Raw genomic sequence first — 144179 nt, 5'->3', positions numbered from 1 at the left:
TGTGTCTGTGTTTTAGTCTCCATAGAGATGATATTGTACCGTTGTAATCCTATAACAAAAGTACATCTTCTGTCCACATAACTGCAAGTATAATCGGTTTAAACTTTCCTGTCATGGTCGGTTCACGGCGGACAAGGCAGTGAGTGACACACAATACGGCGAGCGACAGCCGTACGACGCGTAGGTGGCGGGGGAGAGGGGTGGGGTGAGAGGTGAGAGGTGAAGCGTGATCGTGTTTAAGAACGCGATCTCGGATAGGGATGGGATCACCAGCAAGTGGACCGGAACGGTCGAGGAGACAAAGCGATCCAGGTGATTCCCCCCTGAGCGTGTGTGGCCTCCCTTCTCCTTTTTGTTGTCCTCATCTGCAGTAATAAGCTTAGCGACCCCCGGGCACCTCCCTTCCAGAATGCTGCACTCGGTGTTTACACCCCGTCCTACCGCGGATGCACCACCAAGTGTCTCTCGTCCACTGGAACAAATTCGAATCATAAAACCATATGTGACGAACATGTCACCTCTGATTGTGATCTAACCTCAAATCCACAGTTTGTAAGTGTTTCCCACGGAAGATTCTAACACTCTTTGAGTATTTCAAATCTGAATCTGTATTACTGAAATATTAACATACAGGGTCCATCCTAACAATGCTACCATTGGTATATCTAAAACTACAAACATTTGAAACGGAGGACTTAACGTACTTTTTAGTGGCAAATAAATATGTGAGTTTAGACTTTCAAAATTTGGCCGACACATGCTCGTATGATATGACATGCAAATTAAAACTTTCTAATGGAACATCCAAGAACGCTCATTTAACGTGACATTACATGTGTTAGTATAGGGTCCATTCCATTGTTGTATTCCTGTTCGGGATTTTAATTACACTGAGGTTTCATTGTTGATCTCGGACTCGTTACTAGTAATTTACTTGACTAGTAATAATTTTAGTTTACATTTTCTTGTGTGCAGACGCGTCTATGGCTGTCAGTTTGTCTAATTTCACCAAAACGCCCATTCAATGGTCACGGCCGAAAGCGTTAACCTATTGCTTAGAATTTTCTTTCTGAATATGACGATCGCTGTAAATACATATTGTCAATCTGCTATCTATATAATTACATACAATTTTGTGTTGTGCACGCTTATAAAATGCTGGGTATACTAAAATATCCATGTGTATACCGTTTACTGAGAAGACATTTCACCGATTAGTTTTTGTTTTCAATGTTAAGTTGCAATTTCTTTATGAATTAGGTATTAAGCAAAAGAATACAATATTTTGCCCTACTCTCGGATCAAACAGTTTAGATATCCGAGTTTGAAAGTTAAACACAAACTAACCAGTAGAGCTACAATGACGGCAATTACATACAAATTTTAACATGGCTGACTATTTTATATCAAAACTGTTCGAGGGTGCAACTGGAGAACCCACCCCCTCCCGCGCTTATAATCCTCTCAAAAGGGGCGAAAAGCGAAGAGTCAATCTAAAACTCAAATGCAAGCATGGGTGGAGCCGCTCGAACCCAGACTCAGGGATTTAATTGTATTTAAAAATGAAATTGGAATAGCCTTTTAAAATTAGGGACCATATAATGTTTTTGAATATGGGACACTAAATAAGCTACATCATTTTACACATGAGGTGTTTCAAAACCGAATTCAAACTATTTATTTAGGAAGAGACGGTCTGAAATGTTATGTCCGTACGCTAAGTGAAGATTTCTTTGAATTTATCATAATTTAAGGAAGAGGGCTATCTTCTATATACTTATTCTGCCGTCCCTATGGGCTACTGGCCTGTGAGAGGAACTTGTCCAACATAAAAAGAGTCTGTACAGTACAAAGTCGACAGTACTGGCAAAACTGTCTAGGTTATAAATAGGATTTTAATCTACGCTGTCCTAACTCCCCTTCAAAAAGGATATACACATGATTTTTTATGGAAACCTGTTTGTGATCAATTACTTTTCATCTCTTTATAGTTTCCATTACGTCTTTCTTGAGATAATTAAATTATAAATAAAATTTATATTTAAGACTTTAGGTTGGAAAATTACACATTTTGCTAAATTTGTGCCCAGAATATTTAAGTTATTTTGATAGGTTGAATGATTAAAAATATGTATTACACAAGTATTAATGCATCTGATAGCAATACATTTTCGTAAATACTATTTGAATTTTAAATTTAAAACGCACAACCGCTATTAAGTTAAATTTTGAAAGTACAAAACATCGGCGCCGCGCCGGTTGATTCATTTCAAGATGGCGAATAGTAAAAACTGTGAATTCCTGGCATAAAATTTGTAAGTATTTTCTGACTGGTATGAAATTCATATACGGTTTGTACTTTATATATCGGAGTATACCGAATCCAAAATAGTTAATCATATCCTGTGTGAGTGACCATCCACACTTATGACTGGAAATTAAAACACATCTTCATTAATGAAATTGTCACGTTATTTCAAATAACTTTGGAGTCGATAAAATGAAGGTTAGGGTATGTAGAACCCCGCTTCCCCGAAACATTTAAAATTACACTGAACAAATTAAATTAAAGTGAATTTGAAAGTCGCAGCCTTTAAACTATGTGTCAAAAATAAATTTAAAATGTATACTTATTAATTTGTAAAAGATCAATAGAAAAGTATTAAAACTATAAAACACCAGAGTAGAGAAGAATGAGGCAGAACGTAGCGAACTTTTTATCGGATACTGGACACTTGTTACCCTTTTGACCCCAAAATCAATAGGGTTCTTCCTTAGACCAAAAGGGCCCAACTTAACAAGTCTCTATTACATTTATATTATGAGTGTCGCACATACAGAGAGAGTAACAACGACTCGATTTCAAAAAGGAACTATCGTTTCTTAAATTAGTCCTCCACCCCCTCCGGGTGAATATTTGATCTACATACTGACAAAGCAAATATCCAAATACATACTTGTTGAAATCTTTTTAACTGTTGGAATAATTTTTTTTAAGGAGAAGCCGATCTCCTCTTATGCCTTATTCTGCCCGTCCTCATGGGCCACTGGCCTGTGCGAGGATCTTATCAAACAGAATAAGGGGGAGAGTCGATACAGTACAAGGTCGATGGTATTGATAAAAAGTGCGACGGTCACCGACGGGATTCGAATCGCGCTATCTCTAACTCAGACTCAAAGTCCAATGTCTTAGAACACTCGGCCATCGGCACTCCCCCACTCCAATTTAAACGCTAAAATCTGGGTTTTTGGTAAGCAATGTGCTATCTCAAGAACATAGACTTTTGAACTAAGGAACATTAAAATGCTCAGCACAATTTTATTTTTAAACCATTTTCTGATTCAAGGTTGAATTTTTTTGTACTGTGTGAGATTTCGAAATTTATTAGTTAACCTTAGTTTTTGCCTCACATCGCCCTCGGTTTATTAGAGACAGTGGTGTGTGCGTGTGTATTGGGGGGGGGGGGAGCACGTGCCTGGACTACAAGGCGACGTCTAATATGCTGTGATAGGATTTGTTTGTACGCCTGGCTGGTTACCGTGCACAATGAGTGCACCCTCTAATATCGCACTCCCGCCTGAATATTGGGCTACCTTCGACCCTGAAGTGATTTCGACATAAACTTTAAACCTTACACTCGAATGGACTAAAGGGCCAATAACGCAAGAGGAATCGAGCACGGCACACGCGCAGGTAAGTTTTGTATTGCACGGAAGACAGGTTTTGCATTTCACGCATATGCAGGGTGAACAAAACCCTCTACAAAAACTTTAGGGCATTGTTTCATGGACCGAGCGGAAATCAGAACGGTCTAAATCTTCCCGTTAACCGCATGTCTTTCTGTATTTGTATTTTTAAGGTTCCACTTTATATATATATATATATATACAAAAAAAAAGAAAAAAAAACACAGTAAAGATTAAAAACTCAAATTTGGTTTTTGGTACAATTATTTTTGTTGTAGTCTCAAACCAAAGAGAAAAAAATATTACATCATCATATCACGTTTGAACATGGAGGTCAGTTGAATTTTTAAAACTCAATACCGTAAAAGCTAATAAGATTTTGAAACTTTTTGGAGATCACAAACGGGATTTCAAAAAAATTATGTGTATATCCTTTTTGAAGGGGAGTTAGGACAGCGTAGATTAAAATCCTATTTATAACCTAGACAGTTTTGCCAGTACTGTCGACTTTGTACTGTACAGACTCTTTTTATGTTGGACAAGTTCCTCTCACAGGCCAGTAGCCCATAGGGACGGCAGAATAAGTATATAGAAGATAGCCCTCTTCCTTAAATTATGATAAATTCAAAGAAATCTTCACTTAGCGTACGGACATAACATTTCAGACCGTCTCTTCCTAAATAAATAGTTTGAATTCGGTTTTGAAACACCTCAAGGGAAAATGATGTAGCATATTTATTGCCCGATATTCAAAAACATTATATGGTCCCTAATTTTAAAAGGCTAATTTTAGTTTAAAACACAATTAAAACCTTTAAATTGGATTCGAGTGGATCCACCCGTGCTTGCATTTGAGTTTAAGTTGCTAAATCTAATTACAAACATTTTGGCACTTAGATAATAAAAATCGGCCAGTAAATAAATAACACACACACACACACACACACACACACACACACACACACACACCACACACACACACACACACACCACACACACACACACACACACACACACACACACACACACACACACACACACACACACACACACACACACACACACACACACACACACACACACACACACACACACACACACACACACACACACACACACACACACACACACACACACACACACACACACACACACACACACACACACACACACACACACACACACACACACACACACACACACACACACACACACACACACACACACACACACACACACACACACACACACACACACACACACACACACACACACACACACACACACACCACACACACACACACACACACACACACACACACAACACACACACACACACACACACACACACACACACACACACACACACACACACACACACACACACACACACACACACACACACACACACACACCACACACACACACACACACACACACACACACACACACACACACACACACACACACACACACACACACACACACACACACACACACACACACACACACACACACACACACACACACACACACACACACACACACACACACACACACACACACACACACACACACACACACACACACACACACACACACACACACACACACACACACACACACACACACACACACACACACACACACACACACACACACACACACACACACACACAACACACACACACACACACACACACACACACACACCACACACACACACACACACACACACACACACACACACACACACACACACACACACACACACACACACACACACACACACACACACACACACACACACACACACACACACACACACAAGTTTTATAACATCAATATTATAGTTGTTTACGGGATCATGAACCGTGCATTACAACCATTAAAAGCTTACGTCTATATTATCTACTGACATATTTTCAAGGATAAAGATGAATTTAGGGTATAATAATTTACAAAGTGTTTAATAAAATATGTACAGTTTTGCATTCTAAAAATGAGTCCTTTGCTCTAAAGTTTTTGGGAATGACGATCATCTCATGCCAGCCAGGAACTAGCTTTCCGCCAGACTGAACAAATGTGATCTCTACACAAATTCTAGGGAGTCTTGCCCGGAACGTTACATGCATTATTCAGTAAGACTCGCTGTCTGTATTAACTCGTATCAGACTCCTCTTATAAACATCAAGTTCTACGTTGACGTATTTCTCTCGAATATTTCTTTACCAATAAATATTCCATTCGGTCACACAAAGACACACAGCAATTTAAATGATTGTACCAAACGTTTCTAAGGTACGAATAAAACCCGTTTCCGAATTTGTATAGTCCTCCCTGGAAATTGAACCCGGAAACTCTTGAGACCTTCACAGTTTGACACGTTTTCAGTGCGAGACCTTCACAGTTTGACACGTTTTCAGTGCGAGACCTTCACAGTTTGACACGTTTTCAGTCCGTGTCGTTCACCAGTAAACTTAATGGCCCTGTTTTGCACATTGAAATAACAAGTAAGTAACAAATATATGAAGTTTGTTTCAAAATTGTGAAATAAGTTAGGCCAAAATAAAACATTTACTAAAATTGGAATTTGAAATTCTTGCTAAACACAGTTAAATTCTAACTCCGCGCGTGGTGATTGGTCGGTTTAGTTCGTTTGTTTGGTCGCACTGTTATGACAGGTTAGAGGTTATAATTTGTTATTTTAAATGTTTGACTAGCAATACGCGCTGTTTCTTCTCAATCGACTGAATTACGATTGATTGCAGAGTGATTTAAACTAATAATTTACTTAACACTATTAACATTTGTCAATAGTATGACATAACCTATAAACTCAGTTTCTCAACTTTTGTGTCAATCTAACAATTAATCAATCAATCATAGTTTACGATAATGAAATATCAGTGTACAATTATTTACCTTTATTGTTGTAGTTGTTGTAAATGACGAATCTAAGCACTCCACATTTTCACGAATAAACATAGTTATCTGCTTTATCCCATGCGGCGGACCCACAGTTATCTGCTTTATCCCGTGCGGATCCCGTGCGGCGGACCCACTGGACGGGCATCGTAACGTTACCGGGGGTTACACTTTTTCATGAGTGACTCCGAGCCGCAACCTAATTTAAGACGTTTTCACGCCAAAAAAACACATTTAGAGTACGGTAGATGGTTTAATTTGATTAAATAAATATAAAATGTTTCTAACGATATACCCTACATAGTTTTGTTCAGAGTTTACTTGGCGTTTCGTGAACTAACATAAACTGTTTAAGAAGACAGTCATTAATTACAGTTCAAACCAAGTTCTCGTAGTTTGTGGTAAAAGCTGTTACTGTGATGAGTGAATGTGCCGTTTGATAACACATACTTTCAAAAAACATTTTGCAGTTCACTCATTCATAGCTCTTTTTGAAAAAAAAAAAAAAAACAACTTAGTTTAGTATTTTGTTCTGGCCTTATTTACTAACTACACCCTCTTCTGGTTTCATCTCCCCAACGTAGCTCAAGGGGAAGGTACAGCTTTATAACCGAGAGGTTACATGAGTTTTCTGTTTCGATTTCCGGGCAGTTCTATACAATTTGGAAATGGATTTTTGCCGTACCTTAAAAAGTTTCGTGTTATCATTTACAATGTTATTAATAATGCTATATGCGTAGAAAGAACTCCCTAAAACATTTTAAGTACGGTAGATATTGGTATGTAAACTAAGAGTTTCTTCCCTAAAATTCAGAAGTTCCTCAAGGTTCCGAGTTGGGGCCTCTCTTTTTTATATTTATCATGCACTATGACGTCCAGATTGATGATGCTGATTAGACATTGAAATCTCTCTACCGATTACATGCCATTTAGCTCTATATCCAGCTATTGATGATGTTGTGAGGTGGTTGTTTGTGAGCCAACTTACCCTTCGCCCTATAAAAACGGTGTACTTTAACATTAAAACCTTCTTTTCTTTCTTTAGGGCTTGCCTGCAAGATCTTGCAGTTCTTATAGATTTTCTATCTGATCCTCTGAACATGTAAGTAGTGTTGCTTCGAAATATCTTTGGTCTTACATTTGGATCACCCAGAATATTCAACTGTGAATATTCTTTATTTGATGCATTCCATGTCTGTGTTCAAAGTCACTTGGACTATGCCGCTAGACCGAGACTGGAGATCCGGATCACACAGCGGTTGGACCTTGTGCAGAGAATATTTTTGAGAACGGACTCTGGGACCCGAGAACTGGTTAGAGGATACGTGCAAAGGTGGTTAGGTGTCTGTCTTCCTGCTCTCTCAGTTTATCACATTATCAATTTTGGGGATATACCTCTCTTACAAGAGACCCGTTCTTCAGTTCCAAATTCGTGATTTTCGTCCCGGAAAATACATTTACTTGCATTGAGAAATCTATTAATACTTTGAATTATGTAGAGACTTATCTATTTTTACAAAACGTCAAATTAGCGCATTAGCTAAAAATAACTCAATAATTAACAAAATTACAATATTTTGTGAGCTTAATATCTTCAGGTAGTGCATGTTTTATGTTATTTTTTCTAGTATGTTTAAAAAGGCACTGACAAATGGGCGTTGCAAGGGTGAGAGACTAAAGTAAAAATAATCATACGTTATTTTGGTATTTTTAGAAAGCCAATATCTCATTGAAAAAGTACCAAAACGGGTTTTAGCTATTAAATAAAAATCCATCATAAAGTGAAAATTAAACCAATTCTAGTGAGCAAATGCGTAGGAAACAGGACCAAAATAAATATTTAAACTGTTGCCATTTTTTTAGGGGCGTCAGAATGTAGTTTTTCAACCCATTATCCCGTGTAGAACTAAAATAACATGTGGTGGACGACTTGCCATGTGCTCACATTGCAGGTTCTCCATCAACTATACCTCGTGAGGTATTTAGCTCAGGTGTTATTAAACCACTGAATATATTGAACATTGGTTTAAAGATTGTGAGTTGATCTGCAGATTTCCTCTTATAGTGCAGTAGCCAAGAACCAATTTACATTTGCACACGACCTGGTTTTTCTTGAAATCGTGAAAACCTTTTCCTCAGAACATATTTTTCTTAGCTTTGCACACTTAATCAACTATCAGACACGTAAATAAATATTTAATTAACGTCCGCCAACCGCATAAAGGTCCTTAAAGTGTCGACTTACAGTATCTTTATCTAGATAATTGACGAACACATTATAATTTATTAGCCCGGCGGTCGGCTATAAGTGTCTTAAGCTAGGGAAAATAATCTGATAAACAATAATTCTTCACTCTTTTATCCTTTTGATGCCTTCCCATTTCGACTTCCACTAAAACTAGAGTGGCTGAGGGTCGATTCCTTTCTAAGGGAAAATTTACTGATTTCAAGAAAGCCCTCTTAAGTGCTAACTGGTTCGACTACTTACATTACTATCGAGCCTTTCAAGAGCATTTTTCAATTCCGTATGTTCTTGTGCTGAAAAAATCGAATGTTACAAAACAAAATGGTGGTTGAAATTATTACAGAGAGATCGTTGAATACTTAATACTATGTGCATTGTTCTCCACCTACGAAGACGCCTAAAATCCGTGAAGAGGCTAAACACACTACCTTAATTGTATAACATTTCAAATTTGAAAGTCCTCGCTAGCGCTAGTAATTGAGCAGTTGGAGATTTCAGCAACTCTGCATCAATGTATGACATATTTCAGTCGTCTTCGGAGGTGGAGAGGAAGGTGCATAACCATGATTATTGTTAAAAATTATTATGAATGGTAAATGTACACAATTTTTACTTTTTTCAAAGATACAGTTAACTATTCCGAACATGGAGAATAGGAAAATCTTAAATCCTTTTCGGTGTTTTAAATATTGCTCGATGTATTCATTACGGACACAATCGCATATGTCACATTTTCTTATATTTAGACTACTACCATTGCTATTTAGTATTCTGAAGTAATGTAGCCAAAAAAAGAAGGGAGTTGTTGGTTGTGTAAATCTATAAAGAATGTCCAGTTTGATAAAGACATTTTTGTTATGAATTACATACTTCGGTTCGGTAGACCAACGTAGCATTACAGGGTACCAAATCTGTTGGTGGATCTGTAATGCTAATGCCTTTGGAGACAAGGCGCGATGTCCAGTTTATGGTGGCATATTTTATATAAATATAAGAATCTGCAATGTCAAATTATAGGCACAGCGAAATATACTTATTTTACTTTTTGTGCCAGAAAACATCATGTTCAGTTTTGGGTGGCATATTTTGTATAAATACAGGAATCTGCAATGTCAACGTATCGGTACAGCGAAATATACTTACTTTACTTTTTGTGCCAGGAAACATCATGTCCAGTTTTGGGTGGCATATTTTGTATAAATACAGGAATCTGCAATGTCAACGTATCGGTACAGCGAAATATACTTACTTTACTTTTTGTGCCAGGAAACATCATGTCCAGTTTTGGGTGGCATATTTTGTATAAATACAGGAATCTGCAATGTCAACGTATCGGTACAGCGAAATATACTTACTTTACTTTTTGTGCCAGGAAACATCATGTCCAGTTTTGGGTGGCATATTTTGTATAAATACAGGAATCTGCAATGTCAACGTATCGGTACAGCGAAATATACTTACTTTACTTTTTGTGCCAGGAAACATCATGTCCAGTTTTGGGTGGCATATTTTGTATAAATACAGGAATCTGCAATGTCAACGTATCGGTACAGCGAAATATACTTACTTTACTTTTTGTGCCAGGAAACATCATGTCCAGTTTTGGGTGGCATATTTTGTATAAATACAGGAATCTGCAATGTCAACGTATCGGTACAGCGAAATATACTTACTTTACTTTTTGTGCCAGGAAACATCATGTCCAGTTTTGGGTGGCATATTTTGTATAAATACAGGAATCTGCAATGTCAACGTATCGGTACAGCGAAATATACTTACTTTACTTTTTGTGCCAGGAAACATCATGTCCAGTTTTGGGTGGCATATTTTGTATAAATAAAGGAATCTGCAATGTCAACGTATCGGTACAGCGAAATATACTTACTTTACTTTTTGTGCCAGGAAACATCATGTCCAGTTTTGGGTGGCATATTTTGTATAAATACAGGAATCTGCAATGTCAACGTATCGGTACAGCGAAATATACTTACTTTACTTTTTGTGCCAGGAAACATCATGTCCAGTTTTGGGTGGCATATTTTGTATAAATACAGGAATCTGCAATGTCAACGTATCGGTACAGCGAAATATACTTACTTTACTTTTTGTGCCAGGAAACATCATGTCCAGTTTTGGGTGGCATATTTTGTATAAATACAGGAATCTGCAATGTCAACGTATTGGTACAGCGAAATATACTTAATTTACTTTTTGTGCCAGAAAACATCATTTCCAGTTTTGGGTGGCATTTTTTGTATAAATACAGGAATCTGCAATGTCAACGTATCGGTACAGCGAAATATACTTACTTTACTTTTTGTGTCAGGAAACATCATGTCCAGTTTTGGGTGGCATATTTTGTATAAATACAGGAATCTGCAATGTCAACGTATTGGTACAGCGAAATATACTTAATTTACTTTTTGTGCCAGAAAACATCATGTCCAGTTTTGGGTGGCATTTTTTGTATAAATACAGGAATCTGCAATGTCAACGTATCGGTACAGCGAAATATACTTACTTTACTTTTTGTGCCAGGAAACATCATGTCCAGTTTTGGGTGGCATATTTTGTATAAATACAGGAATCTGCAATGTCAACGTATCGGTACAGCGAAATATACTTACTTTACTTTTTGTGCCAGGAAACATCATGTCCAGTTTTGGGTGGCATATTTTGTATAAATACAGGAATCTGCAATGTCAACGTATCGGTACAGCGAAATATACTTACTTTACTTTTTGTGCCAGGAAACATCATGTCCAGTTTTGGGTGGCATATTTTGTATAAATACAGGAATCTGCAATGTCAACGTATCGGTACAGCGAAATATACTTACTTTACTTTTTGTGCCAGGAAACATCATGTCCAGTTTTGGGTGGCATATTTTGTATAAATACAGGAATCTGCAATGTCAACGTATTGGTACAGCGAAATATACTTAATTTACTTTTTGTGCCAGAAAACATCATGTCCAGTTTTGGGTGGCATTTTTTGTATAAATACAGTAATCTGCAATGTCAACGTATCGGTACAGCGAAATATACTTACTTTACTTTTTGTGTCAGGAAACATCATGTCCAGTTTTGGGTGGCATATTTTGTATAAATACAGGAATCTGCAATGTCAACGTATTGGTACAGCGAAATATACTTAATTTACTTTTTGTGCCAGAAAACATCATGTCCAGTTTTGGGTGGCATTTTTTGTATAAATACAGGAATCTGCAATGTCAACGTATTGGTACAGCGAAATATACTTAATTTACTTTTTGTGCCAGAAAACATCATGTCCAGTTTTGGGTGGCATTTTTTGTATAAATACAGGAATCTGCAATGTCAACGTATCGGTACAGCGAAATATACTTACTTTACTTTTTGTGTCAGGAAACATCATGTCCAGTTTTGGGTGGCATATTTTGTATAAATACAGGAATCTGCAATGTCAACGTATTGGTACAGCGAAATATACTTAATTTACTTTTTGTGCCAGAAAACATCATGTCCAGTTTTGGGTGGCATTTTTTGTATAAATACAGGAATCTGCAATGTCAACGTATTGGTACAGCGAAATATACTTAATTTACTTTTTGTGCCAGAAAACATCATGTCCAGTTTTGGGTGGCATTTTTTGTATAAATACAGGAATCTGCAATGTCAACGTATCGGTACAGCGAAATATACTTACTTTACTTTTTGTGTCAGGAAACATCATGTCCAGTTTTGGGTGGCATATTTTGTATAAATACAGGAATCTGCAATGTCAACGTATCGGTACAGCGAAATATACTTACTTTACTTTACTTTTCTTGTCAGGAAACATCATATCACTGATTTATAAGATTCTATCACACCGTTATTAGCTAATTCAAGGTAGTATTATTAGCTACATCGAGCACTTAGAAGCTCAATGGATGGTCATGGTGGTGAGGTACACCATACGTTCATAAATGTCGCCTTTTCGCACCAAGAAATAAAAATGATTATGTAACATCATAACTAGAAACATGTCCTTGATGTCCAGTAGCTACATTTTTCGTTAATCTGACCCTCTTGGCTACCATCGAGCTCAATAGGCATATTACTCACGGAGACGGCTGAAACTGACTGACCTGAAAACAACTTGCAAAAACTAAAAACATTGTTATTGACCTTAATGAAGAGAAATATTGAAAATACTCACCAAACTTTTTACTGGTGTAAGGAAGTAACTGTTGTCATTGTTCTTGAGCTTCATTTTCCTTATTAGTTCAATCGCATATGTATTAGTAAAGAGCGAAATGCCTGCCACAGTAGTGTTTTTAACGTTTTAAACGTTCCTATAAACTAAGATATATTACTGGGAGTTCGAAGGCATTACTGACTTATATTCATATACTTTTTGCAACGTTCTTGCGTCTTTAACAAATTTCTGTGAGTAGCTGCTAAACAGTAAACCCTAACAAAATAGCTAGCCAGTAGTGCTGTACGCGTTGAATGCAAGAATACAAACTGGACCGAATGACAGATTCCCTTTGACCTCCATAACTGATATTTAATGTTTGGAAATTTATGAAAAGAATCCTGCAACTTCAACTGCCTTTGTGGATCCGTAAGTAGCTTACGATACCGTTTGAGCGAAAAGCCTTTTAGTGAAGCTTCACGAACTCGCTCTTGGTCTTCTCTTTCCTTCTGAGATCCATGTTAAAAGTGGCGTTTTCTGATAGATCCCTTGGGACGTAGTTGTAATCTAACCCCCCTCCCCCCATCAAGTAACTTCATGAAGATTTGAACTAGGAAAGGAAAACAATATCTAGATTACTGCATATAAGTATATATTGTATGCTTATATAAAAAATATTAATTTATTCTCTTCAATAAAAAAATCCATCGTAAAATGGCTTTACAATTAATGTATTTTCGTTTAACTAGGCAAACTTCTTCGTATAAATAACCATATAAATAAAATTAAAACTATAGAACGTATGATATGTCATGAAAAAAATTATGTTTAGAAATTCATGTTTAGAAATAAGTGGAGAAAATTCTTGGCTTTATCTTAAACTCAGACTTCTTGGGTGTCTTTTTTGTCATATCAGTTCGGGGGCAATTTCGGTTTTCTTCCATTTCAGACGGTTGAGTTATTCATTTAAAATTTCTAGTATATATAAAATATCTCGGTAATACAGCTATATAATAAATTTTGGCTATGTGCTAAAACATAGCCTAGCTGGCTAAAGGGCATTAAATAGTTGACAGCCAAACATACTTGGCTGAAAGCGGTGACTTAGTGTCTTTATCTCGTTGGCTTACAGTATTTACGTATCCGAAAGGTGGAATCGTTAATGTAATTTCAAACCTTAAGTCTAGCTATGATACTGATACTTATGACATGTGTTCGGCGATAATCAAACGAGTAGCAGCACCTTTAGCAGCGTCGCGTCGTTGACTGTCTCACTTATTAACTCGATATCCCAGGGTAAATTTCCATTAGGTTTTAACCTTTCAAAGTTATACTTGTATTTAAAAAGCAATCCAAGAATTCTCCAGAAGAGTACAGACCAATATCTGTTCTTCCTGTATCAAGAGTACAAACGCATAATTCATGGCAAACTGATAAACTTTCTTGAGTAACGTCAACTTATCTCGACAGCTCAATTTGGATTTTTAAGGAATAAATCTACATCCTATGTCATAAATTACTTCATCGTTGCTGCAATCACAGCTCTGAATCAAGGAGAATGCATGGCTGGGATCTTTTACTATCTGAGTCGATCTTTTGACACTGTGAACAATCAACTTCTTCTACGAAAATTGGAGGCCTATGGCGTTAGAGTAGTTTCACTGCAATGGTTTAACTCCTACCTCTCTGGTAGAACCCAATGTGTTGTGGTGATGAATTCCTTGGGATAATCATGTTCTAGGTCCCTTCCTATAACCTCTGGCGTTCCCTAAGGCTCTATTATGGGCCCTGTTTTGTTTCTTCTATATGCAAATGATCTTAACACCTACTTAAAGGACCACTTGGTGCAACACGCTGATGATACAAGTGTTGATGTGCGAGCAAAGACTACTCAATTACTTGATTCTGCTCTACAGTCAGTATTACTGAATCTCAGTGTGTGGTTCGAAACACACAGTTTGTATCTAAACGTTGATAAAACAAGCATGCTTTATTTTGGACAACATAGAACTTTGACCGAGATCCTAAACTTTGCCACCGTATATAATAGGGCTGCAGTTTTTGAATCTAGTTCCGTTCGTTTCGTAGGAATGAAAATAGTTCCTGGCTTTAACTGGAAAATTCACATTGATCAGTTAAGTTGAAAATTTAACAGCTGCATTTTTTCTTTTAAATGTTTATCTATATTCTGGAATCTATTATTAAAATAGTGTATTATGGTTATTTTTCCATTGCTTATGGTATCCTCTTTTGGGAAACTTCATCGCCATCCTCTTTCAACCGGATTTTTATACTGAAAATCGCTGCGAGGGTGATTTGTGGTCTCGGGAGCCGGGAGAGTTGCCGAGAAGTATTCCCTCGTGAACATTTTCTTACCCTTCCATCCTTATTCGTATATTCATGTGTGTGTTTAGTTTTAAAGATCTGCCATCTTTTACAGTACATATACATCCTTATTCCACACGATTCAAAACCTGTCCTATGGTTCCAATGCATCACCACATACTCCTCACAAAACAACCACATATTATGGGCAAACATATTTTACTGCTCTATCAGACTTAGAATATATCAAAACTAGAGAAACCCTATCAATATATAAAAAAGACTAAATAATGATCTCATGAACAGAGTATGTTATACACTGGAGGAATTCTTGGTAGTCTTGTCTCTGGCGGTGTAAGTTTATTACATTATAATTGTCAATTGCCATGTTAATATTTTTAAGATCTGATTAAATTTGAAACGGTATGCATGAATAATATTACATTGCATATTGCAAACTATGTAATATCGTTTGTATAAATATTATACGACTATAACAATGTTCAATGCAATTTAGTATTATTAATGAACAATAAAAATTGATTTGATTTGAATGGTTTTCAGTTGTGTCAAGGTAAAAAAAATAATCTAAAAAATATTATAATTTGATATGTTTACGCTTTTGATACGTTTACAATACAATTCAAAGCGTTTACAGCCTGTGAAGTTTGAAATAAAAGTAAATAAAACTGTTGCATGTGATAACAAATCGTTAAGTTCCTGAATTGTGCAAGAAGTGTTGCATTGTTACCACAACAAAGACAAGATTGGGGGGCCAAATTAGAAGCGAAAAAATCCGCCGATGTTTTAGCGGCTGCTCTACAAAACCCACAGAGCTCAGCCGAGGAATAGCGGATGACTGGGTTAATTCAAACTATAGTTTTGAGAATCCTTCACGAAAACATGATACACCCCTACAAGATATCGTTACATCAAGAGCTTAGCGAAGAAGACTATCCTAAGCCTATCAACTTTTGTTTATGGGCCCAAGAGAGAATGAATGAACACCCTGACTCCTTTAATTATATCCTCTGGTGTGATGAGGTGATATTTAGAAGTAACGGCAAGGTGAATCACCATAACACGCGTTACTGGCCCTTCGAAAATCCACACTGGATGCATGCAGTAGACAATCAAAGGTATGGGCGCTGAAGACGTAGTGTGTCATAATTGGAAACAGAATAATTGGCCCCCACTTCTTTGAAGTAAATTAAAATGAAGATGTGTACAACCATTTCCTTAACAATCTCTTGCCTAACCTACTGATGGGTCTTCCATACGAAGTCAGACAAAGAATGTGGCTGTAGCAATATGGTGCCCCTCCACATTATGATATCGGTGGTAATACATTTAATGAACAGTTTCCTGATGAACAGAAAGGACAGGGTGCAACAGACGGTTATCCCGCCCGTACTCCAGATACGACCTGTTTGGACTACCTTTGTGGGAGGTTGAAGTGTGAGGTTTATGCTACAAGACGAACTACTAGAGAGGATATGATGGAAATGATAAGGAATGTAGTAACTTCCATTTCTCCTGAAGACATCCAGCGTTCAGTTAGACAGCTTCAGAGAGCGGTTGGAGCTTGGCAAACTAAGAGAGACAGTTTGAGCATGTGTACGGACTTCATTAAGGACTTTTTAAAGTATTAGAAGCGTTCAACTGTGCTGTTACAATTTATTGCATGAATAAATTGCTTTAAATAATTTTAAATTGTTACTTTTTGTAAAGAACGAAACCGACTGAGATAGTCATATTTTAAATACAAAATAATTGTTTACTATCTTTAATTCAGTTTTATGAAGAAACAAACGGTTGTACCTCATAGTTTTTAGTTGTAAACATTTTCTAATTTGCAAAATGTAAACATTTTTAAATTGTTAAAATCTTTTGGGAACTGATTTTTGTAGCTATTTTTTGGAAGGGAAGCTCCTCAACTACTTTTGAGCAACAGTTTGAGCAAACCTTGAGCTTCATACGTCGTCCAAGAAAGCAAAAATAAAAAAAAAAACTTTGAAGACTGATTTTTTAACACCCTGTACATTTATACCAAGATAAATTGAAAACATGTTTGTAATGGTTTGTGTCAAGAGATCTTTATACAAGATATCACACTCCTCACCTTTACATTTAAACATTCCCCATAAACCCCCCCTCCAAAATACCCTTTGCAGATTTTTTGAGGGTTTCAAAATAATGTTATCGTATTATTTGGCCGCAAAATAGGGTTGAAATGGAATTCAATATCCACTTATTATACCGGTACAATCAGTGGTCCAGGTGGTCTAGTTCTCCATGTATATTGTAGATAACGATTTTATGACTGAACGTTTTTATTTACTTTAAAAGTACGGAAGAAGGGAGGACCTGTGGACAGATTACGCGTAATTAACCATGTGTGACTGACTACCAGTGTTAGCGCACGCATATATCTTTTTCATGTAAAATAATTACGAGATCGAATTTAGCCGCATATCATTGAGCGGTTTTGGCGCAGTGAACGCGTTTTAAAGATTTAACATACTTCCGAGTGGAAGAGCAAATGGCACTAACGCATTAAAATTAATTTAAATCAAACTGGTTAGTTATATGCCCGTTTGAACCTTACTACTCATATCCAATAAGATATTAGCCAATTATTGAAGAAGTAACGCTTGAATCAAAGTACAACGATATAATAATTCCTCGTTTATAGACACAAGGAAAATGTCACGAAATCAGTACCGAACGGGTTATCTCCTGTCTTACTGTTCTTGTCTGATGAATGATATCTTTGGTTAAATTGAGCGGACAAACCTTATAAAAAGTATCCTCTGTTTTTCTTGTCAAAAATGCTAGGGACACTGGAGGAGGTACATAATGAAATACGAGTAGACTTATTCTTATAAAATTCGTACGATCGAAAACGCTTGTTTTGTCGTTATTTTTAAGAATTATGAAAGTTATAAAATAGGCACTGGCTGATTTTTGTTCGTTAGTTACGGAATTATTAGTTTGAACTTCAGGACAATTTATTGTTAAAATTTAAATATTTCGTACGTTCATGAATAAACAATATATTCTCCTATACTTTATAGTATACTCATAATTGCTTTATCGTTTCATTTACTTGTTCTATTAAACTTTCAATGTGTCAATAATATTTTGGAATGTAAATAATTAATATAAATAAGTTAATATTCAATAAGTAGCGATTGTATTTCACATGCAAATCAACAAATGCAATATAAAATCATTCAGCTAAATTGTTTTACATTATTTTGTATTGAAAGTAAATTTATTTTTTATAAATTATTAATGAAATTTAAATGTTTTGCCCTTATAATAATTTCGTCGCTGTGCGACGCAAAAGTTTTATATGACTTACGAATTGCCATCTTTCTCTGAGACTCAGGCCTATATCTTGACCCCTGGGGCAAAAGGTTTGCATGATTTAGTAAAGTATGTACCCTTAACTAACCAAAAAACGTACATTAGGGTACTTTAAGAGTTCTCAATCAGAAGAGAGGAAAATTGATTTTGAGGATGGGATTTGTAGATTCCACTTACGTATCTGGTGGAATCCTTAAATGGAATGATTTAAACCTTATTTTATATATTTAACGTTTAATTTATTGACACTCATTTTAAGGTTAAGTGGGAGAGAAGACAGTCCTAATTTCGCCTCTATTAAAGCCAAGTTCACTTTACTTTAATTTCACACGATTTAATGGGATTATATGCTCCTAAAAATTACTTCAGATGTAATGGCCTTTAAATACGCTTTTTTGGCCGTGATTGAGAAAATTGATTTCATTATTTTTTAAGTGTATTTTTAACCAAATAAAGTAGGCCAACTATAGAAGTAATAATTTTGAGACAAGCAGGTGGGATTTTAGCTATGATCAACAGGAATGTCAACTTCGTATTGTACCGACTTATTCTGTTTGACAAAACCTTCGTTTAGACCTGTGATGATTGGCACACTAAGGATAAAATATAGGCACTACTTTTCCTCACGTAAAACATATTCAACCGTTTATTGGAAGTTTAAAAAATAAATCTTTGGTTTACATGGCTAGATTAATTTTTAATGATAACCTAAAATTTAAAACAATAGTGTGGACATTGGCAATGATGAGATGTTCAAATTTTAGATGTGTATGGTACAATGGAGATCATCGTCATGGGGCATAAAGTTCGATTTGTTTAAACCCGTGGAGTTTTGTACATATGAACAATTCGTGGTTGGCTAAAATTGACAATTTTGTAAGGCTTGGTAAAACGCTTGTAGTCTACAGTAAACAAAGCAGTACTATCCTATCCTTCTACTTATTCAAGCACACATTTAAATATTTATTACCTCTTCTTATTACATTAAAAGCCTAAATATTTACATCAGAACATGCTTAACGTTTCTTCAGTTTGATGCTCAAAACGTGATCACTACTAAAGTATTCTACTGGATTAAGCGCATTTTGACCCTTGTAGCTTTTAGGACGAGCTTTGACAAGATTGGGTTCGGTCAGTGTTCGGGAATACTCGGTCAGTGTCGGTGAAGTGGGTTGCGAGTGTCCTGGTCTCATACCTATGGGCATTTCTTCCTTGAGTCAAGGTACGATTTGACCAACATGATGGAATCATCTAGAGTCAGTAGTCAGTAGTCAGTAGTCAGAGTCAGTAGTCTAATTTCATTGAGGCCAACTACGTTTATTATTTATCCGATTACAGATTATGATTAATTATTTATTATATAATTCTGAAGAATATTCGCTTGGAATACCTTTAATTCCGAAACACTCTGACGAAACTCATTCTGCTGAAGCAACCTACCAGGTAAATAAATTCCAAGAAAAGGTGAATGCACGAGGTAATTAAAAAAAAAAAAACAAAACAAAAAAGCCAATTTGAAGATCCTGATCTTTTGCTGTCATGAAGATAGTAGTATCAACAGCGTCATGTACAGTTTTAGCAATTCTGAATACACAAATTAACTTATCGCCGTGAGTTCGAATGGTTTACTTTCTTGCATAATTAAATTATTTTTTTAGAATTTGACACCTGAAGACTTGGTGTTGTGTTTTTGTTGTTAAATACACAACCTTTCCAACATTCATCGTCTATTAGTGAACTTCAAATAAAGGACTCTGTTGCTTTCCTTTAAACATAAAATACCAAAATGAAAATTACGATAAATAAAACACAACTCCTTTAAGGATCTATTTTCTAAAATTTATATTTACTCCAGATACGGGTATGATAGCTAAATTAGGCAATTTTTCAAGTCTTCAATGGACAGTGCCTTGTCCATGCAGAGCGTAAATCTAATGTTGCTCTGCACCAAATATATTCAACTTGACGCACGTCAACATTTAAAACTCGATTCTGCATTCAATGTATGAGAAAGAGGCAGCTTTCCAAGACTAAACGATATTTTGCAAGTTTTGTAGCGCATGTCTTGTGTTACTCCTGAGAAAACGTTTTCAAGGCGAATTTCTTAGGTCAGACTGTGAGAGACGTTTAGTGGATTAACCAGAAAGTGAGTAACCTATCACTTTTGTCGTTTAAATGTTTGTTTTAAATGATTTCGATTCCAAGAAACGCTGACTGCGAGGTAATTACGAAAACATGAATCTATTTGCAGCTCCCGATCTGAATTTTAGTATAGCCGCATCATAAGCAACCTAAATAACTCAGACTATTCTGAATTTGCAAATTGAAATTGTTACCTTAATTCAGTCACTAAATAGACTCTAAATTTGTTGAAATGGGTTGATTTTGACCTAAATATTTCAAATTGGCTCGAAAATAAATTTTACGTTACACACCAACCAGATTTTGTGCTAGCACAAAATAACATTCCCATTTAGTTTAGCTATAACGACTCTAATTATTTAATTTAAACTAATTCTCTTACGTGTAAATAAAAAGCTCGTATTGTTTTAAGTACCCTTAAAAGTAAAGAACATCTGAAATTGTTATCAATTAATTATACTGTGAACACTTACCCATCTCAAAATTTGTAGGTCACAAATGCAACCATATCCCAGTTCAATTTTTGTTTTCGTGTACTGATAGTTGAATTAGTTGATTTGTTTTACCCTTACTTGGATAAAATATTTCGATAGAATGTAAATTGACAATCAAACATAATGAAATGCATTTTTGTACATTATTTTTCCCATTAAAAAAATAAGGTATCGTACACGAATATAATTAATCTTTCTGGTGCCAATTTTTTTAAAGGAGAGGCCGACCACCTTTTAAGCCCCTTTCTGTCCGTCCTCATGGGCCACTGGCCTGTGCGAGGATCTTGTCAAACAGAATAAGGGAGAGAGTCGATACAGTACAAGATCGATGGTACTGATAAAAAATGCTACGGTCACAGACAGGATGTGCACCTTTGCTATCCCATAACTCAGACCCAAAGTCAAGTGGTCTTAGACCACCCGGCCATCGGCACTGCTATATTTATTTGCTCATTTTATAAATATTGTGATGAAAGCCAATTTGAATAAAAAATTTAAATACAGCTATATTGAAAACCTTACAAATTTACATTGTTCATCTACAATGAATGGATCCTGAATCCTAAAATTAACAACTAGAAGTATACTGCTGTGTTAGTTTTAAATCGTCTCCTTAAGTGAGGAAACATTTGAAATTTGGGTGTTTAACCATTTACTGTAATTTGTATAATTTATAAATTATTTTATATCATGAGACTGATTGAAGTAACTTGATACACTGGGTTTCAAAAGAGGCTGGACTCATTTTCTCTTTATTCTGTTAATACTCTTGTTTGGTTAATCTTGCGAATCAATCAAAGTGTGTTAGTAGGTATAGAGATTTATCTAAGCAAAATATGAATTAACGTTGGGAAATTAAAATTTGGGGTCTTTTTCGTTTAAGGGCCAGCACCTTACAAACATACTATACCTGACTGACAGTGCATTTAATCGTTTCTTTTGTTTGTGTTATCAGTTCGTAGAGCAGTAGTCCAGGTACTACTTCTGGTATAAACTCGTCTTATCTTATCAGTGATAAACGCGCGCCGCTTATCTTTTGCCTGTAATGAAACCTACTTAGTTTTTCTTGTTCAATAAAGCGTGATGAGTTGATTTGGGCTTGGACTTTGCAAGCTCGAGTTAATTTTTTTCTAAAAGAGCAAGCAGCGCAAAGCGCTGTGCAGCGGGCAAGCATCGCGTGATCTGAGTTTTGAATAGGCAAGCTAGGGTCTTTTGTACTGGCCCTTAAACGAAAAAGACCCAAAGTTTCTTATGGCTTTTTTGCATCAAATAAGACATACAATTAATTTACACCAATACAAATGAATTAATATAAATCAAACTGGTCCATTATGAGGAAAGAAAATGAAAGGACGAGACTTGTTAAAAATATCTTTGGTATATTTATATTAACGACTACATAATAAATTAATAATAAATAAATGCAAGGAAGTTCCAACATGGTAGTTTATGTTACAACAGTTACATTACATTGTCTATGACTACTCTACTGCTATAGCAAACCTACTTCGGTAGGCTCAAGGGCGTAGGTGACCTATATACAATACACATTACTGGTAATCTCAGGACCATAGTAGGGACTTTGGTGAAGAGTGGTATTAGAGTTAATATAGATAATCGAATGCTCTTAATATACACATATCAAAACATATGAGGGCCCATTTATTAGTCTAGTAACATATTAGCACACATGATATTAGCTCGTAATTCAAATGTTTGTATAACATTCTCCCAAAACACTCCATAATTAGTTATTAGTGACTTAATAATTTTGATGGTTTAATTTGTGACATTGCAACGTGAACAGGGTATAAACCCACAGCGTATTTCTTTACGCGAGGAAATCTGTGAGGCTTTAGCGGCTATTTTAAAATCAAACCAGGTCAATTAGCAAATAGTTTAAATATGATTGGGACAAATGAGTCATTTTAATATTTAATAATTGTGATGTCTAATGCCGAATTATGATTATAATGTAATGAAGAAGTAGACGAAAAGTAGACAACAATTAAGTCTGATAGTCTTTTTGGACAATTTTGGAGGCTTTTAAAGAATAAAAACCTATCATGCTACTTTGAAAATTTTTATAAATGTTGGAATTTATGCCAAGTTTAAATGTAAGCTCAGGTCAAGCTGGAAAATAACGTGCCTAAAAATACTTAATAATAAGATAAAAAGTTTAAACAATGTTCTTGACAAAATACTGTTGAACGCGTTTGTACAAAATACATTTAAAAATACAAAAAAAATTGACCAGTTTTTGTTTCATTAATACAAATTAACTATCTGTGACCAATTCCGAGTAAGAGTAAGTACAATGTTATATTTAATTTTCAATGCCTAGTTCCAAGAAACTGGTCGGATAGCAAAATTTGAAGAATCAGTGAATCACATTTGCATACTGTAGCACTTGGGATAAAATATTACATATAAACCGCTTGATCAAAGCCTAAATTTAAGATTTTCGACGAAGAGTTATTCTCTTCCAGTAGAAAAGCAAGTTTTAGGACCTTTTCCGAACTAAAGTTTCATTTTTAAAAGTTGCATTACGAAAAAGATACGTGGTAAAACTTTATTAACAATTTGGAAAGTTATAATAATTTACAGCTTTACTACTTACTGTAAATAACTTTAACAAGAGATTTCTGCATAAGCCTGCGTCACTCTTACGCCAGTCCCAACTAGGGTCCTTGATTTAAGACGGAGAGGGAAACATTTCAACCACGTATATTCGAGCTAAAACTGAATACAATAATATTTCCTCAGATAACAAAGAAAACCTTATTATAAAATGTACAAGTTTTAGATTGTTAACACACTTCAAAACGTACGTAACCTTTTGTAAATTTTGGACTGAATCTTGGAAGAAATCAACCATACTTTGTAACTCAACAGTTAATTTTATAGCACTGTACTACTCCGTAAACACTTGCATCGTTGCATACAGAGTCTGAATTATTAAATTGTACATTTACTGAAAAATAGTTTTGTATTGAGGTATTATCTATTAAAAATACAAGTTTTAGTGTAATTAATCAATAATGTTTTAATGGAATTAATTATCTGCTTATTTTGATTGTGAGGCATGAATACCGAGTACCAATGTAAGGATTATGCAATAGACGTGCTTTATAAAATACAAATTTCCTCATGCCGTTCAATCATTTTTTTCTAAAAATATTATTCTAAATATTAATTGTTGTTTGAATTAGTGCAGTCATGGTGCTTTATTACAGCGAATAACATCTCTATTAATTCCCGATGACTCGTCAGCCCTTTCCTAGTAAATGCCTTTCTGTCAGTCATATTCAATTTGGTAATAGAAAATGTATTTATGTATTACTGGCCATTGTTGTTGCAACTTACGATGTCAAATTTACAGTGGATAAAATGAACTGTCACGTTCAAAAAGAAATGGTAGACGAAAATGAACGAAACGAAGACGGAGGGTTCTGAGAACGTCATTAGTTATTAACCAAAGTCCTTGGATGGAGAAATAGGATTCGTTCCTGGTGTCACAAGAGCTTGGAGATGTAGGGGGTGGAGTGGGCCAGGGCTACTGAGGGCATCATGAGAGGACTGACGCCGAGAAATCCTGGACTGGACAGTGGAGGCCGTGGTGTACCCTGATCCTGACTCTCGACCACGCAGGAGTCGTGGAGTTTCCTCATGTGTTTCTTGAGGTCAAAGTTCCTGCAGAATCCCTTCCCGCAGATCCTGCAGGTGAACGGCTTCTTCTCGTTGTGCGTGTGCATGTGAAACGTCAGGTTGTAGATTTGGTGAAAAGCCTGCAATAGACACATCCTTGAAGAACATATTTTTGGAGTAGTTTTATTAATAATAATATAGGTATGTGCGTATTGCCGGAAAAAATGTACAGACACGAAGGGGCGTCAATACAGGGTGTTCAGTAAAAGTGTTAGTAGGTTTTTAGTTACTTTGATGGAATAATTTAAACGTCCGCCATTTTGAAACAGGTAAAAGGATTTTTCATAATGTATTTTCAAAAAGGCCTATCAAAGGTTAATACAATTCTCAAGTTTCATAACTGTATTTTAATTAGTTCAAAAGCTATAATTTTTTTACGAAAAACACATACAGACAGATAGATGGAAAACTAAAGGTTTTAGGACATACCTTCATATGAACGTTTTTGCTCATTTTTATGTGTAGAACACAATTCCAACGTATTGGAACAATTTTACTGAACACCCTGTATATAAATTAGAGAGGAATGAAATTATAGGATAGGTACTGAAGCCGTCAACACATATTATTATACAAAAAAAATTAAATTATGAACAACTGCGGTGAAAATAGGGAACGTGGAGAACTTCTACAAGAAAACAGTAGGCCAAAGAGATCTATTTTCGTATTCAAAATTGTGTGATAATTCCTCCAAACTTTAATAAAGTGGCTTTTACACAGGTCAATCATCGGAAAAGTAACTTGAAAATGAGTCTAAGTACACTTATCTGTCTTTTTGATTTTCAGGCCAAGCTTATATTTGAAACAATACAAATTGTAAAATTCATTCCATCTTATGGGTGTTAACCGCTCAGTGCTAAACACATTTTATGAGAAATATATAACAAACTCCAATTTCCAATTTTAACCGTTAACATACATATGACTATCTAAATGTTATCACTTTATTAGTGATTTTGAATTTTTGCAAAGTTGAGACCACTTCTGAGTCTCCCGAGGGTTCACTTCTGGCTGGTTTTTATCTTCCAGTTGAACCCACACTGGTTACAGCAAAAACCGATGTATCATTTAATATGGGCAACCTTATTGATGTCCAGGAGCGGCACATCACTATCCGCAAATGTCGAGATTCTGGGATGCAAGGGTGATTTGATAGGTCTAGTCTACTGCGGGAGGTGACTTTTGGAGTTGGTAGGGTTCGTTCCCTAAGAGTCAAAGGTTCTTGCCAGCCTAGACATAAGGGTGTGCCGCCCCCTGCCTGCTTTGACTAGAGAGGCTGGTTCAGAGCAGGCTTTCCCTTCTTCCGAGGGGACATGACTTGAGATTAGTACCTTAAATTTCTCCTCATGAATCTCGACGGGAGGCGGCCCCTACTCCCAGCCTTACCCATCCAGAATATCCTGTCACTCCTGAAATAGTGCAAAGGTCCTTATAGGACTAGTTGCAATTGTATAAGCTTCTTGCCCTAAGAGAACAAAAATAAATAAAAAAGAACCACATCTGAGAGAAGAAATAGCAGAAGTTGTCTTTTTAATCACTTTCTTGCAACATTAACATACATTACTGTCATTGAACAGCACAACTTTGATCGCCTCGCCTGCCAGGACTGGTCGAGTTGACTCACTTTCAAAGTCTCCATCTTACATAAAACGACAAACCTCCAATGAACACGGAATTCTATTGGCATTCTGTCTCTCAGAAAGCAAAGCGGTGAGCAAAATCCCCACAAGCTGCACAGATAATATACGATCTGTCCGTACAGGAGCACAGGATAGATATTATCAGCTGTATTAGTAGGTTATGTTTGGCTGTAAGTAACTATAAGTTGCATATCTTATTAAATAAATACTTTACTATATCTTGTGAACGAGTAAGGGCATAAAATAAAGATGGGAATTAAAAGCTTGTTTATTCTATTATCTCTAAGCCATGTTCTTCATGACGTCCTATCCAATTTCGTATTATAGATAGACGTCTTCTCAGAACATCCGCTTCTTCCGTAATCCTGAAAACGAATGATACAGGTAATCTTAAATATGTAACTCATGTACCCTAACAAAGTTAGATTTGGCTACAAAGACATATGGTTATTTCCAAGGGTCAGTTCTGGGTAATGATAACTTGCAGGGAAGAAAATGTATGTTTAAATAGGAGAAATCTAGTTTTAACCAAAGGTTGCATTATCAGGCGACTCCACATGAAACCTTTGGTTTCGAAAGACCTCGTCCAAAACTAAACTATATTAGAAAAGTCCTGTTTTAATAACATTCACTACTATTGTAGATAGCGTAATGTTTATAACTTCCTAAATTAACAGGAGTTGCTCGTTGCAATTGTTTAGATGGTAGATATCAAGCTTTTCGGTTTGAACTCGGTAACTAATTTGATAAGCGAGGAATTTGGTTATTTATATCATATTTCCACAGTTAGAAACATGAACTATAAGCCAGACGATATGGCAAATTATACTGAACTAGCGCAGTTTGTATTTCCATCCAAACTGAGGAGGAATTCTGTCCATCAGAATTGACTGACCCTTAATTGACTTTTCAATAGGTTAAAAACCTCTGACCATTCTACTTACCATATGTTTTTTTTTACTCACTTATTGATTATATACAGTGGTTTACGGGACTAAATCTTATCCCAGCTTCCAGGGATTTATAACTGTAATAATACAAACATTTTATGGTAACGCAACTATTTAAATTATTTTTTAGGAACAATAAAAATTGTATCAATGTCACCGCCCAACAAAATAATTGTAGAACAGATGTAAGTATCTCTCTGTGGAGAATAATATTGTTAGTTTCCCTTCTAGTTAAAAGATTTGACGCAGTAAGTGTAAGATGGTGTTAAGCGACTTACCTTGTTGCAGACATTGCACTTGTACGCCTTCTCCCCGCTGTGGGTCAGCTTGTGGTTCTTGTAGTTGCCCTTCTGGTGGAAGCCCTTGCCGCAGAACTCGCAGGTGAAGGGCTTGTAGCCGGCGTGTATGCGCGTGTGCGTGTTCAGTGTGGAGCTACGGTTGAAAGCCTTGCCGCACGTGTTGCAAGTGTGGGGTTTTTCTTCCGTGTGGATAATTTTGTGCCGACACAGTGTCGAGGCCTGTCGGAACCCCTTGCCGCAGATTTTACAGATGAAAGGTCTAGCCCCTGTGTGTACTGGCATATGCCGCGTGAGGTTGTAGTGGGCGTTGAATACCTATAACGTCAAACGAATATTGCGTAGTATATTATCATGGTTAAAAAAGAAACGAACCCATATTATTCCTGTTTATTTATAATAAATCTGTTGTAAACAACTGTACAAGGGATGTGTACTTAACAACTTTACTGGGTCTTATTACTCATTAATCTAGGATTTATAATTATCTACACAAATATATAAATAGCTCGCAACCTTAGATTTTGAGGTTATGTTATTTCCATGGAACAAACAGCATCACCTGACTCTCAGGACTACCAACATCAAACACGGTACTCGTAAGATATCCCCTTGTTTAAATGAATGTGTAGGATCGTTTCCTGGACAGTGGTAAAACACCTTGTGCATTATTGATGAAAAATGCAAAATATAAAAAAATAAATTTGACTTTTACTGTTCTAAAATCGAATACTCCAGCTCAGACAATGATTAAACCATCCCACCTATGACATAATTTTCGGCATGGAGACAGTTTCCTGGGGAGTACATGAAAAGACTATGATTATATCTACGCTAATAACGCACTCCTTCCTTCACTCGCAGTACTCTTAAAGATCACCCCTCAAAAAAGCAGAAGAGAGGATGGGTAGGATCGATCACCACAGTGCAATCCTCCTCACCCATAAACTCTTTTCACCCGAAACAAATTGGTTGCATCCTTGAGAAGATTTTAAGAGAAAAATTACATCTTGTTCTTGCATCCAGCGATTCCGAAAAGTGGTTTGAAGCTACCCAGGAAGGACTGGATTTTCCGAGTGATGTGGTTAAGTGCTATGCTTTGAAAGCCAAGTGCACAATCCTAAGCTTCTGGGACTGAATCATAAAAAACAAAGAGTCGCATAATACATCGTTTCCTCTACGACATTTCTAGGGAGGAATGACAGGTTTCCAGGGAGCCAGTGTGGCAGCCTTAATTTGTTGAAGGCACTGGATTGTTTTGCGTGACTTCCTCTGGATTTAGTCATGTCGAGTGACGTGAAACTGTTATACACGGGAATTACTAAACATTACTGGGAGAAAGAAGGCCAAGGAAGGTTTCATTAATCTAGGTTTGTTATGTCAAATTCCCACCTTTCCACAGTCGGTACATGTGAAGGTCTTGTGTCTGGTGGAGGCGCGGGTCTCTCCGGCATCCTTGGCCTCGGACTCGGCGGTAGGCTCCTGGACCAACTTCTCGGGCTGCGTGCCGGCCGTGGCGGCAGCGGCCCTCAAGTAGTAGGCGGAGGCAGGGTGGTAGTACAGCACGGGGTAGTGGTGGAGCAGGCTGTGTGGCTGGATCACCGGCACGTACTTCTTGAAAGCGGAGTCCAGGTGGGCGGGGTAGGAGAGTCTCGGGGACAGTCTCTTGTCTGGCTCCATGATTTTGGCTATGGAGAAGGTCAGGTTTGGAGGGCCTTTGGTCTCCAGAGGCCTTGTCTCGGCCTCGGCCTCCGTGTCCGTCTGCATCCTGTAGACAGGACACTGAGATCACATTCTGCCCGATGTTGAGAAGAAAAATAGTTGAATCGTAAACTACCAACTAAGATTCGATTGAAAAATCTAGAGATTAGCATGTAGGAATTCTATTTAATTTTATGTTGTATTTATAATGATATTCCAGAAATTCGGTAAAATATTTTAAATTTTCTTGATTTTTACATTCAAAAACTCAAATTCAAAATTCATTTATTAAAAAAAAGCATTGATTACATTGCATTATATGTATAACTACATCTAACCCTCTTGCATTGCTAATCAAATGAGAAAGTTTGATTTTTAAAAATACGTTTTTTGATTATATTCAACGTACTTTACATGCATATTGTTTTACATAAATACATGTACATTAATTTTTATTACGTTAATTCAGCAATACAGATTTTTATAATAATTGACAGGTTAAAATAGTTTTTAGATATTAAATATATTCATTATTACTATAAAAAAATAAAGAAGTTATTTTTGTTTGAAAATTAAAAGATATATTCTTTTAAACTATAAAATTATTAGAAATATAATTGAATATTTAGTATTTAATAGAGTGGAAAGTCGTTCTCAAAACCATTGTGTCTGTACTTTGAAAGAGTAAGGTGCCTATGGGGTTTTCATGCTGGTTTGTTTAACGGTTTGATATGTCCAACAGAACGGGAAGCCAATGTGATGGGGCATAAACCTGAACTGGAAGATATTTTTATGTCTTGTATATTGTTTCTTCTTGAATATTTTCATTGTGAAATTAACAGAAAATGAGATTTGACTCAGTTCGTCATAGCGGGTGGTGGACAAAGGCACTAGTTTGTGTGAGCGCTGACTAATGTAACTTTACTATATGTTACTGTATGAAATTAACGTTATTTCATCGAAGTTTGGGTATATTATTACACAATTTTAAATACAAAAATATAAATATCGTTGGCCTGTTTTCTAGTAGAAGTTCTCCATCTTTCATATTTCTACCGCCATTGTTCTGAAATCAGTGCAGGAATCGGAGTTGACAGTCTCAATACCAATCCTATATTTTGATTTTATTTGAAACTTATCTACACTTCGTTTTTCCAAAACTTATTCCACACATTTCTGAAGTGTATTCCGCAGGTAAATATAAGATATTGATTTCACTAACACGTGTTAATCATTGTGTCTCTTTAAAATTATAACTTACCAAAGCTTTAAGGATCCTTTATGTTGTTATGACCACAGCCTCGCTTTCCATGCCTAGTTTATTTGGGCATTTGTTCATGACAGCTTCCTAAATGATCTCACTTCATCAGTGACAAGGAAGGCGGATAAGCCGCTTGCAAGGAGAGGATCGCTCGACGGTCACTCATCCAAAGAGAAGTCACGCTTGTTGTTACTTGACTCAGTTATATTGTTATCCATTAGACCAAACTACTGGAGGTGATCTTGAGTGCGCAATGTCTATTTGTAATAGGCGAGATAAAACTGTAGGCCAGGCGTTGAAACAAGTTCAATTTCTCTCAACATTTACTTCTCCATATTCATTATGATGTATTAGAAAAGTATATTATATTTGCACAATTGTTTGAAAATTAAATACTTAACATCTTGAAAACTTCTTATATGTCGAAATGGACCAACTGTTTCAAAATGTTTTATGTGGGAGTTTTAGATAGTACTTTAATTATGGACATAGTAGGTTCGAAGGAGAAGAATTCGGATTGACTTTTTTGATGCCCTAATTTGTATTATGTGAACATTGGAGTATCGGGAAGTCATAATCAATGTGTAGGTGGCTTCTGTTTAAGTCCAGATACAGTTTAATTTATTAAAGAAAAAGGGATCCAGAACGGCCGGTGGTATTATTTATTATGATCGGAATTGCGACATACCCGTTACTATTTATCACCTCCAGAACTGTTTTAGTGGCGACAGAGAATGATCGTTACGTTATCACACCTCGTTGGCCAGATATTTGTATTCAATGAGGGGTCGACGTTGACAGGAAGTTCTGACTGAAATAAAGAGGGGCGCGGCGCGGCGTTCAGTTGGTGACAAGGGCTGTCGCTCGCAGACGAGGCATTTTACTGCGTTTGTCTCCAGCTCAAGAAAAAGGGAACGGAAAATAAATGGTGAACAGCGCTTCGTGCTGCGTAAAGAGTGAATACTCTCTGTTCTCTTCACGCATTACATTGTGGGCGCCATGTGGCTGAGTGACAGATCGTATCAAAGTCTAGCATAACTTCAGTACTCGGATCGTGGTGGAATATATGAGTACAAGTACTATTCCGATATTGATGTTTCATCAAGCAGACAATAATGTCTCGGACCACTCTGTTATCACAGAATATAGAAATCAGAAATCAGATATAGAAAATTATCTTTTACGCCCTACTACAAATGGAGCAGTGTAGCGGATACGGCGCTTATCGCGAGATAACCGGGTCCAGCAGCGTCGAGCGTGGCTGCTGCTTGGATGAGTAACCGCTGAGCGATCCTGTCCTTGCAAAGCAGCCCGCCTGCCCGGCCATTTGAGACCGTTGGTCCCCAGGTTAAATATTAGAGAGTGCTTCTTAGTCCTAACTTCACCTGGTAAAATAAAACACGTTTACTTTTCTTTACTACATTCTTGTTCTTCAATTGACACATTATGTCATCATTTCATTTCTTATAAAGATACAATACATAACACATTAAACCGCAGAGTATATATTTTGCAAATAGAGGAGCCATACTATGGTCGGAGTATGCCACATTCTCTAGGCTCTAAATAAGTGGGTTCGCGATGTCGAGTGAAGGTCGTGCAAGTGTCGACTAATTGTTCAACATATTTAAGTACGCCTCGATGCCGCTAGAGTTCAGCAGATAGGATTGTATGTCGTCTCTATATGAAGTGTACATTCTGATACCCAATGTATTTTTAAAGTAGGCATTTACAAGTCAGTTTTAAACTCCTATCTAGACTTATCCACTTTGCAGAACGGCGCATTGATACGGAACCAGCGTTTTGAGAATTTTATTCCAGGTAAAAACTCATTACTAGATTATAGTATAACATTATATAATTCGCAAATAGAAATAGTACGGTGAACAGTTATTGTGTCGGGAGTGTCTAGGGAAAGGGGACGACAAACCGTACGTGATTCGCTCTTCATATAATTAAATTACTAAATAGTGTATTAATAACTAACTCTTCTAACAGATAATACAGAACATAATATATTACTCAGTGGGACCATTTATCCTACTTATTTCCAAGAAGTGAGCTCATTCCGTTCAATGCGATTTCTGATATTCAATTGGTTTTCTTACTGGATTTGCATGTTTATCAAAATGGTCATTTGGTTCATAAGAAACCATAGATGAAAATGTTGCATTTATAGTTAAAGACAAGAGAAAGTAATTCAAGCTTTTTAAACAAGAATTTGTACGAGATAACTGTCGCTTTTCATTTTGTTTGGCGTCTAAAACAAATTATGAAAATATACCGAACTCGTTACAACCTTAAAAAAAAATTTGGATTGTTTTACAGAAATATGCTTGTTTAGATGTTCACTATAACAAATAAAATTATGACATAAAATTCCCTATATAGTATGTGTGAATTCAAAAAGGCATATATACGAGGGTATAATGGTGCATATAAATACTTCAGTATACTGGGATAAGTTCAACTCTATGACTAAGTTTTAACGATTACAAATGAAAAGAAAAACTTGGTGGATATTTGAGCATCAACGGGAACGGCTTTTAGCGTATTGAAATTTTAGGAGGAACGCCCCTTCCCAACCGGGTGAATCCCAACACAGCGTTTTTGAATCAGTGCCCCTTAATATACGGTATTAAAAATAAGGAAAAGCACTTTTGGCACAAAACACAGGTCTTATCTTTACACCTTTTAAGTTATTTCAGACCAAAATTTCATTTTTCAAAGTAAAAAAATATATAAGTAGTATTAAAACATACGAACAAATTAAAGTACAAATTAAAAATGTTAGAATATTGGAGATAAAAAACAAAGGACAAACCATAGTTAAGAATATTTAATTACCAAAAGAGATAACAAACCCACACCACGTTTCTTACTTGTTAACATGTATTATAGAGGATTTATTCTGTATTTTTTATTTGAAAGCTGCTTTCATTGCTTATAATTTTCATTAATAGTGTCAATTTGTCCAAATATTAAATTAAGGCATTGTAAAACTTCAAAGCTTAAAAACTTTCTGAAACATTTATCTAGAAAAGGGTTAGACGTGGTAGACATGTTTACTTTCTTTACTAAATTCGTGTTCTTCAATTGATACATTATGTCATTATTTAATTTCTTATAACGATACAATACATAACACATTAAACCGCAGTGTCAATGTTGCCACTTGGCTTGCAGCAAAATTATAATTTTTCTAGTTTTTATAAAATACATATTTTTTTACAATTCGATTATCACCTCGAAATTTTGGATAGATCATACTTAATCCACGTTGACCTATAAATAGAAAATAATTGTTCAATCGTAGGATAGGTTATGCACTTTTTATAAGTCGTGTACGGACGTTGCGTGTGCATAACCGCAAACAGTATCCGCGTGAAAGCAGTTTTTAGTTTGCGTTGTAATTGTTGTTCTGTGTATTACAGCGTAATGGGATAACAGACCGCAACTGGCGGGTGGCGGGCCGAGCGCTAGATGTCGGGCCCCGTACCCGCCGCGCCGCGCTTGTCGTCCCGGCCCTCCAATATCAAACCCTCTTCTTCTCCCATATAACAATCATTGCTCCCCTCGATCTGATGCCCTTATTTACACGTAATCCGAGTGAGCGAGTCTATCATCCGGCCCTCCCCCCACAACCAATTAGCTAAACCATTTCGCTCCTTGCCAAACGCACTCGGTTCGGCGTTTTCATTTGGATCTCAAATACATTTCTCGTTCCGCACCCTTTGAATGAAGGCGATGCCGATTTGTGGCTCTAGTGGCGTCGTCTGTCGAACTCGTGGTCACGGTCTCGGGTCGCGGATCAATCAATCAACATCGACTTAGCGGCTTTGTCCCCTTCCCTCCCCCTCACTCTTCGCCCCCGTCAACTCGCGCCTCTCACTCACTTTCAACTTATTGGAAAAGACCAACATTTGTGCGGAAGTGATTTATATCTCGAGTGATTTCTCTTAAATCATTTCCTCTCGGGGAACCGTCACCTCCGAGTGATTCTTCTTCGTCAAAATCACCCCATCAGAGCCTTGTCAAAACATTTAACTTCTTTTCAGGACTAACAGGCCGACTATGGTCGGTAAAACGATTCACACATTACCATTGGTAATTAATTCAGTCACCTAAACCACTAGAACCGTCAATATTGTTTCATTGATGGTAGCGTGTATCGGAATACGGAGCGAATCCAGACGTACAGTATCAGAAGTAAAATACCATCGAGTTGTTATATGTCTACTTTTTACCTGTCTAGTAGGTTTAGCTGAAATTGTTTTCACTATCGTACTCTTCTATCATTTTATACTATACAATTGAAATATTAGGTTGGCACTCAATCTCCGGGACATATCTTAAGTAATTTATTTATTCAATAGAACATACAGGATTTTTGTGCCCGTCAACAAGCATGTAGTATTCTGTAAAACCATAAAATAAATAATTAGAAGAACATAAAAATTAATTTAAACGTCAACAAATAAGTTTAATTTTAAAATGAGTAATTTTTGCACGCGTCTACCGAAAGGCTTTTTGTACACGATGGAAAGCCTTTCCACACTAGTATGACGTAACTTTAATTTTAATCGTTGAGAACCCTAATTGAATTTAACTCTATCGCCAAATAATTAAAAAGTTCGGGTCCACAATAAAGAACTAAATTTTGTGAAAGTTAAATCTACCCGAAACAATAGCATTCCTTTGCCTTGTACTGTATGAGTGGTCTAATAAAGAGAAAAAACAACGATTTGTTCAAACAAAAATGACAGTATGATAAATTAGTAGGTCTGCAAAGCGTGAGGTCTCCACCTACAGATGTCTCGCTGCACAATCCCTCGCTACCCTAAAAGCCCTCATCTGGAGCAAAAAAAGTCTTGAAAATTATTGGAGATGTCGAACCCCCCCCCTTATACGATGCCATATCTCAAACTTGATTGCACCAGGCCAAAATAACCCAGCATTTAAGCGTTTGCATGTCTGCAAACATCGATAAGCACCTTAGAGCATATATTGTAGAATTAAGCTGTTTGCACAGAAACGCAGAGGCAGTCTCTGGTTCATTGGAACCAGTGCTGGTGAGAAACGAACACACGTACATATCCGGAGTAGTTGGTTGTACGTATTTTAAAGGTCTATTTATCAGGCGTATCAGAACTTAATATACACCCTTAGATGTAAGGGGATTTTTTGCCCATAACTTTTGCTAGGACCGTCTTAGAGATATTTTTTCATGTCATTGTGTTCCTTTTGAATTTAACTTTCAAATGACGTGTCAAAAGATAGGGTTTGAGATTTGAAAATTTAAAGTGACCCCCCTCTACCCACCTTTTAAAAAGGGGGAAATACTTTTATCCCTCAAAAAGTTCACAAAAGTATCTTAATAGGTATTGTGAAGTTTTTACATGGATATATCAATCCGGTTGGAATATACGAGTCCACGCGTATCAGGACTTAATTTACACCCTGTACATTGTATTATTTTATATCATACCAATATTTTTTTATACGACGGTATAAATTGAAACCTCACAATAAACAGATGCGTACTACAAGTTACAATTAAATAGAACCTCAAAAATATTTCATGTTATTATAACGTCACAAACGTTACACTTGTGATACGTCATATAAGTGGTTGATAATTTAAATTTACAGAGTGTTCAAATACTCTCCGGTGATATTTTGGGGATTCAACTAACTCCTGTTGAAAGTGAGGACGTATTCCTAAAATCTGAAGTACAGTAGCTCATATGAAGGCTTCCAATACCTCCTTAACTGAGGATATTTATTATGAAATTATGGGTCTATCTACTAGGAAGTCGAATGTATTCGAATGAAGTCGAATTCATCAATTCAAGAGAGGGCTCTTTCAGCCAAATAAGAAGATCCATGATCAAGACTTTTTGTCAAAACTTTTTTAGATCTATAGACAAAGAAATTACAGATTTTAAAGTTTTTCTTGCTCGAAAATTTCTAACGGCCGTAAACCTAGACCTATCAAGATTACATAACCCAGCCCTGGTCTAGTTATTGAATTCTTCAACATGTTCTCTGAGGTCGATCTTACAACCATCGACACTGTATTTGGCTGGCATCATCTTCTCCGATGATTGAACTTCACAGGAGCGTAGTTATTAAACTAACTCCGTAAATCCTTGGCGAAGCGTGGTAAAAATGGGGAATCGACCTTACCATTAAGTGTTTCTCCACTGTGCCTAATATAGTTCAAAACCAAAATAATGAGGAAGGCATAACCAATTTACAAATAGTCTAATCCAAATGTTAATGGTGTAAGGACCAAACTTACTGGATGAAAACAATTCTTATCCTCGTTCATTCACAACTTATACCTTTGCAACAGGCTCCAATTATCACGTGTACAGGAAAGACACGCTTCGACTACCCATAAACAGGTTAGAAGGGGTGTCTTAATTGCAGTGTCCATAAAACTTCTGTCCATAAAAACATCACACGAGATCCCAGTCTGAAGTTGTGTTTGTCTCCGTGACACTAAATTGTAGTTCAAATGTCTTGCTTCATGGGAGGTATACAGTGTGTTACAAATGTTATGCACACTGAATGGATCTTTGAAACTATAAGAGATACAGCAAAGTTGTGTACAAGACCAAAAAGTCAATGTAAAAACAAATTGGTTGCGTCATTCACTCGCTGCGCTAAAAAAAAAACTGTTTCTGGTCAAAATCTTCAAACTGGCCCCGTTCTCTTATTAGTACCTAAATTGTGGCGTTTTTACATGAAATTTCTTCTAGTTTTTATATATTAAAATGAAAAAGTTTTTAAGACCAGCAAGCACGGGGTGTAAGGTTCGAGTCAATTCTTTTTAAGGTAACGATCAATATTTTTACTTAATTACCAATTTAAAAATACCATATATGTTATACTTTACTTGTGGTTTTCATTAAATAAATAATAAAAACTCGTTTTTTGTATGGTCGTTTGAATTTATTGTATTTGTCGGGTGGTTGGTAAACCTTTTAAACTACAATTATTTTCTACTTCCACAAATGCTGATGCCAAAGATTCACGTTATCATATTTATAAGTAAAAAGTAATGCAAAAATATAAATATAAGTCGATTAAAAATTGTATAGTTCAGTAAAACACTGTTAAGTGCTTTTATTGGAATATCAGTATTGTCTCTATTCATTTCTCAACTGGTATATTTTTAGTGCTGTTATTACATAGAATACAGTATTGTTTTCATTAATGTCTTGTAAAATGAAGATAAATTGAAATTATTGTAGTTTTACTGTTAAATAAGACACATTAATGAAATGTATCAAACTTAGAGAACGGGATTATTATGTCAGAATAAACAAAGCATCGGTGACTCGTGGAATAAGTGAACAGGGAGGGGAATATCTGTCAGTATCATAAGTCAATCTTTTCTCAATTTTGTTCCGTTTTATCTGTCATAAGTCACACTCATATGGCACTTGTGGTATGAAACTTATTGCAATACCAAAATAAATCAATGAGTGCATTGTTTTGGAAAACTAAACAACACAGTTTTATCTGAGAAGGAACGGTATAATGTCAACTTATTTACTTGTTTATCAATACCATAATTTTATAATACACAATTTTTGTTTCATAATAAATGAAATTCATGAAAATTTCAGTAAAACTAAGTAAAGTTCGTATTACTATGAAAAGAAAGAAATTCTGCAAGAGGCAGCGACCGTAAGAAGGCCACCAAAGTCAATTCAAAATATGGTCATTTTTATTTACCAATGAATCATACTTCAACACCGAGTTCGAGCACTGCAAGGATAATTTGGAGAGTAAGGTAGGTGTCTTATAAAAAAATAATATTTGAAAACCTGTTTATATTTATTTCCTCCAATTTTCCTCTATTTTTCTTCTCATAGATTTGCAATCCCAATACGCAGTGTAGCGGATAACCGAACCAAGTAACGTCGAGCGTGACTGCTGCTTGGATGGGTGACCGCTGAGCGATCCTGTCCTTGCAAGCAGCCCGCCTGCCCGGCCATTGGTGGTGGTTCGGAAGTCATCTTTAAGCCGTTGGTCCCCAGGGTGTTAGAGGGCTTCTTAGCCCTAACTTCGCCTGGTAAATAAGACATTCTTTAATTTTCTTTTTCTTTACACTTGTGACGACCTTGTATGATGATAGTCTACATGTCCCTGACTTTGACTGGCGATGGTTTTACTGGTCTATGGAGCTATCCAACCGATACATCTTCTCTCCAAGAGCTTTTTAACATTTCAGGTGTCTCTAACCTTCAAAACACACAAAGACGGTCGATATTATTTCAGTGTGAATCAATCTTTAAACATGTTCCCAAAGAAAACATCTACTGGTCTGAGTACTGTAGTAACTATTTGACCGTTAATTTTATTCGTGTAAACCATATTATTGAAATTTGATAATTATTTATTTCCACAATTCCTTTGTATTGCAGCTTCGTCGATGTTTTTATATTGATATACCTAATCGTGAGTGAAAATACTGCAAATAAATGAATGTGCAAATTTTTATGTTTAGGCTTGATTCGAAAATTGCAATATGAGAGTTTATTGTATAGCAAAACGTAATGTATTCTAACCTTGTTTTATTTTGTGTATATTATATTATTTTATTATTATGTACTTGTATAATACTTATTTATATAGTACTTATTTTATATATATATATATAAAATATATATAAAACATATATACACACACACACACACACATATATATATATATATATATATATATATATATATATATATATATATATGTTGGGTCGGCAAGTTGTGGTTTCATTTAGAGTACAAGATATATTTTTAATTTTTATTGATTTTTTTACTTATTGTTATTGTTTTTACATATGATTATAAGTTTATTCTATTAATTTGCTAAAATATACATAATTACAGTATTAATTTTATCTTAATGTTTGGAGATGTCATAATTAATATAATTGTAAAGTCATTTTCATAGTTATGCTAGAAATTGACCGATTGAAGAATCGGATACTTAAAACAAAGGAACTGCTCTATTCCGTATCCGGAGTGGCACAAAAGTGTCTGACAGAATAGGTGGAAGCAGGTTAGTGAGCAGTGATGTGCGATAGGCAGCACTGGCACACGTTACGGGAAGATAAGTCGAGTACTGAAGCCGCTTGCGTGCCGGAGGGTTGATTGAAACACGGTCCTTATCAGAGATAGAGAACAGCACTATCAAGGTGATTCACCAGGCTAGAGGGCCAGAGGGGTGGTCGACTCGCCGTATTCGCCTACGCTCACGCACGTCCTATACCAATTTAGATTATGATGATGTCTACTACGCCAATTACCTAGTCTTCTCCCTCACGTCCGTGCCTGTGATGAAAGGGATCATTGAGAATGTAATGGTTAACCTCCCAGAAGCTCAGCGACGAAGGTCTTTGTCTCACTGCTGGAATGAACGTGATGGTCACAGAGTTGATTCGAGTTAGGAATAACACTTGGTTAAAGCTTTCAATTTCATTGCCATTTGGGTCGATATTGATGACCTTATCTTGGTTTCTCGTAATCTGCGAAGTTCATAAAAGAAGGTAATGAGATTTTATTATCTCGGTTCCTTGTACTCTGCAAATACAACCCCCATAGATAACCAGTTATTGAGACTTTTAACGAGATATTCCGAGGATTCTTTCGTATATAATTGATAATCTACGAAGATTTGGGGATTTGATTAACTTCATTCCTCGCATTACGCTTAAGAGTTTTCTGAGAAATTTGTCGTAATTAATTAGATAAATACAAAGATACTAATCACATAAATGAGATTATCTCGCTTCCTTGCACTCTGTGGATTTAATCTACAGAGATCAGTTTTAGATTGCTCTCATACAATTTTGAAGTTATTTTGAAATCGGTACTCTTGTTTTTATCTTTTTAAAGATATTAAATTTATTTGATTTCATTACGCCCGATCACGATCGATGTCGCAAAAGGAAATATCCTCAAAATAGTTCTATTGGGGTTTGCTTGAATAAACATCCAAAACCTAATAAAATACACCCTTCTTAAAGTAAAGCCAGAGAACAATACATTTTAACATAAAACTTAAAACAAATAAAACTTAAATGATGTTTGAAAATTACCATTAAGGATTTTCACATTGTAAATGATACAATCTGCAGTGTCTCTCATAGCTGTCGTCCTCATTGTAAATTCAGCCTTGGTTACAGGTTTCTTCAGGACAATAAGAAATGTTTATTTCTCAGTTTTGTCTAGTAAATTAAAATACTTAATACTATTAAATGCGGCATATGCTGACTTTTTTTATTATATTTTAGATTAAAATGTTTATCATAAGATAAAATGCCTAAAACTGTGATAGGTAAATACAGTGTTTAATCACAATCACTACAAGTGTGAAAACACGTAGATATGGTACATTACACAGCGACAAACTAAAATAACATCTCCTGAAAAATGCAATCTGTTAGTACACACAGTATTTAAAAATTGTACGATGAACATAAACGTTCTTCATGTCCTGTTCTTTTTGTATTGTGCCTATTTGTCTCTATTTTTGTGTTATTACATAAAAAATGCACAGATTACGAAGAGTCACAGAAGTATACATTTGCATTACTATTTCTCACAATAAGAACTAACATGACTCCAAAAGAATTATACTATTTCACAATTTTAAATATGACAGTTGTTTTAAAATGTAGTTTCAGAATTATAAAATCCGAAATAAAAAACAAAGCAATAAAAAAAGGTAAAAATTAGAAAAGTTTAGTAGGTACGTTATCATTATAATTGGATAAAAAGGCAACTGGGAAGATTCACTTTTACTGGTTTATTGTAGTCCGGTTGAGTTCATTTTTATAAGACGAATGTCACACCTTTGGCCGTTAACCCTTCAAGGTGGATGTGACATGGGATCTCTACAGGATGTTGCCCCCCTTCCGGAATATCCTATCATTCCGGAAACAAGGGATTTGGCCTTTTAGGACTTAGGAAGTTCAATGAGAGGTTTCTGAACATACTATCCTAAGTGAAAAACAGCAATATGTTTATAACAGGGACCTACACACTTTTAGTGTAGTATGTGCAATCTTTATAGATTATCATGATTACCATAAGACAACCATTTACTTCTAGAAGTTCTAAAAGCACGAAAAGTTATATATAAAAACCCATAGATGTATGGGCTAAAATCCTTTGTTAATTTTAAAACCGTTCAGTTAATGTTATGTGAAAACAAAAACTTCTGTTATTTACTGTTATACACATTTTATTTAAAATAGGTTTCCTGGCGTAATTAATTTACCAAGATTCCTTTAAAATCTTTAATTAGAGCCAATCAACGCATAAGCCTAAATAGCAATAAATAATACTCGTAGTGCCTTAAGGTGTTCAAACCACCTGCAATAATGGTGTTCTATAAATGTCAACAATTCAATGAAATGTTTATGTGAGAACTTGTTCAATAAGGTAATAAAACACAAGTCGGTTGTTCTTATCTATTTTAATTAACTACAACAACAAAATTCCATAAGGATAAAAATAATGCGAGGATTAGATAGAAATATTATAATCAGATGAATGAGTTATATCTATTTTGCAGAGCTGAGTGAATGCATCCTAAAAAACAATCGCAATATCTGAATGCACTTATCCCAGTTTGTCGCTGCGCTCTCGGGGTAATATTCACACCAAAGGGCGAAATAACGTTCATTCCATAATGCATGAAGTAACATAATTTTCAATATCTAGTAGACGTCTTCCTCAAATATTGAGTTGTCTTGTTTACAGTATCAGGAGACACTTCACTTCCTGTTTTTAATTTAAAACACAATTTTGCATCAAACTAATTACTTATGCTCATTTCCACATCTTCTTCTCTTTTATAAACATCTTCAAGATTATCACCTTCAGTTTCTGGTGCGCCAATACGCTGATTCTATTCTTGGTTGTAGTATAATTGGCTGTCATCTTAATAAAATCAAGAAGTTATCAAGCAAGAAGGGACAATTTGGTTTTTGTCAACAGACAGGATACAAGTTGTCTTTCCGAATCTGCTTACTCCTTCCTTATACATTGAGGGAAATATACTTGTGCTGACAATACAAACAACACAGGATACCAACCAATGCAGGGTACGAAACAAAATACTTTCGTAAACCGAGCACAACTAATCTCAGCCCTCTTGCTATGACTTCCTCTTTACATTGTTGTCTTTTGTACAGGACAACACATCCGTTGATATTACTTTTACGTACAAAGTCTTCTAAATAATTAACACCAATTGATTTCAAATGACTGGTAAAAACAAAAATTGTTGAGATATATTGATTATGGCAAAAACTTTGAATATCTTATATTGAAATCTATTCTTTAACGTCTTGAACAATCTAATAAATTCATTCATACTAGTAAAACTAACTAAACATTTAGACTCACATAATATATTATATAAACAATTTTAAACGTGTTTGTGTATTTAAACAACTGTAAATGTGGTGTCCTCAAATAGGGGTGTTATAAAATTGTATACATTTATATATTATATAAATTAATCTCTAAATGCAAGTGTGATATGTTTCGTGTCGAGTTCTATACATGATATGACCGAGGGGGGGGGGTTCACTTTACTAGGTAACTTTATCTGTATTAGATATTAATTTATATTATACTTTTACTGCACATTATATATACATAACAAGATAGTATATTGTCACTCATATTTCACTTTCGAAGCCATTAATAATTGAAATATAAAACTGTCTGAAATATCTTAAACAGGTAAATGAAATCATATAGTAAATTTTCCTGCAAATATTTAGGAGTTATCCAAAAATAAATTAAATATCTATAAATAACTTATTAAACTAAATTAATCTTAAAAATAAAATAGTACAACTTTTAGATCCATTTGAAAATGAAAAAAATGAAAATACAATATAAGGAAATTTTATTTTCAAAAGGTTGATAAACATCTTTCAAATTCAATAAAATTAGCTTAAAAGGTTAAGAATCTCGAAAAATATGACAAAATTCTATGAAAAACAATTCGTAAATAAAAAATATTTTAATTCTATATAAATCAAATGTGAAAATTAACTCAGCACAATTGATACAGTTTATAACATAAAAATATTTTTAAATTGATCAACGAATTACAACAAAGTAATTTTTGATATATTTTTCGTTATCTATTCTATTTGAAAATTAATCCTTTGAAGTTTTAAAAGCATGAAATTACTGTAGCACACGAATTGTAGGGGGCATATATAAATTTTATTTGGAAGGTACAGTAAACTATTTTATTAATCAGAAAAGTTTTCACCGATTTGTTATGAAATTTATTTTTATTATAATGACTATTTCGATTACCAATCGTTTAGATTTGTGTTTGTGAAACCAGAAGAGTTAAACAAAATTTATTATAGAATACGCAATGATCTTTCTTATCTTGTATGATTATATTTTATATGAAACAGAAGGTATTAATACAGACAATTTGATTCTAAAGAGGAAAGAAATGGATTTATTTTATTTTCAGATCAGTTTAAGCATTATTGAAATATATTCTACAAATTTTAGTATGATACATTCTTTGTCTTTAATTTTCTTTCTTCAAACTAACGTTAAATATGGTAATGTAAATATACAATAATTGTCAAACCAAATTCACCTTTAATTTTCTTTAAATTCCAAATGCAATATTTCTTATATTTTCCAATATTCATGTAATTCTTATATTCTTTAAATGTAAGTTCTCCATCAACATTTAACTTTTTTATGAACAACTTATCAAGAACTACAAATTAAATTTCAAAAAAGAGTAAGTTTAAATTTACATACTTTAACTCCTCTGGAATAAAATAATGAAAATGCAGAATGGTTCTTAACTTCTTTTATCTAAACGTGCTGGAAATCATGATTTCATATTTTATTAAATCTTGAAATATTTTAGGCTTAAAATCATAATCCAATTTTATACCCAAATAATTTTAAATAACTGATAATATCTTGTTGTACTGAATAAGCTTGTTTACACCACCAAAAGTTATATATTCTTTACATAAAATATTGATATTTCTAGAGTTTTCATAAGATAGTATAAGAATTGTCATTCTTTGAACTGACTGTAGCCAATTTCGTTTTGTAGTATTTTTATTGTAGTTTGTTTCTAAACAGATTATTCAAATATGTTAATTTATTTAGAAATTTCGTATGTTTACGTTTCTCCAACAATTTTGACAAATCAAATATAATTGATAGATTATTTGAGTTATAACAATTTTTAAGAATTATTTTCTTATCCATTTATTTAATATTTGTTGTATAAATGCGAAGAGAAATTGAATTACATCTACCAATTTATAATAGAAATGTTTATGTTTATTCTACTACAACTGAAATAAACACAATGATTCCATATATATTACGATATTATGTTTATGATTATTTATGGTGGAAATCAAGATTTTTCATTAGCTAAACAATATATTTCTCAAGTATAGAATTCACGAAATATACAAACGTTATAAATTATCAAATTTCTTTAATATCAGTATTTTCTCTATGAATTCTGTTGGATTGTAATACACTTCCATGTGGCTGCAGTAACGTTTCTTAAAATCTTATAACTTTTATATGTAATTTACTTACGTTAAGTTAGTTGTAAGTTTGCTTAGAAATATGTCATTTCCTATAACATAACATACACCCTGACTTTCTTTGGGGCGGATTATAAAATTTGAACGTAATTTCTCTCTGAGTAATTAAAAAATTTCTAGTTTTCCAGAAGAAGGTTATCTTAAAGAGCCATAACTCTGGAACTAGAAAAATATCCCAGCCGAAGTAATTACTTTAAGTTGCTTATTTAAATAGTACTCTACATGCGCTAAAGTAAAACTTGGTCAACTGTGCCCCAGCAAACGTGCCAAGAACAATATGGACTACCGGTGTTAGTATTGGCACAGTAACACCGTGTGTGTGTAGAGACTACTATTTGTTGTGGACCCTGCGAGCGGGAAGAGGGCACAGGCGACGGGGTCGGGGTAATCACTTGTCGACCTGGGATCACAGATCCACCCCCCGTTATTGTACAATAAATTAATATGTTGTGCGCGGAGGGCAGGGCTTGGTCGAGCGGTGGCTGGGGACAAGTGGGCAAACACGAGCTCATTGAGGCCAGCGATTCAATCAAGAAAATAAACACTGCCAGTTGACTGTAGCTCGAAACACCATATGTCAACGTGCCATATGCCCGGTCGCGGCTTACGTACCCCTGCATCCCGGCCTGGTACAACTACATCCCGTGTTTTGTTATCCGAGAGTACCGTAATGTGATTGGAACAGTACTCTAGAGTGCGTCTTTTGTACTCTGTATCAAAGCCCAACCCGGTTTAAGATGGTGTAGTCGGTTTTTATTCCGGTAATATATAGTCACAGCCCTTTCAGATGTCGTTTATGAAGATAGAATTTTCTTTTAATTTCCCACTCCACCCTATAATTCCCACTATAATTCCTAAATTATATGGATTTAAATTTAAAATCTGGACTTCTTCAAAAGGTTAAGACATGAATTTCTTTGTAATTTATGACTTCAGGGACAGGGTTTTTAAATAATGTATTACTCTCGAAAATTAAATTTTGTAACGAAATATAATTTAAGAAAATTGCACATATTGTAATAAATACTACTTTTGGACATATATATTTACAAATAAAAACCATTATACTCTAAGATAGCACTTTAAAATTTTAATATTCCACATGGAATGATTCAAAAATTTATATTTTTCTCGCTTTTGGGTAAGGTATCTTTAAGGTTTCTGAGTTTTTAAAATATAAAGAAATAAATATCACAGCTCAACACAGATTACACCATCTCCTTGTAGACGTATTTTAAAGTAAAACATAATAAGGTACAAACGTGATTTTGATGTGTGTGATTGAACATAAAGCTTGTTTTCGAGTGTTAACGAGTTTTGTTAATACGAATTTAATACAAGGTTTCTAGTTGATTTTTAGTTTTAATTTTTTTAAATTGTTGTGCTTTTAAACATAAAGTGTTTTAGTGAAAAATTCAAAATATATTCAAAAAGAATTATAACTCAAATAAAATGTGTTATGACAAAGTGCCCCTCTAAAACCTTTAGAAACATTTTAGTTTAAGAGAGTAGAGTAAATCGTATATACTGGTAAATTCTCGTGCGTCTAGGTGAAACGTTAATCAGTAAGTTAAAACATGGATACCGTATGGATAATGCTATTGTGGTGACATTTTGTATCAAGTTATGATTATGAACACTCAAAACTTTTCTCTTTTTGATTTAAAGATTTGTTAGTACAATAAATCGTGTTTTCCACCAAGAACAGATGTAATGTATATGTTTAATAAAACAAGAAATGGTTCTTCTTAGAAAAAGTTGACATTGAGTTTTTAAAAATTGTAGCCCATTTGGTTTAAAGAACCATTATACAAAAATATTGTAAAAATATTTTATTTTTCTACTGTATACAATCATAATTGAAAAAAGGAATAGAGCGGATTGACTTGACGCCCACACCCAATATGGGAACGGGCAAATTGAAAGTCTATTGCGTAAAGATGAAGTTTATGTCCTATTTCGGCTCTATTTTGTATTAATTATATATATATATAAAATAAGGAATAAATTAATAATCTATGTTTAATGATATTATTATAATGATTAATTATTATATTATTTTTAATTAAATTTGTTAATATTCATTTTTGCGATAGGGGAGGTAATCTATTTGAAGTGATATATACTGGTTAAAGATATTTAAGTGCTTATGACGTTTCTCATATCGCTATATTCTCATCATATAGATTTAAAATGTCCACTCTTTTCAAATAAGAAAAAATGTATATTGAAAGAATTTTCAACTCAAGAAATATTTGCTTTGAATGTTCTATTTTATAAAAGAAAACATCATCAGATTTGAGTATCCAATAAAGTTATCAAAGCGACACCATCCTAAAGTCAACGTTAGAACATAAAATTTGTTTGTGAAATCATTCATTTAAACTTGCCATAACGAAAAGAAGAAAACCCCATCGTCAGTTCTTGCAACGTTGCGTTATTCCCATTAGTTTTTTGTATTACACGATGGCAAATGTCCGTAATCCTGCTATCGTTTCAAATGGCCCATTCATTGCCAACTATAAACCAAACAACAAAATTGGTGATTATACAGTTTAATAAAATAAATATGCATTGCTCTTCTGAAATTTGAATAGGCTTCAAAATATTCTAATATCTTAAACGAAGTTAGGTTTATATAATTTTAAATTTGCTTCTACTATTTTCATATTCAAAACTGATTGAAGAAGTATCGTTTAAAAACCACTGAATTATACTATCGTATAATATCGAATTATAATATCACAATTTTTCTTAAGCTGGTGGATTTTGATTCTTCACTCTTCAATCGTCTAGTAACTTTTCATTCACAAATTGTGTAATTAATACTGTATGTTTAAAAAACATCTAAACATTGATTGAAATACAATCTAAAGATAGAAGAGCATTTACTTACTAGACATGATAATTTTACTTTAAGAGGTTTTTTAATATTTAATATATGGTAAAGTATTAACTCCTAAAAAAATTAAGTTAACAGTATATGTTACTATAGAAAAAAATAAAGTAAATATGATGAAACGTAGTAGTGGATATTGGAGATTAAATGGTTGAAACTACATTGAACAGGCCGTTATTAAATTCCACACCTTGCTAACTTTCCAATGTAGTTAAGTGTTGCTTGGTCCTATGCAGCATACCGTATTTGTCCAATTCTGCCAACAATTCCAATTCCTGCCAGGCCAATTCGGTTTTTTCATTTCTGTTAAAAAATTGGTAAACCTGCGGGTACGCCATAAAAATCAGACATGCATTGAAACCATAACGTCTGTTTTAATAAGCGAGGACCCGGTCGGTATATTTTGCGGAACGAAATTCGTGGATAGTGCCGTACGATTGGTGGGGAGGGTTTGGGGAAGGGGGAGGGAATTACGAGTGCGGCTGTGCGAGATGTCAATCGATGTATGAACACAGTGGTTCCACCTCCAACTCTAGCGGCTGCACCCTTCACCGAACAGTGGCAATATCAAGCTAATTTAGACATAAGCAGTTTTATTCTGTTATCGTTTCCCATCCGCATTTCCCGCAATCATTGATAAACTTGACAAATTACGTTATATATGTGTGGCTTCTCCGGTACATCTGATAACGACTACTTTCCAGTATCAAACAAAGATATTATATATGTTACGGTTGTTATCTGAGGGAGGCTACGGTCAGATATATTTTCTTCTTTAGAAGCCTTTGATGACCTTTTCGCGGTAAATCGTAATATATTGCACGTATCTCTTCAAACCTCACCAACCCAACATCAAGGATGCCAATGGTAGTCGAGTGACCAATTAATCTTAGACAAAAATAAATCCAGACTATACCTTAGATTAGATAAGCTGTTGTACTGAGAGATACACAATGCCGCTTTCGCTTGTAACCTCACCGACCCAACGTCAAGGGTGTCAATGGTAGTTGAGTGACCGATTTATCTTGGACAAAAATAAATCCAGACTATACCTTAGATTAGATAAGCTGCTGTACTGAGAGATACACAATGCCGCTTTCGCTTGTAACCTCACCGACCCAACGTCAAGGGTGTCAATGGTAGTTGAGTGACCGATTTATCTTGGACAAAAATAAATCCAGACTATACCTTAGATTAGATAAGCTGTTGTACTGAGAGATACACAATGCCGCTTTCGCATGTAACCTCACCGACCCAATATCAAGGGTGTCAATGGTAGTCGAGTGACCGATTTATCTTGGACAAAAGTAAATCCAGACTATACCTTAGATTAGATAAGCTGCTGTACTGAGAGATACACAATGCCGCTTTCGCTTGTAACCTCACCGATCCAACGTCAAGGGTGTCAATGGTAGTCGAGTGACCGATTTATCTTGGACAAAAGTAAATCCAGACTATACCTTAGATTAGATAAGCTGCTGTACTGAGAGATACACAATGCCGCTTTCGCTTGTAACCTCACCGATCCAACGTCAAGGGTGTCAATGGTAGTTGAGTGACCGATTTATCTTGGACAAAAATAAATCCAGACTATACCTTAGATTAGATAAGCTGCTGTACTGAGAGATACACAATGCCGCTTACGCTTGTAACCTCACCGACCCAACGTCAAGGGTGTCAATGGTAGTTGAGTGACCGATTTATCTTGGACAAAAATAAATCCAGACTATACCTTAGATTGCATAAGCTGCTGTACTGAGAGATACACAATGCCGCTTACGCTTGTAACCTCACCGACCCAACGTCAAGGGTGTCAATGGTAGTTGAGTGACCGATTTATCTTGGACAAAAATAAATCCAGACTATACCTTAGATTGCATAAGCTGCTGTACTGAGAGATACACAATGCCGCTTACGCTTGTAACCTCACCGACCCAACGTCAAGGGTGTCAATGGTAGTTGAGTGACCGATTTATCTTGGACAAAAATAAATCCAGACTATACCTTAGATTGCATAAGCTGCTGTACTGAGAGATACACAATGCCGCTTACGCTTGTAACCTCACCGACCCAACGTCAAGGGTGTCAATGGTAGTTGAGTGACCGATTTATCTTGGACAAAAATAAATCCAGACTATACCTTAGATTAGATAAGCTGCTGTACTGAGAGATACACAATGCCGCTTACGCTTGTAACCTCACCGACCCAACGTCAAGGGTGTCAATGGTAGTTGAGTGACCGATTTATCTTGGACAAAAATAAATCCAGACTATACCTTAGATTGCATAAGCTGCTGTACTGAGAGATACACAATGCCGCTTACGCTTGTAACCTCACCGACCCAACGTCAAGGGTGTCAATGGTAGTTGAGTGACCGATTTATCTTGGACAAAAATAAATCCAGACTATACCTTAGATTGCATAAGCTGCTGTACTGAGAGATACACAATGCCGCTTACGCTTGTAACGGTTACCTGACTTTTGCCACACCAGTTTTATACATACTCTATACCTCTTAAACCAGACAAAATGCCACAGTTGTCAGGCATCAGCTCTTTGTTTATCCCGGCTTGTGCAACCGTACCATTAAAGTGGTCGTGCTTGCTTATTCAATGAAGGACTTTCTTGAAAAAGTACAAATATACTGATGTCTCTCGGCTGATAAAATGTTCGTTTATTCCGGCTTGTGCAGGCTTGCCTATAAAGTGATCGTTTTCGCTTATGGGTTGACGGATTGCGTTGAAGAAGTACCATTGGAATTTTTCTAAATATTGAAAAATATTTGTATTTTGTACATTTTTATAACTGTGTTTTTGTTATTTGGCGTTATAAATTTTCTACATTCACCTTTTTTTAATATTAAAGGAAATCATATAATTATTATTTTTAGGTTTCCTGTTGTTCATTATAACCAATGTGCAAAGTTTGGTATATGTAGCTTTACTAGATATAGTAATTTTTTAATACAAATGGTAGTTAGTGGTAAACGACACATTTTTCAATCTTTGTTTATGGAATAGTTTTTGTTTGGAATAGTGACAATAGACTGATAATAATCAGTCACCCTTTTGAGAACAAAAACACAAATATATAAGGCAAAATACACTGATGTGTGTATTGTAAAGTATAGAAAATAAACACTTACCGTCACTCATACCTAGCAGATCATAGTGCACAATGTAGTTGTAGTTTGATCCATCGTTTCCTAACAGCGTTCGTTTAGTTAATTCATGAGTAGTTTTTTTTTTCTTTTTTAAGGAGAGACCGATTCCCTTTCAAGCCTTATTCTGTCCGTCCTCATGAGCCACTGGCTTGTGCGAGGATCTTATCAAACAGAATAAGTGGGAGAGTCGATACAGTACAAGGTCGATGGTAATGTTAAAAAGTGCAACGGTCACAGACAGGATTCGAACCTGCGCTATCTCTAACCCAGACTCAAATTCCAACATCTTAGACCACTCAGCACTCCCAGTTATTGTCACTTACGAGCCGAACAGTCACGGAAATGAATGCGTACGTTAACTGGCCAAAGCGGATCGATCATTTTTGTGAAACCAGTGGCTGATAACATTAGATTCAGTGAACATCTTGTGTAGCTAAATGATAAGCCTGTGTTTCCAACACCTATCTAACCGTCATTTGCGTTCAATGAATTATACCTGTGAATAATTCATACGGACAAACATCTATTAAAGTGGCAAAAACCACTGCAATCATTATTAACGTATTATAATCAGGTCATATTCACTTTTGTATAAAAATGACTAAGGACAACATCATTCTGGGGAAATGAATCAAATCAGTTGTATTGCAGCGACAATTGTACACTGTATCGCAAACGTCATGGATTTTAATCTAAAATTTCTTACATTCGTATCACAAAATTCTCATTCATACTAACAATGTTGCGATTGCGCCCTTCCATCCTTAATCAATATAACCCACTTTAAACAGCCGAATCAGTCGTGTAATTGGGCTGTCTCCCAGTTAAATGCCAAAAATTCTCTTGCATTATAAAATTATTGTGACGCCAAAAGGCGTTTAAGGTGCATTTTGAACGCCTTGGGCGTTAGGGAATTTTTACTTGAATTTGGCAGTCTGTTAATGTAGCAAAGGCTGTGTTGCAAAGGCAGGTGTTCAAAAACTACCGTTCTGTCTCGCAGTCCGTAGTAGTTCTCTACCTCGTGTCTCATGCATATGTATGTAACGGCCTCTGGTTAAGGCACACTTATACATACAAAACAAAGTGGTTTCCAAAATGTACAGAAACGGGAGAGCCAACAGCTGCAATTCCTTGTAAGCTTGCCTGCACGACTCTCTGAATTGTATTTTTGCTATTATTTGAATAGTTTTTTTTAGTTTGAATGCTCTCTCAAACTGAGAGCTTGCGCACGTGGTCCCCCGAGGACCACTCCGTAGGACAAATGGGGGTAAATTAAGCCATAATACGCCGTTATCAGTACCTGACTTGGGCAGTATTTTGCTAAGGATCTCAAAACATAAATGCCTGAGGAAATTTTGGGGCAAACATTATTGATATGCTCATTCCAAGTCAACCAACCCTCAATCAAGGTGCATTCCTAGGAAGTTTGAAGAGAGGACTTGTTCCAGTGTAGCTTCAGCCAACAAGATGGCAGGTCCACAATGGTTGATGTTAAGCGGATAAGGCCGCCTGCACATATAACATTTAGTGTGACGTGTTATAATGACGTTGTGATAGTAACTTAGGTATCTGATGATCTTTTAAATTTTCTATACAATATGGCAGTAGGTCCGCTGCACACATTTATTATTCAGCCAAAATGCTTTCAATATGCTTACATCAGAAATACATCTTACATCAGAACATTTTATATGCATCACGCAAGAACGTAGCCAGCAGGGGTCATGGGGTCGGACCCCCCTACATTTTCAATTTTTTCAGTTAAGTTTTTAGTAAAGGATTATTATTATTTAAATAATAATTCAGTATTACTGAAATGTATTGCTGAAAGATTGAAACGGGTCAAACACTTTGTAAGGAACAAAATGGGAAATGAGCGGTTGACTTTCCTGTCCCCTACGGGAAAATATCAGTCTTGGCCCCCTCAAAATATTTTTCTGGCTACTTTCTTTGGTCACGTGACAGTTGTTGTTGATCAGACGTGACCTAAACTGATATAACGATCAGTTATTATTGCTCCACGCCTTCTACAGAAACAAGCTATTTATTCTCTCTAATCCGAGAGTAAAGGTCCCTACGAAAATTAAGTTACTCGCCTCCAAGTTGTTTATGGCCGCGCAGTGTAAAGCACCAGACTTCAGGTCTTGAGTTACATCCTGCCTGTACCCGAAGCATGATTAGACTAGACGTATGCCAGAAGTCCACGAGGATGAATAAAATGCTAAACAGCGAGCGGTGTACCCTTTATTAAAACTGAAAACCACCGTTTCACTGTTGTAATTATTAAGACCTTTGTTATAAAAAAAACAAAAAATAATAAAATTAAATAAACATAAAAAACAGAAACAATCGCAAACAGAAACAAATGCAATAAACAAAGGAATTAAATTTAAACTAAAACATAATAATAATAATTCTTTTATTGCATTTTGGCAATAATACATTGCATTGCAAAAGTCAGGTTTAAGTATTTGTAAAAAATCCCTACTATACACATTCATACTTACAACACTCTTTCAAACATACATCTCTTGTCCATTCACGCCAACATTCATTCAACATGAGACTCGGGGCTCTACTAATTAATTTTTATGTAAATTTTTATTCTAATTCTCCCAGCAGCCAGCCATGAACTCTTCGACAGAATAAAACGCATCGTTTATTTTTTTGGTGTTATGGTAGAAATACATGTTATTTATTATATATGTATTCAGAAGATCGGTTTAAATGTGTAGCTCATTTATTAAAAGAAGAAAAACCCCATCATTAAAAGGGACAAGATTTCCCTTACTGGACTCCTGCCCAAATGCGAGCGTCATGGACGCTCCCTGGCCACGCTTATGCTTGTAAATGTTTCAAGGGTGTCATGTGTACTTAGAGCATTAATTGTTATAAACACTTTCCTGTTTACATACTCGTTGCCACGTAGAGCAGGTTTGCTTCATTTACGTCTACTGATGTTGGGAATTTGATCAAAAACTTGGACCTATCAACAACACGGCTTATAGTTTTGCAAGCTGTAGATCTATAAACACCTACATCTTTGGCAATGCCCATTTAAAAACCTGAATCGGCCATAAAGGTATATCTCAAGTAATTTCTTAGGAGAAAGTTTACCCCCGCGATTATCACTTGCGTTTAAAAACTCCCCGGCTAAAAATCAACGCTTTTCGTCTCAAACCAACAATTCTTTACACTTGTTTATTTGTCTACGAGGACTACACTGTTTTGATTGCCGCAAATGCACGAACTCCGCCGTAACCGAGATCACCAATCAAAAGCTAGCATGCCCTGAGGGTGACAACAAAATCCTGGTAAATGCTAGCTTTAAAACATACAAATTCCTCTTTGTTAATTTTTTCGTAAGCAAGTGCTACGTTTCCAGAGAATTCCTAGCAGTTTTTAGTCTTTAGCAAGTGACAAGTTTATATTCGCTTCACACCAAGTAGTTGACCAACAAGAATACACCTTGATAACATTGATAAACTGAGCAAAGATAAACGTAACATTGACAAACAAGAAATTGATAAAAATAACATTAATAAACTTACCACCGATAAACAAAATTGGTAAACGGAACAAAGATAAACGTAACATTGACAAACAAGACATTGATAAAAATAACATTGATAAACGTACCACCGATAAACGAAATTGGTAAACGGAACAAAGATAAACGCAACATTGATAAACAAGACATTGATAAAATAACATTGATAAACATAAACGTAATAAATTTGATAAGAATATTTTATTAATTTTTCTATGAAAAACATATCTGTAATAGCATGAATCAAACACATAATTTCAAGTATACTTACTTAGGTATATTATAAAATTAGAGCTTATGACCGTTAATAGAATTAGTAGTTGAGGTGTAATGTGCCAGATGACCAGAATGCATCAATTACAAAAAATACTAATTTTAGTTTCGTGCGTTTCATTTGACAGAATTCAAGTCTTAATTGTCCATTACCGACGCGGGACATTTAATTTAACCAAGCCTAAGAATTTAACTAGCTCGCAGTTCAAACTGAGCTTTCCATTTGTTTAACAGGCGTTCAGTCTCACGGGGATAACGTTCAGACATTTTGATACTTTGCACCTTGAAATGGCAAAAATATAAATGTATGTAACAATATTTATACATGAGCAGTGAATACTATTAAAGAAAATACTAAATGAAAATATTTGTTATTTTGAAATGAAACAATAAAACTTGTGAAAATGTATTTCATATTAAAATCTGTAAGATTTGAAATGGTATATCCGGCTGGTTCTATGTATTTTTATAGGGAGAACATTTATTTAGTATTTATATGTATTACGTGTATACAAGCAGGTAAGCATCAATAAATTGTTTACCCATGCATGTTTGAAAGCTAGTCCCAAATTCCTAATAGAACAACTTTTCTTTTGACAGTCCACGCATCACAATCTTTTTTAGTAAAATGGCGGTTTACTAGATACACCACGGTTCTGCCGGGTCCGAGATTTATAGAAACTCCCCAGCTTGTAGCTGATGTAAATAGGCAGATTTCTTAATTGAATAGTACATATTTAAATAAATACAAACCAAAAATAGTTTGTAACTTGTAAAGGTTAAAACAATATAATAATTCTAACTTACAAAATTTTTGTCAATTCAGAAAATAACAAAGTCAGTAAAATGTGTATGATGATTAATAACGACAAAAATGTCCAATTTGGATTGCATTAAAAGGGGAGCAGTACTCGAAAAATCGAAATTTTTTATATAGTTCTAATTTGTAGCTCGTTTCATGCAGATTAAAATGATATACAACACATATTTGTAATAAAAATGTTAGTAGGTGAAAAAAAATAATTACTTCAGTAATGCACGGTAGTTTTTCACGAATTTTATTGGTCTCGCGCTGAGTCTTCAACGTTTTGTACAATAACATTTTATATAGTATATTGTGCTTGAGAAGTCACAATATTTATAAGTCTTTGGTTACTATGGTTATTCTCTGTTTTTGTTTACTTCTGTATCTGTTTTCTTTCCATTGTATTGTTTTATGTTGTCTAGTAACAAACATAAACAAACATTGAATTTTTCATTGTGAGTTAGTGCTAATAGTGCGTATTGAAGTAAGTTCTGATTTATTTTTTGTAATATATTTATCAGAAAATATATAATGCCAAGAGTTGGTAGAGTTTACAAAAAAAAGAAAGCTTTTGGTTGGCATGCAACAACTGGAAATAACCTCAATTCTATATGTAGCCTTGGGCCTAGTACTTCAGAAACAGAAACATCTTCGAGTGTAAGTAGGCCTAAAATCAGTAGCACATCTAAACTTAAACTTGAAAAGCATACCTCAGAATACACTGGATTTGAAGATAGCTCTTTTCAATATGACATTGTTGATTTGAACTCAGTCCAAAGTCTTATTAGTGTAGTTGCTGTATGTAAATTATGTCAAGGTCAATTGACTCTATCCACCTCTAAGAGAATAGGTTTGGCCTGTACTCTAACCCTCAAGTGTTTACATTGTGATGTAACAGCTAACAGCTCAAACAGTCCTATGACAGAGGTTTCAATTGAAAATAAGACCCATAAAGTATTTGATGACAACGTGCGATTTGTTTACGCTATGCGTTCAATCGGTGTTGGACAAGAAACTGCCGAAGTATTTGCAGGCTTGATGAATTTGCATAAACCATCTAAATTTAGGTTTTACAATAAAGTATTATTATCTGCAGTTCAAAGAGTTTGTACTGAGTCAATGAAGGATTCTGTTGAAAATGCAGTAATGCAAAATGATGGTATAAGAGATATTGCAGCAGCGTTTTATGGGAGTTGGCAGCGACGAGGCACTCATCCCTAAATGGAGTAGTTACAGCTACCAGTATAACAACAGGTGAAGTAATTGATGTTGAGATATTATCCAAGTTCTGTCAATGTAAAGATAGGTTAGAACAAAAACATGATGACAATTGTATTGCTAACTACTCCGGTACTAGTGGTGGGATGGAGGTCGAGGGTGTAAAAAAAATGTTTCGAAGATCTAAACTAAATTATGATGTTCGATATGCCTACTACCTTGGTGATGGTGATTGTAAGGGCTATGAGAGTGTATGTGCTGAACAACCATATGACACTGATTTCAAGATTGAAAAAATGGAGTGTGTAGGCCACATACAGAAAAGGATGGGGACTCTCCTTAGATCTTATAAGAAATCTAATAAAAAAAAAATTTTAAACGATGGTAAAAAGATTGGTGGCATCGGAAGGTTGTCAAATGCTGCCATAGATACCCTACAGCTATACTATGGGCTAGCAATCAGGAGGAACGCTTCACAAGGAGTACAGGCAATGAGACAAGCTATATGGGCCGAATTTTTTCATATGGGCTCAACCGACCAGGATCCTCAACATAATTTGTGCCCAGCCTCAGATGACACCTGGTGTAAATACCAAATAGCAAAAATGAAGAATGAACCGTATAAGCATGAAGAACACACTCACCGATGGCTGTGTTACAAGAGATAAAGCCAATATTCAGAGACTTGGCTAATCCTATATTATTGGCTAAGTGCGCTCATGGAGGGACTCAAAATATGAGCGAGTCTCTGAATAACATAATTTGGAGTCGCATACCTAAGAAGGTGTTTGTCAGAATAAACACTCTGAAACTGGGTGTGTATGATGCCATAGCTTCATATAATAAAGGTTTTGTCAGCAAGTGTATTACTTACAAGCTCTTAGGACTAAAGCCAGGCTACAACTGTGTGAAAGCTATGAAATGTCTCGATGAACGACGCATCACCAAAGCGGATAAAGCTATCCAAGAAATAGAAAAGAAGTGCCGTGAAGCAACCAGATTAAAAAGAAAACATATTGAGGATATATTTGAACAGGATGAAGACCCGGAAAATTCTGCCTATGCTGCAGGGCATTACTAAAGTGAGTTTTCATGTGTTTGTTTACTATTTTTGTGTTTTCCCGAAAACGTGTGTACCTTTAGGTACATTTTTCTCATAAACTGTTCAAGCTAGACAGCTGATTTTTTCACCACATGTACAAAATACAATTCAATTTGTTCTGTCCAGTGGGTTTTTTAATTTAGCAATTATTTTCAATTTTATATCATATTTCTTTAAAAAATATTTTTAAATATTTTTTTAAAAATTATAATTTCCGATCCGAATAAAATGTTAAAATTTAAACTGGAAACAATTAAGATAAAGAGCCAAAGATTATGTGTAGAAAATTTTAGCATTCTATCTTAATAGGTATCTGAGAAAAATGTATCTAGGTTAACATGTAAAAGTATAGGGAGGCCTGCTCCCCTTTTAAGCATTTTGAAAATCGCAAGAGACATTCAAGAAGAAAAGGAACACATCAGTATGTATGAACTTACTTTAGAGTGTTGCAAAACTGTCCTCTTCAGAATAAAAATAATATTTTTTTTTGTTAGAGGAGTTTAAACGAATATTCATAAGTCTTTTTATATATTTAATAATAATATCTTAAAGGTGTGAAAATATTAAAGGAGTCGATAACTGTTATATGAACAATTTTAAACACGCTGTACTCCAATACATTTTATTTTAATTGCGATGCGTTTCAAAATGAAATTTCAATGAGATTTACAGGAAATACAGATCCTGGAAAAACAATCTAAATTGTGAAATAGTTTGACAAACTTATTTTACACGATTTTTTTATCTAAAAAATGTTATGGAGAAAACTAGTTTGTAATCTCCGTTTTCAAATAGTAGTAATAATGATAACGGGAAGAATATATAGAATATATAGCTTACTAGTAAAATTTGGGATTTGCCTTTTAGACATTGCACGTGTAAAAGCCTGGAGGTTAACGTGTAGACACAAATCAGAATAAATAACGGGTGATTGGGGGGAGTGAAGGGCAAGGGCGAGCGTGAAAAGATAACATCTGTTGAAGTAAAACACCCTAACGGGATGGTGCTATCGGTAGGGACAAACAAGCGAGCACCCTGCCCTGCACCGTATCGGTTGTCTGCCAATTATGGGACAAGTGGTCTGCCGACACGCGTGTTACAGCTTACTGTTCTTCACCTAGACTACATCATTTACTAAAGTGCCAATAAACTGGGCCATTGCTTTAACCTCACGACCATAACTACGGTACATCGGTATGCCAGTACTTCGTACTGCGAAAGTTTCTAATACATCCAAAATAACTTTATCATGCATACGTTCTTATTTCGGTATTAAACAAAATATATACGTATGTTACCGGTTTTGGAAACTAATCGTCATTTGCACTCATAAATAAATCGTCTGTTAAAACATTGCTAAAGTAAATATGTGAAAATAAAACATTTATACAATTTGGGAAATTTTAACGTTTAGTTTTAATAATTTTTACTCATGAATCCTTAACTAAGTTTAATTATTTGTGAGTGTTTAAAAATCACTTTTACGGAATTTCTGAATGAATTGCTAAATTCACCTTATCAGTTTCAGGACCTTGTAATAAATAAGTTACTTAAATAAGTATAAAACGTACTTTATACATTCATACAATTTGAGTCCGTTAAGTGTTATCACAAAATAGTATTTTCTTTTCTTATCAGTATCTGTTTATACAAATACGACAAAGAATTAACCTAAAGAAATTCCCAAAGTGAATTTAGAACGATCTTATAGTTATATACCTATTTCATAAACTGTCCCTATTTCAATTAAAACCTAATAATAATAATAATAATAATAATAATCTCTTTATTGCATTTTAAAACAATTTAACATTGTATCGCAATCGTCATAAACAAAAATAAATAGTCCCAACTATACCTTCATACACATTCACACTTACAATTCATACATTCGCTCAGGCACATTCAAACTGACTCCAGATACAAAGCAAACATATACATACCGACTCCAGATCCAGAGCAAACACATACAAACTGATTATTTAAATACTGTGCAAATTTAGACCTCCCAGCGGCTCATCATGAATTCATCGACAGAATAAAACGTTTTTGACACCAAAAGGCATTTGAGACGAGTTTTTAATTGATTTTGATTGATGGAATTTTTTATACTCTCAGGGAGCTTGTTGATGAGTCTGACACCAACTTGTTGCGGGAGGTGTTGTGATAACGTCAATCTGTATTGACTAGTTCGAAAATTGTCCCTGCCTCTTGTCCCATATTGGTGAACGTCACCGCCACGAACCAAATCACACTTTGATTTGCAGTACGTGATCACCTCAAGAATGTAGAGGCAGGGCAAAGTCAGCAACCCCAGCTCCCTGAAAGATTCCCTACACGACTCTCTATAATTCAACTTTGCAATGATTCTGATTGCTTTTTTTTGGAGCTTGAAAACTCTTTCCATTTTGTTTTCTGGCACAACCTCCCCAGAGTCTCACTCCATACGCAAAGTGTGGGTGGATTAAGCCGAAATAGGCCATTTTTAAAACTCTGAGGGAACAAAACTTTGCTAAATGCCGCAAGGCATATATGCCTGAGGCTACTCTAGCACATACATTGTCCACATGATCAGCCCAGGTCAGTCCTCTATCTAGGAACATTCCCAAAAACTTTGTGGAATCAGTTTCCTCTAAACGAACATCATCCACAAACACAGCAGGGTGCGCTGTGTGATCATTTTGTCGAAGGCTAAAATGTATGACATTTGTTTTAGACTGATTTGTTTTCAGGTTTATTTCAGCAAAATACTGAATGCATGCATTCAATTCTATGAAAGAATTGATTTCCAGATCTTGGGTTGATTTGTTTTTGAGACAGAGAGTAGTGTCGTCAGCATACTGAACCAGCGTTCCATGCTGGATCACTGATTTCAATCTACAGACGTAAACTAGAAACAAGAGAGGCCCAAGGAGGAGCCCTGAGGGACACCGTGGGTCATTTTAATTTTGTTTGAAACAACGTTCGAGATCTCCACGCACTGGTCTCGATCCTTGAGGTAAGAAGCGAGCCACAAGTGCGAGAGCCCCCGCACGCCGCATTTCTCCAACTGGTGCAACAGTGTCTCATGATGCACGCAGTCAAAAGCTTTGGATAGGTCGAGGAATATGCTAAGCACATGTTCTCGCCCTTCCATTCCATCGACAACATTGTCCAGGAGGTTGTTCACAGCATCCACTGTAGATCTGTTTTTCCTAAATCCAAATTGTTCTGGATTCAGAATTTTGTTATTTTCTAAAAAGCTTGCAAGTCTTTCATAAAAAATCTTTTCAAAAATTTTGCTAAACACAGGCAGAATTGAGATTGGGCGATAGTTGCTTGCAAGGCAAGGATCGTCCTTTTTGAAGATCGGGATGACTTTGGCCGTCTTCAGGAGAGACGGAAAAGTTCCCTTTTCCAAAGAAAAGTTTATCAGTTTTGTGAGTGGTCTCACTATGTGCCTGAAGCAACGTTTGAGAAGCCACACTGACATCCCGCTGGCATCACACGTTTTTTTTGAGTTCAGCCCTTGTATCACACGTGCTACCTCCCCCTCACACACAGGAGCCAAAGCCATGGATGCAACTGGTTCAACAGCATCTCCCCCGCCGAACCGAGGTTCAGTGAACGCCGAGTTCACTGTAGCAACGGAAGAGAAGTACTTATTGAATTCGTCTGCTACTTGAGCTTGATTTTCAACAATTTTGTCTTCAATTCTGATTGCAATTTCTTTGGTGTTTTTGCTCAAATTTGTATCTCGAGATAAGTCGTTTATGATTTTCCAAGCAGTTTTTGAGAAGTTTTCGCAGTTACCCAAGGCTCTATTTACATCATACGCTTTAGCTGCTCGTATAACTTTTTTATAGATCCTTCGGTAATTTCTGAAAAAAGTTTTGAAATTTTCGTTTTGGGTTCCAATGAAAATTTTGTGAAAAAATTTTAGCTTCTCTCGAGACACAAGAATTCCCTTAGTCACCCACGTACCTTTTTGTGGTTTGCGATTGACTTTGGTCCTCCTGAACGGACAAGCAACATCCAGGTAATAGTTGAAACCATCACTGAATGCTGCATACATGTCATCGACATTACCAAACTTGTCTAAAAACTGCCAAGGCTCGACTTCCAAAATCTCATTCAAGTGGTGAATATTTTGGGGCCGAATTGTCCTGGCAACTTTAAATTTAGAATTTTGACTTTCCAGTTTGCACCCATGAACCACGGCCTCCTGCGCAAAGTGGTCAGAGATTGCAGTGTTCAAAACAGAGACTGTCAGGTCAGGAATGTTGGAGACAACATTGTCGATGGCAGTACTCGTTGTAGCGGTCACTCGTGTCGGTGAATTCACGGACCAATTTAGATTGAAAGAAACTAGAACATCACGAAGCCGCTGGGTGAGGGGGTCAGTGGGATCCATTACATTAATGTTGAAGTCTCCCATTATTAGGAACTTCACTGAGTTTGAAAAAAGGTTATTGAGAAGTTGTTCAAATTTTTCAAAAAAAGAATTGCTGCATCCATTGGGTGATCTGTATAACCCAATGACGGCTATTTTCCCCAAACAATCTGACACGATTTCGATGCCTTCAGCCTCAAAATTCATCTCAGACATGTTGTTAATTTTGAAAGGTTCGAATTTTGACAAATTTTTTACAAAAATTGCCACACACCGCCCCCTTTGAAATAGTTTCGACAGAAGTATTTTGCCAATATAAAATTTGGAATTTTGAAAAGATGAATCGTGTCGACTATGAAACCGTGCTCAGATACTATTAAAACATCAGGTTTAAGTTCTTCGCACATGACTGCCAATTCATCAATTTTGTTTGTTGCGATTTGGGCATTCTGGTGAACCAATTTAATTATTTCTGTTGAGAATTTTGAATTTTGAATTTTTTTGGGTTTTTGAAGATGATTTAGAGTTTTTGTATGCTTCGCAACTGGATCCGAAGTCACCCCTAGTCCGGCTTCCCACCGACAAGATTGTCCATGTTTTTTGATTCAGGAGAGCGTCCATTTTTATCAGCACTGCCTGGCGTAGGTGATCTCCTGAGTGCTTCGGCGTAAGTGACATTTTGATGTCTTGGTGACTGCTGAGTGGTAACAGTCGACCCCCCGTCAGCAGCAGCAGGCGCCAGCTTCGGGACGGTGGTAAGAAGAGCGGGGGGCGCTGTAGCAGCGAGGATACGCGGCGGTGACACAGACTCCCGGAGTCTCGAAGGAGCGGGTCTCAGGAGTGCGAGGCTCGACACTATCATCCCCGCGAGTATCCGCTTGCCCCGCATTGAGAGATGTTGACCGTGCTTCGTAAAATGCCTCCGCCCAATTTTATTGAAATCAACTACTCGGATGTTATGTCGAGCAGCCAGCTCCTCAATGTAAGCATTTACGAGCACGGTCTCATCGTGTATGGGATGATCAGGTCCCAGGTCGTGTCGAAGCGGCAGAGTGACAAGAACGAGCTCCATGTTGGCCGGTCGGTCAGTGATGTGAGCCTCCAAATGACGGTAGATGTTGCGCTGTCTGCCCACCGCCAGATCGTTTGAGCCGGCTAGTAACACCTCGCAGTGGATTCCGGGCCGAGATGGTGTGTGGTCCGAGCTCAGGATGTCTAGCAGGCCAGCGCCGGGCATACACACGCCACCAACAGAGAACGGAGGGGCGGTCATGTTCCTCACAAGTCCCGCGATGTGTCGGCTGTGACTATCACCTCTAATATTTATGTAGCGGAAGTGGGGGATAGGTGTACGGAATGCTTGTGAATTGTTTGAGGTATTCGGATTTTCTCTATGAGGGGGTGGGATAGGGATTTTAGAGGTAGTTTTTAATTTTTGTTTGCGGAAAGGAGATTTTATTTCTTTTACAGGCAGTACTTGAATTTTTTTCTTTTTATATGGAGGTACTTTTTTTTGTTTTTGTTTGGGCCTTACATCTGTCCATGGCTGATTACAATTGGCTTCCACGTCCTCTCTTGCTGACAGCTGTTGCTTCAAGTACCGATTTTCTGCCTGAAGGACTTCTGTAGTTGTTCTGAGACTATTGATAATATCAGTACTCTCCGAGCATCGCGTACACGTAGCAGTCCACAGACTGCACTGCGCACTGAAATCCACGGAATCAGGCGCAGGGTCCTCCGGTGGATTGAGGAGCGATTCACACTGTATGCCGCGGTCTACCGCGGAGACGCGGGCGATCTGTTCGGTGCGGGCTGTGTTCACTGGAAATATCTGGTCTGTGAACTGGAGTAAGCGAGAGTCTGATTCGATTGTGTGATCCAGAAGTTTTTTAAACTCGCTTTCAAGGCGCTCAACCTCCTTTTTAAGGCGAGAAACCTCCGCCACCGGATCTTCAGGTGTCATTAATTCTGACGCGATGCTTACTGGTTCCCTGGGGTCAGGTGCAGTGGCGGTCAGTGTGTGGCCAGGGTCGGGCGTAGAGCAGACAGGCGCAGGCGGTGAGACGGGTGCCGGAGGTGTGGAGGGTACAGATGTTGCAGCTGATGCAGTTGGGGTGGAGGGTGATAAGGTGGTCGCAGGACGAGGCTTGGTCAGTGGCGACAAGATCGAACGCATGGTGACTGGGTGTTCGCCACTATGTTTCTGGTTACACACATTTATTCTTGTCATATCGGCATCAGTTTTTATCGATGCCCCGCAATTCCTCCCCAAGCAGCGCCAAGACACTTCACCATTTCTCAGAATCCTTTGCTGTCTATATTTTACGTTGTTGAAAACGATGCAGGGTTTTCCAGACTTGGTTTTTTCAACGGTAAATGTCATATTAGATTAAATAAATAAATTAATAAATAAATAGTTAGATAAATAAATAAATAGATAAAATGCAATAAAAAACTTCAATTGTAACAACAGTAACAATAAAATCTTATAACAATAACAATATAAAATGAAAGAGTTAAAATCATTAAAAAGTTTTCAGGCGCAAAAAATATTTCTCCGGTGCTGCGAACCGAACCAGGGTCCTCATACACATCAGACTCTGTCGCTACCGATATTGCCACACGAGCCGATGAAAGATTAGATTGTAGGTGATTGATAGATTACGACGCTTCCAGTTACGTCAAACGTGGACTGTATGGCTCTGTAGGTACAAGTCTAACCTTGTTACCAAAACCTATTTATGCCAATATAAATAAATGTGTATTATAGATCACTGCCGCTATATTAAACTTACTTTTAAATGTTTATTGGAATAATGAATTAGCTAACGTCTTCTGTCTGTAGACATACAAGTAGTGGTAGCTCAACGATGTGACGTTGCTAATAGAGTGCGTTATATTGAAGCGTTCATCAACGATGATATTAAATGCAATGATTAATTAACTTACTTCTGTCTGTAGACATACAAGTAGTGGTAGCTCAACGATGTGACGTTGCTAATAGAGTGCGTTAGAATGAAGCGTTCATCAACTATGATATTAAATGCAATGATTAATTAACTTACTTCTGCCTGTAGAGATACAAGTAGTGGTAGCTCAACGATGTGACGTTGTAATAGAGTGAGTTATATTGAAGCACTTATCAACGATGATATTAAATGCAATGATTAATTAACTTACTTCTGCCTGTAGAGATACAAGTAGTGGTAGCTCAACGATGTGACGTTGTAATAGAGTGAGTTATATTGAAGCACTTATCAACGATGATATTAAATGCAATGATTAATTAACTTACTTCTGCCTGTAGACATACAAGTAGTGGTAGCTCAACGATGTGACGTTGTAATAGAGTGCGTTATATTGAAGCACTTATCAACGATGATATTAAATGCAATGATTAATTAACTTACTTCTGTCTGTAGACATACAAGTAGTGGTAGCTCAACGATGTGACGTTGTAATAGAGTGAGTTATATTGAAGCACTTATCAACGATGATATTAAATGCAATGATTAATTAACTTACTTCTGCCTGTAGACATACAAGTAGTGGTAGCTCAACGATGTGACGTTGTAATAGAGTGAGTTATATTGAAGCACTTATCAACGATGATATTAAATGCAATGATTAATTAACTTACTTCTGCCTGTAGAGATACAAGTAGTGGTAGCTCAACGATGTGACGTTGCTAATAGAGTGCGTTATATTGAAGCGTTCATCAACGATGATATTAAATGCAATGATTAATTAACTTACTTCTGTCTGTAGACATACAAGTAGTGGTAGCTCAACGATGTGACGTTGTAATAGAGTGAGTTATATTGAAGCACTTATCAACGATGATATTAAATGCCATGATTAATTAACTTACTTCTGTCTGTAGACATACAAGTAGTGGTAGCTCAACGATGTGACGTTGTAATAGAGTGCGTTATATTGAAGCACTTATCAACGATGATATTAAATGCAATGATTAATTAACTTACTTCTGTCTGTAGACATACAAGTAGTGGTAGCTCAACGATGTGACGTTGTAATAGAGTGCGTTATATTGAAGCACTTATCAACGATGATATTAAATGCAATGATTAATTAACTTACTTCTGTCTGTAGACATACAAGTAGTGGTAGCTCAACGATGTGACGTTGTAATAGAGTGAGTTATATTGAAGCACTTATCAACGATGATATTAAATGCAATGATTAATTAACTTACTTCTGCCTGTAGAGATACAAGTAGTGGTAGCTCAACGATGTGACGTTGTAATAGAGTGCGTTATATTGAAGCACTTATCAACGATGATATTAAATGCAATGATTAATTAACTTACTTCTGTCTGTAGACATACAAGTAGTGGTAGCTCAACGATGTGACGTTGTAATAGAGTGAGTTATATTGAAGCACTTATCAACGATGATATTAAATGCAATGATTAATTAACTTACTTCTGCCTGTAGAGATACAAGTAGTGGTAGCTCAACGATGTGACGTTGCTAATAGAGTGCGTTATATTGAAGCGTTCATCAACGATGATATTAAATGCAATGATTAATTAACTTACTTCTGTCTGTAGACATACAAGTAGTGGTAGCTCAACGATGTGACGTTGTAATAGAGTGAGTTATATTGAAGCACTTATCAACGATGATATTAAATGCAATGATTAATTAACTTACTTCTGTCTGTAGACATACAAGTAGTGGTAGCTCAACGATGTGACGTTGTAATAGAGTGAGTTATATTGAAGCACTTATCAACGATGATATTAAATGCAATGATTAATTAACTTACTTCTGTCTGTAGACATACAAGTAGTGGTAGCTCAACGATGTGACGTTGCTAATAGAGTGCGTTATATTGAAGCGTTCATCAACGATGATATTAAATGCAATGATTAATTAACTTACTTCTGTCTTTAGACATACAAGTAGTGGTAGCTCAACGATGTGACGTTGTAATAGAGTGAGTTATATTGAAGCACTTATCAACGATGATATTAAATGCCATGATAAATTAACTGATGTATATCTGTAGAGATACAAGAAGTTGTAGGTCAACGATGTGAGGTTACTAATAGAGTGAATTATATTGAGGCATTTACCAACGATGATATTAAATTCCATGATAAATTAAATGACTTCTCCCTGTAGAGATACAAGTAGTGGTAGCTCAACGATGTGACGTTGCTAATAGAGTGCGTTATATTGAAGCATTCATCAGCTGTGGTGGTTCATTCCTTGTTGAGTTCAGGCCACTGATGATGTGATCGTACTAATTGTAAACTGAATGGATACTTATGCAGATTTTAAACACTGATTTCCTATTTCGATTTATATAAAATCAAAAATTTGATACTTCTATAACAAAGGTAACGTATTTATAGCGGAAAATATGTAATTCTAAATTTAAATTCATGCAGTAGAATTCTAATTTGAATGACAAACTCTGTTATACAGTAGAGTAATATAACCCTGTCATAATAAACTTGTCTTTTTATTCGATCGATGGTTCAAAGTTTTCCCTGAATTACTAACTTGTTCTCTATCACACTCTTTTTTGTTTTACAATACTTTATCTGATAACCAGGAAACTATCAAATGGGATTTTGAAATTCTGATGGTCAATTCTCTTGGAACTGTACAACAGAATATAAATATTAAAACTGCTATTCGGATCTGATCGAATGGAACTAGTACAAGCAATATAAGTACAATCACATTAGACTACTAAGGTTACAGTGATTAATAGTTCACTGTTATATTATTATCAATTGATCACTCTAAGCTCTTGCTAGTGATAGTCGTCACATGTTTTAAATCTAATATTATACTTTGGTTTGCTATGAATAATTTTGAACCTTTTTGGTGTCAGTTAATTTGAATATTCAATATCCCTTCATTTTCTTTACCTTGGAAACATTTTATATTTTAAAAGCTTTCCCCACTAATTTAGTTTAATGTACTGTTACTATAAGATTTACTAATATATTTCGGCTTTCTCTTGACATTTGTGTAGATTGTTCCGTTCAATATATTTATTTTACTTTCTTCGGTTTAGTAGTCACTCTACATGTATAGAGACAATAATCGAAGTTGACTGATCAAACACAATTAGCTGGGTTGCCCCATCGGATTAGGTAGGCAACATCGTTGCCGCATCGCCTTTCTTCGGTTCAGTAGCCACTCTACATGTATAGAGACAATGAACGAAGTTGACCGTTCACATACAATTAGCTGGATTGCTCCATCGGATTAGGTAGGCAACATCGTTGCCGCATCGCCTTTCTTCGGTTCAGTAGCCACTCTACATGTATAGAGACAATGAACGAAGTTGACCGTTCACATACAATTAGCTGGATTGCTCCATCGGATTAGGTAGGCAACATCGTTGCCGCATCGCCTTTCTTCGGTTCAGTAGCCACTCTACATGTATAGAGACAATGAACGAAGTTGACCGTTCACATACAATTAGCTGGATTGCTCCATCGGATTAGGTAGGCAACATCGTTGCCGCATCGCCTTTCTTCGGTTCAGTAGCCACTCTATATGTATAGAGACAATGAACGAAGTTGACCGTTCACATACAATTAGCTGGATTGCTCCATCGGATTAGGTAGGCAACATCGTTGCCGCATCGCCTTTCTTCGGTTCAGTAGCCACTCTATATGTATAGAGACAATGAACGAAGTTGACCGTTCACATACATCACATACAGCTGGATTGCTCCATCGGATTAGGTAGGCAACATCGTTGCCGCATCGCCTTTCTTCGGTTCAATAGCCACTCTATATGTATAGAGACAACAATCGAAGTTGACTGATCATAGACAATTAGCTGAATTGTTCCATTGGATTAGGTAGGCATCATCGTTGCCGCATCGCCTTTCTTCGGTTCAATAGCCACTCTATATGTATAGAGACAACAATCGAAGTTGACTGATCACAGACAATTAGCTGAATTGTTCCATTGGATTAGGTAGGCATCATCGTTGCCGCATCGCCTTTCTTCAGTTCAATAGCCACTCTATATGTATAGAGACAACAATCGAAGTTGACTGATCACAGACAATTAGCTGAATTGTTCCATTGGATTAGGTAGGCATCATCGTTGCCGCATCGCCTTTCTTCGGTTCAATAGCCACTCTATATGTATAGAGACAACAATCGAAGTTGACTGATCACAGACAATTAGCTGAATTGTTCCATTGGATTAGGTAGGCATCATCGTTGCCGCATCGCCTTTCTTCGGTTCAATAGCCACTCTATATGTATAGAGACAACAATCGAAGTTGACTGATCACAGACAATTAGCTGAATTGTTCCATTGGATTAGGTAGGCATCATCGTTGCCGCATCGCCTTTCTTCGGTTCAATAGCCACTCTATATGTATAGAGACAACAATCGAAGTTGACTGATCACAGACAATTAGCTGAATTGTTCCATTGGATTAGGTAGGCATCATCGTTGCCGCATCGCCTTTCTTCGGTTCAATAGCCACTCTATATGTATAGAGACAACAATCGAAGTTGACTGATCACAGACAATTAGCTGAATTGTTCCATTGGATTAGGTAGGCAACATCGTTGCCGCATCGCCTTTCTTCGGTTCAATAGCCACTCTATATGTATAGAGACAACAATCGAAGTTGATTGATCACAGACAATTAGCTGAATTGTTCCATTGGATTAGGTAGGCATCATCGTTGCCGCATCGCCTTTCTTCGGTTCAGTAGCCACTCTACATTCTAACTGACACGTGTGTAAAACATACCTGTACGTATGACACTAGTGTTGTTGTTCAAGCTTGGTACCAGTTATCTCCTGTGAGTGAACCCTTCAGTTCTTCGGCTTTGTAAGTCCTTAATATCTGGTCTTCCCGCAAAATAAAAACAAAATTACAGAAGGATAATTTGTTTTCGTCTTCGACAGAAACAGTTACTCAATGAAGAACGAATTACGGGGTGTGCAACTGCCATCGGACACACGTGCACAACACGCAGTCCGAATTGAGGTTTCCGCGAGAAACAGAGTGATATCATTAAGGGTGGAATCCTGTGTCGTATGTGAGAGGATGATCCGTGCCTCCCCCCCCCCCTCACCGGAGCTCCAAGCGTAGGGTGACACCAAAACAAGTCTTATTTGAAAACAATGGTGTGGATCTGAGCAATAACAAGACTAAGAAAGCACGAGTAGAGGACGATAAGTGGGAGATCAAAGGAGGGTGAGTGCGAGATCGTGCTTGTGCCGTCCCGGTGCCCAGTAGTGCGTGTGTTGACTGTTGGCTCCCCTGCTGTGTCGCTGTGTCGGTGTGTCGCGGCCCGAGTAGCCCGGCCTCCCGCCTTGCACACGCCCGGTAGCCACTTGTCCCACATATATGTACGGCGGCATCGCTCCAGATGCTCGTTATTAGGCTTCAATACACCCCCGCCCCAATCGGTAATTCCGTACACGCTCTAATGTTTGTTGGTTTGGGCAATGCAGCCACATCCCTCAGTCAACTGTGCTGTGTTGTTGGACTTTTATATATTCGATTGAATAATAAATAGTGCGAAAATATTACAAATGTAAAAGAGAGGAAATCATGCATGCTAATGTGACATTATACGACTAAAAAGAAAACTGTTACGAAAGCAAAATATTTGTATAGTAAATTTATTCAGTAAAACAGTTCCGGAATAAAATAGTGTTTCGAGCTAAATCAAGAGTGTGCCTAATTAACTATAATGCGTAATTATTTTTAAATGTGGTTTTAAAGAACATAGGCAATCTTGGAAAATCGTCAACAAAAAATTTTTTTTATCAGGCCGAAGTACTGTCCTATATAAGGGCCTAAATGAAGTCGTGGTTGCATCATATTAAAAAATTAAGTTTTTTAGTTTAATTTTTAAGAAGGTCATACGCTTATGGCAGTTACGATAATGAATCATTATATCAAACGTTAAGCTCAACAACAAAAAACTAATATTTGAAAATAGACATATTTAATATAATAAAATGTATATTTAATAAAACAATTCAATGCCAATTTTGTTTGTTACTTAATGCATTTTATTCAGTTCCATATTTCTCTTTATGGCAATGCCATGATTTGCAAAAGGTATCAAGAAAATCATCGTTTAAAAACGATTCATTGTCATTAGTTTGTTTGTATATACAGACAGTCTGTATATCGTGTAGAGGCTCTCTGCACTATTATGTATTTAATCTGAAATTTATATGCTTTAATACTTTTAAACTGCATCCTTTCTAAACTGCCTAAAATTCAACAAAACGGTCATAAACATTTCTTAAGGTTGCAAAAGAGTGTTTAATTTCTCACTGTGAACACTAACCAATTATATTTAGCAGACAAAATAGTGTAAAGAATGCTATGCGGTCGTAAAAGATCTCTAAAACTATCTCTATAATTCGGTCCCCAGACGGTCCTAGTGCCCTCGTAGAGCACATGAACTCTTCCAACCAGCAAAAGAGCAGACCGTCATTCAGCCGAGACTCAAAAAGACTTAAGTATGTGGTAAAAGAACATAATGAAAAGCAAACCTTTAAAAACGCCGTAGGGCATTGCAAGATTGATAGTATTTGGGAACAATAATTATTTTTGTCAAAATCTCTGTGTTTTTCTTATGTAGCTGAATATTGTGTTTGAAAATTATGGAAATATATAGGTTGTAAACGTGCTCAAGTATGGATAGCTAATTCAAAAGCTGTTTGAATTAGTTAAGTACCATATTTAGGTTATTGCCAAAATATTTTCGCCAAGTTGCCTCTAACCGAACGATTTCATTCATTTTCAAATATAAGAATTAATTTTAGTGTGTCATTCTTTTTAACTGGTATAAGTATAAACGTTTTTCTGTGATGTCAAATAAAAATTATCACTCAACAGCGCATACTTATGTGAAAATGTGTGAAACAGTTCACTCAAATAACTGAAATCATCTTTATTATCACACTGTATGGAAAATAAGTATTTTTATAGAAGTTGTGAGTTTTGAAAGTGGCTCATTTACATAGCTCAGTTACATTACAACTATAAAATAGTTTTTGTTTTAAAGAAAACTTTAAAATAAAAAATACATAAAAAATTAGAAACCACTTCCAGAAAAAATTTAAACAATGTGATTTATTATATGTTCATAAATTATGCTTCATGTATTGTTATTATTTACAACTTGATGAGAAACATCGTTCCAAATTCGGAACTAAAGTATATCCTGTTCCACGATCGCAATTTAAACAATGTGATTTATTATATGTTCATAAATTATGCTTCATGTATTGTTATTATTTACAACTTGATGAGAAACATCGTTCCAAATTCGGAACTAAAGTATATCCTGTTCCACGATCGCAATTTAAACAATGTGATTTATTATATGTTCATAAATTATGCTTCATGTATTGTTATTATTTACAACTTGATGAGAAACATCGTTCCAAATTCGGAACTAAAGTATATCCTGTTCCACGATCGCAATTTCACGTTTATCTGTCGCCTCGCACGAAAAGAACTATCACTTAAAAAAAACCGTTTTTGTACCATTTTCATTAAATATAATTGAGCTAACAACGCAAAAGTTTGCAAAAATCAATATTTTAAGTTAATATTTGGAGGTAAATGTTTAATATTATGATAAAATAAAGAGACTTTGAAAATATGTATTCTATTTGGTGTGATAACTCCTCTAAAGTACATTGAATTTGATAGCGAAATCGCTCAGCGCGTCGTTTATCATGAGCACACGTTTGCTCCTGCAGGAAGGTCGTATACAACATGAGTACAGGATGCATTTTGCTTACCTCCTCGATGGAAGGCGCACAGCCTTCTCTCGCACCTCAAAAGTCAGTAAAGAGATAATACCAAACGTTAGCTACAAATTTTCCTTGATATTGCTTCCCAGTTTTGCCATGCTATAAACCAAACTAGCCTATGTATTTAAAGAGGTGTTGTCTATTTTTATCCCTTTGGGAAAGTAATGGTGGAGCACTTTAGGGAAAAGGTATGAAACAAACATTAACTATAATTTTTATAAAAACTGTAAAAAATTTTGTTTGTAACAAATATATCTTATTCTTATTAACATTAACATACACCTTCGTCAAACAGTAACCATAAAACTACTATAGTTTCGAATTAACACATATTCTGGCGTTGAAAGCAATGCCTATCCATTTGGAGTCAGAAAAAACACAGAACAAATATAACAAATCAATAATTAACAAAACCACATTTTTAGATCTATCACACACGAATATTAAACACGGTATACAATCACGGCTGGCAGAAGACAGGACAACTGACACTAGATGATTCTAGTTTTCGGTACATCGAGGTTATCAGCTGATCGGTTGGCAAGGTGTTTATTTTTTTTATACATTTTATATCGCAGTTCATATCTATTGCACTCATTCCTATTCAATTGTTCAATATTGAAGTACTAAAACTGAAACACAGTAAACTAAATCACAATGTTATAGCTGTATACCTCAAATTCAATATAAACCCACTTTACTTTATTTAATCATCACGATGGAATAAAGTAAAAACAAAACCCACAAAGTAGTAATATGTACAAAATCTGTATAGCACGAATCATGTAATGTTCGGTAAGAAGTAAATCCTATGCAATCCGTATTTAAACATAACAACGTCTAATATGTCAGTAATTAAATATTAAAATGTTAATTTGACAAATGTTTTTAATTACCATAAGTCATTTGTTAAGTTCTTTCGAGGAGAATGACATATTTGTCTCTAAGATTACAAAATACGCTTTGGTGCAAAATAAAGGTTTACATGAATATTTAATAATTGATTGCGGCACTTGATATATAACAATTTAAAGTAAACTAAAAAATGGATAATAAAGAAGTATTTCAATTAGCGAATGACAGCGAAGTTAATTGAGAGAGATGCTGATTTCTCCCTACAGCAATTTGCTTATTGTGCATGCGAGAGTTTCTTTGTTTTTGTAGTACAGGATTTGTATTTATTTAAACAGTAAGTTTAGCCAGCCGAATTGTGTTCCACAATATATTATTAGTGGTTATTTCCATGACCTAGACGCAGGGCCATTGGGAGAGACGGACAGTAAAATGGACCCATTGCTACTTTCACGACGAATGTGCTGATAATATCGCAGTCATAATGTTATCTTGTTTGGGAGTGCGACCGAAATTGATTAAGCTCCGTGTTATTGTAACGATGAATGTGCTGATAATGTCGCAATCTTAATGTTATCTTCTTGGAAGTGCGCCCGAAATTGATTAAGATCCGTGTTATTGTAACGATGAATGTGCTGATAATGTCGCAATCTTAATGTTCTGTTGTTGGAAGTGCGCCCGAAATTGATTAAGATCCGTGTTATTGTAACGATGAATGTGCTGATAATGTCGCAATCTTAATGTTCTGTTGTTGGAAGTGCGCCCGAAATTGATTAAGATCCGTGTTATTGTAACGATGAATGTGCTGATAATGTCGCAATCTTAATGTTCTGTTGTTGGAAGTGCGCCCGAAATTGATTAAGATCCGTGTTATTGTAACGATGAATGTGCTGATAATGTCGCAATCTTAATGTTCTGTTGTTGGAAGTGCGACCGTAATTGCGTCGAAGTTGCGACGAAGTGACGTCTCTAAGCGGCCCTTTAAGTTTTAAGTGGGTTTTTAAGAGAGACAATAGGTCAGTTCTGTAGGTTATGCTGATTATTATCTGAGCAGGAGCTTAGATTCGGTATTGGGTAGAAGATGGGTATTCAAAAATCTCTAGATCGGGTGGAGTTCAGACGTCAGTAGTGGGGAGCTTTCCTAATCTGTCAGAACGCAGAGGTTTTTCCCCTTTCTTGTCTGGAAATGTGAAGATAGTTACAGCTCCCATGCACACGTTGGAGGAAGGTGAGATCACGCCCTCGATGTCTTCTTCTAAAGATTTGCTGGAGGATTGTGAACTCAATGTAGAATCGTGACCGAAAAAGGTAAGTGGATACGATAACTTATATCTTAGATAATCGGATATAGAAGGTTCTTTTGAAGCCCAGAATCCCAGGATAAATAGAGGTTTGCTCATTCTTTACTTCCGTTATTATCACTGTTTTGTTACATTTCAAGTAACGTGGGAAATATTTAAATCGTTTGATCATTGTGTACATGTATTGCTTCTATGATGTCTACGGGTGCCAACAGTGAACTTGGTTGCCATCCCTGACTTTAATCGTCCCTGGTTCGATGAAAATTGATCAGTGACTCGAGAAACGAATCGCTTGGGATCGGTAGCCTTTACTCGTGCAGGTGGAAATCAGCTGTTCACGAGGTACTTATAGCGGAACTGGTCGAATGGGTTGAATGTTAAACACAGTGAGAGGCATCTGATTCCATTGAAATCTCGAGTGAGGTTCATGTTCGAATTAACTCCTTCCTAACAAGAATATGACCGAGGAGAAGGAGGTGATATTTAGATGCAAGTGCCACACTAGACTTTAGATACAGATTGGTCACCGAATTATGGTGGTCGCTTCTAAGTCCGTGCAGTTCCTGATAATGCATGCGACACAGATAACATGTCTTCACCACATTCTGGTTGGACCGTGGCTAGAGCAATGCTCGATATGGAAGAAGGACATGTAAATCCGAAACGATCTGTAAAAAAAGCTACATGTGAGTCAATGTAACCAGATACAGACAGAGTGGCTGTATCGCAGTAGTATGATGTCAAGTGCAAGAACATCATGTTGTCGTCATCCATGATCACTATACGCGGGATCTGGTCTTCTCAGATTGGGGAGTTTGGGGAGTTGCTGATGATTTTCGGCTTAACATCTCGTCTGCGTAGATTATCACTAGTTGAGTTTGCAGTATTAACTTCAGTGGCTGGAATAAAATTATCATCAGAGCTACAGGGGCTGCAGGATAGGTAATCGGTTCACCTCTACCACGTTTTGGAGTCGGAATAAATTAAATAATGGCTAGTTTTGTTTTAATTCTCATAAATATTGTAAATAGAAATATAGTGAAAGTTTCTGACACAAAAGAAATGTAAAGTGCAAACACAATTTTGTTGTTTATAATCGGAGTTTGATGAATCATATCTTATCCTAAGCCCTAACTGAAAATTCGATGATGGTATACTTTATTTAATGTAAAAGCATAAGCTTTTATTCTGACCTTCAAAATTATTACAAGAAATCTTTCCAGCCCTTTAAACTTTCACAAAAAAATTATATATAATCTGTTATATCTTTGGAACCAATATTGTGGATTTGTTATTTGGTATTCTCAATTTGTTTTATTGAATGGTAGTGGAAAACTTGAAATTAAAGTTTCAAGAGTATTTTTATAACGGATTTCATTTTTTTAACTAATAAATCTTTTGATAAAAAATATAGTTATTAATTTAAAAAGTTGTGAAAAATGTATAGTTACTTATAATATTAATAAGTATTTTAAATTAATGCCTTCATGTATTCACAAAAATCACAACATCTAAGAAAGTGTGGTTTTGTATTTTGCTACACATATCTATGGTTATAAATCGTGAAAGTTTTATTGGAACGTTATGGGCATTTTAAAACTGTTGGTGTGGTGAATAAACAAGTGAAAGTTAAAAGTATCTTGAGATACTAAAAAGGTTCTTGATCTAAATTTTATTGAAAATCATTGAAGTATTAAATAGCAATAATTATTATCCGTGATAAATTTCTTACTATTTAGAAAACGGTTCGTTCTAGTTCGGAGTCCAGGGATGGACACACACACACACACACACACACACACACACACACACACACACACACACACACACACACACACACACACACACACACACACACACACACACACACACAGACAGACAGACAGACAGGCACACACACACACACACACACACACACACACACAGACGGACACTACATACGTACACCCATTTTTCAACACATGGTATTCTGAAATGGATATTTGTACAAAACCTCAAAATCAATTTCTTACGCTGTTATTTACCTGTACTGTGTATACAGGAGAAATTTAAAAGATGCCTTGATAATGAACCCTTGATGAAATAAGCCCTTTATTAAGCACTGCTTCCTTATCTTAATATTGTACAAGTACAACGTAAATAGCTAAATTAATAATAACATAATGTTGAAAAAGACGTGTACAGAAATTTTCGTTTTGAACTGAGTTGGACAGTGGAACATTATCGTCATAAGTTAATAATGGCGTTCATTAAAAGGGGTGGAGATAATGTATATTTTCCCCTCTTAATCTGTTTAATCATGAAAATAAAATGAAAAGCTTTTAGGGGATTTATACTGGATTTCCTCAAGTTTACTTTATAACATGCCTTTGATTTTGCTGTTTCCCAAAATGTAGTTGTACAAGATAGAGGTCTGCTGAGCATATCAGCTCATACGTGGTTGCCCATAAAATAATAAAACTTTGTGTAGGGTAATTAATAAATATTCCCCTTCGGAAACATCGATACCAAATAAAAAACGCAACGCTTAATCTCCCTTTGTTTGTTATTGAGATAAAATAAAAACTTGATGCTTTCGGATTTTGATTCAATTAATTAAAGCGGTATTTCATATATATGACTAGACACGTACTGTTAACAAGTGCCGTTCGTAGAGAACCTTTGGCTTAATATTAAATTCAGACCGAAATCGTGTCCTTTTTCGTGTTGCGGACTTTTTTGCCTGGATTTACAGTAAATCCTACATAGAAGTTGACGTTTTCAATATGCACGTACTGTTACAAGTAATACGCTTTGTTTGACTGAATAGACAGAAATCGTGTTATTAGGAAGATGTTTTGTTCCTTTATTTTTTGGCAAATACTGCTTTAAACTGAGATAAATTTTCTCAAACCACAGCATACATGTAATGCTAACCTTGGCTGAATAATATGGTTGTCTTTATCGACACTAAGTCTTTAAGTATTTAACATGGTTTTACTTAAAAAACGAATTTCCAGTTTTGTTGTTCTAACAGGAATGTTACAATGACACTCGGTTTTAAAGAAAATGCGGATAAGGGGGTACCATGTAAACGAGTTCGCATAGAAAAACTCGGAGCTTTGGGCAATGACAGCACAAAGTGGCGTGATCCGAGTGCCTTCTCTACCCTTCCTGGGCCCCACTATCTGACATTAATGAACCCCTGTCACCAGCATACGCCACTCGCTCCACCCGCCACCGCACACTCGCGCCTACCTCCTCCTCCCTCCACTGTCTGTGTCTGTCCAGTTGTCTGCAGCAGTCCTGTCCCACAAACAAATCTGTCTCTACGTGTGGGACGATTGAGACTCGAACTGGACATCGAGATAATATAAATAAATCTGTCTGTACATTTGGGGCGATTGAGACTCGAGGTAGACACCGAGGCAATACATATCAATCTGTCTGTAAATGCGGGACGATTGAGACTCTAGATAGACACCGAGGTAATACAAATAAATCTGTATGTACATGTGGGGCGATTGAGACTCGAGATAAACACTGAGGTAATACAAATAAATCTGTTTGTACATTTGGGACGATTCAGATTCGAAGTAGACACCGAGGCAATACATATCAATCTGTCTATAAATGCGGGACGATTGAGACTCTAGATAGACACCGAGGTAATACAAATAAATCTGTCTGTACATTTGGGGCGATTGAGACTCGAACTAGACATCGAGATAATATAAATAAATCTGTTTGTACATTTGGGACGATTCAGATTCGAAGTAGACACCGAGGCAATACATATCAATCTGTCTGTAAATGCGGGACGATTGAGACTCTAGATAGACACCGAGGTAATACAAATAAATCTGTCTGTACATTTGGGGCGATTGAGACTCGAGGTAGACACCGAGGCAATACATATCAATCTGTCTGTAAATGCGGGACGATTGAGACTCTAGATAGACACCGAGGTAATACAAATAAATCTGTCTGTACATTTGGGGCGATTGAGACTCGAACTAGACATCGAGATAATATAAATAAATCTGTTTGTACATTTGGGACGATTCAGATTCGAAGTAGACACCGAGGCAATACATATCAATCTGTCTGTAAATGCGGGACGATTGAGACTCTAGATAGACACCGAGGTAATACAAATAAATCTGTCTGTACATTTGGGGCGATTGAGACTCGAGGTAGACACCGAGGCAATACATATCAATCTGTCTGTAAATGCGGGACGATTGAGACTCTAGATAGACACCGAGGTAATACAAATAAATCTGTATGTACATGTGGGGCGATTGAGACTCGAGATAAACACTGAGGTAAACAAATAAATCTGTCTGTACATGTGGGGCGATTGAGACTCGAACTAGACATCGAGATAATATAAATAAATCTGTTTGTACATTTGGGACGATTCAGATTCGAAGTAGACACCGAGGCAATACATATCATCTGTCTATAAATGCGGGACGATTGAGACTCTAGATAGGCACCGAGATAACACATATAAATCTGTTTCTTCATGTGGGGCCACCACAAGAATATGTGTAACACTTGTTTCCTATGTTGTTTCTTTAAAAAAAGGACAAATGCCTTATCTGAGATGGAGTAATCCCAAACAGTAGTTATTAATGAGAAATAGTGACTAATGTGCGAATACTACCTTTTCCACTGTGTGGCAGCACGGACTGTAGAACCTTCTCACCTTCCTTCTGGGAAATTTTACAAAAATTTTGTAAAATTTAAAAAGTATAAACATAATAAAAAATGTTTATACTATACTTAGGTATATCTAGAGTATATTATATGACATTATACGTTATGGCGCAGTCACTTTCACCCGTATTGTACATTGCACAGTTTTTTACCTATGGGCATAGAAGTCGTGTATGAGGAAAGCAAGTGGAATATGGACGCCATTAAAAACTTGTTAAATCAAATAATATATTACAAGAAGAAATCGAGTTTATCAGCCGCCAGCATCAATGGTGTTTGATATGGTGATGCGTCATGATAAAGCACAATTGGCTACAAAAACAGAATCACCAAAAAGGTATCAATTTGGTCGTTCAGCTTGAACTTTGTTCGGATTTGTAAACTACGCGGTATCTTCAGCTTTAAATTGATTTAGAAAAAAAGACGGGAACCAGGCCCGTGTATTTAAAGGTACAGCGTCGACGAATGAGACAGCTCAATCTAATAACTGTAACGCTATCACAGGCTAAATTTACGAATATTACTTTTATTAGGATCCACCTGTAGGGTCGTTAGGCAGTTAGGGTCGCCTAGTACCGTGGCTAGTGTATTTGGTACTTGCAACCGGCATCAAAGATTGTGCAGTTAGGGTCGCCTAGTACCGTGGCTAGTATAGTTGGTACTTGCAACCGGCATCAAAGATTGTGCAGTTAGGGTCGCCCAGGGCCGTGGCTAGTGTAGTTGGTACTTGCAACCGGCATCAAAGATTGTGCAGTTAGGGTCGCCCAGGACCGTGGCTAGTGTAGTTGGTACTTGCAACCGGCATCAAAGATTGTGCAGTTAGGGTCGCCTAGTACCGTGGCTAGTATAGTTGGTACTTGCAACCGGCATCAAAGATTGTGCAGTTAGGGTCGCCCAGGACCGTGGCTAGTGTAGTTGGTACTTGCAACCGGCATCAAAGATTGTGCAGTTAGGGTCGCCCAGGACCGTGGCTAGTGTAGTTGGTACTTGCAACCGGCATCAAAGATTGTGCAGTTAGGGTCGCCCAGGACCGTGGCTAGTGTAGTTGGTACTTGCAACCGGCATCAAAGATTGTGCAGTTAGGGTCGCCCAGGACCGTGGCTAGTGTAGTTGGTACTTGCAACCGGCATCAAAGATTGTGCAGTTAGGGTCGCCCAGGACCGTGGCTAGTATAGTTGGTACTTGCAACCGGCATCAAAGATTGTGCAGTTAGGGTCGCCCAGGACCGTGGCTAGTGTAGTTGGTACTTGCAACCGGCATCAAAGATTGTGCAGTTAGGGTCGCCCAGGACCGTGGCTAGTGTAGTTGGTACTTGCAACCGGCATCAAAGATTGTGCAGTTAGGGTCGCCCAGGACCGTGGCTAGTATAGTTGGTACTTGCAACCGGCATCAAAGATTGTGCAGTTAGGGTCGCCCAGGACCGTGGCTAGTGTAGTTGGTACTTGCAACCGGCATCAAAGATTGTGCAGTTAGGGTCGCCCAGGACCGTGGCTAGTATAGTTGGTACTTGCAACCGGCATCAAAGATTGTGCAGTTAGGGTCGCCCAGGACCGTGGCTAGTGTAGTTGGTACTTGCAACCGGCATCAAAGATTGTGCAGTTAGGGTCGCCCAGGACCGTGGCTAGTATAGTTGGTACTTGCAACCGGCATCAAAGATTGTGCAGTTAGGGTCGCCCAGGACCGTGGCTAGTGTAGTTGGTACTTGCAACCGGCATCAAAGATTGTGCAGTTAGGGTCGCCCAGGACCGTGGCTAGTGTAGTTGGTACTTGCAACCGGCATCAAAGATTGTGCAGTTAGGGTCGCCCAGGACCGTGGCTAGTGTAGTTGGTACTTGCAACCGGCATCAAAGATTGTGCAGTTAGGGTCGCCCAGGACCGTGGCTAGTGTAGTTGGTACTTGCAACCGGCATCAAAGATTGTGCAGTTAGGGTCGCCCAGGACCGTGGCTAGTGTAGTTGGTACTTGCAACCGGCATCAAAGATTGTGCCGTTAGGGTCGCCCAGGGCCGTGGCTAGTGTAGTTGGTACTTGCAACCGGCATCAAAGATTGTGCCGTTAGGGTCGCCCAGGGCCGTGGCTAGTGTATTTGGTACTTGCAGCCAGTATCAAAGATTGTGCCGTTAGGGTCGCCCAGGGCCGTGGCTAGTGTATTTGGTACTTGCAACCGGCATCAAAGATTGTGCAGTTAGGGTCGCCTAGTACCGTGGCTAGTGTAGTTGGTACTTGCAGCCAGTATCAAAGATTGTGCAGTTAGGGTCGCCTAGGATCGTGGCTAGAGTAGTTGGTTCTTACTTATCGGTATCAAAGATTGTGTAGTATTTCTTTGTTTGTGTGTGTTGCTAAATAAAGAATATGTTTGCTGCTTCCTTTACTTCCCCCACTGACAACACATGTAATAAAAGTCAGCTTACATTGTTAAAGAAGAAGGAATAGTTGGCCACTGTGGATTTCCAACATCAGACGGCAAAGTTCCTCAGATGTTCGTCAGCTGTTGGCGATTTAGGTTTTCCTGATTTAGGACTAGAATAATTATTTTCATGGAACTAGTTTCCAATAACGCTTAGTTATGTTTCATACTACTGACCTTGATACGTGGATTTGATCCTTAAAAACGCAGTTTACTCTAGCCAATACCGGTTAGAAACTGTAACAGTGAACATAAAGAATGTCTTATTTCATAATTTGAAGTTATGGCTAACAACCACTCTCTAAGGAACAGAAGAACACACCCTGTAGACCAATGGCTTAAAGGCGACTTCCGAACCACCACCAACGACCGGGCAGGCGGGCAGCTTGCAAGGATAGGATCGCTCAACGTTCACCCATCCAAGCAGTAGCCACGCTCGACATTGCTCGACTCGGTTTTCTCACGATGACCGTCGCATCCGCTACACTACGTCATTGGCAAGATAAAATTCAACAAATTATAATACCGGGACACTCTATTTATGCTTAATATAATGTCACCTAAACAATTTCCTTTTCTTTTTTTAACATTCTTTTTTGTAGGGTTTAGAAAAGAACTTCTACTTTGCTCTATTAATTTTTGCCAAAATCTTTGAAATAGAGATCATATTGTAAACATTTTATACCAGCACTAAAATTTTTATTTTTATTTATGGTAGATCATTTTGTTTATGCCCCCAAACAAAAAAGATATGTCTTATAAATGTTTCGTTTTACACTGAATACACTACAAATGTTGGAATACTTGCATACGTTTACCTAACCCTGTTTATGCATAAGTACAAAGCTAAAACACTAGGGGTTAACTTACAAAGCTAAAACTTTGCAAGTAGCGAAACCCCCCTAAAAGTATTTTTTTTAATATTCTGCATTCTTCTCAGTGAGGCAGCTCTACAGGACTAAGAATTAAAAGGGGGAGTGGTAAAAAATGGTTGAAGATGCATTTTATCTTCATTTTATACTGCACTACCACACAACTTGTACATACGGAAGGTACTTATTTCTGGGAGAGTTCATCTCGCCTAAGTTCTGTGTAGGTACAGTGGGCAAGGGAACAGCCTATAGTATTTAAAAGTGATTTCCAAATCACACGAATGGTGCAAGAAGTGATTGGCTGTTTGTGAGAAATTCAGCGATCATCTATATAAGGATCCTCCATACTCGTCCGTTTAATGAATTGGTTAACCCTTTGGATAACCACCCATACTGTTTACCGATTATCAAATCGAAAGTGTCTGCTCAAGGATTGTTTCAGGCGTTTATGTCCGGCACAAGCTTGCAATGGTTTGTTTAATTTATTAAGAACGACCTACTATTGTTTGAGACATAGGTCAAACAACACATTGACCTTACGGTTCAACATTATGGGGCAGCTGTTCTAAATACAAATTTGAAAGAGTATCTAGAGCAGAAAAGGATGCTGTCAGAATTTTTTAATGTAACTCCAGAGAGTCGTTCAAAGATGCCTTCTGGGAACTCGAAGTGATAACGCTACTGTCTTTATATCCCCGAGGTCGCCCTGCAAGGTCGAATAAAGGGGGAAATTGTCCAAGACACAGACGTCCACCAATAAGAGACTAGAGGCAGGGGCAACTTCAGAAATGAGCAACACAGAACGACAGCGTTTCAACACTTGCCTTCTCAAATTGAGACTGATCAGTAACCTCCCTGAGAGTATTAAACATCTAAATGATCCCAAATACTTCAAACCTCGATTAAAACATCTCCTGGTGTCAAAGATGTTTTACTCCGTTGAGGAGTTCATGAAGGGCCATGGAAAGAAAATACTTAAAATTATAATGCATAGTTCATGTAAACCCCCCCCCCGCCCCGCCCCCAGTTCTGATATCAAACGCGACATATAAAACCTTATTGTTGGCGTTATAATTAGTATTATAATCCTACTTTTGACGTATCCTCTTTCGTTCTCACTTTCACTATATTGATGAAAATCCTAATTCGATCACTTGGCGTTTTTCATATCGGGCAGACTTAGTCGGTTGATAATAATTCCATCAACTGTTTTTATTCGGTGTCTAAGTGAGTGAATCCAGTTCACTATATTGATGAAAATCCTAATTCGATCACTTGGCGTTTTTCATATCGGGCAGACTTAGTCGGTTGATAATAATTCCATCAACTGTTTTTATTCGGTGTCTAAGTGAGTGAATCCAGTTCACTATATTGATGAAAATCCTAATTCGATCACTTGGCGTTTTTCATATCGGGCAGACTTAGTCGGTTGATAATAATTCCATCAACTGTTTTTATTCGGTGTCTAAGTGAGTGAATCCAGTTCACTATATTGATGAAAATCCTAATTCGATCACTTGGCGTTTTTCAAATCGGGCAGACTTAGTCGGTTGATAATAATTCCATCAACTGTTTTTATTCGGTGTCTAAGTGAGTGAATCCAGTTCACTATATTGATGAAAATCCTAATTCGATCACTTGGCGTTTTTCATATCGGGCAGACTTAGTCGGTTGATAATAATTCCATCAACTGTTTTTATTCGGTGTCTAAGTGAGTGAATCCAGTTCACTATATTGATGAAAATCCTAATTCGATCACTTGGCGTTTTTCATATCGGGCAGACTTAGTCGGTTGATAATAATTCCATCAACTGTTTTGTTTTTCAGTGTCTAAGTGAGTGAATCCAGTCAATAGAATTTCACCGGTGTACTAAAACTACTCTAGACTTTTTATTATTCAATAGGATGATATTTTCCCACCTGTTGCTAGTGTATTTTAACAATTGTGCTTTGTATATGAAATAAACAATACAGATTAACTATGTTAAAGGTTATAGAGAATTACTTTTTTATAGCCAACATATTTAATTTAATGTTTAGTTAAGATTAAGGATGTTTCTTCATTTACAGATTTGTTATTGGCGGTGTATTGTTTTGAGAAATTTCTATCGTTATGTGCTACAAACTAATCCTCGAATGTAATGGTATACATTTGAAGCATATATCCTTGCCATATATAGATGGCAGATATCCAAAATCCTACTATCCTTTAAAAGCTTTGTTTATTTCATATAGTTCAGTGTATATATGGTGACAATCTAGTAGATATTTATTTTAACACTGTTTCTTCCCGCAAGTTTCTTTTAGTTTAGTAATTGCCTTTTAGTATTATTGTTATGCGGATTCATTAGGTACCGTAACTGAAAACCGCTAGTGAACATGGAATATAAACAGGTTTTAAATTAATTGTTTTATTCAACTGAAAATCCAATTGAATATAAAACAACCGATTGAAAAGGCAGTTGCACAATTCAGTCGGTTATTGCATCACTATCTAAAGACTTCACCGAGGTGTTTTTACAAATTCAGCTCATTTTGGATTATCAATTGTGCTAAAACACGTTTTCGGAACCTTAGTTGTGCGTTTCACTAAGTTACAGTTATTTCGGGCATTTAGGCTGTTCATGACCTTGACTTTATTTAAACGAAAGTACGTAATCTAGACGATTTCATAAGTAACCTGGAGTGGCCATGGGATTAGTGTAACTTAGCATAGAAACTTGTCTACAAAACTATTTATCAGATTATATAGTGCTGATGTAATAGTATAAGTGGTTCCAGTTTGGAAGAAAGTAGAGTAGGCAGGGTTTTAGCCGGTAAGGGTCCGGAATATTCATAAGAACAGGCTTTTGGGTGCCCACGAGAATTCCCCAACCTCCTGTGTTTCGGAAATAACGATTATGCTGTGTTACCTGCTTTCCCTCCGTATATTATGTGTTATAATGTAAGGTGTACAGATTTGAAAATTAGTGCAGCATGAGCGCAATGTCGGTAAACTTAACGAACACAAAGAACTTAAGTAGTTATGTAAATATAACAGGTAACTGTACTCTGAACTTGTTATCCATCAGTTTGAATGACCTTTATAGATTAAGCACGTGTTGTGGATTATTGAAAGATCACTTTTTAAAATCTTAAGCGCTTTCTGCATACATTCAGTTTGCAAATGGTGGTCGAGAAGGGTGTCGAACACAAAGAACTTAAGTAGTTATGTAAATATAACAGGTAACTGTACTCTGAACTTGTTATCCATCAGTTTGAATGACCTTTATAGATTAAGCACGTGTTGTGGATTATTGAAAGATCACTTTTTAAAATCTTAAGCGCTTTCTGCATACATTCAGTTTGCAAATGGTGGTCGAGAAGGGTGTCGAACACAAAGAACTTAAGTAGTTATGTAAATATAACAGGTAACTGTACTCTGAACTTGTTATCCATCAGTTTGAATGACCTTTATAGATTAAGCACGTGTTGTGGATTATTGAAAGATCACTTTTTAAAATCTTAAGCGCTTTCTGCATACATTCAGTTTGCAAATGGTGGTCGAGAAGGGTGTCGAACACAAAGAACTTAAGTAGTTATGTAAATATAACAGGTAACTGTACTCTGAACTTGTTATCCATCAGTTTGAATGACCTTTATAGATTAAGCACGTGTTGTGGATTATTGAAAGATCACTTTTTAAAATCTTAAGCGCTTTCTGCATACATTCAGTTTGCAAATGGTGGTCGAGAAGGGTGTCGAACACAGAGGTCTTGAGTTAAAAAACTGGTCTCTTTAAAAAGAAGACAAATCAGTCACCAATATTTATAAATATAATTATTCTCTTAAGTATGAATAGTTTCGTTTGTGTAAAGTTTGATAAAATCCAGCTCAAAGTAAGTATAGACACAATGCATAGTAAAACATTTTACAGTCACTGAATGGAAAATATTACCAAAACGCAGATTTTTAATTTACGTACAAATGTAATGTTTCCTCTATAAAAGTTGCACTGGGGTACTAAGTCTTGTGATATTTAATCTAAACATTTTACAAGTTCTTCGCCCAAACTGAATTGCTTCGGATGAAATTTAGACATTATTTGGTCAAAAAGAGATCAGGTGATTCATTTTTTACATGGTAATTACGAACTTTTCTACTGAATTCAGGAACTAGAGAATTGTTCGAATTATTATTATCACGCAAGATAAAATTCTGCAAATTTTTCATCCTTATGTTTACACCAAGGAAATATATTAAAGATAACTTCGTTAATATAGGAGTAAATGCTACTGTTTCTTTAATTTAAAATTCGAGAAATCAAATTTTTTATTTTTTGTGAATCCCTAATGATTTTTAAAATTTGTTTGTTATTTATAGATATAGGTTTAATTCAGCAGTTGTTTGCGGCAATTCGTATGTTTCCATGTAAAAACATATACTTTTTGGGTGACATTAATAAATAGTTACGTTTGTTTTCTCATTTGAAAGCTATGCCGGATTTATATCTTTAACTTGTTGTGTATTTAACAAAGATCACTTCACATCAGGTTAAAATTCACCCGCCGTTTCAGTGTATTGTAAAATTACTTGAAAAATAAATGTTATTAAAAATCGAACTCGACGAATGTAAACGCTATACAAAATTCTCGTGAGGCAGAACAAACCGGATGCAAGGAATCGAATGTTTTGTCGAAAATATGAATTCTCTGCTACATTACGCCCCAATATGTCAGACTTAACACGTCAATACAAAGGTCAACAGCAATACTTTGTTAATACCGTATGGTTCGGATGTAGATGTAAATCCTATTTTATGTTTTTTATTTAAAATGCAATAAGTGATAAAATGCCGATTATTTTTCTTAACACCCTATAATTTTTTTATTAGTTGAATATTTATAAATATAGGTTTAATTTAGTATTGGTTTGCGCTAAATCGTATGTTTCGATGTACAAACATATACTTTTGGGTGACATTAATAAATAGTTATGTATATTTATCTCGTTTGAAGGATATAACGGATTTAATTGATTGAGTATTTAACGAAGGTCACTTAACATTTGGCAAAGATTCACCCGCCGTTTTAGTACAATTGTAAAACTATTTGTGAAATAAATAAATAAATTTATTGAAAAACGAACCCGATTAATGCTTTAAAAACACTCTAAAAACTCTCGTGGGGTAGAGCAAACCGAATGGAATCGAATGTTTTTTGGAAAAATATGAATTCTCTGCTATATTAAGCCCCAGCGAGTCGGAGTTAAAACGTCAATATAAAGTTCAACAGCGATACGAGTATAATCAGTATTGAACGAGCGAGAGAACGACTAAACGATAGAAATGTGAACGAGAACGAGCCGTGCCACAGGGGTGAAATGTACGGACCGGGTGGCCCGGGGAGGGGGTGACAGCAACCGCCATTTTGAATTTAATAAACTCAAACACAGCTCTGTAGCAGACAGGGTATAGCAGTACCACAACAGAGAACAGGCTAACGATAACGCTGCAGACCTGGCCGCTCCTCGTGCTTCAACACCAACTCGCAACACACCTTTTAGCTTCCGCCGCTATAACCATTTCCTGCTGAAAACTGCCATAGTCTTTCAGTCATGTACAATATGAGGACATGAAACCGTACACAATACTGTCAGGCCGTATTGCAAAAACGTTTACAATCCCGATTGTTTAGTAAAGTACTACACCGTCCTTGTACTTTTAATATTAACCACAGTAAACACTGTCACTGTGTATATATCCTACAATACCACTCAAATACAATAATTTATTAAGTAAATTAGACCAATTTTAGACCGTAGTAGCAAATTTTGTCCAATCAAAAATAACGGCTATGCTACAACCTTATTATTTCACCTTATTAATATTAGTAAATATGTCTCGATCATAGCTGAAATTTATTAATACATTTGAATTCCTTATATTTCAATTTTGAATTAAAATTTAGAACCAAAAAATCGCAATTTTATCAGAGGCATTACGGTCTGTACCAAGTCTCTGTCTTAGGTCCGGTTTGCTTCCAATTTTTATTTAAACTGCCAGGAAATATGTTCAATTTAGACTTAGTTGATTTCAAGAATAAAAAACAAATATTTAGCGGTATAGATAATAAATTGCGAACCCATTTGATGTCCGATCTGATACATTATAATGTGCCATTAAGGAACCGTATGCTTGACGTGATACACTACAAATTAACGTGAATTAGAAATTGTTATGTTATTTAGCGGGAAACATTTAATCGTTAATCATTTCACGAAATGCGCTAAAGTAATACGAATAAATGTTTTTAAGATTTCTTACTCTAGTTATGAAATAATAGTTACTCCAGTTGCAGTTTTAATATATACAATATAAGTCATTATTCGAATGAGCTATTTCCGCCTTAAACTTATAGAAAAAGTCAGTCACATGCACTGATATTTTATTACGTTATCTAATCTGTAAACTTTCAGTAAGACGTGACATAATGTTTTGACTCTATATGTAATTCATATGTTGTTTTACTGGAAAGACTCAATTTTTATTGAATTAAGACAAATTATTTTAATTTTGTAATATATTACCAATACAGATACATTTTAACTTAATGATAGTTTATCAATATATATATATTTGTCTATTTACAATACTAAGCATCAACTATATAGAATCTGACGAAATGTTAATTCCCTATAAACTACTATTAGGCGTAAGTGTTGTAACAAATTTACGTTTTGTTTATACATATTTCTTTGTCAGTAATTTTATTTGACTCATAAATTAAAATAGCACAACTACCTAACTTTGTTAATTGTCACTCATATTTCTTAAAATTTAAATAAGTATGTTTGTTTTAACTAACCAGTTTAATTAAATTTATATTTTGATAACACCTTAGCTTTATTGAAAGAAGTATATTAGGCTTTTTAAATTAACAAAGTTAAGTATAATCTCTTATTGTTGATGTAAACTTTTTATCATAAGTGCATGGATTCAGAATAAGCATAACGTTTAAATGCAGAGCTATTTTTATTTCTTTTTAATATCACTGGATCTGAAATATTATGAAAAGCCGCCGACATTGAGACAATGATTGTTCATCAGTACAAATTAAAAAACCAGCACAAATTTCGCGCTCACTATTTACAAAGTGAAATTGCTGTAGTTAAATGAGTCGAATCATTTCAGATATAATTGCTTCTAGTGGTAAAATATTATTGAAATAAAATTTGATCAAAGAGTAAGAATAATAGAAAAGTTAGCATGTTTAAATAAATTTGATGGTAGGACGGATTTTAATTCAGATGAGGTAGATAGCACAGCAATACAAATTAAAATAACCGTGTATAGTAAAAAGAACCAGTACAGAACATTGTGTTGAAGTATTTCTACGGATTCGGCTCGTTGTAAATATTGTAAATATTGACATATGAAATACGTAGTAATCCATCTTTATGGATACAGTAGGACATAATTTAGTTTACACAATTACCGATAATGTTACAAATTACAGTATATACAAACTACCCGGCTTAGCATTTATCCTAAATTATTATAGAATAAAACTAAACACCTATTCCACACAGAAGGTGTATACCCAATAATACCCACAAAAGTAAAGGAACAAGTTCAATTTTGGGTTTTTTTATGTGGGTTATAGGTATATCTGTCTTTTTTAAATCTGAATGACTTAACTTTTATAAGATATAAGCCATTTCCATAATTTCTTATAAAAAATACCCACTATTTACGTTGCAGGGTTTAAAAAATTGTCCGGTCAAAATTAGAATTCCTATTTGCAAAAGAATATTCATATCCATCTAACGTTCCTGGATGAAATTTAGAGGCGGTGTTTATGGTATATAACTTATAAAAAGTATATAAAAATGTTATGGTGCACATTATGAACGTGCCTAACTATATAAATAAATGTTACAGAACGTATTAACGAGGACTGAACTAATCTATGGTCTAATTTACATGATTTAAGACAAATCACCATAAAACACTGCTTGGAACAGAACATCAATCTAAAATTGTCCGGATAAAAACATAAAACACTGAATGTTGAGTAAATGTGTAAAAGCTCCAGCCAAAAAAGAATATCCAGAGCTATACTAGCTATCATTTAGTAGTTGGGAGCGTATAGATTGTTTTACACAAGAATAACTACACAATCAACTAACTAACTCATAGCATGCTCACACACAGGGACAATTAATTGAGACATATGTCTTAGTTTAAAACTAAAAACAAAATAACTAAAGCTCGTAGCGTAATGTATGTGCAATGAGAACTGTAACCTCAGCAAATATTTTAAAGTTAAATTATAAACTTGCTATACACTAAACTTTAGTTTTTACAATGACACTTGAACGCTAATGTATTCGCCCTTACTTTCTTGTAAGCTATATTATTTTATTTAATATTTCGACGTTATATCAGATTAGGCTTTGTTGTTAGTTCAATCTATGTTAACCTATAATAACTAGTGCGTGAAACCAGTTTGTCCGTACATGTGCTCGAACTAAGGACCTACCCTCTCTTGAGATGTAGTACGCAAAACACTATGACAGACTCCAGTCGATTGCTGGAGACAAGGGTTTCGTGTAGATCCTTGAAAGTTCTTGGAAATTAAAATGATTTTCCGGTTAGAAATGTTTTGAGGTTAAGAAACATCGGAACAGCAATACACAAAGGTACACTCATATAAAACGCCAGAATTTAGTCAAGGCATAAGAGATCGGACATGGTCTACGAGTTGACGAGTTTGTGAGGACGTACCTTCTGATAGATCAGAGTGCCTGTAGGTCCATGGCCATGTGGTGGAGAAGAGTGTGACAGAAGTGACGCGTAAACAACGAGCGGTGGCGGCGGCGGTGGCGCGGCAGTCCGGGCGTTGGCGTTGGCGTCGAGGCCTAATGCGATCAACGGGCCCGGAAAAGGCAGCCAGCAGCCCGGACGAGCAATACACGGTATTTGTTCCAGGAATTCATGCCTTCAATGATAGCTTGAAAATCCAATAAGGGGACAATCCGGCGATTGACCCGTCGCGCCGGGGTGGCCCCGCCCCCCGACCAATGGGATCCGGGGGCGGGGCTCCCTCCTCACCCCCTCGCACCCCTACACTCCGTATTGACGTGTTTCATACCGGTGATTACTTTATTGTTTTAACCGGATTTCACACCAATTTCACTGCCATGGCAAACTTGACGATTTTTGTTTTACCGAGTCCCGGACATGTCTTTTTGCCGCTGTTCCATTTTGTAGTCGATTGTTTTCGGGTCTCCAATTAAGGGATGTGTACAGTCCGGTGTGCAACGGTGGTGACACCACGACCCTGTCCGGTGTGCAGGACGGGTGATAAGGCTTGTTTGGATTGTGCTTGCAGGAGCCGAGTCTGCAGACATCTGTAGTGGTCCTGGAGTGTCTAAGGCTGGACCCAGACAGGCGACCACGTGGACTGTCCTGGCCTCTCGACTACCTGCTAATGACGAACGAGTGTTTATTTATTTATTTGACTAACAACAATGTCTTTTTTTAACATATAAAAACAGTGTGAATACAAATTATATATATAATAATAATTCAAATTATAAACCTTAATAACCTTAATACATATAACAACAATAAAGTCAACAATAAATAAAAGTAGGACTTGAGTATTGAATAAAAAATAATAACTATAGAAAAAACAAATCTTTTAATGGAGCTATAACAGAAATATGTATTTTATCAGTCTAACAATAATTAAATATAACAGTAAGTAAATAATTAGACAAAACAATAACAGCAAATAAATATAATAATAACAAATACAAATGTAATAAACAATGGTGCATCTATGTATAATTTATTTATTACTTATTACTTCCAACGGTTATTACTTCTGGACCGATGATACAGAGGGGGAAGAAGTCAGGACTGGGATGAAAGGAAATTCCTAAACCCTGAGATGGTAAATAGATTTGTTTGATCATCTTCCTGAATTTATGTAGGCTGTCGTATTGAAAGTAAACTAATCCTGAAATGGCACCCCAAGACTCATTTTACGAGAAAGTGGGCTGTTTTTCATATAATTAGAGGGATAGGCTTTTCTTATAAATATTTCAGTAGATCTTGTTTATCCAGGTATACGAAAATCGTTGAGCTGAAGAAGTTCAGGTCAGTTGAAAATTCCACGAACCAATTTGAAGAGAACTAGGGCATCTGCTACAGCTCTCCGACGTTTTAGTGGTCGAAGCTTGAAGTCCACTTGTTCAACAGACACATTCCAGATTTCGCAGCCAAGCAGAGACCCCAATATTATGGGGTGTGCTGACAACCCACTCTTCGCTACTCTGGCAATGAGACCTAGAACTCTACTAGTTCTACCACATATATCATCCACGTGTAGTTGACAAGACAAATTAGAAGTGACATGGATACCAAGGTCCGTTATGTCGCCACACCTTTCCAGTAAGACCCCATAGGTTGTATAGTTGTTAAAAATGTGTGGTTAGCCTACTTGCTGAACGTTATCACTTTACACTTATCAAAGTTTAGAGACGTAAATTTAGTGTTCCCAGACAGACGACCACGTGGACTATCCTAGTGCCAGAAAACTACAATAATAAAGCCACAATTATAGGCTGAGAAACTTACAGTATTTTAGCCATACGTACAGAGCCAGACAACCGCATTGTTACAGTTGTAACTACTTCCTCCAAGAATGGACATATTACAGTCACATTTACATCCGGGTGAATCAATGTAATACAGTCATAAATTAAGAGTCTGACAATTGTAATATCTATGTCAAAACTTCAGCCTGTCATTGTAAATCTGTCTCTGCTTTGGGTTAATAAATGGAGTTGGATGGAAGAAGACGCGAATATAATCAGATAAGTTTCCTCCACAGATGGGTCGTAGTATGTCTTTTCATGTGATTCGTTCTTTTATGGTTTTTACTGACTAAGCCAGGGATGAATTTTTACTTACTTTTATTTGCCTTGATTATCGATTTCCGACCTCATAAAGCTTGGCTTATTCACACTCCCGTTTTCCTACACTCTTTCACTCTTTGTTCTTACCTAAATAATCATCCAGCTTACCTATTATTCTGTGCCTAACAGGATGTGGTCAATATAATGAAATTAACCATTATAAAACTCCGAAGTGTTTTGAAATCGTGTCTAAACCATCGTAGTGCACTCAATTGAGCACCTGTGAGACAAAGAAAATACCTCTCCTCTCCATCTAGATTAATCTGGTGACCTGCTGGGTAACCTCTGCAATCTAAGTGTCTCTGATGTCAAAACGATGCGAAGAGTTCGTTTTGAACATCTTCGTAATATACTTGTTATGCATCTCTTCAGACAGACTTGGCTCCAAATTCCAGGAGTCAAGTCTGTTACAGCGTCAGATGGCGAGATGGAGCTTAACTCAACATTCGAACCATTGATTAATGACATTCGTACGTTCTTTAATACATAAAACATCGCAATATTCCAGCCTCTGCCCCATTATAAAGACGTTATACAGCCAAATAGAAACTGTCGTAAATCTGGCACTACTAAGGGGTCTCAACTGTTTGAGATCTAGTTGGAAGGTAGGACAAGGAGCTTTTACTGGTCGGAAATATACCAGACCTCAAAAGACGTTTTAAAATATCGGGATTGGATGAGCTTTAGAGAAGACTATCGCTGGTGGGGCTGGAAAAAGGGCATTTCTGACCGCCTGTCTGTATGTCTATAGGCTTGAAATTGTGCATGAAGTTTTATTTTTATTTGAACATACAAAACAGTCCACACAATGCAAAAATGTTTGATAATATTACAAAATTACTGAAAGAAATATTCTATCTACTTATTCCCCCGTGACTTGTGTAACTTTAGGATAATTAAACATAAGGACCAAAGTTTAGTTAAACATTAATAATGAGGTTTTCAGCCGTACGAAATTAAATGATAATTTCTTAGCTGTGTTTGCCTTTTACATATTTGACTATAGTTACGTAAATTTCTATGACAATTTACAAGGTTATAAGCACAACTTTGAAAACAGATTAAAATGCTGAACTCTAAACTGTTAGAGCTGCACATTTTAAGTAAAAACACTTTACAGGTGACGATAAAACACAAAGCGAGGTCGGAAATAAATTGTATTGAAACTTTTTACTGTTGTATCCAAACCACTTTTTTAAATACTATTTTTCTTACAGGACGCCATATGAGTTAAAACGTCGTGATTAATGATTTCAATCAGAAGGCTCTTTTTAAACAAACTTAGAAAATCTTCTCAAGTATTTCCCATTCATTAATAAATTTAATACAAGTCATAGTTAATAGATTAACTACAATATACTAAATGTGTGTACAAGTATTGATGGTTATATGAATCCCATGCAACTTCACATGCAATTGCACATTCATGTATATTAAAAGTGCTTATAATTTTACAGTTTAATTCTTTACTCTAAAATGTCAAGAATTCTACATTTTAAGAAGCATTTTGACACTTGTCTCAAATGTGAATTTGTACCGTAAAATTCATTTAATTAAAAACATAATTTTAATACGATTACTTAAAATAAATGAAAATACTAGTTTAAGACTCTAAGTATCCTATTTTTGATGCTAAGCATATTATTTAGTTATAGTACTAAAACACTTGGATTAAAAAATGTTTTCTTTGTATTGCAAAATTATTTCTTAATCTCTTTGATTTTTCACCGCATCAGCATTTCCTGTGCTTGTGTAAAATGGAAAATGCTTGGTCCTTTCAGAGCAACATTTGATATAGGTCTATAGTCCGTTTTATCTGAAGTTGTGACTTCGACAATAAAAGGTTTAATAAACTTTAAACTGCTCTGAAAGGTTTATAAGTGTATTCTATATCTGATAATTATATGTTTGACCTCTTACTTACCTTTATTCATAACTGAACTTTCGATGATTTTTAAGGAGAGACAGTTGTCACATTCTGACCGTCTCCAATAGCCTCATGATGAGTGACATTTTTACAAAACACAGAGTGATAATAAAATCAGTACTATATGAGGCTGATAGTTTGATAAAACATGCTTTCATAGATGACTTGAATCTGCACCATCTCTTACACCATTGCGGCCACTCATGCGTCTAATCATGCAGCCACTAGTGAGGCCACCATTTCCCACGGCCACTAATTATTTTCTTAAAGCAAACTACTGTGAGTATGAACACAACTGTTAATGAGTTAAATAAGTTAAAAAAATTATCTCTAGATCAAAGAAAATTTTCTTTACTGCCATTAACAATTCACGAATTGTAACACATGCTTTGCTTAATGTAATATATGAAAATGCACATATTTCATTGTTAAAGTAATAACTCAAATGGTAAGGTATGTATATGTAAACAAAAAGAACGGTTTTAGCTTCTATTTAGTTAACAACTAATGAATGTACATAAGATTTATGAATAAACATGAATATACTCACTCTTAACACACTGGTAAGATCAATATATATATTCATCATGCAGTGTTCTCTGAATTGGTGGTGCTCCAGAACACACACAAGTATAGAATTCTTTTGATATTAAATAGCTTTAAGTTTACATTAATCTTTTCGATTCAGTGAATATTCAATCTCTTCTAGGAGACAGTTTATAAATGTGACACCGATCACAGATGACAGATGCTGTGTACTTTTCGTAATCGTTTAAAGTAATTATTTTTGAAAATAATTTCGGAATAAGTCCAGTAGAAATTACACTATTCGGAAACGTGCGTTTCGGTGATAGATGTAACATTGTTGTCATAATATATTTTCACGTTTGTTTTTGTTTGCACCCTTGATTCTCTAATGTTCAATGTGAACGTTACGTTGTTAGCTTAGAGTTAAATTATGAAATTAATCCGTTAAAATATATTGTACTCAATTATAAAGCTCTGGAATTACGGTGAATGTCGTCTCGGAATGTATATGTCTCTCATCATTCATAATTTTTATATCTTTGTTTCGTTACCATAAGAAAAGTTGTATTTGGTAAATTAATTTGAATATTTAAACAATTATGGAAACAAGAGTCAACCATACACTGAAAGTAAAATTTCATTGTGTTATATTGTTTCATTTTTAACTAGTACTATTTCTATCGCACAAGCCGTACAAGAATTTACACATTTTAACAGATCACGAAGAATTGTAAATTAATAAATCAGTGCAATAAAAATTCAAACCGAGAAATAATTATGCCAAAATAAAAGAGAATAAAAAAGCAGCCATTTGTCAAAAGTCTATTTTTTATAACCACAGATTTCTCCTTCATTAATTCTAAAAAGTGTTTTATCTATATTATTTATTCATATAATGACCTTGAGATACGTCTATTTGACCCTCCAACAAAATGTTCTTATTCATTTCTTTAAAAATGTATCCACCTTTTGATGTATTTAAGTGAGATGTAGGTACTTGCTAACTGCACCTCACCTTCCTAGAAGATACATTACTGAAAGGACCATAGAACTTCAAACTTTTAATAACGTTTAAGACGTGGCTTTAATGGTTTTTAACAAATAAAGTTGTTTAAATCTTAAAGTTTTACTGTATTAAAGCATTCGTAGAGCTAATATAAGGGTGGCTTAAGGGGAATCCAAAGAAAATAAAATGAGATAATAAGGATTTGAAAAATGTAATAATGTCAAATGTAATGTGCTTTAGCTCCTGGACACAGTGGAAATTCGAAAAAAGTAGAGCTATGAGCCTAAGTTAGATATTACTGTTAGTATTACTAGATAGTTTTTGACCGGAGGACACGCAATCAGTAGCCTTCTGTTCACTTTGTTGTGTACCGGCTCCCCCTCGTTCTGGCGGAGATCCGTCACACAGTGGGCCAGAAGCTCGGGGCGGTCGGCAAAATACGGTTATTAAGGTAATATATATGTGTTATATTATACAGCATTTACTTTGACTTAGCGCACATGATTACAAGTAATTTTTTGTTTTTAAATTAAAGTATTAATATTTAGCCTATTCTAAAAGGTCCACTTTTAAGTGACTTTACTTGGTTACATTTTATCCATTTTCACAATTTTTATCAAAATAACTTCAAATCTCTGTTTACGCTCCTAACCAATTTGGTTGTCATTGCCTGATTATACCTTTTTTGAAAGCTTTAGCAGAACAATTATTTGATTTAGCGATTATCGAGTAAAACAGTTGAGTGAGGTTTAAAATTTTAAACCATATAAGATATTACTTCAAACCTTTTTTCAAGATCCAAACCACTTAGGTATCCAAACCACTTAGGTATCCAAACCACTTAGGTATCCAAACCACTTAGCTATCCAAACCACATCATTGCCTGATTAGACCTACGCGTCATACGCTATTTACATCAGATGTCACAAACGGTAACTATTTAAGAAAACTTTTAGTAAGGTTGTGTTGTGAGTGACTAGTCTCGTAACTAATCAGGCTCCTCGTTATTTTTCTAAAAGCTTCATTTAACTTTCTTGTTGAGGCTGAGTCGCAACATGTCAAAAAACTTAATAAATATTTTGTATTAAACCATTAATATCCTTGAAACACGTTGGCAAAAGCGGCCTCATTTCAGGACATGCGTTTGGAGAATGCATTATTTGTTATTTATTAATCCTTTCAAACCCACGTTCGGTGATAGGACTTGATCAGTACGATACCAAATACTACCAATGGCGCAGTTTAGCGGGTACAAAGGTTATCGCAAGATAACAGAATCAAACAACGTCAAGCGTGGCTGCTGCTTGGATGGGGGGCTGAGCGATCCTGTCCTTGCAAGCAGCCCGCCTGCCCGGCCATTGGTGGTGGTTCGGAAGTCACCTTTAAGCCGTTGGTCCCCAGGTTAAGTGTTAGAGAGGGCTTCTTAGCCCTAACTTCGCCTGGTAAAATAAAACATCCTTTACCTTTACTTTTTTTACCAAATGATAACATGTAAGGTCAAAGACTTGTACTACACTTTGTGATCAGGTGATGTATAAATCGCATTCTGAAGTTTTAGAACAACCGTAGTGGCACTTTTGACTAACAGTGTTTAACATATCCCCCCCTCACGTTAGCTTTTGAATAATAATCAATGCTTTTGAAACGTTTACGGGGATACGCGAATGTGAAACATTTGTTACTCAACAAAATGTTATAGAAACATAATCTACTGTAACTAACAAAAATAAATCTAGCTAGCAGTTAAGCGTTACCCCTGCTACCTACAATACACGATAATTCCTTGGGTTGCAAATGCAATTAACAGCTTCAGTACAATGCGCACCTGTAAATATTTCCATGCGAGGACCAAAAGCTTTTGCCTGAATTGTTTTTTGTTTCCTTCGACGTGAGATGTGCAACGGTCACAGACAGGATTTGAACCTGTGCTATCTCTAACTCAGACCCAAAGTCCATCGTCTTAAATCGCTCGACCATCAGCGCTCACAATATTATTTCTAAACTAAATCAAATTTAATTCCACTACAACTGTGGAATATAGCAAAAATGTGTTTTATAATTTCTTCAAAGAATTTTGAAACGAAATTTACAATAGATACAAATGAACATTCAGTTAACTAAGATATGTTTTGTTCTATTTACAATTGTGCATTAAAAAAGAAGAGCCCTTTAGATATTGAATACAATTTAAATACAAAACTTTTTCATACATTTAAATGCAGAGACTATGGTGTTCAAATTGTAATAAGTACGAAAAGTTAGAAAAAATGGTTAAAATGTTTTTATAAATTACATAAATACAACATAACTCTAAAATACTTTAGTTTTATTTCTTCCTTTACCTTCTCCTTTTTCGTCTTTTTTCTCCTTGATGAAATGCTCAAATTCATGGAATGACTCTGACTATATACTATGAAAGAAAAAACACTGATTTGGAAAAAAATTTGCGTAACGTGTATTAATATTAATATTTTTATGTGCAAAAAATTTACAATTAGAACAACACATTATTGTTATACAACTGCATTAAAAATGTAATTACACCGTGAAGATTTTAGTTCTACCTTATAAGTCCAATATGAGTTTATTTAAAGGGTTTTAACCGTTACTCCTAAACTATTTGAATATTATCAATTAAAGTTCTACTTTTTTATATAACGAGAGGTACATTTTCCTGAATACTCATAAACATGGTCATCAAACGAACTGTTGTGCAATAGTACTTAATAACAATTTAATAACTTTCACAAAGTTTCAAAACTTACAAATCTGTACAGTTTGACCACATTCAACACATCATATAGTGTAGACGGTATAAGTAAAGCATACCTCCATACTCCATACACATAAATGCACGTACCCATCAATAAAATATATTTATACGAGGGTGTTAATGATTTTTCGGTATTGTAATGAAACGCATCTAAGACAGATTTCTAACTTTCTTCTCAAAAGCATTGTCGTGAAATGTATTGTATAACTCTTAAATAGGATGTGGTACTAAAAATTTATTATACTTGGCAACGATGGTGCTGTTTTTTAAGGTTTTCACAACAATGTGTCTGTGTAAGTATAAACTTATAAACGTTTGTGTAGGATATTTTGACATTGTTAAAGATGCATTTTTACGGAAAGCTGAATATGTTATGTCGTTGAAAAAGTAGTTAGCAGACAATTCCGAGGTTTAAAAAAAAGAACTTATCGCTCTATTATGGAGTCTAAATGTAAAGTTTGTCCGTACACACTTATGCCCCTTATGAGTAAGTTACAAAGAGGATGGTTTTTTTTCCATAACACAGCGAAACCAGTATATTAACTTTACAAGCACATGCAGACTTTTAATAAAGAAGTTTTTCTTATAGCCTCTGTTAATATGATTAATATTCAAATCCCTATTGCCAAGTAAGAACGCATCTTGCAAATTCTGGTGTTTAATTTTAAAATTAATCATTTGGAATTTGCCATTATTTACGACCAAATTATTACGAGGAATCATTTTGCGTAGAGCAAAACCCAGACCGATTTTCCACATGAAACGTTGACTTCATCAGGACAACTTCCCACTGCAATCCGCTATATTGAAATGAACTAATCGATGCATATTGTATTGCATTATGAACGTACAAACAGCCAAATATGCATGTGTTGAATTTAACTCCGCAACCGAACAAAATCCAATTCCAAAAGGTATATGCTGAAACAACCGATTATTTGTATTGCCGTATCTGTAAAGCTATTCGGGCATTGCTCCCGATTGTCTGGGACCAGGAAATAATGGTTGTGTGTTACATGAGTGACGGACGGTGTGTAGTGTAATCTGTTAGGGAGTCCCGTGTCGGAGTCCGAGTGTCCGCCGACACTGGGCAGACCGCAGGGCCGAGTACCGGAGACCGGGGGCTTAGGCCGGGGGTGTGGTGGGAAGGGAAGGGGTAGGTGCGACTGTTGGAGTGCTGGAACTGGAAGCGAGACAAACGCCGGATCAATGTCGTCATTACAATTTGCTTGAGTGTCGCGCTGGGTCGTATTGAGCCGAGGCTTTGTCCCGCAGCCGACCTTAAGTGATTACCAGCCCTTAAACAAACCGCGTATACCCTTTGTTTACACCCGGTGTTTTAGTTTTTTCGAAACGGAACGCCCTCTTGTGCCCGTAATGAAATTGAAAACATTCCGCACGATTGCAGTCGCGGTCCTACACTCCTTTGTGTTCCCTCTTGGTTGCCCGGAGAGGGTTGTCTCCTACTTCCTCTTGGTAGCGACTTCTCGCCCTTTGTCCCGGTCTGCCATTTAGTTTTCTACGGTAACGTTTTGATCGCTGAGTGTTTCTTTCACCTATCCGTACAGAGAAGCTTATGGCCTCAGATAGAATCTACGGTTCGCGCAATCAACTTAGATTACAAGCAATAACGGGGTTTTAAAGCTACACTGTACCGTACATTCTCGATAATAAAAATAAAGAGGTATAAAACAAAGAAGGACATGGTTATTGTTGCGCCACAGAATTTCAGAGTAAGAGTCACGGGTTTGAATCATGCCTAAGCCATCAGGTTTGTATTCAGTTGTAAAATATTTTCAGATATACTCCTCTTTAAACAATAACGGAGGGACAGTTAAACCTATAAAAAACAGCGTCTCTTAAATATTGTACATTTTCTTACATTAATTATCCTTTATTATGAAACTTACTTATTCAATCTTTAACCCTACTATATTGTCCAAGGTTTTCCTAATATTGCAAATGATTTAGCCAGTGTTATTATTTGTCAATGCGTTGTTCAAGTTATTTGTTCCAAGAATGTCTTTTCGAAGGAGAGAACTTAAGACAAGAACTCGTCATTACTTCTGAATTACTAAAAATGGGTTTTTATTAACTTCAGTGTATTATGATAAAAACTAATTACAGGAACTATTTATGTTTTTTACTCTTTATTGTTACTTTATTTCCTGTTAACATATTTTTCATTAATTTCTGCTTTGCATTTCAATATTTAATTTGTTAATTTGCCCTTCTAACAATACTACTCCATCTAAAATTCAAAAGTAAAAAGACCAAAAGCCTACTCTAAAGACGATACCTTTTATTCTAGTTAATAACATTCCAGTTCAGTACATATTTTACACATTTCAGTTGGGTTAACATCTACAAATTTCAAATGAAGAAACCCTTTTTTATGGAAACTACAGTTTTTAGAGCGATTAATTCTGAAGATGTAATGAAAAAAAACCTCTGAACGGAAACGACCACCGCTCAGATTAATTACAGATTAAAGACTTTGGTTGGAAAACACCTTTCTCAGATATTAGTCGGGGATTGAACTCTTGTAATAGACAAAAATATTTTTTGGATGTAACATTTCTCAGGATGTTAAAGATTAATGACTTTTAATAAACAGTAACTTCTGTACGGTAATAAACCTTTCCAGGATAATAAAATGATAATGGGAACTACCGATGATGGGTATAACATTGAAGACCTAAGACGAAAATGTTCCTGTTCAGAAAAACTCTTCAGAATGGAATATATATATACTCCTAGTCTGTTCATATCTTACTCTGTTTGATTTCTTTAAAAACCTTCCCGATACTTAAAACACAGATTATCTTTGTCTTCGGATCGTACTCGGAAAATTCAATGTCATCCAAAGTTTGTATTTAGATCTTATTACTTTTATATGTTTATATTGTTTTTAGGTTTATACCGAGGATTGACACAAGATAACATGAATTGTGCAGATGCCGATCACCGTTACGTGTTACAACCAATAAACACGCCACGTGGTAAAACTTAATCGCACACAACACAACACACAAGTGTCAAACAACACAAAGGGAATGTACGTTGAACACACAACATACACATATGAAACGCAAATCACATCCAGTTACAGCAGCCCAATAAGTAAAAGCGATTATTTCAAAAGGATAGTAAAATTATCAGTGTAAAATATATGAAAGGCTACATCCAAGGGGAACAAAGCATTCTTTAGATCCAACTCACATTCAAATTTCATTTTTGTTCGAAAACATTACTTGTTTCTCATTTCTTAGGAGCGTTTTACATATTTCATTCTTACGTATAAAATTTAAAAATTTAGTTTAATTATTTTACGTACCTTTTTATTTAGCTTTGTTTACTTTGAATTTACCATGAGATTAATTTTGGTCTATAATACTTAAGAAAGTGACTTTCCAATTAATTCTTTTAGTCTGCTCCCATAAAGTTATCACGCTTTTGGACTCCTATAATGGCAGATGAGAAATAATACTCTCGTATCTTGTACCACGGCACGTTGCTGTTTACGCTGCTATGAACGATGAATCACTGAGCAAGTCAGTGAACAGTACACGCCGATATCAAAGTATGGAAGACGGAAATTGTTAAAGAATTAATGACGACGAATTCACGACCCTGTTTTTGAGCTTTTGGTACTCCGTGTATCTCTGTGCGATGAGGAGACCCTAATTACCCTGGTATCAATCGCACTCAGGTGTGACTGGAAGTCGGTGAATAGGTTGCGCTTATCAATATATCGACACCTCGTCACGAGTGCAGGGCGCTTTATCCTTCACCACTTGGAGTCAATACTTTTTATCTCAAGTCGAGTCTCTTGAGCTCAGACCCATTGAACCTGTTCAGTCCTTATTTTTGAATCTCCTGTAATTCAGTGAGCTACATTCAAACGCAGTGGTGTGGCACCGGATCGAGTTTTTGTGTCGATATAGCCCCGGTGGTAACGAATAAGTTTCCTTCAGTAAAAAATAAACTTTTTAAACCAGGACTTGGATAGAATTTAAAAATATAGTTTTTATAATTTTATTACAATATTATCAGATAGAAAAAAATTGTTTGAATTCATCCTTTCCTTGAGTGTTCGTGCTGTTATTTCGCCATCACGCTGTTAGAAACTTATTGTATCATTGCTACATTTTAAAGTATAATAAGGTCCGATAAAGTTGGCCTTCAATATAATTGGATTCGATTTGTTCACATTGTTTTATCGATTCTCACATTGAGTTTCGCTATTTATTCTCAAATTGGCATTTTTAACATTACTTTTTCATTGCAGTTCCTAAATATTTATTTTATATTTGTGACTTTTGTGTATTGTAATGTTTTCTTCACACGTCCCTTATTGATTATTGTAAATACAATCTCTGATCAAATTGTATCACAGAGGATAAATAGTAATTTCTTGAATTCGTAGCCACATTTATAACTTGTATTATATTTTTAATATAAGTTGTACATACATTGTTTAATAAAATAAGTACTGAAATAGATTTAATTGCAATATTCTTGCAGAGATAAATTTGTGTTCTTCTACAGTACATATCTTAATTATTAGTTAGTTGGTTCAAGGTCTTTTAATTGAAACGATTAGTCGGTTATTTTAGCTACAACCAGTTATATGAGTTTTAAAGTTTTTTCTAAATCCTAATAATTTTAGTTTAGAACAGACTTAGTCTCTACTTGAATTAGTTGTAAATTCTAATCAATTATTTATGATATAGGCCTACCATTTATTATATTACAGTCAGCTACCATAATCATATAAAAATGAACATTGATTTATATAACATTGAAATATAACTAAAATTAATGAACTAATTTGACAGCGTGATTAAGTTTTCAAAGACAATTGGAACGCTCAATGCAGTTTATTGCCTCAATAGGAACTCGCTATTTCCTCACTTTATTCTCTGTCTATGGTGCCAAATTTGCGATAATGTGATATTCTGATGTGGTCACCATATTCTTGACACCCTTGCATAATTTACGTACTGTAATGAAACTTAATAAATGTTGTAAAATCATTAATGGTTTTCATTAATATCTTACTCCCGTTCTTGTTGTAGATGTTTGCTTATTTATAAAATGATTCAAAAATGACAAAGTTACGTTAAATTTAGTGAAAACTGTAGGTATTCAGTTTATTTCAAATCTATAATAAAAATAACTAGTTAATTTCCAAACAACAATAATATATAACAGGTATCACAATGTGACAAGTTTGGGTGACACAAAAAAGATGGTATGCACAGCAATGTGTTTTAAGAATTACTGGGTTTTAAATTAAACTATTAATATGTATTATTGTACATTGTAATGTTACTAAAACTATAAAATAGTATTTATTTAAGTATTATGAACACTCCTTTGCAGCTTGGATACTTTTTCTACATGTTTTCTTGTAAAGTCGGAAAAAATGTTGAAATGGTCATTTGTAGTTATTTTGATAATTTTGGAGTAAAACTTTAGTTTATCTCTCTAAATCAGAATTTGTTTTGTGGCCCATTTGTTTTTCGTTTCCTTGTGACCGATTTTAAATACTTTCTTAGAGCAACATTTCGACAAGAAATAATTATTTTATTTTATTGAAGATACAATTTTTGAACTGTACCTCAGTTGATTGAATGAATTTGAGAAAATTCCAATTTCCTTTTGAAAGGGATAGATTGAGGAGACCAATGTTTTCTGACCTTGTGACTCTTATAGTTTTGGTAATAGAACTAATTATAACCTCTTGGTCATAGTGGTCAGATATTGCTGTGTTGATAACAGACACCGCTAAGTTAGGAATGTTCAAAATTACATTGTCAATAATCGCCTGGGTTTTGACTGTTACTCTTGTAGTATTTAACGAGCAACTGAAGGCCAAATGACCAAGATCCCCCAGATGTTTGTACGTGGGTAGGTTTTGTTCAAAGCGTCAATGTTAAAGTCACCCACCACAATACATTTTTATGACGTTTTTTCAAATCAAGTAGACATTCGAGGTTTGTGACAAAATTTCTTTATTTACACTGTGAAATTTTTAAATGCCAATAATGATCAATTTTGATTGGTTCATTTGAAGTTTGATCCAGGCCGCTTTAAATTCTTTCTCTTTTGTTTGTTTGATTGAAATTGGAGAAAATGTTAAAATTTCTTTGAGAAAGATAGTCACACTTGAACGGAAGTTTCTCTAATTTTTATGTAGCTGACTGTGCATTTTAGTGAAGCAGCCTCATTTGTTTTGAATTTCCATTGGCTTAACTGAGCTCTTTGCCGGGTAATTTGTTTCCTAAAAAAGTGATTCCGCTGCTTGATGAGTAGTAAGAGTGGTAAGAATGGTAGGAGCTTTCTGGTCAACAGGTTTTAGTCTTTCTCAGATAGACTAGCAAACAACATATGTGTATGGCCTAATTGTTTAAAACTTTTTCTCGTACAGCTTTATTTTCGACACTTCTCTAATATTTGTGAATACACGAATATTTATATTACCCAAGATTCTGAAATACAACTGTGGGAAGTGTCCCACATCCAACAAGATGTCTTTAATCTCATTTGAGGTCTTGTTATAAAATTTAATTTAATCTTAAACCAATATATAAATGGAAATCAAGAATTGTTATGCTCAGAAGTTTCTCACGAACTTCATGTTGAAATCGGATATCGTTCCATATACTTTGTTCAAAATTAAAACTGAACTTAGTTCAAGCATTTTAAGAATATTTAAATATCTTATTCACAATATGCACCACCTTACAAACACTTCTATAATGCAATATAAGATGGAACATATGAGTAATACTAAATAAGTAAAAACAGAGTATCAAAGAGCCATACAATACTTAGCGAAAGTCTTTGCCAAACTGACTGTAACTAACTGATTGTAAAATCAACTTTGTTCCCTTTGGGCTTTTGATCTCAACATTGGTACTGTTTTTCTTTGAACAAAGAAGAACCTACGTACGAAGTTTCAAGTCTGTAGGACCATTTTATCTAGAGTTATCGTGTAAACGGACAGACGTACAACAAGGTATAGAAAAGGACCTGGCGTATCCTTAGTAAATGAATTAAAACAAAATAACAGACAAGAATTAAATTCTTTGTTTCAAGTTTGTTATTGGCGATGGAAGTTTTGAAGGATAATAGGATTTCGGACATTTGCCTTCGTTACATGTTTGTACATTTTACAGCATATGTAAAATGTCCTTCCAAAATTAAATTTCTGGCTAATGAAGGTAAGGAGGGAAAGAGTAAGAACCTCAAATAAAGTAAAGGGACCAACTGTAATAAATCGATATTTTATTAGGCATCTTACTCACCCCTACGTTTCATGATCTTCCCAGTGGCCAATGAAACCAATAGAACCCTCGAAAAATCAAGAGTCCAAAAAGCCCTGTGGTTCAAGTATTCTATACTTAAGAGGGGCTCTTGAGACAAATGCCTGCGAGAACAGCTCACACCACCACAGCGTGTATGCCGTTCTCGTGTTGTGTACACAAGTATGAAAATGTTGTAAACCGATTTCAAAAGCATTTGAAAAGTCTTTATCATTTAACATTTCAAAGTCAATTGCTGTTCCAAAATATAAACAAACGAACGGATATCGAAGGTACCTCTTGGACATCAAATTACCGCTGATAAATAACTTTGCCAAACCATTAATACGAGACTGTCATAACACAGCGAGCTGGCATAGAAGATTGTTTAATCTCCTTTCTTACATCTACTCCAACTATCTCCAGAAACCTCCAGATCACCTGTGAAAGAAATTTCCTCCGCATAGTCTTGATTGCCACCTGATCCCTGTTTAGATAAATGTGAAATACTTAAGAAGGACCATACATTTAGAAAGCATCACATGAAGACCCAGGATCAAGTTTCGATCTATACATTCGGAGATTCGGCACGATATCCTTTTTAACCCTAAGATCCTAATCCCGTACATAAAGAAAGATGGGTAAGCGTTACGGGTAAATCATTTAATTTGTAACTGTATAGAACTGGCCTATGATACTTGTTTTGAACTTCCTATATAAAGTCATTAAGATAAGAATTATTATAAACATTTCGTTTGGTTCAATATGTATAACATGTCTGGAATCAAAGATAGTCAAATGTTAATTACAGCGACATGCAATTGTATAGCAAACGTCACGTTACAACGATTTTGTACTTCCATTTGTACAACTAAAATTTGTACTTCCATGCCACAGTTCTCTCACACAGACATGCAATTTGTTCATGTCCATTCATTCATCGACATGAGTCCCAACTCAATCCGGGATTATTCTAATGAGTATATGGTATCCCACTTTATTGCCAAAAACTCGTCCACATTATAAAATGCGAGGGACGCTTAACAGTATTTCAAACGAGTTTTAAAAGCCTGGAGCGCTGGGGCATTTTTTTATATCATTTGGCAATCTGAAGATTAAATCAGCTCCAGTTTCCGAGGGCAAGCGTTCATGAACCGCCTCTCTGTGTCTCGCAGTCCAGTAGTTCTCGCTGCCTCTAGTATAATACGAGTGTATGTCTTGGCCATTGGTCAATGCACATTGTGACTTACAATATAATGATGTTTCCAGAATATGCAGGCTTAGCAGAGTCCGCAGTTTGCAAACCTTTAAAAGACGGCCTGCACGACTCTTTGAACTTTAACTTTGCAATCAAGCGGATCGATTGTTTTTGCAATTTGAACTCTCAGGAACTGTGTGTTGGCGCAAGCACCCCACAACACCAGTCCCTAACTGAGGTGGGGATAAATCAAGCCATAATAAGCCGTCTTCAGAACCGAACCTGAGCGAGGCAGTATTTGAAGATCTGAACTTATTTTCTAACCATTTCCAAGTATAAGATAGTCATGGTCGTAGTATAAAAGACTTAATGTTAACTCTAATTTTCTTTATGTTTCTTACTAACCACAGCCATATGTTTAACAAAACCTTAATTAGTAACATTAGCATGGGATGGCATACCGTAACAAATTATATTAACGCGCTATTTATAAGAGTGGTTGTTCAAAGTCATAAATAATTCAGAAAGAATGCATTTTTACCTTTCAAAAATGGTTGTATAAATGTACCATTCAAAACTACTCTTAAATGATCACAACAAGCTCTCTTACACAAACTCATATTTAGCTGCCATCTATTGTGGATAAACTAAGGCTATCAGTAATTAATTTGACAAACGAAAGAAACGTATATTGTTGTGTTCGGGGATACCCAGTGGCCAAACGGTTAAGTTGAATGTGCAACAATAAAAATTGCTAGGTACTCTGAATGGGCGACAGAGTACTCGCGAGCGGTACCACGATCAGTGTCGGACAATTGTTTGCGAGAACTGGAGGCCAGTGTCGGACAGTTGTATGCGAGAACTGGAGACCAGTGTCGGACAGTTGTCTGCGAGAGCTGGAGTCCAGTGTCGGACAGTTGTTTGCGAGGACTGGAAACCGTTGTCTGCGGATTTCTACCGAACTTTTAATATAATCACGAATTAATTATAACTCGAGAATGTGTAAAGGTGTCCATTATCATTTAATTTAGCTGATTTGAAAGATCAAGCCCGAAAATCGGCAACATCGCACCGGCAGATATTTTTAAATGGTGCGAGTGATAAATCGCTTAATGTGCGAGTTTCCTGAATCTAGCATTTCAGGCTATTTGTAAAAATGTTCCTATCGTTCGAAATTTCTATTCCTATTGTGTAGTTTTGAACTACTCAAAATCTCATTTACTGATTAAACTAGGGACGCGATTATCCGTAATGCTGCTGTTATCCGAAGTTTCGGAATATCAAAGGTTATGTATCAGAATGTTACTCAACTTCAAGAGTGTTACGGCAGTGATGAAGTGATGACTGACTGATGCTAGAAGGCAGACTGGGTTGTCGTTAATGAGGCTTTCTGAGCACTTGTACGAATATTGCTACGGTTTAACGAATAGATCAGGGTTATTTTGTATTCTTTCGTGCATAACGTTCAATACTTAGTGCTGTACATAATACTATGATATTATCTCGCTTTTCTTAGGAACTAATTTAATTCTGATATTACAAATGAGTGTACGTGATGCCGCTTGTTAGTATTAAGACATCAATAACGAGCGGAAGAACGTTTTTAATGGCGATCCGCCTTATCCGACATTTCGATAATCCGACATATGTTAGGTTCCGTCAACTTTCGACGTGTGTAGCGTAGTTTTACAATGAGTGGTTATTAAATATTTGTGAACTACTTATTCCCGGACGTTTTTAAATAAAACATTTTATTTTTAATTTTGACCAGTTTTTTTTTTTTAATTTGTAACATGAATTAAACTATTTTTCTGTTGAAATGCAGAGTCTATAAAACGGTTGTTTTAAAAACATTTGCGTCTGTTTTACGCAAGCCTCGTATTTTATTTCAACATAGAGTTGTCAAGTAATTTAGTTTTATTTTCAAATGCTAAATACAATTAGTTCGTTTAAATGGTAAATTGGAATGCAGTGGGGGGAGGGGGGGAATTGATTGTGCATTGCATGCATTGTACCGGCTTACTTAATTTATGTGACAGCCGACGCAGGGTGGGCGGGGGAGCGCGGGGGAGCGCGGGGGGGCGGTGGGGCACACAAAATGCCACGACTCAGAGTGTCCGGGTCAAAGGTATTATCGGGTTCGAGTTTCGAGTGCCACGTCCGGCAGCCATTATGAAAATTTGATGCGGGAGATAGATTTGTGCCGCCCGCGATAGCATCGGCCCTCACAGCATTAGCGGGGATTAACCCCGCCGTCATCCACCGTTATCGCTCTCTTCAACTTTCTTTTGAGGAACTCCTTAAGGGTCGCCGAGATCGTGCAAGTTCTCGTGGATTACAGGAACGTAGCCCTATTAAACCGGCGGGGAGCAAAGAGGCTGTTACTCGCGCTGTGCCATTTTCATACGTCATTGTTTAGTTTAATACAAAAATTAGACTTCAATAGCACGGGAAAAAGTAGACTGTACTATTCTTTAGGATCTATCACATGAAAAATATCACATTGTCTTGTTAAGTTAAGTGAAGTGGTTATGTATTTCTTTCCGGGAATGAAGAAAAGAGCTTTTTCTAACCATGTATAATTGACAACACAGTGTACACTCTAAGCACATTGTATCTACAAGTTCTGCAATTAAAAAAAAGTTTAGATTACATTTCTGCTGAAAGGAAAGTTCAGAGATGAATTTCTAGCAAGATAATCTTTAAATTGTGTTCTTTCCTTTGTCATTACGCTCATCTCCATTTTCTCACTTCTACCGTTACTATTGTTCCATTAAGACTCTAATTTACCATCTTTAATTCATAAAAAAGACTTCATTTTCTGTAGAGCAATTTCCCCTGTAAAGCCGTTTTGATAATCGTAAAACTGGAATGTTTATTTTCAAGGTTATGGGCTGTTTCTCAAAGTCCACAACTTTGTAACTACTATCAACATTTTGCTTCATTTTCAGTAGATTTCCCGGTACATTGTTTTATTTGTTATATATAAACACCTAAAAACAAACTTGTAAACAATATATTTTTTCCGCTATTAAATATTTCCGTGTTTTGTTATGGAATTTCTCACGTTTGTATAGATTTCTTCAAATTTTCATAAACAGCTTCAGTAATTGAAAAAATGTTATACTCTTATTTTATCGAAACAATATTCTTTGTTTTAAATAGAGTTATATAGTTTTGTTTATAAAGCTTCGAGTAGATATTGTCTACTGCCGGTATAATCTTGAAGGAACTTGGTATACTTTATAATTTTATCCTTATTCTTGGAATATACAATAAAACACTTTATCCCTGAAAGAGTATAATAAATTGAAGTGGATGAAGTCATGGTGCCTGTCCTTATTATGCATGTGTTTGCTTTGTTTTACTTCCTGTTTACCTTGTGTATGGTACTGCCTCACATGCAACTAGAGGGCGAAGAAGTACATTTCGTACAACTAGCTACGTCATATGAATATAATGAGTACTTAAGGATCCAGAAGTACACATAGATTATAATTTGGCTTGTTTATTTCTGCGTTTTGCCACATACAGGTAAAGTAAGTTCTGAATACAGGAAAAATAGGAAGAACATAACTTAAGAGGTATCTTACAGTTACATATGTTTATTTCTGCGTTTTGCCACATACAGGTAAAGTAAGTTCTGAATACAGGAAAAATAGGAAGAACATAACTTAAGAGGTATCTTACAGTTACATATGTTTATTTCTGCGTTTTGCCACATACAGGTAAAGTAAGTTCTGAATACAGGAAAAATAGGAAGAACATAACTTAAGAGGTATCTTACAGTTACATATGTTTATTTCTGCGTTTTGCCACATACAGGTAAAGTAAGTTCTGAATACAGGAAAAATAGGAAGAACATAACTTAAGAGGTATCTTACAGTTACATATGTTTATTTCTGCGTTTTGCCACATACAGGTAAAGTAAGTTCTGAATACAGGAAAAATAGGAAGAACATAACTTAAGAGGTATCTTACAGTTACATATGTTTATTTCTGCGTTTTGCCACATACAGGTAAAGTAAGTTCTGAATACAGGAAAAATAGGAAGAACATAACTTAAGAGGTATCTTACAGTTACATATGGAGGGATTAACATGTCTTCTTATTTTTGAAAGAAATCATTTCCAGAAGAAACACTTTATTAAAAACGTGTCATTTTATTTAACACTATTTTTAAAAATACAGTTTCTCTAAATCATAAATGATTTTAAAATATGACACTCCCCGTACCCATAACTCATGAACATGCTGTAAGAAGTCCGTTTTTTCAGCCGTTTTTATTTCAGCCTCATAACAACATTTTCTATTTTAGATGTTTACTAGTGGAGTGATTATTATATACGAAATCTATTCTACTTGTTTCGTCCTAAAGGAAATTATCTTAAAGGATGTGATTAAAATAAAATAAAACATGAACTCAGAAAAATAACTGATAGCACCACCTTAAGACTGCCTCACCTCTTGCATAAAAAATAATGGATACCCGAGTTTGAACTTTATCCCCAAACTTGTAAATCAACAATAACGGGTGTCACATTAAAATTTAGCCTGTTTATTTCTCCGTTTAGAAATATATGGAAAAATTTCTAAAAAGGTATTTTGTTTTTTGTCTGGCGTTCAAACTTACATAGTCTGCTCAATCAAAGCCGTGTAACAATTAACATTTTAACTAGTGGTTACTGGAAATTACGCATCAAAGATAATGACTTAAAGAGCTCCATAACGTGGCCAATGCCTATTATTTTTTATTTTGTTCAGATAATTCTAAAATTTCATACTCAAACACACCACACTTGTACAATTTGGTCTTAATTGGATTCTGAGTTATGAATTTTCATGAAGTTACATTTTGATTGAAACGCGTCAGTTACTTTTTGGGCTTGCCGGCACAAAAACTGGAAGTTATTGTTTGTAAATTATTTGCTTTGGAAACACAGAACTCACTAAATTTTAATTTAGCTCCCATTATTGTAGCTATACCAGTTGGTTTGTGGTCAACGTTAAAACTCGGGTATCTACACTTTTTGATCTGAGAACAAAAGGCAACATTTATAGAACACCGTGTTCTCATATGACGATTTCAGTCACAGTGAAATTCATACTGGAAACGAATATATCCTTACTGTTTTGCCTATCGTGATGATGATGGTAATCTGTCAGCTTCGTGATCATGAGGAATAAAGGTCCTACGCCGTGCGACTATTGAGAGCCTCGTTACTCCTCCCACAGTTAACGAGTTAGCATTGCTATCCTTACCTCTCGTTTTGCTTATCGTGATGGTGAGGTAAATTGTCAACCTGGTAATCATGAGGAAGAAAGTTCCTAGACTGTGCGGCCATTAGGAGCCTCATTCCTCCTCCCACAGTTAACGAGTTAGCATTGCTATCCTTACCTCTCGTTTTGCTTATCGTGATGGTGAGGTAAATTGTCAACCTGGTAATCATGAGAAAGAAAGTTCCTATACTGTGCGGCCATTAGGAGCCTCATTCCTCCTCCCACAGTGAACGAGTTAGCATTGCCTTCCTTACCTCCCGTTTTGGTTATCGTGATGATGAGGTAATTTATCCACCTGGTAATCAAGAAAAAGTTCCTATACTGTGCGGCCATTAAGAGCCTCATTCCTCCTCCCACAGTTAACGAGTTAGCATTGCCTTCCTTACCTCCCGTTTTGCCTAAAGTGACGATGAGGTAATTTATCCACCTGGCAATCAAGAAAAAGTTCCTATACTGTGCGGCCATTAAGAGCCTCATTCCTCCTCCCACAGTTAACGAGTTAGCATTGCCTTCCTTACCTCCCGTTTTGCTTATCGTAATGATGAGGTAATTTGTCCACCTGGTAATCAAGAGAAAGTTCCTAGACTGTGCGGCCATTAAGAGCCTCATTCCTCCTCCCACAGTGAACGAGTTAGCATTGCCTTCCTTACCTCCCGTTTTGCTTATCGTGATGATGAGGTAATTTGTCCACCTGGTAATCAAGAGGAAGAAAGTTCCTAGACTGTGCGGCCATTAAGAGCCTCATTCCTTCTCCCACAGTTAACGAGTTAGCATTGCCTTCCTTACGTCCCGTTTTGCTTATCGTGATGATGAGGTAATTTGTCCACCTGGTAATCAAGAGGAAGAAAGTTCCTAGACTGTGCGGCCATTAAGAGCCTCATTCCTCCTCCCACAGTTAACGAGTTAGCATTGCCTCCCTTACCTCCCGTTTTGCCTATCGTGATGATGAGGTAATTAGTCAGCTTGTTGATCATGAGGAAGTAAGGTCCTTGACCGTGCGGCTATTAAGAGCCTCATTCCTCCTCCTATGGTTAACGAGTTAACCTTGCTATCCTTACCTCCCGTTTTGCCTTTCGTGATGATGAGGTAATTTCTCAGCCATTATGAGGAGGCTATTTCCTCATCGCACAGTTAACGAGTTACCTCTGTTATCTTTACTTTGTTAGATAGTGAGAGATTTGGAAGAGTAAAAACAAATTGGAATCTGCCTATACTGAAAAGTTGTATAAGAACAAAATTTTTGAATTAAAAAAGAAACTGTTTGAAAATACAAAAAATGAAGACAAAATAACAGATCCAAAATTAACACCTGGAAGTTTACATGTAAGCTGATTGACAAGTCAAAAATACATCTATTTTGATTCCGTGGATACGAAAAGTTCATTTTCTGGTCACCTCATCAAAGTGGAAAGAATAAAACCATGGCTTATACTGCAAGGTAATGTGCTTGTTATTTTTATGAATCAGCTTTATAAGACACTTCATAATATCTTAACCTGGATTATAAATAAATATCAGAAAATAAAATGGACGCGTCCAGATTTCCCTGGACTAAAAAGAAAGTAAAATAATAACATAATGATCAAGGAATATAAGACGTCCTCCCCTGCAAGTTCATAATTTTCCATCTTTGTACGGCGATTCCCTCTTGAAGTGGCAAAGAAAGACGATTTGATGGATATGTGCAAATAAATTCTTCAGGAATAAGCTTCATGAGGACATTAAAGTTCATAAGTGAACAATATTTACAATTTTTACTTGTTAATGAAATTTATATAGGACATTAATTAAAAATTTATTTTTGGTCTGTATCTTTTAAAAACGCTTTCGTTAATAAAAGTTGTATTTAAAAACTGCTTTATTATGTATGTAACTCTAAGACAACGCTGCGGGCCTTAGCTTGGTCGCTACTGCTGAAGTAAAATTGGCACCAGAAGGGAACATTGTGAGTATGTAACCCTAAGACAACGCTCCGGGCCTTAGCTTGGTGGCTACTGCTGAAGTAAAATTGGCTCCAGCAGGCAACATTGTGAGGATGCAAGCCTAAGACAACGCTCCGGGCCTTAGCTTGGTGGCTACTGCTGAAGTAAAATTGGCTCCAGCAGGCAACATTGTGAGGATGCAAGCCTAAGACAACGCTCCGGGCCTTAGCTTGGTGGCTACTGCTGAAGTAAAATTGGCTCCAGCAGGCAACATTGTGAGGATGCAAGCCTAAGACAACGCTCCGGGCCTTAGCTTGGTGGCTACTGCTGAAGTAAAATTGGCTCCAGCTGGGAACATTGTGAGGATGCAAGCCTAAGACAATGCTCCGGGCCTTGGCTTTATGGTTACTGCTTGTACCGTTTTACTGTCACATGAGTGGTTAGCTTTGAAATTTAAATGTTTGTAAAGGTTCACAAAAAGGAAAATGAAAATCTTCTGAAATCAATAAAGTTCAAACTAAAATAACTTAAAAATAATTACTGGATTTAAAATTAAAATAAAAACTTCTTGGTGACTTTTAAATTCAAACTTGTAATATATTCCTCACTCAAAAATGTACAAAATTCTTACAGCTTGTGTTTTATTCAATTTTCAAAATTCAAAACTTTCACACTCTAATCTGATCTAAATGTTTCACACTCTAATTCTTCAGTTTAATTTATGTTCAAAATTCAATTTTATTTTGTTACTAATTTTCTTTACTTTACTTTAAATATTACTTCTTTTCAGTGTTAGAATTTTTAAGAATTCTTCAGTGATAGAGAATTAAAATTGCTGTTCGTTTGTTTACAGGATAGGGAAAAAATAACAAAATTATAAAGCTATGTCAGAAAATTAAAAAAGGGCTAGCAAAACTGAGAGAAGAAGAAGGGAGTAGACATAAAAGCGGAGGAACGAAGTGAGGGAATGGAAAAAAATTGACTGACACAGCATGTTCTAGTGGAATTCAGGCCATTTGTGGAGTCCAAAGTGGAGAGAAGAGAACTAGACCAGGAAGATGGAGCCCACCAGAAAAAAGAAAGAAGTCGAGGGCTGAGGATTTCTTTTAATTGGAAGAAGAAGAAACATTCGGAAACATTGAAGTTGTGCAGGGTTTTGCTACAAAGTGGGTGAAGCAGACCACAGTGCCGCGGAAGACGTAGAAACCACGAATGGAAACTCTAGAGAGGTTTAGAGTACCAGTTGAGTACCAAAGGTGAGTATAAGGGCCGGTAAATTCAGCACCGAATCTAATTAAGATCAGACAGGAAGTAAAATAAGGAGGTAAATAAAATCCGGAAAGAATCTTTAAAACTGGCGGAGATGAACCTAAATTCTTCCATTTGAAGGTGACCCAAAAGACTGAACAGTGTAAGAAATGGAGCTACACTGCTCGCAGAAGACAAGGAAGGCGTGGACAAGCAATTGCAGAAGATTGGACGTCAGGAACCCGGGAAGCGAGTAACAACATCGGCGAGGAAGAAATCGGTGATAATAATCTATGGCGTGAACACTGCTTTGAGGGATGAGGGAACAAAATAAAAAGCGCAAATAATATATCTAAATGAACGGCTGAGTATAAAAATGATAAAATTCAAGAAAACTACTCTTTAAGTAAACTGAAACAACGTTTTGTTGACTTACGTATAAAATTACGAAAAATGTTGCATTGTAAATGTTTGAGCAATCCTCTCAAGTTTTAAATCATATAATAATAAACGCAATCTTACTTAAACTTATCATATGTTTAATTTTTTCAATGGAATATTATCCTTTTCAACTAATTGAAAGGCTGAACTGAAATAAGATACCTGGGCACATTGTAGTTCTAAATTTAAAACTTCATTCTTATAAATCGTAAAAAAAGGAATACACATGTATCTCCTGTCAGTCAAACAGGGCCTGTGTCACAAACTTTTGTGGGCGATAGTATTCTTCGCCAAACGTGTCACAGTTGAGAGGTGTCAGTTGTTTGTGAAAGCGTATGTTTAAAGTGGTCGCGCTTGCTTACGCGTTGATGGATTTCATTGAGAAAAGTACCGTTTGAATTTTTATTAAAATTTCGAAATAGCTGGTATCTTGTAAAATTTGTGTAAAAACAGTTGATGCCTATTAAACAAATGTTTGCTGCTCCCGGTTTGTGCAAGCGTACATTTAAAATCTTGCTCGCTGTAGAAAATAACACATTTTTAGCTTTGCTCTTACCTATTCAAACTTATGTGCTAAATGTTTCTTTACCTTAACTAGTTTTGGAGATAATAATTGTTTTATAAAAGTACAAAATGGCGGCTAGCAGCTAAACGAGACATTTTTCTACCTATATTTATATTATATATTTTTTTTAAATTATGAATACACAGAATACCTACAGAAGTTTGTAACACCCTTTTGTGAACACCCTGTGTAGTCCAAAACATATACATTAGACGAACAATTTATGACAAGTTCGCTGATTTAGAAACTCGTTCTGTTTGGTATCATAACTGATGTTATAATCTTCTTAATACATTCTTTTTTAACTGACGTTAACCCTGATGTTTCAGGTATTCTGTAAAAAATATTAAAAAACTACTATTTCTAAATCAGAGCTTTACAGGCTTTCAAACATAAAATATATGTTTACATTTCATTACAAACACCTAAAAATGATATAAACTAGCCTATGTTAAAACCTTTTATAAATTACTTTTACGAACTCGATAGGTAAACATTACATACTTTTGCATGATTATGATGTTGAAACTTCTTTAATCGTCATCATCAATTCCGGGTGTGTTTAAAGTTGGTAATTGAGGGATGTCTTCATTGAATGTTTTTTGGTGTTGAACCTTTCCAATGTCCTGTAGTTTTTCGCAATCACGGCTACTTTTCCGTTATAAAGCTTGTCTACATGAAGTAACACGACATCCTGGTTCTGGCTAACTTGAATACAGTGATACAAGGTCCATCTATGTAATGTGAAGCATGAACACTCCCTTGCACAATAAGTGCCTGAACTGGCGAATATTGAACTTCACACATTTTCTCAATTCAGTTTTTTTAAGTAATGAGACCACCACTCATGATAATTGAGTACATCCTCATTTTTTACAGCTTCTTTTTTCAACTTCAAATGGCATTGACTTTTTACGAGCATTCTGATGAGATTGTCATACTCTCTAGGTACATAATTTCGATCCCTCCGTACAACCGCCCGTTTAACCACAAAAAAATTCGATCACATGGCAAAACACTATGCCGACTGACGGAAAAGTAATGGTGAAGGATTGAAAATCAGCCATTCATTGTGAGGGTTCAGAAACAGCCTTGCAAGTGTACACAGGGTGCATTATGAAAGTAATGCACATCTTCTAAGAAATATAGATGTATTCATTCAATTGTTACAAATGGTTAAAATTCTTAAAAATAGTCTCCTCCTGCATCATTACACCTTCATACATTTCATACATGGTTCTGCCACGCCTGGAAAACACCCTGGAACTCCTTGACTGGAATTCCTCTCAGTAACTTTGTGACGTGAGGTTGGATGTTCTGCACCGACCCCCAGTGCTTCTCTTTCAACTTTTTCTTCAGTCGGGAAGAAATAAATTTTCACACGGAGCCAATTCAGGGCTGTAAGGAGGCTAGGACACCACAGGGGTCTTTTTATGGGTCAGGTAATGACGAAGTCCGTGTGGCTCGGGCATCGTCGTGGTGGAACTTGAAACGTTTTTGATTTGATGACTGACACGCGCGACCCGGCGTTTCAGTCTCTTCCAGGTACCTCCAGGTAAAATGCTGCGTCAACAGTTTGTAATTGCGGTGCAAACTCAAAATTGACGATTCCTCGGACGTCAAAAAAAAGACAATCTACATTTTTCTGATACACGCGATTTCACGCGCAATTTTTGGGGTTTGGGAGAGATTGTGTGCCACCTTCCGCATCGAGATCTCGAAATGCATTTCTCTTCAAAGGCCTCTTGAAGCATTTGATGTTTCCATTGCATTCTTCCCAAGACCCACACAAAATTTGATCGCGTACCGCTGTTCCATCGAGAGCTCCATAGCACCGTGACACAATCGAAAAACAGACTTTGTGCAAAGACACGTCTTACCACTTCTACAGCTTGGAGGCAACTGAGACTGGGCGCATATGGAAGGGCAAAATCCCTATCACGTTATACGACTGGTCTGAGCGCGCTGTGATATATAGTTGCGCCAGAATAAAATCATGTACATTACTTTCATAATACACAACGTAGCTACGATTCTTACACTATATGCACCACTAAATACACAAACTTCCTTAACGAAGCAAACAAAGGAAAGAAGGAAGAAACGAAGGGCATTTTCTGGTATGCTATCAATGAAATCCAAAAGGAAGCTGCAAACTTCATTTGGGTCCCTTTTCAGTCCTTTCAGTGTATGTGTAAAACACAGATTTGTTTGACAATATCATTTTTTTGTTGAATACATAGTGGCATAGTTTTCTTAAATAAAACATGTCTTAAACTGAAATAAAAGAGAGGGGAAGGGGTTGGATATAGCCAAAGGTATAGCTATAACACCATTTCTGATTTTGCAAATTTCAGTTACTACTCTAAAATTTGTTGGCCCTCCTTTTATACACTATAAGTTCGGCCATTGCAGTTCTTTTTTGCGTTCTCGTTCAATGTTAAAGACTTGATTTTAGTATTAAGCTCTTCACAACATACACAAACATCTACCTTTCAGGTAATATTCATACTTTACAACTCCTTTTAAACTATTGTAGGATTATTTTTAACAAACGGTTCATGCATTTTTTCACAGGAAGGAAAATATCCTCCTAAATAAGAAACTGGAGTAGAGGTGTAGTGAGCTATCTTAGTAGTTAATGAAGAAATATGATCATCTATCTGGTTTACAATCATGTGGTCTAGAACACTCCCACTATTGTCGTTTTTTCCCTCAAATCCACAGGCGACTGTTTATTTTACCGGAGTGTATTTAAACGTTGAACTGCTTTGTTCAACACACTGAGTGTAAAGTAAAGTAAAAATATTTTATTTTACCAGGCGAAGTTAGGACTAAGAAGCCCTCTCTAACACTTAACCTGGGGACCAACGGCTTAAAGTTGACTTCCAAACCACCACCAACGGCCAGGCAGGTGGGCTACTTGCAAGGACAGGATCGCTCAGCGGTCACCAATCCAAGCAGCAGCCACGCTCGACGTTGTTTGATCTCGTTATCTTGCGATAACCGTTCTTCCGCTATAATACGCCATTGGCTTATTCATGATTTTTGACATATCTCCACTCTCTGAGTGTCTTTAATAGCATATTAAAATGAAGACGTATTTTGTTTTGACTCAGATAACGAGGTACGATGACGTACAACACCAGATATTTCGATAAGCCCAAATATTTCTTCTGGTTTAAGATTTTCCATCCCCATTTTTTCTACAGGATCAACTGTCGCTCTAGCCTCTATAAGAGTACTTTTACTTGTGACAAACTCTTTATCTTTCAGTCTGGCAGTTTTCACTCGCTCCTTGATATTTAACCTACTTCGTTTCCCCATAGTGGCTTTTGCAACTACTTCCTCTTCTTCTATGGGGCGGCCTGTTGCCATGCATTTAAGCCTCAAGGGTCTTTTGAGCACCCCGGAAGCACACCATGAGGCCTACCAGCCTATGATTTCTGCAGTTCCACAAACCACCGAAAACAACCTATCAGGTCCTCCTGGGGAAATTCACCACCCTTGTCCAAACTACCAAAGATGGCATACCGCTTCCTTGCTATTGCAGGACAGTCAAAGAGCAGGTGTTCAGCAGTTTCCTCCAGCTCATCACACATTCTACAGAGCTGATCCTCCTGAAAGATGCCGACTCTGTGATGATGCTTCCTCAGGTGACCATGACCTGTAATCAGACCAATAACCCGAGAAGACACTGATCTACTTAGTGAGAGGTCAGACGCCACCCTGGAGGAAGGCGATTGTAGTACCATTCCGCTCATTCTCATCTGTATCTTCTTAGTCAGGTGACATTATTTAAGTTTGAATAAATTACACGGAAACTTCCCTGATTAGGTATGTTACCTTTAGTTCAAAACAGAAACAAATAGGGCTCACCGACTCACATCTTTCCCATTCCGTATAAACATCACGCCTGAATATTACTCATTACAATGAAGTACCAATAAAAATAGTATAATTTTTTAGCATAAACCTGGCACATATTCTTTCCAGCTGTATTGGTAACCGTCAGTGCTCCTGGTGGTCGAACAAACCATTCGAATGACTTTGGGTGCATTCTAAGTGTCTAGTTCGGTTTTTATAATAGCGATGGGTTGGGATATTGTCCTTCTTGTACTCCACAGATACAAGACCTCTTGGCTAAAAAATGGATATCTTAATTTATTTTGTGATTTTTTAGGATGCTATCTTTTTTCCACTTCGCCGTTCAACTGATAGAGAAATAACCGAGGAAGAATTCAGGATTTTGTTTGAAATAAATCGTCAATACAAGGACGTGAGAGCTGAAGGATGTGCTGGTAGAACAAAATTACGCTACATATAGTAATAGAATGTCCGGTTAGAGCAAGAAATGAACTTAGAGGAAAAGATAGATTGTACGTAATAATAGTATAATAGTACAATGCCGTGAAAGATTGCGTAGATCTAACTATGTTTACTAGTGTCAAATATTCGAGCAAGTTTGCGAAACACTGCAATGTAGTGAAGTCCTGTTGTTTACAATTTGCGGAAAATATGAATATAAAGAGTGCAAGCATAAGAACATGAAGGCTCAAGTCCCCATGTGAATTGTAGGAATGTCGTACAGACAACCAGGATGGAGGGGATGTCCGATTCATGAGAGAGCTGTGAAAAGAGAATCATGTAATAGACTATGGAGTTTAGGAAGTTCTGCGTACGGCAGCCAATGATGCAATCAATTAAAGAGAGGATGAGGTAAGAACCAACGATCTGGGAGTTAAGGGGAGGTAGATATATGTGTAGTGTACAGGAAGAAAATACTTGAAGAAAGACAATATGATCTGAAAAGAAGCTTGGCAAATAAGTCCGGACTTGTGCCTTAGGTGGAGGAGAGAACAAAGGATACATACATCCCTCCTTAGGTTTTAGTACGAGTAAACAAATTTTTCGAAATGTCATTGAAACATTTCTTTTCAAAATACCAGAGACGTTTTATTTAAATTCCTACGTAAATATCTAATTTAAGGCATCAATACTTCAAAGTGGCGAGTGAAGATCCTTATGAAATGTACAACATTCATTACAAAATAAACTCGAACACAAACTATGGAACAGAGCCATAAGAAACTAAGTAAACTCTCAAGAAACTTAATCAGGTAACTAATTCTTCAGCAGGTTCCGACCGCTTCGTTGAAACCGTCTTTCCTTCAAACTGAACTCATCCTGCATAAAACTCTCACCGAATATGCTAAAATATCTGAAAAGGAGTCAATACTAGTGCCAAATATAATGGTTAAGGTTCGCTGAACTCTTCATGACGCCTTGAATTAGACTTCCAAAATTGCAAAGTTGGTCAGAAAAGAAATTGTTCTCGCCTTGGGACCCTAGTATTCAATATATCATTTGTGTTCTTGAAATCTTTGTACTATTAGTTTTTAGGAGCAATTACAGACCAATGGCTTAGCTATACATGTTGTGTTTTGTTATTAAACATGATTTACTGCACTTCTCTCACTTCTATGTATATTGAAAATCAGTGTTGCCTGAAGATTTATGGTATTATGTATGTACTTAAACACAAGTCACTCTACTAAACGATAATATTGTCCTGTAACTGTAAATGTTAATAATGTTTTAATGTTCCTATTTTGATAACAACTAAATAATTTCATAGCAGATGATGTTTATTTTAGTTGTTCAAAGAGCTTAGGAATCGCTGGTAAGAGATTACTGCAGGAGGGGCATAAGCAAAGAGAGTGCATGATCAACGTCCCAGAACTTTCTAAATCAAATATAATCATATTGCAGAAAAATAAATCTTGTTTTGTTACAATAAAAAAGGGGGATACATATTAATTTTAGCATAATCTTCATCTACAGGTTTGAAGATACACTCATAAACACTTACCGTTCAAAGTAATGAGATAAGCCCGTCACGGAAAATTCAAGCCCGAACCGTCGTGTAGCATGTATTCTCTTATATTAGGTGAAGATCGGTTCATTAGTTCTTGAGAGGTGCAATCGGCTTCCGGTTGGAACATTTTTTATCTTTTTAAACATCATTCTGCGAGCAGTCTTATTAGTTCTATTTTCCGAAGATAGGAAAAGTAGAAACAACTTTTTTATCACTCCACAAGGGTTTACAGGAGCATCTTAGAATAAATCATTAAGAAACCCGGTTGAAGTTACAAGGATAGGAAATATTTACACAATCTCTATAAATAATTGCTGGAGAAAATAGAGGGAATAACAGGTTTTAATTTTTAAATTGTATTTTTATATTTAAAACTTATAAATTATATTTCATAATAAAATTTAATTTCTCAAGAAATAAATCATTAAAAGTTTTATCATTAAAAAATGTATCTTTTTTTCATAGCTTATGTACATCCTGCAAATATTCAAATTTTATCTTCAGCCGTTTTTGCGTGATAAAAAAACTGCCTGAATTTTCTACTTTCCTAAAACACCTGCCATTCCTTGTAAAACGATAATAACTTCTTTTTTTAGGGGAATTATTTTTAAAAGTTCCACACATATTTTAAACAATTGAAAAAATAATCCCAAGAAGAAACCGGCTGCGCCACCATAAGTGTGTATACATTTCGTTTACAAGAAAAAGTGCAAAAAAATTTTAAAGCTATATGCTCATTTGATAGTAGATTTTTCCACCATGTAAATACTAAGCGGTTATAAGTCTCTGTCAATTGTAAGAAGAGAGCGGTTCGAATGTTGATTTCAGCTCCATTTCCAAGATATCTGACGCTGTCACAGACTTGACTGCTGGAAACTGGAGTCCACGACTGTCTGAAGAGATCGCTTCAACCTCAGAGACAACTAGCCTACAACAGTGTTGTAATCTAGATGAAGCGTTGTCTCATCAGGTGCACAAGTGTGCGCACTACGATGTTTTAGACAAGGCGTGATCCCAAGTCACGTTGGAACAACCGATTTTTCTGCACATAACAGTGGGAAGAGATGATTAAATATAATCGTTGAGATCACCTTTCTTTCACCTTCTGCTTAATGAGGTTTCGATCTCTTCAGACGAACTCCAGAGTCCAGGAGCTGAATGTAAAATGAGGCTAACCTCAACATTCGTATTTCAGCAATCCTTCCGACCATAGCTACGTCGTGACGAAAGCGGCGTGTTGCTCAAAACACAGAACAAAGTAAGATCAACAAGATCAGTGCTACCGTCGTACTTGTGGACCAACTGAAAGAAGGTTTTGCTTCATATTTATTAATATTTGTAGGCAGTTATCACAGTTTTTAGGAGTTGATTGGGGAATATGTCACGTTTGGGCCAGAAACGGCTGGCTCGGTGAGTTCTGAAGTCTCTTGAAAATATATTTCCGATGTTCGACATCTCACATTTGGATGTTTTCCTGTTGTCCCTGAGGTACAAAATATGCCGAGAGCAAAGACATTTACACGATTATACATATACTGAAGGGCACTGAATTTATAAGCGCCTTTCCAAAAATGGGGGGTTGTCTTCGAAAAGTGGGGACGAAATGTAAAGCTATGGTGCACTTGTGTTATAACTTTTAGTAATTATTTTTTTAAACCATAGTAGTCGATAACAAATGAATCAGATTTTTAGATCGCCAGTTGAATTGACTTAATACACAGACCTTACACTTGTTTCTTAGGTATCACTTAAGCATGTTTTATAATGTATTCCTGATTGATCAAATCTAAAATCTACAAAGAAATTGTGAACAAAATTATACTAATGGGAAATGTATTTTACTCCATTTAATAAATTGTATGACATAAATAAAGCTGCTACGTGTTTTAGATACGAACTAGCGGTCTTAAATTCCTCAAATGTGTGACGAAAAACATTGTTCCCTGGTCGTGATTTTAGTATTACTGGATATAAATAGCAACAATAAAACCGCAATAAAATTGATGGAGTACTTTTCACCATCTTCTGCACTTTATTTTTATTTGTTTATAGTATTTATAAGATTTTCCTACTAACGATTACATGCTCTAAAATTGCATAGAACTATTGCTGTGAAAAATTATTTCTCCTAATTCCCCTGTTGTGGAGAGATTTAGATTTGGATTTTCAGTGACTATTTATAGTGTGGTAATGCAATCAATTTTCGATGGAATGATACTATTTTGATGTTGAACAACATTATGGCCGTGTGGAGATACCTTTTGGTATGTGGTTCCTTTTGGTGGACGTATATCCTGTGGAAATAGATTCTGGTATGTGGTACCCTTTGGTGGATATGTCCTGTGGAGATACCTTTTGGTACGTTGTACCTCTTAGTGGATATAATTTGTGGAGATTTTATAATAATAATAATAATCTCTTTATTGCATTCTTTTAACAATTTTTACATCGTATCGCAATCGTCAACAGTTTTTATAAGTCTATTTACACGAGTTCATCCACACATTCACACAACCTCATACTTACAATTCTTACATTCATTCGGGTCACAATCGCATTGACCTCAGATCCAGCAATCTCAAATATCCCAGCGGCTTGACATGAATTCATCAACAGAGTAGAAAGCCTTGGACTCCAAAAGGAGTTTGAGACGCGTTTTAAATTGATTTTGATTATTGGAAATTTTGATTTCTTCAGGGAGCCTGTTGATTAATCTGACACCAACTTCTTGCGGTAGATTTTGCGCTAAAGTCAATCTGTGTTGATGCGTGCGAAAGTTGTCCCTGCCTCTAGTTTCATATTGATGAACGTCCCCGCCACGAATCAAAGTGCACCTTGATCTGCAGTACATGATCACCTCAAAAATATAGAGGCAAGGCAAAGTCAGCAATCTCAACTCCCCGAAAGATTCCCTACACGACTCTCTATAATTTAAATGTTTAATGATTCTGACAGCTTTTTTCTGGAGTCTAAAGACGCGCTCCATTTTGTTTTTTGCACAACTTCCCCAAAGTCTTATCCCGTACGCAAAATGAGCATGGATTAGGCCATAGTAGGCCATTTTTAAAACTTCTGGGGAACAAAATTTTGCTAGATTGCGCAGAGCATATATACCTGAGGTAGCTCTAGCACAGACCCTGTCAACATGATCGCTCCAGGTCAGTCCTTTGTCTAGAATCATTCCCAAAAAGTTTGTGGAGTTATTTTCTTCGAGAAGGTCGTCATCTATAAATACGGCCGGACGCACCACTCGATCATGCTGACGAAGGCCGAAATTTACTACGATTGTTTTTGACTGATTTGTTTTCAGATTCATTTCAGTGAAATACTGAATGCAAGTGTTCAGTTCCATGAATGAGGTGATTTCTAGTTCTTCTATTGATTTACTTTTAAAACAAAGAGTCGTGTCATCGGCATATTGAACCAGCTTTCCATGCTGGATAACTGAATTCAATCCGCCGACATAAATTAAAAACAGGAGAGGCCCAAGGATAGAACCCTGAGGAACACCGTGGGCTATTTTAATTTTGTTTGAAATGACGCTCGAAATCTCCACGCACTGATGTCGATCCTTAAGGTAAGAACCGATCCATAAGTGCGGGACACCCCGAATGCCACATTTCTCCAACTGGTGCAACAGTGTTTCGTGGTGCACGCAGTCAAAGGCTTTGGACAAATCGAGAAATATACTAAGCACATGCTCTCGTCTATCCAAACCATCGACAACATTGTCCAAAAGGTTGTTCACAGCGTCAATTGTGGATTTGTTTTTTCTAAATCCAAATTGCTCTGGATTCAGAATTTCGAATTTTTCCAGAAAGCTTTCAAGCCCTTCGTAGAAAAGTTTTTCAAAAACTTTACTGAAAACTGGAAGAATTGAGATTGGACGATAATTGCTTGTAAGACAAGGATCGTCCTTTTTGAAAATTGGGGTGATCTTGGCCGTCTTTAAAAGAGATGGAAAACTTCCAGTCTCCCATGAAAAATTTATCAATTTTGTTAGAGGACTCAAAATATGCTTGAAGCATCGTTTGAGTAGCCATACTGACATCCCGTTGGCGTCACTGGTCTTTTTTGATTTCAGTCTCTGTATGACACGTGCTACCTCCTCTTCACACACAGGAGCCAAAGCCATGGACGCAACTGGTCCCCCAGTCTCTCCTCCGTGAGACTGAGGATTCTTAAATGACGAATTCGTAAAAGCAACGGTTGAAAAGTATTTGTTGAACTCGTTTGCCACTTTTAATTTATCTTCAACAATTTCATTATTAATTTGGATTGCAATAGATTTGGAACACTTGTTGGAACCTCCATCTCGAGAAAAGTTATTAATTATTTTCCAAGCCGTTTTGGAAAAATTTTCACAGGTACCCAAGGCTCTATTGATGTCATAGGCTTTTGCAGCTCTTATGACCTTCTTATAGATTCTCCGATACCTTCTAAAAAACATTTTGAAATCATAATTTTGAGTATTGGTGAAGATTTTGTAGAAGAATTGGAGCCTTTCTCGAGATATAAGAATTCCTTTAGTTATCCATGAATTTTGCAGCTTTTTACTGTTTTTTGTTTTCCTGAACGGGCATGCAACATCCAGATAGTGACTGAATGTGTCACTAAATGACTGATACATGTCATCGACATTTCCACACCCACTCAAAGACTCCCAAGACTCGGTTTTTAAACATCTATTCAGGTGGCAAATGTTTTGGGAAGTAATTGCCCTAGTAATTTTGAATTTTGGATTTTGATTTTCCAGTTTGCATCCATGAATCACGACTTCCTGCGCAAAGTGATCAGAGATCGCAGAACTTAATACAGAGACTGTTGTGTTAGGAATATTGGTGATCACATTGTCGATGGACATTTATCGCTTTACAATGCTTTTTCTGAAGACAGGTAAAAAAGAAAGAAATGATTTTTTATCGTTCCATAAAGAGTCGTGACAGTTGTAGCAAACTTTAGGGGCATTTTGTAACCAGGTCCAAAAGAAAACCTGTTAAAGATAACGACAGGGATTTTTACAATCTTATATGAAATTTGGCTGACGGGCTTAACGGGCCTAACGCTTAACGGGCCTTAACTTAATTTGGCTGACGGGTATTTAAAAAAGAAATTATTTCCTTAAGAAACCTTTTACCTCTATTTGTAAACAGATAGTTTCTCTAAATAACAATTCATTTTACGATTTTGTATGTCACTCCCCGCAACTATAAGTCATGTTCATACTGTAAAAGTTCAATTTTTTGTTTTCATCCTTTTTTATTTAGGTCTGATTACAAAATTGCCTAAGCTTTCTACTTTAAATGCTTAAATTTAAAATAAAATGGGAAAATGATCTCAGCGGAAACTAATAGATCTTAGATAAATACAAAAACCCTAGGACAGGCTCTGCTCTCTTATCAAACAGTATGAATATCCGAGTTTGGACGTTAACCACAAACTAACTAGTATAGATACAATAGTATGAGTACATTACAATTTGGCTTGTTTATTTCTGCGTTTTGGCATATAAAGGAAATTCTGAATACAGGAAAAATAGGAAGAAATTATTTTTATCGATCCAGTAATAGCTTAGACACGTAGTTGAAGACAAGAATAAGGATTTTCACAGTTCTGTATGGAGTGATTAGCAAGTTTTTTTCTTAAGAAATTATTTCCAGAAGAAACATTTTATTAAAACCACGCCATTTTAAAAACTCTATTTCTAAAAATTTAGTTTCATTTAAAAATGGCCGTAGCTTTATAACTCATGTTGATACTGTATGAAGTCGTTTTCACCCGTTTTTAGTTCCACTCTAATTTTTCCGTCACCGAGGAAATTATATTTAAGGACTGTGATCTAATAAAATATAAACATGTTCTCACTTAGAGACTAATAGCAACACCTTAAGATTGTCTCATCTCTCACATCGAGAGTATAGGTATCCGCAAACTAACTAGTAGAGCTGCAATAACGGAATTTACATTAAACTTTACCTTCTTAATGTTTGCGAAAAATATAGAAAATGATTTTTAAACACTAAGTTCCAGTTTTTATGTCGATAAAAACGAAAACATATACCGAATAGATGGTAATTTAATAGCATTTTTTTAATATAGTTAAATATAGTCATTCTAAAACTAAATGCTCAAATATAGAGTACTTTTTAATTATCCTGTTTAAAACATTTTTCTCATCGGATCACGAGTTCTGAGTTATAAATGTTTATATAAAGTTTCAGTTAGGTTGAACAGCGCCCAAAACAAGTGCCGTACCTCGTGGTTATCGACATAAAAACTGGAAATAACTGTTAGTAAATTATTTTCCTTTTTTGTCTTTTTTGCTTTTTAAGGCGGTAATTAAAAAAACTAAATTTTAATGTAACTCCAGTTATTGCAGCTCAGCGGTTAGCGTTCAAACTCGGAATCTAAATTTTTAGACCCAAGAGCAGCTACCGCTACCACCCATACTAGTAAGACGTGGACCTGTTGAAACCATTTAGGCTTCGCTATGTCTAGGAATTTGAACTCAGGATCTTCCCTATTCGAATCGCACTCTTTACAGCGCGCTATCCCAAATTCTGTTTTTGACTGATGAAATGCGCTCGCAAATGCTATGAAATGCGATAGCAAAAAATGAACACCGATAAACTAGTATTTAGAATTGTATTTGTCCAAAATAGTAAGAGAGATTCATATATTACGTTGACAAATACTTTTTAGGTATATAAAGCATATTTAGAGAAAGCTTAGGCTTATTTATAGAAATATTTTTTAAATACTATTCAGACAATTTAAGAGGCGTCAACTCAAATAATCGTATATAAATAATAACATATGCTCAAAAAGATTGTATGAAACTCATGGTATGACCTGTCGGTTCGAGAAATTTGAACCAGAACAGTTGCAGTTTTTCTAAACTTACGATCCTTTGAAGTATTTTTATTTGCTTGTATCCCTATGTTTATCACGAATGCATTGGTTATAATGTAATTATAATCTTTTAAAATGTTATTATTTTAAAGTGAAACGTGTTTAAATTAATTGCCACCTTGGTATTTCTTGGATGCGTTTGTTTAGGAATTTTATCAGACCTCCAGAAACCAGGCATGGGGGCTTTCCCGGACTCATATAAATATATCTGTATAAATACTCAAAATACATATGGTAATGTACATTTTTGGTTATTGCTGGTGATAGAATTGTCTAAATAACCGTGTACATATAATATTGAATACAAGACTTCAAACTAACCCCGATAAAGTTTGGGACGATGTTTGTCCTAAACATCCAAAACCTTTTCCGCAAGTAGTATTTGAACCGCAATACAATTTTTTTTAATTGTTCTAAAAACCCCCATAAAGCATAGTAATATTAAAAACGGCATTTCATGCATATAAATCACAGACTATCTTTAAAATTGAACAACTTCTGCAAGCTCCCCCCCCCCCAATTTAATTATACCCCCTAAAAGCTAATTCCTAGTTACGTCTCTGGAGAGGATCATAGATGCTTATTGCAAGCATATACGACCAACAATGACATCGTAATAGTGTTTGAAGTTCAATATTGCTCTCATGGGGCTAAAACCTAGCCTCCAGTACACCTTCTAGCTGGCTCTTAATCTAAAATCCATAAAAAAACTTGGACAATTATTCATAATATTGATTCTTATCAGTTTTCCACCTCTAAATATTAAACTTAAGAGGATGAGTGGCGCAATTAAGGGAGGGTGAGGAAGTAGAATCCTCCCCCAAAAATCCTTAAAATATATTATAACGCCAACTCAATATGTTTGAAATATATCAGTTAAATGTTTTACATTGGACTAGGTATATCTAATTTATTTAAATTGATATTTATTACGATCTATAACACGCCACCAAAAGCCAAACCATAGTAACGCCACTGAAGAGGATCATTGATACTTATTGGCAGGCAATAATATATACGCCAGTTTTACATTCTTATTGGCTCAGTTGATCGTTAGTCTAACATTTCTAGAAGTAGGTTAAGCATTAACAAGCATTTCACCCTCCTCTTAGTGCAGCGTCTGGAATCTGACGCTGTACAATCTTGACTCCTAGAATCTGGAGTCATGTTCGCCTGAAAAGATACAAAGAAAGTCGGTGACGAAGTTGCTTACATTTAACTATACATAGTTCAAACATCAGAGACTCCTAGACTACAAAATATAGTGTAATCTATGTGAGGAGGTATTGCCATTTTTTATCTGGAAAGTGAACTAGAGTTAAACTCAAAATTCACATTGAATCAAACCTTCCCACAATGACTACGCTATGTGTGGAAATTCGGTAGCTCCACCGTGCTTAGAGATCGTGTTTAATACTTCGTAGTGCACTCAATTGTGCAAGTGATGAGGCAAGGGCGTACAAAAATCATATCATCATCAACAGTTTTTGACTCCGTATTACAAGACAAAATACATTGTGCTTCTACCATTCCTCATGGATTAGGGGTTGTAACACATTTCAAATCCTTAATCACATCATTTCTTTACCTATAATTTAGCCGGAAATATCTAGATGTCAGTTATTTTAGTTCTTGTAATAGATAATCGATTAAAGAGATATCGTAATTTGGCCTGCTGCGAAGTGATGGTGGCGTTGAACGTGCGTCCAAAACAATTATGTTTATCCACTCCCGTGTTACAGCATTAATTTATTGCACCCGTGATATAATTATTCATTCTGTTCTTATTGTACCTGGCTAAGCCCAAATTATATTATTTATGCAAAAGCCGACTACGGTGATGTGACTCGCAATTCCTGTGACAACTCAAATTGGGTAATTGACATGTTATAAGATGTCAGAATCACTACAGATTACTGCAATGATGGATGATTTCTATGACGACTCTTAGGGCAAAGGGCTCACCCAGTTCGAGTCGAAGGTATTACCGACAGACCATCATGCTTTTGAACTGCTTGTTTTTAAAGATCTTCTTCATTATTGACTTTGTACAAGTGATGCCACTGACCGCATGGCAAGTGAAACTGGCAACAAGATCACTAGGATGGACGGTGAACCCGAGGGTTCAGTCAGCACAGAATTGACGAATCACTAATGGCACTGTATAGACCACGGTTCGGTACGAGCACAAAGGGCTGATCGTATTCGAGGGCACTGACGAGGAATAGTAACGAGGGCAGTACGAGTTCTCCGTACTCGAGAGTCCGGAGCTCGTTATACGGTTCGAGTAAGGTGGTGAGGTTCGGGGCTCGGGGGTGGTGCACGGAGCGGGAGCGGCGGCGGGGGCGGGGGCGGAGCGCAGCCGATCACCGGAAGAAAGAAGTGAGCAGATAGATAGCGGGAGTTCGTTAGGACTGACGGCGCGGCAGAACCGCTCTCGAGCACCGACCGATACAGGTGATGTCTCACTGGGAGCGATTCTGCAGTAATGAGGCGGCTTTCAAATAACTGGAATAATGAGCAGAGTCAAACGTGCCGCCCGTGCCGCCGCCACCACCGCCGCCCCCGCTCCGCCCCCGCACCGCCGCCGCCTCTCGACCTGAGGACCCTCGCCTCCCGTTGTTTCCTTTGCCTCGCCGACCACTACCGCCTAACTATGAATATTGATGGATACCACTTTATCTGCAAATTGCACTTTTACCCCAAACCTGCCCCGCCTGTTACGTTCGCTCTAATCAACTTTACCCTTCTCGTTTTCCTTTCATCTTCGATATCACAGAAACGAATGCGCAATCATGAGTTATCGATGTCGTGTTTGGCACCTTCAGAACTGATCCGAAATTTCCATAGGCATGAAGTTCAAGTGTTCTTTTCAAAGAGGAACTTAAATTATTCGGTTGTCATCAAACGGATAGGGACCGAGTCGTATTTCAGTGTTAGATTCCTTGTGGAGACCCAGGAACAAATGAAAGCCCATAATAAATTTCACATCCTACTGAAAATATTAGATGACTTCCTGCACAACCAATTGGACGAAATCCTTCAAGAAGGGATTACGCCAAGAATTAGTAAAATAGAACTAGTTCAAGTTTGCCATCGAGCTCATGGTTTGAAATGTTTTTACCTGAGTTAAGCATAACGATCCTAGTTAATTTTATCTTAAGTACTATAATTATACTTTTAAGAAATCGCAAATTTGTAAGGCACGACAATTTTGACGTCGTTGGATTGCTCCGAAGATATGAGTGCCTAAATTATAAATCATTTAACCTCTTGGAAGAGCTCTGGATACCCTCTACGTCCATAAGATTAGCATTTGGAATACCTTAAACCCAATTTCATATTTTTACGTCTGTTAATCTGAGAGAAAACCATGGTCATAGAAAAAATGAGAGGAGAAAAATGGTCCATATCCAGGATGGAAATAAGAAATCTGATTAATTAATGATATATTTTATGAGTGATAAGAGCAAAACTTTTAATATATATTACAGAATTTTGCAGCAAATATTAATAATGTGTATAGGGAAATTTATAATTAGATAAATATTATAGTGTTATATATGTGAAAAAGAGCATACTTATTTTACATCACAATCGTTATTGTTTAAATCATCATGATTTATTTAACTATCATAAAGAGCACAAATTAAATAATATTTCAGATCCAAAAATCATGATTACGTTCTGTTTAAAGTTTTTCTGCCGTGACGATCGCTATTTCGTCTTCGCCGTGCGGTGCAAATCTATTCAATAATCAGTGTTTTGCCTTTATTAAGAGCATGTTTTAGAGACAGTGTGGATGGGGTTTTCCTTACTTATGCGTGTTACAATGCTTTGGTATCATTGGTTTATTAAACCAATACAATAGTAATGTGTTAAGTTAGTTATTCACTCGAGGAAGAGATCAGATTGCAGATCTCGAAACGTACTTTTACAGATTTCTTGTACCAGTGAACGATGGCAAATGTTTGGGATATCCTGATCCTTTCACGATTTAGAGTTATTATAATATTTTGTCACAAAGGGTTATGTACGAAACTTGGGATGCAAAATGTTAATACATAATTTTTTACGTTTAGACATCATTATTACGTTGCCAATGCCGTGCATCCTCTGCGAGATCACATTTGGATGCTGGAAATAGTTTGTCTGAACCCAAAAACAATATCTAACACAGCATTAGAGCCATTCATGTAACAAGTAGAGGATAAAATTAAAATCAACAACAAAAATATACAATATACAAAATAAAATATTTTTCATTGCCTTGCGTCTACACTATTACTATTTGTTACAATTTGTAGTTGTATATACAATAAATATATCCTCTATAAAAATATATGTCGATTTATAACCCAATATTTTATATCACGGGTGGTATGGTATTAAATTAAGAAAAGTTTTAATATGCAATAAATATTATTTAAGTTACAAAAATACATGCTCATATTTTTTTAGGTAAAAGACGTGTATTCTGGAAGCTCATTTTATAAAGTGTCAATTCTAGAAAAAAAGTGGAGGTTGTGACTTGTAGTTCTTAAGATGTAGCTAGTTTCCTAGCCTCTCTAATTCCTTAAAATAGAGTCGTTTCCTTGACATTCTCTTGTGTTATCGGGTAGTCTCAAAAAGACAAAATTTTCGCTTGTTGTACCCATTTTTAGAGCATAAAATAAGAACAGCATACTCTGAAAAGGCTGTAAAACGTACAATTTTTAATGTTATTAGTATTTAAACATACTCTGAGGAATGGTCCCGGACTCTAGTCTGACTAGGACGTACGGAACATTCCCAGATTTCCCAATGGTGGTTATCTCCTACCCCATTTGGTCATCTTAGATACGCTTTTCTGCCTCACATCACACATGTAGTCCCCGTAAACAGTCCCGTAAGCACCAAGTTACCTTAACCTTGGGTTTAAACTAGAATGGGAATCAAAGATATTTTGCATTGAACTTATTGGTTTTTTTAATCCTTTATAACATGCAAATATTATGTCTTAACTCTATGGTAGAGTATATGTTTGTTCACGGAATGTCCACAGATTGTTTCGGTTGTAAAAATAAAAAATAATAATCAAATTTAATTACTGAAATCTTATCGGTGATATTTCATTAAAAATCTGTATTTCCATTTTAAAAATTAGGGTGTGAGATGATTAAAATGAATAGTAAATTGTTAAAAATCCAATATATCAGTAAGACAAAGAAGCTTTCTTAATTTAATGAGTATACGAGTACTTTAATTATTTAAATGTCGATAACCAATGTGCAGCGGCACATTATAAATTTGCAAAAATTTAAATTTCTCCTCTAAGTTTATAATTGGTCTTTCTGATGCACTTGTGCTTTATGAGGAAAACGATTAGTTTTAAATATCAAACCTAAATGTGAGTATTGAGTTAAGACTATACAGTAATACTATTATTTTTAATGGTACACTACACAGTTCTTAGTTTACCCATTGTCTCATCAGGTGCACACTTAGACACGATCTCTAAGCAAGGTGGAACAACCGAGTTTTTCACACTTAACGTAGCTGTGGTGGAAAGTCTATTAAGTGTGAATACTGACTTGCATGATATATGAGTATCTTGAGACAGACTCCAGATTTCAGGAGTCAATCTGCTGTACCAGTTTCAGATTCAGACACTGCACTAAGCGAAAGGTGATTGGATCTTAACTCATTAATCGCATTGAATTAACTCGTTATGTGTAGAAAACTAGATTGCTCCATCGCGTTATGGAATCGAGTCTCATTCCCGTATTCCCCACCCGGTTTTGCATCTGATGAGACAACGAGAATACCCCTTCGTCTAGACTATACTGGATAACTGTTGGGTAACCATACTGAGCTCCTTTGTACTCTAGGTGTCTCTGATGTCGAAACAATTAATTTTAAACATCTTCAGAGATCATTGTTGTGCATCTCCAGATTTAAGAAGTCAAATTTGTACCAGTGTTAGATTTCAGACACCGCACTAAGCGGAATCTGATTATAACTTAACTCAATATTCGCATTCACTCAACCCTTCAACCCATAGCTACGATATGTGTATCAAATCTAAAGTCTAAAACTATTTGTAGACAGTCTAGCGAATTCAGTGATTTTGCTTATTTTATCGGTTATCTGATTATCCCTTTTGCCAGTTGAGGATCATCTTTGAAAATCAACTGGTCAAAAGTTATTAAACACAAAATTCACAACTTTCAATGAGTTTTAATTAGTTCAATAGTCGTCTGCACATGTTTGAACGTTTGAATATTTCTAATACAAAACTAAGAGGATGCTTTTCACTTCTGTTTTAAATAAGGCATCAGGTCCAACTATTCTAACCCCCAGAATAAATTCAATTATAGCTACTTCAGGTACTTCGAATGCTGTTTAATATGTTTGGCAATGGAAAAAAACAAATTATCTCGTTTACTGTTATTTTTTTATAACTTATTAGCCTGGCCACTTTATAGAAAACAATTTCAAAACTCGTAACTCATTATCGGCTCTTTAATATCAATTAGCAGCTGTTTCCGGACAAATAAAATGCCCCCCTAATAATTATTTTGGACGCTCTCTGTGTACAAAGTTTTATGCTTTTTACTACATATACCAAATGGCTTAGATACACGTAACGAAATTCACAAAAATTGCCACCGTCTAAATTCTCCACCTAAATTATAAACCCACTGATAAACAAATTCTATCCCAGACTAGTTCTGATTCTTCCAATCTGAATTTGAAAATATAACTCCATATCATTTACAATCACGCCAGTGTTTTGTTCAACATGGAAAACAAAAGTATACTGTAATATTTTAGTATTTCAAGAAACTCACTATGTGCATGCCGTCCGGATCGGTATATTATTCCATCAGTAACTTAAATAGTTTTGTATTAAATAGTGCATATGAAAGTTGTGTAGAATAGTGTCATAGACAGTTTTAAACATCATAAAAATAAAAACTCTAACTTAGAAAACTGCCAAACGAACATCAATTAGGATGTATGGAGATGGAAATTACGGTCTGAACTTGACAGTTTACGTGTTTTTATGCACATTCATTTTCACACACGAATAACCCTAAACCGATCCCTAACCTGTCTCTTGCTGAATTTCCTGTAGTTCTTTTCTGTATAATACAAAGAAACTATAAACTTTGGCCATTCCATGGACGAGATTGGACCATACATGTTATCAGCAAATAACAGAATAAAAAAGGCAACAGACGGTACAAAATGCATGTTAAGCATGCCTGACGCAAGAATTGAATTTTTTAATTTAGATAAGTGGTTTTTTAACAGTTTCAATGGCAAATTATTTTTACATGTAATGATTATTGCACCTTTTTTACATAAATATCACTGTTCAACATTATGTCTATAGAGAACGAATGAAAATTGCTATGACATATATCAACCACTAGACATGTTCACTCTTTAGAGGCACACATCAATCTTCAGCTTCCAAACATCAATATAGCTTCTGAGCTCAGAATGGAAAATTAAAATTCCGGAGTTTTCCTACATCCTACCCACTGTGCATATGTTTGAAAAGTCCTAGAGACTTCAAACTTCGTGCATAAGTTTCTTTTGGTCCAAGAAAGAACTATATTGATCTTTGGGTCAAAGGTCTCTTGGCAGTCCATGAGACAGCCTCGTCCGTGGTATAATTCTTTCGTTACGTTTTGTCATTTTCGATACTCCACTCAATCTGTTCAGTCCTTGCCGTATTACCTCCATACATTTCCCTTCGTTGTTTTCGTTTCTGATAAACTGAGTTGTGCTTACAGATCTTCAATCCAGCCTTTTAAATCAACTACAAGAAATTCATACAACACTTTATTTGCCATCGTTATAGAACTAATTCCTATCTATTTAGAGATGAAATTTCATGCAAAATTTAAAGACTACATGTAAAATATCTTGAAATATCTTGAAAATAGCCACATACATTCACATTTTTGTTCATTATGGTTTTATAGCTCTGTTAAGATAACAAAAGTTCCAGTGGGCTAGGGAAGATATTATAACCCAAGAGTGCTCTGAAATTGAATCTTGTCACCGACTTTCCACTCTATTATGTTTTTCTCTTTACACTATGAATAAAAATGTCACATGCTTTACAAATGTATTCTGTTAAGTTTTAGTTGCCATTATGGTTACCCATAACACCGATGTTATAATATTAACCAACGATCAGCCAAATATCGAGCGGACAGACAGACAGACAGAAATAAAATTTTTCCAGTCTCACGAGTGACAGGCTTCGCTGACGCTCAGCCAAATATATTTTTGAGTTCTAGGTAGTATTTTAGTAATACATCCATTGTTGCCCATGGTTCCTTTCTAGTTCTTATTGCACGGTTTGACTTAGTCTGTAACTTTTTTTGTCTTGGTTGGGTTCTCAGGACATCGACGGGATAGCTCGCCCCAACTTGTAAAGCAGCTTTTGACTAACCGACTTGTGATTTGGGAGGAATCGTGCTACTACTAAGAGTTGTTACTCTGGCAGGGTACTCCTTAGATACCGTTGGATGTGGAGGGTGACATTGCATGGAAAAATAATTCCTGGATTCCTGACCTAGTCTTTAAAAAGCACCAAGTCGGTATGGTGACTATTGACTCTCTGTTTGGCCTTACCACTACCTTTTTTATTCTCTTAGGTCAAGAAGCTTAGATATTGCACCTAGTCCCAAAGGTACCTTTGCACTGCTTCCGGAGTGGCAGTATATTATGGATGGGTAAAGTAAAGTAAAGATGTCTTATTTTACCAGGCGAAGTTAGGGGTAAGACGTAAGGCCTGTTTTAAGTGTAAGGCAATTATATATAAAATCTCTTTTACTGCATATACAACAATACAAAGATTTTATTTTTATAGCGCTTCACCACAACTATACTACCAGAAATAGAATACAGTTTGGATATCAGATACCAAGACCAAATTGTTCCATAGACAAATTTAACTCTTTTTACATAGCTCATGTGCTTTATTAAAATCTACCAGAGCACATATTGGAGGCAGAGGGTGGAAGTGTAGCCGAGTACAAGCGTAGGGTGGGTCGGTGGTTGCTCAGCCTGGGTGATGCTGCTGCAGAGGCACTGATTCGTTCGCGTTACCAATAAATTACGAAGAAGCTTGTTAATAGCAAATTATTTGTGAATTTTGTGTAAGTAAGAATTATTATTGTGGAATGTGGTTTGGTGGTGCTGTTGGATTGTTCTCATCCATCTAATAGTAATATGGTGGTTAAGCGGTGCCTAAACTGTATATAAACTGTAGATGGGTGGGTATATATATATATATATATATATACATGTGTGTGTGTGTGTGTGTGTGTGTGTGTGTGTGTGTGTGTGTGTGTGTGTGTGTTTTGTGTGTATGCATATGTATGCGTATCATGTATGTAAGTATATGTATGTATATATAATTTTTACAATAATGTATTTTGTACAATCTTAAGCCAATCTTTTGTAATGTTTTATGTTAAACTATGGTACACAAATTTAAATTAAGAAAAGACTGATTTATGGACTCTTCCCCTTACACAGACCTATAGTCTATATGGGGAATTATTCATTGAAATTATGGAAGTGGATGTGTTATTGTTTTGTGTGTGTGAATAAAAAGATTTTGATCTGATTTGATTTAAAGCTGATCGAACCTTCACTCACTAGTTATTATGAGAACTTAATCCACCAAATCATAAAACAAGTCATTATAATAATAAAAAAAAAACACCAAAAACCATTATTGACTTAGCATTTATTAGGTTTTGCTAATCCTAAGTTACCAGTTAGTATGTGAGACATATTTAGACACATTGGTTACTGTGTCTTCTAGTAACCAATAAGAGATAACATGGCAGCCATTGGTATTCCCAGGACTTCTACTGGGCGTCGGTGATACAAAACAAAACCTAATAAATGCTTGTATAATAGGTTAAATGGCAAATTAATGTACGTTAATAAGTATACGGGTGTAAAAATAATCCCGCACGGGCTTGATAATTCCCGAACGATTACAGGTAAATCAATAAAACTTGGTATGGCATTACTGCACCTATAAATGTACTTAAAAAACGATTTCTTAAGTCCAGTATTCATTTACTAAGTTTAACTTTTACAACTTGAGCCAAGACAAGAAAATTAAGCAATCTAGAACAGAACCTATATTTTAAATGTTCCAAATTTAAACCAACGTATTTTTTTAAGTTTAAACCCTTTGAGGTCGGATTTACGGCATTGTACTTTACTAATAAATACCATTATTTTGATATACTACTCGACCCATTTAAGATTTTCTCCTGACTCCTTGCGGGCCATCCTCTTGGCATGACAAAAAATGGTAGTTACTTCAGAAGTAGATTTATAGGTGCAGTAATGATGTACCAAGTTTTATTGCTTAACTTGTAATCGTTCGGGAGTTACCAAGGCAGTGCGGGACTTTTTTACACCCTGTATATTGTACGGTGAAGGAATTGTTGGTAGGTGCCGTTTTTGGACTGAGTGTAAACTTTGTCTTTCGCAAAATGAAATGTAGTTTACTTGCAGTTTACAGAACCTTCGTTAGCGTCAAATATGCCTTTACTGAAGCATTAGATAATATTCACGAAACATAAGTGGAAATATACGTGTTTCTTATACATAATATAACAGATGCATGGAATGTTACTTGAATAATCTGAGAGAAGCAGGGGTTTTAAAATTGTATAAATAGCGATCAAATTGACTGAAGATAGCCGAACTTAGTAACAGATACTTGTATATAGTAACAGATTTGTTGACCATAAAGACTACGGTAAGGTAAGAGTACGAGTACGATACCTTGCACCACTTTCGGTCAAGTAAATACAAACTAAGTAAATGCTCTAAGAATTTACTAACGAGTCAAGTAAAAGGTTGACTTGTGTGTAAATACAGTAATCGATTCCTCGTAAGCCTTTACTTCGAATTTACAAGTAAATGATAAGATAGCACTCGTGAGTTTTCATTCTCGTACTTCCAGCTAGAGCTATCTTGACGAGTAAATTCTCGAGGATTGCTACCAGCCGAAAGCACCATCTCGCACTCCACTCTGTCTTTGCTGCGTCTGTCAGCAGCAGAAAATGGAAATTTAACCGGATAATTTGTACTTTTCTACAAATTTTTCAAAACCATCATAACGGGTTTTGCAAACTATTGTCTGGTCTACGTTAACATCGTGAGCCACCACACTTCGAATACCATGGTCACTTGGACGGCCACTTGGATATAGGCTTTAACAGGGTGTGAACGTTCCTCCAAGATTCTCTTGCGCATCTTCAAAAGAATATTCTCATAAAGTCCGTACTTTTAGTCTCGAATCTGAACAGCTGCCTACACTTGCCAACTCACAATTTAACACAATCTTCGTAGTGTTTAGGAGTATGAAAATGCGCTATGACTGCCATGTCTAGTAAGAATGCAGCTGAATTTGTAATTGGTGATCTGCTACGTAGTTAAAGTAAAAGGCTCTCAAGCAAGGGCTAGGGTTGATTTTGAAATCCGAAAGTATTTACTTACTTGACATAAATACTTACTTTTGTAATCACAACATGTTTGCGGTGTTTCCAGTAAATACTTTATTGGCTAGAAATTACTTCGAATATATTATAATTAAATTCATCACAAGTAATTACTTTTGGAATTATAAGTAAAAATTTGTGTTAAATTCACTGCCTATTTACATTACTACGCTGTGATTCAGGCTGGTTGTGATTCCATTGTTTCACAAGGATTTTTAACAAACTTTTTAACTGCGATGGACGCTCCTCTCGACTACCCCCATTGTCCTAATGTCAAAGTGGCAACCCATATGTAATTTGCCATAAAAATTACAGTTCCATGTTTATAGGTTTCAATTTTTACCCTACTCTAACTTCGTGAGTTAACTATTAATATAAATGTTAAATTTATATTTAGTTATGTAAAGTAAAGAAAGTCATACATATAACGCAGCTATGGTGGGACGGGTTGAGTCAATACGATTGTTGTGTCGTCTGAAGGGATCCAAAAATAGTCGGTGACGAAGAGCAAAGAAGCTTAAAACGAACTCTTTGCATCATTTTGACATCAGATACACATAGACTACGAAATGTAGTGCAGTCTAGGTAAAGGGATATCCTTATTGACCCATCGTGTACACAGTTGAGTGCACTGCGATGCTTCTGACACAATCTCTAAGCTCGGTGGAGCTACCGAGTTTTCTACACTTAACGTAGTTATGACAACTTAGATTGCATTATATTTTTAGACGAATATGACTCCAGATTTTAGGTGTCGTCTGTGATAGCGTCAGATTCCCGGCACTACA

General features: G+C 36.0%; 1 protein-coding gene across 1 annotated transcript; it reads right to left on the bottom strand.

The window, feature by feature from the left end:
• Positions 1-22729: 22729 nt before the first annotated feature.
• Positions 22730-92879, bottom strand: LOC124370034 (fez family zinc finger protein 1-like). The gene is made up of 4 exons (XM_046828341.1): positions 92660-92879; positions 29341-29716; positions 27931-28266; positions 22730-25142 (listed from the first exon to the last, which is right to left on the bottom strand). Exons 2-4 carry the CDS (start codon positions 29713-29715, stop codon positions 24870-24872), a joined length of 984 nt encoding a protein of 327 aa, XP_046684297.1. The 5' UTR covers position 29716; positions 92660-92879; the 3' UTR covers positions 22730-24869.
• Positions 92880-144179: the final 51300 nt, after the last annotated feature.

The sequence above is a fragment of the Homalodisca vitripennis genome, chromosome X (genome assembly GCF_021130785.1).
Source record: "Homalodisca vitripennis isolate AUS2020 chromosome X, UT_GWSS_2.1, whole genome shotgun sequence".
NCBI lineage: Eukaryota > Metazoa > Arthropoda > Insecta > Hemiptera > Cicadellidae > Homalodisca > Homalodisca vitripennis.
This window is presented reverse-complemented; position numbering and strand designations above follow the sequence as displayed.

Bases quoted from the DNA above. Each gene is read 5' to 3' on its own strand.
- LOC124370034 (XM_046828341.1), bottom strand. From the start codon at position 29,715: ATGCAGACGGACACGGAGGCCGAGGCCGAGACAAGGCCTCTGGAGACC. The intron at 28,267-29,340 runs GTGGGAATTTGA...TTGACGTTATAG, and splicing joins CATGTACCGACTGTGGAAAG to GTATTCAACGCCCACTACAA. The intron at 25,143-27,930 runs GTAAGTCGCTTA...TGTCTATTGCAG, and splicing joins AGTGCAATGTCTGCAACAAG to GCTTTTCACCAAATCTACAA.